The 144,179-nt window shown below is 40.1% G+C and overlaps 1 long non-coding RNA gene across 2 annotated transcripts; it reads right to left on the bottom strand.

The window, feature by feature from the left end:
* Positions 1–6,762: 6,762 nt before the first annotated feature.
* LOC116861668 lies at positions 6,763–101,780 on the bottom strand. Of its 2 annotated transcripts, none has more exons than XR_004381523.1 (4): positions 101,406–101,780; positions 68,177–68,271; positions 7,310–7,382; positions 6,763–7,002 (listed from the first exon to the last, which is right to left on the bottom strand). It is a non-coding gene; the product is annotated as an uncharacterized LOC116861668 (long non-coding RNA). The 2 variants fall into 2 exon arrangements; XR_004381522.1 differs by lacking the exon at positions 101,406–101,780 and adding an exon at positions 76,778–77,205.
* Between the last annotated feature and the right edge of the window lie 42,399 nt (positions 101,781–144,179).

Below are 144,179 nucleotides of genomic sequence, written 5' to 3' on the forward strand. Positions count from 1 at the left end.
TAGAACTCGATCCCAAGACCCTGGGACCATGACCTGAGCCAAAGGCAGCCCCTTAACTGACTGAGCCACCCAGGCGTCCCTGCAGTGGTTCACGGTTTGATGAACAATAATGACAAACAAGCACAACTTTTATTAATTGTGTGGGGTTGTTTCTAGATGTCATCATTTTATTATGAGCTACAGTTAATGCTTTAAGTATGTAAATGGTCTGTACTAAGTCCTCTATATTCTATTGCTAACTTCTCACACCAATAGTTATCTTTACAGTAAATTATGAAACCCTAAATGGTGATATTTCCAATATTAAAAATAGCTATATTGATCTGTTGAATATTTTAATTCTGAAAGCATAAGAAAAAAGTAACATGATAGAAGAGTACACGTTTCTTACCAAAACCATGGGGTGGGTGGAAAAAAACCTAGAAATTTCAGCAAAAGCCCAAGGGAAGAAACGAGATTGGGGAAGAAGGGACCAAAAAGCGATAATAAGTCCATCTGGAATGTCTCCAGGTAACTAAGACTCATTACTTCTTTTCCCCCAAAGAGCAAAAGAGGAGACTAGTTTCTCAGGGAAATGGACTGAAAATGTCTACAGGGTTGAATAGAGAGGTAGGCAAGTGAAGACAGCCAGGTGTAAGAAAAATCAGGGAAATTTCATCTTTTCTGTTTTTGACATTTGGTAGAGATGGGTGTATAGGGATTTCCCCGACCATGAGAAAAACAGCAGTATGGGCGGATGGTAAATGGCTCCTTGACCGAAATCTTGGGGAGCAATGGAGAGTGGTGGGGACCATGATGACCTGAGGACAAGCTCCACCTAGTGGGGCAGTTTGATTACTCTTCAAGCATATACCTGATTGCTGTCTCATGGGAATGCGAGCTCTGCTCTCCTGTTTCTGGATTTTCAAGAAAAATCATAATCTGAAATTTTTTTTTTAACAAGAAATCATCTGATTTTTTAAAATGTCTTAATTAAAAACAATACACTGGTCAAGCAAAACACATCTGTGGGCTAGCTCAGGACTATAGATCCCAATTGTGACCTCTGATTTAAAGACAGTATTTTCACGTATTTGTGAGTTCTTAAATCCACATATGATCTGAAAGAAGCAATGGGCCAGCATTACTGAGATGTTAGCATAACTCAGTTTCCTAAGAATTTAATAAATGCCACATTGAGTCAGATCAGCTCCACAGTTCACTCCTCAGAGTGGCACCAAGGGACACTTTTGGAAAGATTTAGAGCTTAATTTCTTTGACTCTAGTCTTAGGAAGTTCAGCGAGTTCCACGAACATTTTTGATTTTGTTCTTTTTGATTTATAAAATACCTAAGTGCAGGAAAATACTAGAATAATGTGTTTCCAAGCTTTAATATTTTTATTTTTTATTTCTTTCTCTTTAAAAAGGTTCATTTATTTATTTATTTTTACTGGATCTTTCTCTCCTTTTTTTTTCTTTTTAAAAATTTAAATTCAATTAATTAACATATAATGTATTATTAGTTTCAGATGTAGAGGGCAGTGATTCATCAATCTTACATATAATACCCAGTGCTCATTTCATCCCATGCCCTCCTTAATGTCTATCACCCAGTTCTCCATCCCCCCACCCCATCCCCTCCAGCAACCCTCAGTTTGTTTTCTATGATGAAGAGTCTCTTATGGTTTCTCTCCCTCTCTGATTTTGTCTTGTTTTATCTTTCCCTATCTTCCTCTATGATCTTCTGTTTTGTTCCTTAAATTCTACATATGAGTGATATCATATGATAATTTCTCTGATTAACTTATTTCTTTTAGCATAATACTCTCTAGTTCCATCCACGTCATTGGAAATGGTAAGATTTCATTTTTTTGAGGGTTGAGTAATATTCTATTGTGTGTGTGTGTGTGTGTGTGTGTGTGTACACACACATATATGTACACACACATATATCACATACTAGGTAAAAAATCAGGTCTCAACCAGTATCAAAAATTGGGATCATTCCCTGCAAATTTTCAGACCACAATGCTTTGAAATTTGAACTCAATTGCAAGAGAAAATTTGGAAAGAACTCAAATACATGGAGGCTAAAGAGCATCCTACTAAAGAATGAATGGCTCAACAAGGAAATTAAAGAATTTTAAAAATTCATGGAAACACATGAAAATGAAAACACAACTCTTCAAAACCTTTGGGATGCAGCAAGGCGTTCCTAGCTTTAATATTTTTAAATGTCAAGCTCTTAAACTTAAGCTTTTAAAAAAGTTTAATATTTGATGATAATTGCTTCAGTTATTGTTTTCAAGTTTTAAGGCAAAATGTGGAATTATCATTGATATTCTTGGTTACTCCTCCTTCTCCAGAAGAAACCATCATCCCAACTTCATGTTGATCATGTCCATGTGTGTTTTTCTAGCTTAAAAGAAAGTGTAAATCTTTCACCTATTAATATAGTCTAAAAACCTGAACTACTTACAGGTACAGACACAACCTAAGTTGCTGCATAAATTGTGCAAAAAGTAAATCCAGACATTAGGGGACCAGTGGTTAAGTCATGTCATCTTTTCACAGATTAACTTTTCTCCTGGGATAACGATCTTTGTCCTATCCACCCAACTTGGGTGGGATGAAAACAAGTGTAATAATGAGAATGAGTGTTCTTTGGAAAAAGATAACATACAAGGTTCTAGCACTTTTATTAATGAATTCCTTATGTGTCTTACTCCCTTCACAAAGTACTAGTTTATTTTGTTTGTCCTCAGACAAAGTTGAGGGAGTGGCCCCCATTCCTACTGAGTAAGAGCTTTCTTTCCGAGCTTGATTTCATAAATTCCCATTATAAGCCTTCTCAGCCTTTGTCTTCCCAGACAAAGAAGTAGAATAGTTTCCTTCTTTCCCCCAAAGAAAAGCATTCTATTACAATTTTTGTCATTGTTCTTCTAAGCCTTTCCTAAGTCGGTTATATCTTTCTCGAGGTATAGTAGCCAAAATTGCCTGCAGTATGACAGGTGCAAATAGTTTTGTGATTCTATTCTATGTAAGCATCTGGCAAGCATAGCAACATGTAAGTAAAAATAAAATAAAATAAAACAAAAACAAAGCAAAACCCAGTCATATGAAAACCACAATGAGATACCAGCTCATACCCACTAGGATGGGTATTACAAAAACAAGAAACAAAACGCCAGAAAATAACACATGTTGGCAAGGATGTGGAGAAATTGGGGCCCTTGTGCACTGTTGGGGGGAGTGTAAAATGGTGTGGTTATGGTAAACAGGATGGAGGCTCCTCAAAAAGTTGAAATCGAGTTATTAAATGATCCATTTCTGGGTATTTATTCCAAAGCATCGAAAACAGGTACTTAAGGAAGTATTTAAATACCTATGGTCATAGTAGCATTATTTACATAGATTTCCAATAATCAAAAAATAGAAGAAACCCAAGCTTCTATTAACAGATGAATGGATAAACAAAATGTGGTATATACATACAATGGCTATTATCCAGCCTTTAAAAGAAGGAAATTCTGATACAGGCTATAGTAGCAATGAGCCTTGAGGACTGGTATTAGGCTAAGTGAAACAAGTCAGTCACAAAAAGACAAATACTTTGTCTTTGTCATAAGTGGTTTAATTCCACTTATATGATGTACCTACAGCAGTCAAATTCATCTCTATGAATTTGTCCAGTAGAATGATGGTTACCAGGGCATAGAGTTATTGTTTAATGAATACAGAACTTTAATTTTGTAAGGTGGAGAGCTCTGGAAAACGGTTGCAAAACAATGTGAATGTACTTAATACTACTACCTGCACACTTAAAAATGGTCTAAGGATGGCCAAAATAAAGAAACAAAAAAACCCAAGTCAAGTCTAGAGCAGTTTGGCTCAAGAAGGATTATGAGAACATTATAGAAGTCTAGGTGAAAGTCTCCATCAGGCAGTGTCCACTACCAAGAGCATAGTTGTTAAGGTAGAGAAAGGAGGTGTTTTCTAAAGTCTACCCCACGGTTCACTGTGGTTCATCATTATGTTCTGCCAATGAGCTAATAAGACCTATTAAGATAATAAGACCTAATAAGACCTTCTGTTATCTCTCTTTCAGAACCTAGAATATCACTATGCATTTACGGCTTGCTTTTAGGAAGTCCTCAATAAATATTTGTTGAAGGACTGATGGAAAGCATCATGGTTAAATGTTAGTCCTACATTATTACATTGGTCCTAGTTTCACCATCGACTAGTTCATCACAGCCTACATGACTTCTCTAAGCCTCATTTTACTTATGTTCTAATTAAAGAGAGTAAGAGGAGCTACTTCACAGAGTTATTGGGAAGAGTAAATGAATGAATGCTTAGCATTGTATCTGGCTGGAAAATCAAGAAGGAGGTAGAGACAAATACATAGGAAACAACTGGGTTGATAGAACCTGGGCTACGAGTTGTGTCTATTATATCCATATGCTTCCACTTAGTGAAATATTTGCTCAGGAAATATTTGCTGGATAAATTAACTAATTATAGGGTGAAACTAAAGGCTGAAATTTTGAAATCTGTTAAAAAAATTGTCAAATGAGTCCTTAATTTATTTTAAAGACGAGGACTGTATATTGAAGAGGTAGACTACAACAGATACCTGTATTCACTTCTGAGAATTTTTTTTAGCATTCTCAGGCCCCCATCGGTCCACTTGGAATCTATTCAGCACTTACTATATTTCCTGCATGGTCCCAGTAAAACACTACCTTGCTCGCAGGCCAGTGGAAGAGACAAGTATGGAAACACATGATGGATTAAGGGCCATGCTGGAGGCATGTCCAAGGTGGTACAAAGGAAAGTTCCATCTACCCTGCTGGAGGGGAGAATGGTTTTGGTGAAGAAAGACCCCCGAGGGCAAGGCATTTGAATTAGATCATGAATAGGTAGGGCTTCTCCAGATGGAGAGAGAGGGAGGGGAAAGACAGAGGAGACAAGACGTACAAAGTCATGAAATGTAGGTGAGGGAGATGAAACCACCAGACACCTTCAAGGAAGCATGAGTTATTTCCATGAAGCACTGAGCAAAAGTGGGGGAAAAGGAAGAGCCTCATAAAAATGGGCAGCGGCCAGATGGTCCAGAGCTCATTTGCTATGGAGGAGAGTTGCTTAATCCTCTTGCCAATGGGAAACCATGGCGAGTTTTAAGTATAACAGACCTGATCAGATACTGGCATGATAACTCCAATCATGGAGTGAAGAATAGGCAAGAGGCACCAAGACTACGGGAGACAGGTAGGTCAGGGTACTGACTAATCAGTTAGGGAAGCACTAGAGAAAAGAGAATGGTCTGGAGATCTTGGCTGTAATGAAAGGGATGGATTTGAGGTTGTTAAGGAAGGTGAAATCAAATGCGTTCACCTCATTTTACTTGCTCTATAGGTAAACGAAAACTTAAAGTACAAGCCACACTCATACTAAAGTCGTACCTCCGAGGCTTCACCTGGGCATGTTGCCTGAAAATCAATACTCTTCTTTATTTTTATTTATTTATTTATTTATTTATTTATTTATTTTTAAAAGATTTTATTTATTTATTTGACAGAGATCACAAGTAGGCAGAGAGGCAGGCAGAGCGAGAGGAGGAAGCAGGCTCCCTGCTGAGCAGAGAGCCCGATGCAGGGCTCAATCCCAGGACCCTGGGATCATGACCTGGGCCGAAGGCAGAGGCTTGAACCCACTGAGCCACCCAGGCGCCCCAATACTCTTCTTTAAAAAGTGAAGTGAGAGACAGCAGACTCTGCAAAGCAACTTCAACAATCATTACCTGCTGCTGGGTTTTACTGCACAAGCTTCCAGCATAACCCAAGGGGTTAACTCCGTTGGGATTCCATGACTTGGTATCAAACTGGAAACTGAAGTCCTCCTCCATGGAGACCATGTTCCAGTATGGGGGGGCGGGTTTGCTCCTCAACAACCCTGGCCTGCAGAGCTCTGTAAGGAAGCCCAGTTGCTCTGCTAGCACTAAGTCCAAGTTCAGTTCTAGGGCTGAAAATGAGTGCTGGAGACAATCTGTAAGGACGAGCCTCTTATGCATCCTGTGAAAGGTCATACCTAGATTTACAGACCATAGAGCTGGGCCATTAAAGAAAGTGAGAAGATAAGAAACGGAATCAGATGGTTCAGCAGCTCTGCTGGAACGGCCAGAATTTGGCAGGCTCTCCAAGCATTCTGGAATGAACCCACGATAGCTAATTCTTCAGAAAAGCCTCATCTCCAGGATGGTAGCAGTGAATTACCACCAGGAGACACATAGAATACTGTAACTTTTAATTACCTAGCAATTATCACAAGCTCTGAACATATCATTCACTTGAATAATAATAACAGAAGAGAGTAATAGTATCTGTGTTCACATACACGGCATAGAATTACAGCCATAAGCTCATGCTTTTGGAAACAATTTTGCCCAAATATATAAAACACTTCTTGATCAAGAGAACCAAGGTGCATAATCGAATCCTTGACTTCTATATTACCCGTGCTTGCTCTTTTCTCTCTCTCCGTTTACTCTAGGACCCTCCCCAGACAGTTTCGAACACTTAAGACCAGAGAAGTCATGTTGAAACAAAAACCAAAAGCCTTATAATCAATACAAGTTCATTTTATAAACTCAGGTTGCTGGTTAAGACCCTCCAGTCAAGGACCACCCCCCACCCCCGCAATGTTCACTCAGTGTTACTGATCAGGCGAAAGGTCAGCACATCATTTGCACAAAAAAGACTAACAAGTGCAAAACCCAGTGTCTCACCCAGCTCCACGTCTTGATCATCAGTGAGCACAAGAATAATGTTGGGTCGGATGTTCTTTCGCTCCTGCTGTATCCGTCCTCTGAACCTCTGGGATCTGACGGTCGAACAGAGGCTCCCCAGCAGCTCTGTGCCCAGGACAGCCAGAACCAGAGCCCAGCAAGTATACTTCATTGTGTTTGGTCCAATGTCACGAAACCGACAGAATGTCGCAGCCTCCTGGTTTCTGCAGGTCTGGGCAGTCAGAGCAAAAGCGAGAGGGAGAGATGAAAATGACATCCAAACCCCAAACACAGTTGCAGAGAAAGGGCTACAACAAAGTGAGAGCTGGCACATGAACTGTTAGAGAGAGGGCTGCACATGAGTCAGACGTGGCAAAACCCTCCCAGGCGCTGGGGAGGTTTGTAAGCACTTGAATATTTTGCAAATTCACTTTTGTCCTTTCTTCTCCTTCCAACTTTTCCTATTTCAAAATGCATTGCCAAAACAGAATTTCCAACACAGGGCTCAAATATAAAAGTCTTCTGACAAAAGCTAATACCTTGAATTAGGTATCCTGGTTGAATAATCAATTTCTGTACTCAGAGGTTTTCAGAACTTCTGCAGATGGGGTCCTAGAGGGGGAGAAGAAACAAAGGAGATGTTAGTCAAGGCGAAGATGTCAGTCAAGGGTTTTGATATAGATTTTGGTGTGAAGTAGTCTCTTGAAACAGCATACACATATACATACACATATACACACATATACATAAACATACACATATACATATACATACACATATACATATACACACACACATATACACACATACATACACATACACACACATATACACACATATACATGCACACATATACACACACATATATGCATATATACATATGCACACACATATACACATACACACATACATATAAATATACATACATGTATACATATACACACATATATACACACATATACATATACACATATACGTGTATATATATACACAAAATCCATACTCCAAAAGGGAGGAACAGGAGAAAACAATATTCACAGCTGCTAACAAATGACTCAAAATATATCTTCATTCCATAATCAGCTCCTTAAAGTGGTGACATGGGTCCCCTCCCTGCTCACACTCTGACAGTCCTTGAAACATCCCCAGGAAAACTCAGGCTGGACCAGGCGGTGCCCGCAGCACCTGCAAAACCAGGGGGGGTTTGGGGAGTCTTTGCATCTGGGGAGCGGCTGGCACGAGGTGGGTGTGCTAAGGGTGCGCTGACTCACCTGCACAGACACTGAGTACTTATGAAGCAGAATCAACTGCAAGGCTGTCATCTGTCATCTGCATTATGTCACTCACTACCCAGGAGAGTTCTTTCTGCTGACAAAGACTTCATAGTAGGTGACTGGGAGGGCAACCTTGCCCAGCCCCCGAAAAGCTCCTAACTGTCCTCCATCAATCGCCAGGGGAAGGGGTGCTTCCTCCGGGCGAGGCTTGTCCCTCTGTCCAGCCCGTGTCCTCAGTGTGCCAGCGCCTAAGGGGACCGAGCCCTCCTTCAACTGTCAGCACCAGCCTCGCTATCACAGAGCCCTGGCGCTGCACTGCCCGCAGACGGGTTTTGCCGCAGCACATCTAAACCTGCAAAGCAAAATGATTGATTGCTCTGAAGCCGGAGGGTACAGTCTTCCCTTCCACATTAAAATAAATAAATAAATCAGATCTGGAGGGGAGTGCTGCGAAATCTTTGCAAAACTGCCCAAGATGAGACTTCCGAAAGGGTCGGAAGAATGCCCCTTTCACTTTAGAGCACTAACCTGCTGAAAGCATTTCTCTTGGACCTCTGATAGCAAAAGGTTCATTAAAAAAAAAAAAAAAATCTTTCTTTTGGATGTCACAGGGGAATGTCTGCATGGGAATTTAGGCCGCCCTAAAATTAATTAGATAGTGGCCCGGTTCGTCAGCCACTCTGTCCCCACACACCTGAGGGTCTGTATTTTGAATTGCAACAATAAACTGACATCAGATAAACAAGCGTAGCGAATCAAGTGTGAGACTCGCCAGGCAGAAGAAAAGGGACTCCACCGCTCATTTCCATGCCTTAAATTCTGGAGGGTGATGCGGGGCAGCGGGAGAAGAAAGAAGAAAGCCTGTGGACTATTTACCCCAGCCACACACATTATTTTGTTTTACACAAACACACACACCCCTATTATTTTAAACTTTATGAGCTGTTTTGTAAACAGTTCTAATGCTTTTCACTCTGCAGCCTGTAATTACTTTGAGAGAGAGAGAGGGAGAGGGAGAGGAAGGGAGATGCACTCTATAGGAAATAGATTTTAAACAAAAATCTAATGCTTTCGGAAGGCAGAACATCAAACCCACCACCTCCCATGGATCTTGTGGCTCTGAGAAAGTCAATACACAAGGATGGTTTTTTTTTTTTTTTTTGTAAGAACTCAGGGTTGTTTCAGTGATTGCTGTACGTGGTGAACACTGAAAGCCAGCAATTGTTCTGCACTGACTGGTTTCTGAGCATTTGTTTCAAATCGTGAGAAAACAGATACGAGCAAGAAAGACAGGAGAAGGAAAGAAGGAAGTCAAACAATGGCTGTCTCCCGCAAAGCAGCATCAGGCTAAGCAGTGATGTGCAGAAATTTCTTAGAAGCTTGGTCCTCTAAGTAGCAAGAGTCTGCTCCCCTCTCAAAGCCTGCAAGGGTGAGTGAAGAGAGAGCGAGCAGGAGTCTCTTGGATCCGCTCTAGTCATAACCCAGCCTCTGCTGACAGTAGCGACCCGGAAAGTTCAGGCAGACTCCCGGCGTCGTGCAAACAGCAGCACCAGGAGTTTAAATAATCAGCCCCACACGAAACTAAAAAGTCTTCACAATTAAGATGCTGATAACATTCCCTGGAACCCGACCAACATTACTGCTTATTCTTTTCTTTATCTTATTTACTTTGTCTCTTCCTTTAGGAAAAAGAAAATTAGCCTTAATGGTACCTTGAGTAAACGACACTGAACTACATTGAGAAGGATTTCCTAATGAAGAAAGGGGAGAGCCAAGTGGATACACTTTTCTTTTTTCCTATGAGACTTTCCTTGGAGAGTTAAAGGTGCATAAGAAGCCTACAGATTTTGCTTTTTGTGTTTTTTTTGTTTTGTTTTGTTTTTGCCATAGTTTATTATTGATTCAGGGAGTACATATGTAAACGAGGAGAAATGAAGTAGTGCAGAAACCTGGACTTTCAGACAGGTCTGACCAGCAGGAACATGCTATCTTTACCTCATCTCCCTTCACTAAAACACAAAACACACCACTCTGGAAAACCTGCCCGCAGACAATTCCTTATTCAAAAAATGACCTTTTAAAACTTGTCATCCTCTCACTGCCTGGTTTCCAGCTCCAGAAGGGAAAGAAGTAAAGAAGAAGAAAAAAATTGACAGACAAATACAGAACTTGACTAAGGAGACAAGGATGCAATGTTTAAATCAGATACTTTGTGGCGGACAACAAGTGTCCTTAGAGACTAACAATTTGTCCTGAGAAAGAGCAGAAAATGGGAGAAATGGTAAAGGGGGCTTTTCTCACACGCGGCAAGTGAACTCGAGGAACGGTGTTGTATTCATGAATTAGGACCACAATACAAGTCGCCTTTTCTTCAAGCCCTAAAATGAAAACACCAATGGTAACTATAGCCAGTTGATGTGGAAAGTTTGTAGGGCTTTGTTTAGGGCAGTCATGCCAAACTATAAATGTGACATTAAAAGTTTCAAGTCACATATAAAAGGAAAAAAAAAAAAAAACCAAAAACCAGACCAGGAGACTTCAAGCCAACGGAATGGAAAAGTCTAGCTCACAAATGCTCAGTTAGCAACACCCCACATGAAATCAAGACCCTTGTTGCCTTACCAGCGAGACGCTTTGTCGACTGCAGTGGTTCTCAAGGTGTCCCCTAGGACTTTGGGGGAGTCCCTGAGATTCTTTCTAGGGAGAGTCCACAAGGTCAACACTGTTTTGATAAGAATACTGACACATTCGCTCACTTTGTGGACTGGTGGGTAAAATCGTTTTTGTCTGAATAAAGGGAGCGTCACATACAGTTAAAGAAAAAAAGCCAGTTTCTTTCAAGGTGAAACCGTAAAATGACTAATTGTATTAAATCCTGAACACACATCTTTTCTTTTTAATTTTGTTTTATGAGCCCGGAGGTACATGTAGAGCTCTTTGTTGCCTCTGGAGGTGTGAGGATAGTCGAGGAACAGCACTTGTGTGACTGAGTGACAGGTTCCTTGGGACACTGATTTTGGCTCATGGAACACTATTTGTACTTGAACGGATTACTTGGACTTGGGTATTTGGTAGACATTTCTTAAGGAATAAATGAAATGAGACTGTCATTTCAAGGAAAACAGCTGACAATATTTGTTGTATTTGTTGCCAATGATAGAAATCTAGCTTCCAAGCTAAACTCAGAATTTAGGAAAACTTGGATCTGCTGCCATGAACCTGACAGCTTCTCAATATGTAAAACCTTTCAATGACATTGACGTTGATATTAACTAATGTTATTTTTTGGTATTAAAAAATGAAATGTGTCAAATTTAGCATGTTTGCATAATTCAGTGAACCAATATTTCTCAAATGACCAAGTAAAATGCTACAGAATCACACATCAGCAAAAAAGTTTCAAAGTGCAAGATGACCACTGGATTTTAATGTAACAGAATATGAAAGCTCATTGATGGGGTTTCAGATTACTTATGACAACTAATCTTTAAGAAGTCACCACTTGTCAAGTTTTGGCATAGTATCAAAGGAGATCTACAAGTGTCTGAAAAAGCCATTAAAATACTTTTCCTTTTCCAACTACTTATCCATGTGAGGCTGCATTTTATTACTTTATTTCAACCAAAACAATATATTTCAACACATGAAATCCAGAAGTAGATATAAGAATCCAGCTCTCTTCTCTTCAGATAAATATATGTAAAAATGTAAAATAGTGTTGAGGGGCCTGGGTGGCTCAGTCAGTTAAGCATCTGCCTTCAGCCCAGGTCATGATCCCAGGGTCCTGGGACCGAGCCTCATATCAGGCTCCCTTCTCACCGGGAAGCCTGCTTCTCCCTCTCCCACTCCCCTGCTTGTGCTCCTGTTCTCACCATCTCTCTTTCTCTATCAAATAAATAAATAAAATCTTTAAAAAAAGATTTTATTTATTTGAGAGAGAGAGAGAATACAAATGGGGAGAAAGGCAGAAGGACAAGCAGATGCCCCGTTGAGCAGGGAACCCCAAGCAGGACTCAGTCCCAGCAGCCCAATACCATGACCTGGGCTGAAGTCAGACGCTTGACCATTTGAGCTACCCAGGCTCCCTGCTCTGTTGTAATTTCTAATTATCAGTAGATATAAGCTACATTATAAAAAGCTCTTGAGGATCTTCAATAAATTTTAATAATATAAAAGAATCTTGAGCCCCAAAGCTTTGAGAATTCCTGACCTAGCATATACCCAGCACCATAGTTAAGCCCAGAATTTTACTTCTAAGGCTGCAGATCTGGCCCCATTCACAAACGTATTCACTGTTTTGTCCCTTAAAGCCCTGAAACTGTCCTAAGTTCTAAATGCCTAGTATAGGGGCACCTGGGTGGCTCAGTGGGTTAAGCCTCTGCCTTCGGATCAGGTCCTGGGATCGAGCCCCGCATCGGGCTCTCTGCTCAGTAGGGAGCCTGCTTCCTCCTCTCTCTCTGCCTGCCTCTCTGCCTACTTGTGATCTCTGTCTGTCAAATAAATAAATAAAATCTTAAAATAAACAAACAAATAAATAAATAAATGCCTAGTGTACAAAGAGGTTGTTGATGAGTGATGACACCTTGTGATTTGTTGGTTTGTTTTCTTTTTAATCTGAGGATGACACAGAATTTTACAAATGCATGCCCATGCTACAAAGTATGTTAGAGACAGGATCAGAACAACCCATTTAGCACAGAAATAAACCTCTCAGGGATGGGGCAAAGCAATTATTTCTAGTACAAAGCAATGCCACCCCATAGTTAAGGCAGAGAAAAAAAAGGGACACCATAAGCAATCAAATCAGCAGGAGAGATTAGGCCAGCGTTATACAATTCTTCAAAGCTGAATTTAGCCAGAACACACTTGGTGTATCCAAGGAGTGAAGTAAAATAGAATTATACCAGCAAGAAGCTGGTATCAACATCCGGCCCCCTTTGCCAACGGCCAGTCTACATACTCACATTTCTAAGGGTCTGTTTACATGGCCTCTTTCCCTTACCTTTGGCTTTCAAGTTTCCCATACATTACTTTTTTTCTTTAGGAGAAGTCTTCAGGACATGCTATCTTCTTTATAATATACGGAAACCAAGAAGGAGCTAATTTCTTCTTTTAAAAACCCCATAGCTGGCAAAGTTCATCTACCATTAATCCCCAGAAAGCATATTTCCTGATCTAATTTATTACAACTCCAAGCAAAGGAGATAGACAATAGTCTCCTTCTGGTGGAGTAACATTTTTTACCCCTGTAATAATAAATCTCTTCCAACAACTAGAGACAGCTGAAAGAGTTCATCTCTGACCTGGAGCACCTTTGGGGAAATACCGGGCTAAATGAAGAACTCCTCCTCCAACAGTATTTGCTTTCCTTCCCTTTCTCCCTTTCTACTGTTTCTCCCGCCAACACATGAATCCTGAAATTGAAAGGAACCTTGAAAATTCATCTATTCACCAAATTGTTAGCATTGGTTATCCCGGGGTATGGTGAGGGAGAGGAACAGATTTTGTTTTTAATTCATTCGTGTCTATATTGGATGTTTTTTCCCCCAATGGCCTGTTGCATTATAAAGATAGAGATAAATAAATGCAGGATTTCTACATTTGCCCTCTGTCTTCTCAGGGAGGAAGAGGATAGATAGGAGGAGCAGTGGTAAGCACGAAGTGAGAGGCGATAGCAAGAAATGTACTTTGGAGACTCAGCCCCACAGAGATAGGAACTAAAATCACACAAAAGTGATTTTTACACCAAGGGCATTTTCGAGAATGCCAGAAGTCCAAGACGAAGATTTGTTCAGCTTCTTTCAAGTAGGAATTAGCAAAATGAAGGAAAACAAAGTGGTCTAAAAATTATGAAAAGAACCAAATGGATCTGATATTCTTTTTTTTTTTTAAGATTATTTATTTATTTGACAGAGAGAGAGAGAGATCATAAGCAGGCAGAGAGGCAGGCAGAGAGAGCGGCAAGCAGGCTCCTCGCTGAGCAGAAAGCCCGATGTGGGGCTTGATGTGGGGCTGGATCCCAGGACCCTGAGATCATGACCTGAGCCGAAGGCAGAGGCCCAACCCACTGAAGCCACTCAGGTGCCCCAAGGATCTGATGTTCTTGAAGCAGACACTGTGAAATGACTGAAGGGTCTAATAATGTCACTAATTGCTTGGGGGGCAGTAAGAACAGTGGACCAAGAGAGGCAGGAAAAACAAACAAACAAACTTGGAGAATCTTGCAATAAAGTTTTTCGAGCCTCCAACATGGATGTGACCCGGATCATATCTAACATTTCATTAGCTGTCATTGTCACACAACTCTGTCCAGTTGCAAGAGGGCTGAAAATCTCAGGGAGCAGAGGAAGTGTTTACTGAGCACTACTGTCTATGCCAGAAGCGTCAGTTTTCATCAGCACCTTATTTATTTACTTTGTTTTCTCTCTCCAGATACACACACAGGTGTGAACACGCAAGTACTGAAAATATGTATATAAATACATTTGGACATGTATTTCAAGTAATGAAGAAACATAGTCTGGGTAACTTAAAGTTCAACCATTCCTAGGTGCTAAAAATGTACTTTTAACAGATTTATAGATTCCTGGGGGGAACATGTTTCATTTTAGTTTCTTTCCCTGATGTACAGAATCTGCTACAATACGAATTTAAAGTTCCACAATTCTTGCAATACATTTAGTTGAAGAAAATATTTATTTATTTGTCAGAGGGAGAGAGAGAGAGAGAGCACACAAGCCAGGGGGAGCAGGAGACAGAAGGAGAAGCAGGCTCCCCTCTGAGCAAGGAGGCTGATGCAGGACTCGATCCCAGGACTCTGGGATCATGACCTGAACCAAAGGCAAATGCTTAACCGACTGTGCCACCCAGGTGTCCCCCCAAAAATATATATTTTAAAGATATTATTTACTTGTTTATTTGACAGAGAGAGCACAAGCAGGAGACGGGGAGAGGGAGAGGGAGAAGCAGGCTTCCCGCTGAGCAGGGAGCCCAGTGTGGGGCTTGATCCCAGGACCCCAGGATCATGACCTGAGCTGAAGGCAGACGCTTAAGAGACTAAGCCACCCAAGTGCCCTTGAAGAAAATACTTTTTAAAAAATAAATTAGATGCTATATTTATATTCAAAAGTGTTTCTCCAAATATTTTCTTGTAGTTAAAATCTATGTGAGGAGGGATGCCTGGGTGGCTCAGTCGATGAAGTGTCTGCCTTTGGCTCAGGTCATGATCCCAGGGTTCTGGGATCAAGTCCTTCATTGGGGTCCTCCTTACCTACTTAGCCTGCTTTTCCCTCTGCCTGCTGCTCCCTCTGCTTGTGGGCTCTCTCTCTCTCTGACAAATAAATAAGTAAAATATTTAAAAAAATCTGTGCGAGGGGCGCCTGTGTGGCTCAGTGGGTTAAAGCCTCTGCCTTCGGCTCAGGTCATGGTCTCGGGGTCCTGGGATCGAGCCCCACATTGGGCTCTCTGCTCAGCGGGGAGCCTGCTTCCTCCTCTCTCTCTGTCTGCTTCTCTACTTGTAATCTCTGTCTACCAAATAAATAAATAAAATCTTAAAAAAAAAAAATCTTGTGTGAGGAAAGAGGAACACCTGACTTTACAATTTAATTAAGCCACAGTCAAAAGAGTTCCACTGGCCTACTTTCTATGCCATCAAGATCACCACCAATATAATGCTCGTTAACATTTTCTAAGAGTTTCACTACAGCAGATTAGAGTTACAAGTTCCTTCTGAGGGATTCTGCTGGCCTCACACAGAGTGATGACCAAGAAAGGGAAACAGAGTGTGAAAGATGAATGTGCATTTCAAAACAATGCTAGTTCCTAAAGACTTAGGGGCAAATATTGAGAGTGACTCTCCCTCCCCCTCAGCCCTCTTCCCCCATGCACCAAATATATTACTTACAGGACAACCTCTTAAAAGCCAGACATTCATATTTAAGTCAACTCCTTTGCTCAGAGACATTTTCAAGGAATCTACAAATTCATATTAGTTCACGTATTGATAGTTCAAAAGTGCTCCTTCACAATTTGTGCTGGGAAATACTATTTTGAGATTTCTTTGTATTACTGGCTAAAGATATAATTCCAAGTCTTTCTTTTTTTTAATTAACAAATATATTTTAATCTGCAAAATATCTTCTTTTGTACATTTTATTTGTTTTTCTTTCTTTTTTTCTAAAAAATTTTTTTTTCAGTGTTCCAAAATTCATTGTTTATGCACCACACCCAGTGCTCCATGCAATATGTGCCCTCCATGACACCCACCACCAGGCTCACCCAGCTTCCCACCCCCTCCCTTCCAAAACCCTCCATTTGTTTCTCAGACTCCACAGTCTCTCATGGTTCGTCTCCCCCTCTGATTTCCCCCAACTCACTTCTCCTCTCCATTTCCCCGTGTCCTCCATGTTATTCCTTATTCCAAGTTTTTTAATGACAAAATCATCTTCAACAAGTGCTTTATATGTACCTAAATCCTTGCGTGAGCCTTAAATTGTCCTTTAGTTTTACGCTTACCTCTGAACACTAACAAGCACAGCTATGTATTTATCAAGTAAAAAGAGCAACTGCACTTAAGTTTCAAGTGAAACTCAGGCCTGTGATCGTGGAAAATACTATTACAGGGGAACACACTGAGTAACTAATAGGCCTATCTTGGCAAATTAATTTAGTAACCTTAGCAATAATGCATGCATAAAGCATATAATGAATGCACATTGCCTGCCCTTGTTGACGTCCATCAGATACATGGCATTCTTGTCCACTCAGATCCATCTACCTACCCTCAACTCATTATCTGGACCTAGAGATATTTATCAAGGTCTTCAGATTGATCAGCACATGAAGAGACACAGCGGGAGAACTGTAAGACCATAAATTCACTAACATTTACCGATTCAAATGATGCTGCTTGCACCAAAAGCCCTGTAGGAACGTGAAACTTAAAATAGGCCTTCTGTCTTAGCTTATTGTCTGGACAGAAGCTGAGAAAAATCATAGCTAATAAAAACCCATGTTTGGCTCTCTTGTTACACAAGAGTAAACTTTATGATGTTTTTTAAGCTGAAGAATTTCTAGAATGAAAATTTTGAGTCATATTATCACCTGAAACTATTATTTGTCATATTTGTAAGGTAATTGTCCTGCTAAGGCCGAAATTAAGATCTCTGTCTGTGGATGTTTGAGGCAAATTTATGTTATTTTCACTAGAGGTTCTCTATAAATAGATGTTTACAGTTGGACCAGTCCTAGATTTCACCTAGATCACAAACACTCGATGGAGTGCTGCTTCCAGAATTTACTTTCTCACTAACTAGTCTACTTTGTTTTAAACCTTCATTTCTCAGCACACACAAGAACAGTACCTGTCACACAAAGAAGCTGATATAATTAAACCAGATAATGTGCCCCACAAGTAAAATCAGCCATTCATGAAAGCTGGTCACCAGAGGCCATTTCAAACAATGCATATTTCAGAGTAATCTAAAGTAATCCCTTCTCTCTACTGATTGGGTTTCCAAGAAGTTTTAAGCACATGTGTGCTGTGAAAAGGAGGCTTATTAAAACCTGATGTGATATTAGAGATTATAATGCAACAGGGTTGGGTTAATTTTCATATCTGAGTCTTCAAAATAAAGCAATTTTCAACGATATGTGTAAGCTTACTCAAAACATTCTGCATGCAAAGGTAGACAGCATTTACTTATTAATTAAGAGAAAAAATAAAGAATGGTCCCTGCTAACTGAATGGGGTTTATATTTATATATAAAATTGGCATATGCAAGTGGAGGAGAATATAGAAATTAAGAAACAGGACAGAGGAGCAGAGGGGAAGGGAAGGAAAAATAAAACAAGGTGAAATCAAAGCGGGAGCCAAACCAAAAGAGACTCTTAATCATAGGAAAAGAACTGAGGGTTGTTGGAGGGGAGGGGGGCATGGGGTCACTGGGAGATGGGCATTAAGGGCACGTGATGTGCTGACCAGTGGGTGTTATACACAACTGATGAATCACTTAACTCTACCTCTGAAACTAATAATACACTATATGTTACTTAATTGCATGTAAATAAAATAACATAAAATTTAAAATGAAAGTGGAAGAGAAACTAGAAAATAGTTGGCACTGATGGACAGATAGGCAAAGCACAGCAAATATTTGCAACTATGCATAGTGAGGAGCTTGGATTATTTAGACAATTCTTTGCAAAGTTGTGAATCTCTAGTACATCATTCTTCTGGCTCACCATGGTGAAACATGATCAAAATGGGTCCTAGAACAGCATTAGACAACTTAAGAATATTAGCGATCGTCATTTGTAGAACTGGATTCTTACAATTACTGAGTAAGTGCCCATGGTTTAACAACACCTCCAGAACTCAAGGCTCTCTGGGGATTTTACTTGTTTTTTCCTGATCCATTTTCTATTTTCTAATTGTGCAGTTGACTCCTGGACAACATGGGTATGAACCTCATGGGTCCACTTATACATGGATTTTTAAAAAATAAATACAGCACCATAAATGTATTTTCTTTTCCTTATGATTTTCTTAATACCATTTTCTTTTCTTTAGCCTACTTTATTGCAAGAATACAGTGTATAATACATATAACCTAAAACATATGTGTTAATCGACGACATTATCAGTAAGACTTCTGGTCAACAGTAGGCTATTAGTAGTTAAGCTTTTGAGGAGTCAAAAGTTATACTCAGATTTTTGACTATGCAGGAGGACATCGGCTCCAACTCCTGTGTTGTTTAAGGGTCAACTGTATTTAGTTTCAACCAAGGATGAAAATATAAAGGATTAGATTTTTTTTAAGATTTTATTTATGTATTTGGGAGGGAGAGAATGATAGAGAGAGAGAGAGAACGAATATGAGAGGGGGAAGGTCAGAGGGAGAAGCAGACTCCGTGCCGAGCAGGGAGCCTCATGTGGGACTCGATCCTGGGACTCCAGGATCATGACCTGAGCCAAGGGCAGTTGCCCAACCAATTGAGCCATTTCAGGATCTTCTGCGTACAGCTCTAGATCCTTGCAAAGGACATAAAACGAAACATGTAAATGATCATGAACTGGTTTATGAAATTAGCAAAACCCAACACCCTGACACACAGAAAATGTGCTATTCCTCATTGGAATACTGCTTTCACACACCTGATCGTATATGAGAGAGGAGGTTAGCAGCAGTGCTAAACGGAGTTAATGTGCAGGACAAAATCTAGAGAACACGTAAAAATCTCTTAGTTTGAAGGTTATAGACTGAATGTTTGTGTACTCCCTTCAAATTCATATGTTGAAATCCTAGCCCCTAATGTGGTGATATCAGGAGGTGGGGCCTTTGGGAATTATTTAGGTCATGAGAGAACCCTCACATGGGCTTGGTATCCTCATAAAAGGAATCCCAGAGAGTTCTCCCACCCCCTTCCATGTGAGGACAGAGAAGATAACTGTGAACCAGAATGCAGGCTCTCACCAGACACCAAATCTGCCAAGCACCCTGATCGTGAACTTTTAGCTTCCAGAATTGTGAAAAATAAACGTTTGTCATTTAAACCCCCCAGAGTATGTTATTTTTGTTAAAGCAGCTCAGATGGACTAAGACAAAGGGATCTTAAAGCTTACCTAGATTAACTTCTAACTAACGAATAAAACCTCCCTAGAGCATCAATGAAAATATGCCCATCTGGGTAACACAGAACTCGCTAGGCCATCTGTGTGGTTTAGGGCAGCTTCTAAGCTTAGAAAATTCTCCCTTTTATTGGACAAAATCCTGTCCTTCTCTCTTCTAAATGTTTATTTACGTTCCAATCTACTGAGCCACATAAAATAATTCTATATTCTTCTCTATAACAAATGTTTTAATATTTGAAGTTGGTTTCCATCTTCTCCTCTTAAAAAACATATTTGTGTAGTGGAGAGAGATGGGAGAGCAGTGGAAGGGGTTATTTTTGAATTTGGCCATTTCTTGGCTAAGAACTGGATCAAGAGATCCTATACAGTTGTAGCTGTACAAATAAGAAGCCAGCATACTCAATGCCTTTCTGGATCAAAGGAATTTTGACTGCCAGACTACTAATCAATGCTTTCCAAATTCACTAAGGATAATTTCCTTAGTGCTACTACTTATGTGCTTGGATTAAATTCAACTCGGAAATCTTCCAAAATTTACATAATTAACTTGTTAATCAGTTTTATTGGGGGAATAAAGTCAGACAAGAAAGATGAAGATCCAGGCTAAGAGTTATAATCCAAGTGCTGGATTTTTGTCATCCCTTGAAAATTTAGTCATTGATTTCTCTCTAGATTTTGATGAAGCATTCCTTCTAAGAAACATTTTTCTTAGGGGAACTCTCTTACACTGTTGGTGGGAATGCAAACTGGTGCAACCACTCTGGCAAACAGTATGGAGGGTCCTCAAAAAGTTGAAAATAGAACTACTCAACAATCCAGCAATTGCACTAATAGGTATTTACCCAAAGGATACAAAAATATAGATTTGAAAGGGTACATGCACCCTGATGCTTATAGCAGCATTATTAACAATCACCAAAGTATGGAAAGAGTCCTAGTGTCCATCAACTGGTGACTGGATAAAGAAGACAGGGTATATGTATATACAATAGAATATTACTCAGCCATCGAAAAGAATGAAATCTTGCCATTTGCAACAACATGATTGGAGCTAGAGTGTATTAGGCTAAGCAAAATAAATGAGTCAGAGAAAGACAAATATTGTGTGATTTCACTTGTATGTGGAATTTAGGAAACAAACCAGATGAACATATGGAAAGGGGGAAAAAGAGAGAAGGAAGCAAACCATATAGACTCTTAATAATAGAGAACAAATTGAGGGTTGTTGGAGGGAGGTGGGTCGGGGATGGGCTAAATAGGTCATGGGGATTAAGGAGGGTAGCTGTTACGATGAGCACTGGGTGTTATATGTACGTGATGAACCACTAACTTCTACTTCTGAAACCAACATTACACCATATGTTAACTAACTAGAATTTAAATAAAAAATTGAAAGGAAAAAAAAAACAAGAAACATCTTTTTTACCACACTTGGTTCCCAATTTCAGAACAGCTGGGTACTTTCAAAAAGCCATGCAAGAGAAGAACCTTTATTGTATCATCACACAAAGGCTCCAAGCTCAAGTACTTAAATGACAAGGTAGAGCAGAGGTTCATCATAACACCTGGAGGGCTTGCTAATTGCTCCAGCATTCCCAATTCAGGGATGGGGTCTATAAAATTGCATTTTTGAGAAGTTCCTAGTGATCCTGATATGGATAATACTGGTCCAAGGTAAAGCAATCAACCCCATTACAACTTGCAAAAAGAGAGGTGCATGGAGCCAAGTTTGGGGAAGGTCTTTCAAGTCCTTTCCAGGTTTTGCATGGGTTAAGGCAGCTGAGCATTCACCAGCCAGGGCTACTGATATGGCCAATTATTTCATAGCTGATAGGACTTTTCAAAAAAATAAGTAATTAAGTAATTAGTTAATTAATTAATTATAGATGGGAATAAAGAGGGAGGAGAATTGGAAGGGAGAGGGGGAGAATCTCAAGCAGACTCCGCCCCAGCGCAGAGTCCAACTCAGGGCTCGATCCTATAACCCTGAGATCATGACCTGAGCTGAAACCCAGAGCTGGACACACCATCAACCGAGCCATCCAGGCTCCACCCTCCCCCACCCCACCATAGGACTTTTTTGTAAGATCACCTTTTGTAGAGTTTTGAGAAGGCTAACGTTCTACACATTCAGACTTCAGTAGGCATGGACAACAGAAAGAGTTTTCCACTGGAGAGAATGAAACTTCCCTCAGCAAATTACCAGAAGTGGCTTTTGAATGACCTTCTGATGTCCCTTTCTATACATTCCTATTCAACTGAAGAAGGTAGGTCCCACAAATCCTTGGCATATGGGAACTACTGGAGTCTGACAGTAACACGGCATAATGTTGAAGTTTGTTATGTTTATTAAACAATTGTTACATACCAAGATAGGCTTATGACCACTCCATTTTATTTTAGATCTTTACATAGTTATTACTAGCTATTAAGGAGGCAGAGTGAGTTATTGCTTTTGTTTTAATGAACCTCCCCCAACCCCAACCCAGTTTTCCAATTCTGTCCAGCTCTTTGCCAAAGAGCTCTTTGCCTCTCACCCTACCTATCTCCTCTTTTTTGAGGTACTGGCTGACAGGTAGAGATGCAGCAAAGTAATGAACTCTGAATTACACCATGACCCCAAAGTAGACCCACTCACTGTAATGTGCACGGTACATCAGGTATTCTGGGGACCCTAAGCTGAATTCTCCTCCCGACAAAAGGGAACTGGGAAGATAGGACAGAACTAACCAGGAGAGCAGAGCCAAGGGCAAGGGAGCAAATTTCCAAACAACATTGAGTGTCTTCATTCTCACAGCAGCACTTCTCAAGGAGATTCAGAAGGAAACTCAGAAGGATTCTAGTCCCAGCCAAGAAGGGGCAAGAATTTTGGAGTTTGAGTCTTCCAATTGTCTGACTTCAGGAAGAATATTCCGTCCCTACATGCACAGCTGTGGGGACCAGAGCATGACTGAGAAGTGGTGCTTCTTGAATTAGGGGCCTTTTCTCCTTCTTCCCTCCTCCCCTCACCCGTTCATGCGATTATCTGCTGCTTCTTCATTCCTCAAACACTGCTGACCCATGATCCCCCATGCCCAGCCCTGACCATTTCTTCACTTTCTTTTTTCCTTTTGCTCTCCCAAGTCTCCAAATTTCTTCCATTTCCTGCTAGTGGATCACTCTTTCCCTTTTATCAAGAAGTAACAATTTTCACTAATATCGGTGGAACAGTGACCGTGTATTAGACCTTTCATAGTCCTTGCTTCATTTTATCCCCACCACATCTCTATGAAGTAGGTACAACTCCTACTCACTATTATTATTATATAATATAATATAACATAATATAATATGTTATATTAATTATTATATTATTATTATTATTTTAATAAGGAAACTGAGATTCAGGCTAGTTAAGGAATCTCTCCAAGGTGGCTCAGTGAGGGACAGAAATGGAGCTACCCCACACTAGTCTTTGTTAACTGTTCTGTGTGTGGATTTTTTTTTTCTGAAGTGTCTTTTCACTTTAAAAGATCTTGTACGCCTGAAGAATTTTGAACTGGTGAAATTAACGGGGAGACTTTTTTGGGGCCAAAAAATGGGTGTGTTTCCAGGCACCTGAAGAATTTTGAACTGGTGAAATTAACGGGGAGACTTTTTTGGGGTAAAAAAATGCTCGTGTTTCCAGGCACCTGCCAATGAGACGTACAGTATCTATCCCAGGAGAACACAATGGGGCATCAGCATTGCGGCCACATACTACGTACAGGCCCCCTTTCACCTTACAAACAGAAGGGGACCCCTCAGCGCTCAGTAAAACAAAGAGCCGTTGCTGGGTGAGACAGTGGACTGGCGTGGCTGAACATGAATATTCAGGACCATGAGTCTCAACTCCGTGAATTCGAGGGTCTCCTCTATTTGTATTTAGTATTGTGTAGTTGTGAGACAACTTGCAATGATTAATTAATCCTGGGTGCCGAGGCAGAAGGTGAAATAATTTGTGCACAGTCACGCCGTTGGTCATTCTCAGGCGGTGCGTGAGTCTTGGAGTGCTACGTTTTCCAGAGACAGAAAGAAGATCGGACTTGACTTTCTGCTTTTGTGCCTGTGATCCAAGAGATCCACACCCCCCACCACCCCTCCATCCCTGAAATTTTCTAAAAGGAAGGGCAGGTGGCTGCCAGCTGTCCTTAATCCACACTCTCATGACATCATCCTCGATATCTCCAGTCACTGGAAATTCCACCCACTGAGATCCCACACGCCCAGCAAGCCTTGTGCTCCGGCCCCAAGGAGGCCACAGGAGCCCTCCCTGAGGCCCGGCTTCCTGGCTCGCTGGGTGGAGGAGGCACAATCTGGTTCATATACTGCTCATGGCTGCTGGTGACTGTTTCCTCTAGTGTAATTTTGATTGAGACTGTTCACAGTAATACCTCAATTATCTATCACAGTGGGAGTAGGGTGGGTCTCCAAATACGTGAATGTTCACGATACCTTACTTTAACTATTTCGAGGCAGAAACTTAAAACAAACAAACACAATGGAACCATTCTAAGGCATACTGTCTTTGCCGGAAGAACTCCTAAAACTCAGGGGCTTATCATGGAAAACAAACTATTTCTCCCCATGTTAGTTAAATGGCAAGTGCAGACGGTAGTGTCTCAGCCCTGCTCCACGGTGTGGCTCTCTGAGTTTTCTTTTCAGGACTCAGGCTGAGGCAGCAGCTCCTGGGTGAGATGCACCATTCTCATGACCCACACCAGGAGCCAGAGAGCTGGTAGAAATTTGGAATGCCGCTCAAAGCATCTGCTCGGACTTGGTGTCCGCACACCTGCTTATGCGCCCTTGGCCAATGCAAGCCACATGAGGGTGCCCAGGCTGGGTGGGGACATGTTCTGCTCTCTGGACAAGTCCCATGCAGTGGGCAGGGACGTTGAACTCTCGTCACTTCTCTGGTGGGGGATGGGTGGTGATAACTGGGGATTATGAGTTAATCTACCTCATACACTTTCAAAAATTAATTATATTTTCTAGCCTTCAAAGAATACCGGGAATGAGATCACTCTTTTGTTTTGTTTTTATGGCTCTGGGTCATCGGTGTTAACAATTCAGACTTTCCCTAAAGGATATGAGGATGTGAAAAGCTGTTTGACCAATACGTAAATGACACAGGACTGATACTGCTTGGAATTCCTTATGGATGCTTTTCACAGTATGGCTTTTGCCTCCTTTGCACATATCACTTCTAGTTACTGACTGTATCTGCCTCTCATAACTCCACTTTCTTTCCTCTCATCTGCCAGAAAGATGGCTTGTTGGACCTTGTTTGATCTGCATTTAAAGTAAGAGTAAAGTACATGGGCGTCTCTCTCAAGGGCAGTATATTGGATTTCGCGCATTGAAGCTGTGACAAATGTTTGGATGTAGGTCCTTCATGGGGTTATTAGATTCCTCTTTGTTTTTGTCTGTTTGGTTGAGGGTGTGGGATAAATGAAGTTAGGGAAGAACAGACTTTGGATAAAGTTCCACAGGAGAACCCCTGCTTTGCCAATTTTCCATATTTAACAAGAATTCTTTTCTAGATAGTTGGCTAAGCATTACAACTACCTGACACTTCTTGATCAATTCCATTTCATTTTATTCTTTAAAAAGATTTATTTATTTATTTGAGAGAAAGAGAGAGGAGAGAGAGAAAGCATGAGCATGAGGGGGGAGAGGCAGAGGGAGAGAATATCAAGCAGATTCTGTGCTGAGCGAGGAGCCCGATGTAGGGCTCAATCCCATAACCCATGAGATCACGACCTGAGCCAAAACCAAGCATTGGAAGCTCAACCAACTGAGCCACCAAGGCCCCCCCATCATTTATTTTAATTGCCATCCACATTATATTCAGCAATCTTTTGTAGAGCTGCTGATTAAGAGACTTAGTTATGCCTTACTGGAGATAACGGATGAATGAGAAAGGAGCCCTATCAAATTGATAGTTCCATACAATGCTAGGTATAATTCTGTTCCAGAATGTGGGCACCTGTCCTCTTTCTAAAGGTAGGAGAGACAGGTAGGAAAGAACACTTCAAAAGGTTCCAGAACTCCTTAAAATGTGCATGCTATTCACTTTGGGTTTATGCTACCTTGAACATCACAGTGGAGTCTGAAGATCACCTTTTTGGATGAAAACAAACCCTTAAAAGCCCTTATTTGCCCATCAATATAGGTAAAAGTCAAATGTTTCCAAGCTGGTTCGCAGATAAGTATCTCTCAGCTAAATGCAGTTATTCTCTGAAAGCCTGACCTTATGTTGATAATAATTGAACTGGGAATAAGATTTTTCATATGTTTAGGTGTTTTCTTGTATCTCAAATCCCATTAGAAGATACACTTGTTCTTTCATGAATAAAATAACTCCTATGTTCACACTACCCCAGTTCAGGAAAGACTGTCATAAACTATCAAATTTGTTCTTCTCCAGAACTCAATAGGAAGGAAGAGCCAGGATTGCTACTTCTTCTCTAATGCAATGCTACCCCCCACAGGAGGCTCATAAGGCTCAAGCTGAAACTCATCCCACACTCAGGCCTTTGGATTCCGCAGCTGGTGGCTTTTCCCCCTAATACATCAATTCTTTTTCTCTTTCCCTTGTTATTTTGTGAATGATTTCCAACTTGATTATCCAGGGACAAATATGTTAAAAATAGAAGGACCAAGGTAATGTGCAAACAGGCAAGGAAAAAAATGTATTTGTATGAATTGTAAACTCCTTGTTGCTACTTTTTTCTACAACTCAGAAAAATGGGTGTTTGTATTAAGTGTTGTTTATTGTTCTGCACAAACCCACTGACCTATGAAAATACAAAGTAAGAACATCCCTAGTAATAGGAATAGAGTGAGCTAATGTGTTAGTGTTGCTTTCTAGTAATTTTAGCAATACTATTGTGTTGATCAGAACATTCATAATAGAATCATAGGCTTAAACATATGGGAAAAACAACTTTTTGGTAAAAATATGTCTATGAGATAACTTGGATTGAATACTTTTTTTCAAGATTTTATTTATTTATTTGAGAGAGAGAGAGAGAGAGCACAAGCAAGGGGGAAGGCAAAGAGAGAGGGAGAAGCTGCCTTCCCACTGAGCAGGGAGACTGACGATGTGGGACTTGATCCCAGGACCCCAAGATCACGACCTGAGCCAAAGGCAGACGCTTGACCGACTGAGCCACCCAGGCACCCCTTAAGGATTATTAACTTGAGGTGAGTCTTAAAAGATATGTTCATTTTAACATTTTAGCACTCTTTTCACAAACACATGGTAGGAAGCTGGATTGATTATACTGCTGAAAATGTTTTTGTAGTTGACATGAAACTTGATGAAATAAGAAAAGATTGTGTGGTAGGGAGTGAGCACCTTTTCGGGGGATGGCTGCTGGAAAACTGTAGTTTTCCAGGTAGGAGTCATGGGAGAGAGGACAGCAGGGTGGGACAGATATTCCTGGAAGTTCGCCTTGCCTTGAGTCATTGCTTTGCCTGACCACGGGGATAAAGGAAGAAGCCAAAAAATCATTCCGTAGAATGATGACAAGGTACAACGTTGCTTTATTTTGTCTCTGATGGCAATGACCTCTTTTCCTCCATGCTCAACCTCCTATAAATTCTGTTACTGTGTGTTGAAAGGGAAAAAATACATTTTCACTTTTGACTGATGTAAATAGTCCTAACTTATTTGGCAAGGACTTCTCATTGTCTATCTTATCATTCATGAGCTTTTTCTTTCATAACAAGATCCTGATTTTATTTGAGTGGCAACGTGCCTGGCTTTAGGTGACATCACTTAGCTTCCCTTGCAGTTCTCTGTGCCCACATGACTGAATCTTTTCCAATGAGACATAATGAAAGGGTCGTGTGAGTCTTCTAGAAGGTTCCGTACAAGAGTGGGAGTGGCCATCTGTCACATAACATGGCTGGCGCTTCACTGGTCATCCTTGGACCACAAGGATTCTCGCTAATGGAATGCTTCACGGTGGAGCAGAGAGAGAAAAGAGGCCTGGGTCCCTAGTGACTACTGTCCCAGCCCTGCCAGCCTGACTCTGAATTTCTTTTACTTGAGGGAATAAAACCTTTTGTAGCTAAGGCACTACTTTGATTTCTACTATGTGTAGTCAAATTCCCAATGACATCGAACTAACACTATTGTTTTTCTCATTCTATCACCATCCTAGATTTGAAATGTTAGGAAAACATGGCCTTTTAAATCAAACCAGATGAATCTGGTTTATATTCAGAATAGATTAAAAAAAAAAACAAAAACAACAACCCAACAACCTGTGGTTAATGAGCGATTTAAAGACACAAAGAACTACACAAATAAATGTGTAATTACAAAGTATGGTAAGTGCTATGAAATCCATAGGGGCAAGTGAGAACATGATATTCTCTCAGCAGGCATTAAGCTCCAAACTAATATTTAAGGCAGTGTAAGGTTTCTGGGTCAATTAAAGAATGTTAGAAATCTCTCATTAGCTATGAAAATGAAAAACAGAAATAGATTCCTCCATCTTTTGGTAATTTCCCAGGATTCAAGTGGATTTTATTGTGGTACAAATTGCTCTTTAGCTTCTTTAAAAAAAAAAATTAAGTTTTTTTTATGTGGACAACATACCAGTACTACATCTGAATCTTCTTTTCTTTTTTTTTCCTAGTATGAATACTTTCATAAAACTGAAGGAAACTAAGTCACATAGTTTGAAAATGAATCCATTGAGAATAGTGAATTTTAAGAAGGAGATTTCTGTAATCAATTAACTATTCCATCACATTGAAACACTGATAATTGAAATCTTAAAAGAGTTTTTCTTTACGTAGGGGTGCCTGGGTGGCTCAGTCAGTTAAGCATCTGCCTTCAGTTCAGGTCATGAACTCAGGGTCCTGGGATCAAGTCCCGCATTGGGCTCCCTGCTCAGCGGGGAGCCTGCTTCTCCCTTTCCCTCTGCCCTTCCCTTGCTTGTGCTCTCTCCCTCTCTCTCTCATGAATAAAGTCTTAAATTCTTTTTTCTTACATAAAAGGAGCTAGCATTATTTTTGCAGTTAGGTAGATGTGGCTGGTGACCCATTCAAGGAAGTTCATCCAGTCCAATGTAATGTAGCCTGTATCTTTCACGTCTGGGTACATACTTAGGCTGTATTTCCAGATCAGACTGTGCAAAACTTGATGATAACAAAAGCAACTCCTCTGCAGGAATGTTGGGTATATTTATTTATAAGAAAAACTTAATTATCTCTCTTCACCTACAGATCTTTTCCCTTTTCCATCTTTACTCCTGCAAATAGGACTTTTGTTTTTAGTTGAAAATAGGAATTCTGCCTTTACTTTGGTAGCAAGGCTTTCCTGAAAAATTCAAACTCTTAAAACTAAAGGTCCCTATGTATTAAAAGAAAATTTTTAATTTTTTTAAAAAACTGGTGTCAATTATGTGTCAGTTACACCTCAAATTAGGATTTTGTAAATTCAGATTGGTAGCGAATGACATCTACACTTGGATGGTGAGACTGATTCTATAACAATTACTAAAGGCTAATTCAAAGTTATCACTGATAACTAGCAAAGCTGAGAAGGGAAAAAAGTATGAATACACAAACCAAAAGACCTTATTCAATTTGATTTATGTTTAACTACCATGAAATGGAAATTATTTGGTAAATCAATTAGTCTAGCTTACGTTTCCCCAAACTGTTTCGTGTCACGGCACACCAAGAAAATAGTAATACTGGTTATGAATAGCACACAAGTCAGCTCATGGCTCAGAGGGGCTCTCATGGTTCCAGACCTCCCAGTCATCCTGAGGTCGATGAGGTAAACACCTTGACACCCCATTATAGATTTGTGATCCATTGCCAATGCAGAATGACTGCTAGGATGTTGTGATCTAGAAAGACAAACTGGACTATCAGGATTTTAATATCGATGTGTCTCTCTGCCCCAAAACGTTATGTACAGATATTAAAAACAGAAGATTTACTGGGGGGAGGGGGGTTGGGAGGGGGGGGTGGGGTTATGGACATTGGGGAGGGTATGTGCTATGGTGAGTGCTGTGAAGTGTGTAAACCTGGAGATTCACAGACCTGTACCCCTGGGGAAAAAATAAATATATGTTTATAAAAAACAAAAACAAAAACAAAAACAAAACAAAACAAAAAAACAGAAGATTTTAAAAAAAGGCTTAATTTCTATACTTGTAAGTATATACTGTATTTAGTAGTGTTTCTTAGAGTAATTTTTAAAAAAGTAATTTGATTTGATATGTAAGACGAATTACATAATCAATTAAATCTCCACCTCATAAAACCACAAAATCATAGAAGTCATAGACTCATAAACTCAAGCTCATAGACTCATCAATCAGGAGTAGACTTCAGAAATCATTTTTTTTTTTCCCCCTTGAAGAGAGGTGGGGTAGAGGAAGAGGGAGAGGGAGAATCTTTAGCATACCCTGTGCCCAGTGTGGAGCCAGATGGGACCTGAAATCATGACCTGAACCGAAACCAAGAGTCAGATGCTTAACTGACTGAGCCACCCAGAGACCCAACTTTAGAAATCATCTTGTGTGACTTCTTCTTCTTCTTCTTCTTTTTTTTTTTTTTTTAAAGATTTTATTTATTTATTTGATAGACAGAGATCACAAGTAGGCAGAGAGGCAGGCAGAGAGAGAGGAAGGGACGCAGGCTCCCTGCCAAGAAGAGAGCCCGATGAGGGGCTTGATCCCGGGACTCTGGGATCATGACCTAGGCCGAAGGCAGAGGCTTTAACCCACTGAGCCACCCAGGCACCCCATGACTTCTTTTAAAGTTGAGGAAACTGAGGCCTTGAGTGATTGATAGCACCATTTGTACGAAACTATACTCTACGAAGATTTCACATATGTTTTCTAATTTGAATCTTCCAGTAGCTCCTGGTGGCACTGCTGTTATCCCTATTTTTTCACAGGAGGACCCAGAATCGAGAGGCTCAATGCTTCACCCCAAACTGCTCTTTCTCAAAGTGCAGAAGGAAACCCGCACCTTGTACCTTCCTACTCCATTGTGATCATATTTGAGCTTACAGTGTATCTGATGCAAAACTAACTTTAGCCAGTTTTCTTCTAGTTCCATAAGTATTTTTGCCTAAATCAATTCTGTCTCAGGTTAAGGGACTTGCTGAAATGATGAGCTGCATTTGTGTGATGAAGAAGTGTCTTCTGACCCACTACGCCCACATACTTAAAATTTGCGAAACTCTTTCCAACATTCTTTAGAGTGTGTGGAACTCCCTAGGTTTGAGAGCAGTAACTCAAGAAATGTAAGTAACTCAAGAAGAATGAAAAAGTGAATGTTTTCAGTGATCTACAAGTTGGTGGATCCAACTTTAATCTTCCAAACATTTCCATCTTTCTTCTTCTTCTTCTTCTTCTTCTTCTTCTTCTTCTTCTTCTTCTTCCTCTTCCTCTTCCTCTTCCTCTTCCTCTTCCTCTTCCCCTTCCCCTTCCCCTTCTTCTTCTTCTTCTTCTTCTTCTTATTCTTATTCTTATTCTTATTCTTATTCTTATTCTTATTCTTATTCTTCTTTTAAAAAGTAAGTCTTGTATCCTCTGCTCTGGAAATCAAACATCTCTATTGAGCCATACATGCAACTACTTACAGGATTCACATGTTTTATCAAAATGGCTTGCTCTCCTCCCCAAAAAATATTTGGAAGGAAGAACTTTCTTCATAGGTTCTTTCCCCCTTGAGAACTTTGGGATCTCATGACACCCTGATTAAATAAGACATCTGGGGTTTCAAATACATGTTCAGGGATCTCTATGCTTACTTCAAAAATGTTGAGTGATTATCTTTTCTTTTTACTTTCTCTTCCTTCTATTCATTCATCTGATTGAAAAGTGTCCTATAATTCTCTTTTCAGAGCCAAATCGCCTTATCTCCATCCTTCTAAGGTTAGTATATAATAGTGAATTCTCAAATAACGGTAAGGTAAACAAATGGTATGAAAAAGTGAATGCATTTTCCTTAGTTCCACTGCCTGTTTTTCTGAGTAAAGACACAGATAAAGTTCAGTGATCTTTCATACTGCCCTGACAACACTGGGCAAGTGTACCTGGCATTGTGTCCTCAGAGGAAATGTCAAGTCGTCCTTACCTAGGTTGAGGCTATTTGGGGTCTGCTCTGGTCTCACAAATGGCAGACACTTCAAGTTAATATGCTTTACCATCATATTTCTGTAAAATGTAGATGCCGTTTCTATTGACATTGGATTGAGTTTGGTGGGAAATTACAGATGGACCTGGAGATATCATCCTGTCTTCCCTGTAAATTGTGTCCTGTCCTTCCCACCCCTGACCCACCATTCTCTGTCTCCCTTTCCCAAAACACACACTTCTATTCTGTTTCTTCCCTCATCTCTTCCTGAATTCTCCTTTTTAGGGATCATTTAGCTGTACCATAAAGGAAAGTATATGAGCTTTTTAGGTTATAGATTTGTATTGAATGGTGGATTGTTTTTTTCGTCCAGGTTCATTCAGATTAGTTTAGAGTGATCCTAAAGTAGGTATTAATAAGCCTCTACTGATTTCATTAATGAAATGTTTGCCATCACCTATGTGACAGGTCCTGTGACAAAGAGTTACAAAGAGTTTCCCCCAGGAACTTATGATTGATCTTTCATTCGGGTCATAACTGGCAAAAGGAGAAAGAAGGCATAACAAATATGTTTCTAGAGAGGAACTCTCAAATGGCTTCCTACAGCAGGAATGTACACTCCTAAGAAAATCACCAATAAAATGAGAAGTCAACCTACTGAATGGGAGAAAATGTTTGCAAATCATATATCTGATAAGGGGCTAATATCCAAAAAAATATAAGGAACTTATACAAGTCAATAGGAAAACAACACATAATTCAATTAAAAAATTGGCAGAGGATCTGAGTAGACATTTTAAAAAAGAAGACATACCATGCCGAGAAAGGGGAACCCTCCTACACTGTTGGTGGTAATGCAAGCTGGTTCAGCCACTCTGGAAAATAGCATGGAGGCTCCTCAAAAAGTTGAAAATAGAGCTACCTTATGACCCAGCAATTGCACTACTGGGTATTTACCCTAAAGACACAAATGTAGTGATCTGAAGCGGCACATGCATCCGAATGTTTATAGCCGCAATGTCCACAACAGCCAAATTATGGAAAGAACCTAGATGTCCATCAACAGATGAATGGATAAAGAAGAGGTGGTATATATATACAATGGAATACTATGCAGCCATCAAAAGAAATGAAATCTTGCCATTTGCAATGACATGAATGGAACTAGAGGGTATTATGCTCAGCGAAATAAGTCAATCAGAGAAAGACAACTATCATATGATCTCCCTGATATGAGGAAGTAGAGAGGCAATGTGGGGTGCTTGGGGGGTAGGAAAAGAATAAATGAAACAAGATGGGATCGGGAGGGAGACAAAGCATAAGAGACTCTTACTGTCACAAAATGCAGGGAGGGGGGTAGGAAGAGGTGGTGGGGTTATGGACATTGGGGAGCATATGTGATATGGTGAGTGCTGTGAAGTGTGTAAACCTGGTGATTCACAGACCTGTACCCCTGGGGCTAATAATACATTATATGTTTATAAAAAAAAAAAAAAAGAAGACATACTGATAGTCAACAGACCCACGAAAAGATGCTCAGTAACATTAATCATCAAGGAAATGCAAATCAAAACCACAATGAGGTATCACCTCACACCAGTCAGAATTGCTAGTATCAGAAAGACAAGAAGTAAGTGTTGGTGAGGATGTGAAGAAAAGGGAACCTCTGTGCACCATTGCTGGGAATGTAGACTAGTGCAGCCACTATGGAAAACAGCATGGAAGTTCCTTAAAAAATTATAAATAGAACTACCATGTGATCCAGCAACTCCACTTCTGGATATTTATTTTAAAAACCTGGAAACACTAATTTGAAAAGACATATGCATCCCCATGTTTATTGCAGCATTATTTACAATAGCCAAGATATGAAAACAACCTAAATGTTCATTAATGGATGAATGGATAAAGAAAATTTTATATATATATATATATATATATATATATAGAGAGAGAGAGAGAGAGAGAGAGAGAGAGATGGATAGATAGATACACACACACACAATGGCATACACAATGACATACTATTCAGACACAAAAAAGAATGAAATCTTGCCATTTGTGACAACATGGATGGAACTTGAGGGCATTATGCTAAGTGAAATAAGTCAGACGGAAAGACAAATACTATTATAACCTCACTTATGTGTGGAATCTAAAAAAGCAAAACAAAACAGACAAAACACTCCCTCCCTCCGAAAAAATAAAACAAGCTCATGGATACAGATAATAAATTGGTGGTTGTCAGAGGGGATGTGCATAATGGTGGGAGAAATGGGTGAAGAAGGTCAAAAGGAACAAACTTCCACTTAGAGAATAAATAAATCATGGGGACTTAATGCATAGGATGGTGGCTCTAGTTAATAATACCATATTGTACGTTTGAGAGTTCTCATCCCGAGAAAAAAAAACTTGTTTTGGTTTAAAAATTTATTTATATTTATTTGAGAGAGAGAGAGAGAGCACTAGTGGTGGGAGGGGCAGAGGGACAGAATCTTTAAGCAGACTCTCTACAGAGCACAGAGCCTGACACGGGGTTTGATCCCATGACCCCAAGATCATGAGCTGAACTGAAACTAAGAGTTCAACGCTCAACAGACTGAGCCTCCAGGGACCCCCAAAGAGAGAAACGTGTAACTATGTGTGGTGATGGGTGTTCACTGTGGTGAGCATTCTGTAGTATATACAAATATCAAATTATTATATTGTACACCTATCAAATTACTATCAAATACAAATTATTATATTGTACACCTAAAGCTGATACAATGCTATATGTCTGTTACATAGCAACTGGGAAAAAAAGAAAAAAAGAATGTATACACTCCTCACTGTGGTTGGCACTGCATGGGACCAGGCATGGAAATGTGGGCAAGAAGTCAAGAAACGCCATCACCTCGAGAGAAACAGCTCGTGCCTTTCCTCTGGCAAAGAGACAGCACCTGCTTCTGGGGTAGGAGGGGGCGGTGGGTTTGGAAAGAAGTTCTGAACTGGAGTATCTGCTCTCCCACTAATTTGTGTGATTTTGAAGTCGACACCCTTTCCGAATCAGTGGTTCCTCATCTCTACCAAGTAACATCCTTGACTGTCTTCCAGACTGTTTTTACTATCACATGATTTAAAATTGGGGCACTGCTTGATAAACATGAAAATGTCTTATACAAATGAGGCACTCTAATATCTTGGTCTCTATCTGCTGAAAATCATCCATGCCATTGTGTCAGGGGGAAAAGTGGCTTAGGGACTTCCCACTGTCTCTATTTCTTATCACTGTCTCTATTGGCGGTACAGCAATCATTCCAAGAATGACAGAAGGATCTGGAGGTTGTATCTCTTTTCTCCTTCTATTGTGTCATCTTCCCCACCCATCAGATCTGATCAATCACTTTTCGTGCTACTTTTGACATCTAAATATTTATCATTCTGTTTCCCTTTCTCTATTTCTTTCTTCACTACCATCGATCATACCTTCATCTCTTTTCCAGATCATTGTAACAGCTTCTAATGGTCTTTCTGTCTCCTGTCTGCTTCCTCTTAAATTCATTTTCAATTCATTCAGGCACCACAACAATCTTCTTTTAGACGCTAGCCTGCCTAACCATGTCTCTTCTCCCCTCAAAATTCAATGCCTTCCCAGTCACGGCCCTAGTATTAAAAACACCTTCTAGATTCAAGCACTTGCAGATTGTCCAATGTATTATTTGCCCAAACAACTCCACTCCCACAAAAATGGCAGCCCCTTTTTTATTTGCTGAGAAGTACAGACATCAGAAAAGCTTTTCTTAGTCTCCCCCTGCCACTCGAACTTATTTTCCATCGCCAGAAATTCTGTGTTCCTCCTCTGGACTCTAGTAATATCTTGTGCATTATCTCCACCTTTGAACTATCATTTCCCCCTCTAGATCCCACTGGAATCTGGCACAGCATAGGGGCTTGGGAAATGTTTGTGGAATAAAAGAACGGATGTCGACATGGTAATGCACTTATTCCCTCATGGGTATTTCCGGAACCCAGATGTAAAATATTTTAAAAAAATATATAGGCTATGTTACACTCTGGTCTTTTCAGCCATATCTAAACATCCAGTTAGTAATTGCTTAGGGCAAGATGTTTTCATATTTGCATGTCATAGTATATGAGAAAAGTTAGGACATTTAAATGCCTCTGTCGACTAACATGTGATTTTTCATCTTTAAAAGCCTTTCCTTTTTCAATGAGCCTCAATGTGTCCAAGAGGTCATTTTCATTCAGTAGGTTAAAAAAAAAAAAAAAAAAAACAGGGAATGAAAGTTGTGACCGTCTGACTTTATTCCCAGTATTTGAAAGCTGTTCTGTAGCTCCCAAGTTGGCCTTTCTGAGTACAGAAGCTCAGGTATTTGGATTCAGAAGCAGCCCCTCAGCCTTGCAGCGTGGGGAAAATTCCCCGACAGATGTGCCCCGTGCTCTTCAAAGCCAGACCTGGACACCGACAGGTATCCAGCTGCAGGGCTCAATCCCGACTTACCTCACTGTGTTTTGGAAATAAATTAAAGCTTGCAAAAAGAAAGAAGACTGGAGTGTGGGAAGGTTCAGACTTGACAGGATTTTCTGTTTTCTCTCATTGCCCTGTTGTTGCTCAGGACTTTGTTTCCAAGCCCTGCTCTGCAGAAACCAATACCAAACCTCCCTCCCTCATCTTCTAGACAAGTGCTTTCAAAACTCACTGAACTTTCTGACTCTGTGGGGTGGACTCCTGAATATTGACGTAGTCTAGAAAGGGTTTCTGGCCCTCGTGCACTGGCAAACTTAACCTAGAAATCTCCAACCAAATTTCTAGTCATGGATGGCAGGCAAATGGCCATGGCGTTTAAGGTTTAGCTTCTGTGGCATTGTGCAGCAGACTGGGGGAGGAGACGCGGGACTGAAACAAAAGAACTCAATGGCTCGAAAAAGTCAAGGCAAGCCAACAAGCACACAAACAGGCAAAACAAAACAAAAGCAGGCTGATTGCTTCTCCCCCCAAAATCGTTCTCTAGGGTTGTATAATATTTTAATTCCATGCATCTGGAATGAAATAAGAGTTCTGGGATGACATAGCCTCAGAGGAATGTGAAAATGAGCACAGGAAGCGAGGAGCTGAGAGTCAAAGTTGCTGTCTTATATTGCACAAAGCACTACAGGTAACGCATTCTCATTTCAAAGGTACCGAATTGGCCTTGATGTCCCTGACATTCTGGCAGGGTATTAAGCATTTCTGCAGGCCACCCTGTCCTTTGTGGTAAAAATGGGAAGCATGGAACTATAATATCAGGGAATGGCTTAGTCAGGAGGGAGAGTCTTCTTGAATCGTTCACATTCCTGAAGTACTCCTAAGATGCCCACCCCCGTGCTGAGAGCAGAGCTGAGACATTTCTATCTAATATAATGTGCTCTTGGAGACCAGAGGCAGATCAAGAACATCTTTTAACAGAATTATGCATATTTAATGATAGTTTCTGGCAGCAGAAATCCATTCATAGGACATGAGGAGGTTATTAAGAAGAAATGGATGAAACTTCCAAGCTACCTTAGGGGATGAGAAACAGTTTTCAGCTAGGGTACCAACAGTCACCCAACAAACCTCTAAGGAGCTCCACTGTGTACCACGAGCTGTCAGGAATACCCAGAAATCCAGGTATTCATACCTGGTTTGCTAACTGATCTCTTTCCACCTGCAGACAGAAACCGACAGAATGCCTGGAAAGGCTCAACTCGGAGCTTCATTCTCTCCCAAGGGCACAGGTGCTCTTAAGGAGGTGCACAATATAGGTCAGAGAGGCTGATAATAAAAACTTACATTTATTGAGCCCACAGTATGCACCAGGAACAGTACAGGAACTCCCTACACCACAAAGGAAGTAGGACGCTATTTTCCTCATTCTCAGCTGAGGAACTGAGGAGGAGAGGTCAGATGGCTTTTCCGAGGTCACGTGACCCGTCACTGCAAGGTTAACCTGGGTTACCATGAACTAGGACAGCATGATGCCTCCCTGGGGGGGGGGGCACGTTGAGTAGGTTTTCTACCATCTCACCAGACTTCCTGGCAGTTACCACTCTATGTCCTGCGTCTGTGGTTGATTCTTCTGAGACACTGGTATAAAAATTGGAAAATGCCTCCGCCACCCTGCCCTAAATGAATAGGAACTAGTGAACACTAGTGCATCAACTTCCAAACATCCCTAGAAAAAGGACATATCCTCAAGCACCCGCACTCTGGGGCTTCAACCTTAGTACTTTTATGTTTGTCAAAGGATTACCTTAAAATGCAACCTCTTTAGCCTGGAGAATGTGGCTAATGGATTATATCATTATAACATAATAATAATAATAATATTAATAATATCTAATTATATTATTATCCTATCACTTTCCTTGGCCAAATGTACTTAGTAGCAGGGTGTCCTGTTTATCACGGCTATTAATAAACATGAAGAGCAGACTGCAAAGAGAGTTGGAATGTCCTCTGATGTATTAATGGTAGGACATCAGCTATTTTTAATTTAATTAATTGCGAATGATACTCAGGATCATGGAGTTTATATAAAGTATAAACAAAATGAGCTTCTGTAGCATGTCTGATGAAAGGTACCAACATTTCCTTTCTGATCCTCTGAACACTGTTTGAATAGGTCCTAGATGATGCCTTCTTTATGAGCTACAGGACGAATTTATGTGGGAGCCTTCCTTGCCACCCACATGGCCAGTTGCTTATAGTCTTAAAACCAAACAGAAAATGAGTGCAGTGCCAGCCAGAAAACCAGGAGGTCTAGGGAGATTATATATATATCAATCACCTGGGCATAAATACTATAAAAAATCACGATGGAATCAAATTGATGGAGGTTTCTATGAATGAAGTGGTTTTCCCTATCAAGAGGAGTGAGGTGTGAGTCAGAGGGTGAAGGGCTCTCACGGGTTCTTCTTGGACAAGGGCAATTATGTTCTTCACTGATAGGTTGCATGTGTTTTTCCAATTGGCTCTATTTAGTTGGAACCTTCGTCCTAGCTAAGCCAGGTTCATGGATTTTAAATGAATAGATACATACGGCTAGAGCCTTACTTCATGTATTGTGGTGTTTGTCTTTTTCTGATCCAGGAATTGTTCCCTATTTTTGGCAGTGACTCTGATTTTTGGCCCTGGAGAAGTCATTTCTCTCCCTTTGGTATATGCCTTGAACTTCCAGGGATATTCATACTTCCCTCACCTCCCCCGTAGAATGCTCTGTCTGGGGGGCATTCTTTTTCCCTTCTCCTCAGCAAGAGGGATCGTTTTGAAGATTGACCATTGGCCGAAGCCAGATCATTCAGAATCATGAGACTTCCTTCAGAGGTTTTGTTGTTAGAACTTGGAGGAAGAAAGTGCTCTGTCATCTATTGATTTAATACTGTGAGGATGAGACGCTGGCGCTCTAGCAGCCACATTGCAAACATGAGAGCATAAACATGCCTAAACATAGTGCTCTCTATAGCAGGCAGAGCCAAGAGAAGGGGTGAAGAAACACAGCAGGTGATACTAAGTGAGTTCCAGGATAAGCCCTCATTGCAGCGAGCAGTATAACCTGAAAATATTATTTGTAAGACCAATCATTCCCTTGTTACCTAATGCAGTTTGGGGTGATTTTTTTTTTTTTCCTATTTCAGCCCAAAGCTTTTAATGGATACATAGGATATATAATAATACATATGTATGTTGTCATATATTATATATCACATATATGTATACATCAAACCTTAATTTAAAAAACAGCTTGCTTTTGTTTAAAATGATCCTTACAAAGTCTACTATTATTTCACTTCCAATCAGCCCATTTCTATCTGAATTATTTAAAAATTTTTCACTTAAGTCTTAATTAATTATGAATGGTGACTTTGTGTTTAGGACAACTTAAAAATACAGTTCCTTTTAAATATGTATGACATCAATTGTATCAATATAACACATTCATTTCATAGGCCTGTGAAGTCTGTAATCTTGCCAACATTGTCAAACTGCCTTTGGCTACTGTTATCCTGTCTCATTTCTCTTAAGTCTCAAAAGAGTAGTGAAATAAAATCCTTTTAATTCACTCATTTGTTGAGGAAATGCAGTTCATGACAGATGGAAGACCAAGCCGAGCTCACCAAGGTTGAAGTTTGAATCGGTCATAAAATAGATATGAGCAAAAGGAATGTAATATTCCTGTTTTTCTGGCGATTGTTTCCATGTATTAGAAAACATAAGTGACTGGTGATGCTTCTAGAAATATATTCCTCTTCTTCAGAGTTGGCATCGTCAAGTCCACTAGATTCTTGTTTCTTATGGCATATAAGTAATTCCCATAAAAGCCAAATTAATAGTAAGTCACCCAGAAGTTGACAGTGCATGATTTAGTGAAAATAGCTATTGAGTATCTCTTAATCAAGGAGTTTCTCAAAGAGCCATTTGGCTCTAAAGATGTAATATTGTATTACAGACATTTAAACAAATCATTTGTAAATGTTTCCTGAATTTTTCAATTTTCATCTGGTCCTTGGAGATTGCCTATTTAATTAGGAGCTACTTCCTGTAAGAACTGGAAGTAAGCAAACCTGTGTTCGATAATGGGAAACGTACATTATCAAGTATACTCAGCCTCAGGATGAACTTTGATCACGCAACTCTCACTAAAGTCATTAATAGAAGATTTTCCTAACCCATCAATAGCTTCCTTCTCATTCCCATTCCATGTCATCATTTTTCCCGTCATCATAACTGCTGAGTATAAAAACTCCCATAAGCGGAGAAAAATAGCCAACTTCACAACCAACCTTCGAATATTTTCTTCTGGTCTTTTTTTGCCTTTTAACTTTGATTATGGAGTTTTAAGCTATTCACCACCAGCCTTTGATTTTTAACATCATACTAGCACCAGACTGGGGGTGAAAAGAAACACATTCTTTTCAAATCGGTTTGGTTTTTGAACAAATCGCCCAAGTTAGGTTTCATCACTCTCCACAGCCTGCAACAACCCTGAACTCAGTGGGATTACGGGTATCAGTGACCAGGTTTTTCAGCAGCTTCTGCACCAAACCAAGCACAGAGAAGACTGTGGTAGAAACAGTAGGAGCCAGATGAGTATTCTTAATCACTTGACCAGTCGGGATTCTAATCTGTGATTTTCTTAGTATTAGTACATCCAGATTAGTCCGTTTCCATATCTAAATCTTGGTTGTACTCATAAATATTCAAATCAGTAGTAAATCTGTGCTATCTAGTCACCCCTTTTCTTCTTGTGTATTTTTTTTTTCATTTTCCTACTGTTGAATGCATTTAAAGATCACACAATGTACTCTCTTTTTCCGAGGGTAGCCAAAGCACAAGCTTCTTTCTGTTTATGAGCAGGCTTTTCTAACAGTTATTAATAGCAACAAAGTATTTGTTGTTGTTTTGGGGGGAAAAAAAGGAGCTAGTGACCTGTTTTTCACAATGCTAATGAATCTATTCTATTCATATGGTTGTCCGTTTTTCTTTTTCTCAAAGAAATGAACGTTGTGGCCCCCCCCCCCCCCCCCGCTAAATATTGAAAATTCTTTTAAGGTTCAATGAAGCTTAAAGCTTTCTCATGTGTCTATTTTGAAACAATTATTTTAAGACAGAATGACTTGTTTCCTTAAAAGACCCTGAGGCAAAAAAAAAATGCTTTTTAATAAAAAGATATAAAGTTTGAGGTTATATGGAGATATAAAGTTTGAGGTTATATGAAAACAATTCTGTAATCTGAATGGATACGATACTTTGTCTAAAGGCTTGTTTCTCAGTGTTCCCGAGCAAGAGTGACTTTGCAAATACTCTTGCTTCCTAACCCCTAACTTGTTTGCCTTGGAAGGCCAGCAAGCTAGAAATTATCCTGTCATAGGTTATTTGCTGGCAAGTGGTTCTCAAATCTTTAGCTAAAGAGTGCCACTGCCATTAAGGATGTGAATTCCCGTGCTTGGTAGCAAAGCATTCCCTCCGTAGAGAAGTGGTGGTGTGTTTAATCAGTTTAGAACTGCCTCTTTTTCCTGCGGTGACACTGAGCTGCGAACCACCATGCAGCAGAAACAAAAGAAAAGGTCTTCTTGGTAATTACAGAGAGAGAGAGAAAAGGCATGGATCATAAAATGTGCCTCCATTTAAAAATTGATTCCAGAATAAAAAATACTTCTAAGATGACATTGAGATGTAGGGTCTCCATAGGGATCTCTCTTAGTCCCAGTGCAATGGACTTTTCAGCTTCCATATTAATTACTGTAATCACAACTCTGAGGCAAAAACACATATTGACTAAGAAGGGCTTTTTTGGAGAATATAATATGAACAAGTTTTGGGGGTAAAAAACAGGATACTAAAAAAATGAGAAATCATTTTTTTTTCCCCCACCAGTAGGAGCGAACTTTCAATGGGTTGGGATGGAAAGGGAGGAGAGGCGGGTGGTGGCTTGGGTGAACATTTGTCATGAGGACAAAACCTGTCTTCTGAGCTCACTATGGGCAGAGTGCACTATTGGTGGGGCAAGGGAAGTTAAAACGGAATACTGTTATTAAGGAGGTACTCATATATTTGGAATCTCTTCATTTACACACATAGAAAGATAAAATAGCTTTTTAAAGATCAACACTTACAAGTCCCCATGGGACAACCTGAGGAGACAGCACAGACACGAGCTAGGTCTGGTCATTGAGAAAGTCAGTTTCGAGTGGTATTTGGGTAGCTTGGTGGGTAAGAACACAAGCTCAGGAATACTTGGATTTAATTTTTCAAATCTCTTTCTTGAGTCCTAAGTGTTCTTGGGCATGTGCATTCCCTTGTCAGTTTTCTCTTCTGCAAAATGGGATAACAATCGTGCTGATCGCCTCATACCATTCTTGTGGGGATTCCAGAACTGGTAAAAGTGTCAAAGTACCCACATTCTGCCTGGCACCCAGGAGACCCTCAACAAATGCCTTGTCCTTTTCTCACTTTGTTCCATTTCTTCTGAGCACCTACTTAAGTAGGATACCAACGACTTCAACCTCTTTGGAAAATACAATTGTCTAATCTGATATGTTGGTCCAAGGGTATAGAAGGTATTAATTTAGAATTGGGTTAATGCCACTATTGAGGTTTAGCTAGATTTTTCTTTTTCTAAGACAAAGGAACCAGAACAGTTGTCCATAAGCAACCTATGACTCTCAGCTGAACTCTAGAAAGAGGTAAAATTCATTCAAAGGGTCCAGATGGTTACCTGAGTAGGGGACAAACAATGAAATCTGTAGAGAACATCTAAAAAGAGTTTTAGGCATTAGGCCATGTGATTTCATCAATGAGAAGTTAAGGCAGAATAGGCATAGCCATGTAATAGTAACCAAATTTTAGTTTTCTGGAGATTTTAATTTTCTTATTTGCAGTAAAGGGTGGTAGTTATAATTAACTGTCTCTAAGATTCATTTTAGCAATGAGTCTCTAAGAGTAGCAGACTGAGCCTTCCCAATGGTCCATTATGTCTCAGATTCCATATAGACTGTGGTTCTGACCTTTCCAGGTAGCCAGTAAATATGTGTCAAATAAAATGAATGTGTATGGAGAGTAAGTCCTAGACTTGCCTGCTTCTTCTGTCTGGTCAAAGTGCTTGATGTTTGAGTGTCTAGATGAGCTTTATCCTGAGACACAACTCCTACACTTGGTGTCAGCCGTAGGGCAGAATGAAGGGGTTGAGAGTCCAGCAAAACTCCTCAAACTCCAGCTCCCCTAGGATGGACAGAAAAGCAAATTGCCTGCTGCAATCATAAACTGTTTAAATGTATTTATTGCTCTTATTTCATCTCTCTTTTGGTCTTTCTTTGAAGTAGAAAAATGAACCCAAGTCACCAGACAGTACTGTTAATGAACTGATAATACATAGTAACTAACCCCCAAAACAGTCCCACGATTCTCAGCTCCTGGTATTTACATCTTCATATCATTCCCTCCCACACTTAATAGGGCAGACCTGTGTAACCTATGGTATATGGTGGAAATAATGGTGTCACTTCTGAGGCTAGGCCCTAACAATCATTGCTGCTCTGTCTCGATGTCTTGGATCACCTGCTCTGGAGAGAGTGGCTGCCATTTTGTGAGGACACTGGAGTAGCTCCAGGGTGAGGACCCCATGGCAAGGAATGGAAGCTTCCCATTAACAGCCAGGACCAGTGTGCCAGCCGTGCGGGTGAGCCATCTTGGAAGAGGACCCTCCAACCCCAGTCAGTCCCTCAGATGACTGCAGGCCTGGTCAAGGTCTTGGACTGCAATGTCATGAATGACTTGAACCAGAACTTCCCAGCTAAACCGCTCCCAAATGACCGACCCACAGAAACTGTACGAGATAATAGACGTTCATTATTGTTTTGAGCCACTTAGATTTAGAGTCATTTTTAATGCAATGATAGATAACTATACAAGAGGCTTCTAAAAGATTGATCCCAAGAGTGATGGTGCTAACTGCTAATCATTTATGAGAATATAGAGTAGAAGGGTCTTAAAGTTTAGTAGCTATACCAATGACAAAAAGGCATTCTCTAATGATTTTTTCAGAAGATACTCATTTCTTTCTCCATTTCATATATATAAGCACACTTTTAGACCTAGCACAGTGGCTTATAATAAGCATGGCTTTGGGGACTCTGACAAGTTGGGCTTCAACATGGAGCTAGTGTGCTAGCTCTTAGAACTTGTACAAGTTAGGCTTTCTGGACCTCAGTTTCCCCAGTAATAAACTGATGCCGTAGAACACACCTCATGGATATTGTGAGGGTTAAATAACCCAATATATGTGAAGTTTTTTGGAGAACAGCTGACACATAGAAAGTTCCCCATATTACCATTTTTATCACCAATTTATTTTTACAACCTAAATATTTTAACCATGTCATAGTTTCTTCATTTTCCATGATCCATGAATTCATTCATTTAGTCAATTAAGATGTTTGCCAAATTGAATCTGGAACCTGAAACAAATAAGGAAGGATGATTGGAGAGAGCCACTGTGGCTCGTCGACTGTTCTGCCCGGACTGTCCTGCCCGGGCTTCCTCCCTGGCCTCTTCGCTGCCACCACTCAGTATTGGTCACTCAAAGACCATGCCATGTTGTCTTATTCCCTCCCCACTCCCGGACCTAAAAGACACTCCGTCTCAGGGTACGTGGATATAACACTGTCTTCTAAGAGTGGTAGATCTGAAAGTTGGATTTTTAAAAGAAAACTTTAGAAGGGAAGCTTTCCAGGGTTCCAGTCAGAGTTTACCAGGATAAAATTAAGGAAAGCCAAGTATCGTTAGAAAAAAAAAAAAAAAAATCAAGAGTTGCCTCAGTTTCAAAGCCCAATACTAAATTGACCAATCTATTGAGAATCTGGTCTTTTTCCACTGTGTTTTTCTGTATGATGGGAGAAATCAGAATCCACTTCTGTTTGTGAGATCTTTGATTCCCATGCTTATTTGTGTCATGGTGAATTGTAAACTCCAGCCAATCACAACTGTCCTATCTTACAGGGATTGTTGAGCTGGGGATTTAGTGTGGTTCAGAATATTAGCATATTTATGCACTCAGCCATTCTATTTGAATTCAGTGCAGCGAGGGGGTGCAGAGCAGACTTGAACAGCAGGTGGTTTCATCAAAATCTCCCTGAAACTCTAAACTCCTCATTTTTAAGGTTAGGAGGCAATGTGCCAAGGGTCATGTGGGGGCAAAGGGCAAGAAGACTGAAAAGGATTAGAGGAAGATAAAGACCAAGCAGTTGGACATAAAAGAGTTCCTGGAAAGCAGAAAACTGGCTCGGTATACCACATTTTTATTACTTAGCTTTACTCATTTACATTATTTCGCTGAAATAAGCGAAACTAGACTCCCTTTAGTTTACCGCATTATACTAGAAGGGGGAGGGTGTTTAATCAAACTATTTAGAAATTCCCTTTTTCTCATTTCCCTCATCCTCATCTCTCTCTGCCCACCCCAGAGAAACACACAGATTCTGCTACTCAAGCAATATTTTTCATCCTGCGTTTTTCCCGCAATTTTAAGGGAAAAGAAACGCAGATGTGTGGACGTGCTATGTGGGTGGGAACCAACAGGATGAGAATCTCATTCATTTTTAAACCTTCACATCTGTGTAGACAATGGTTGTTTGTTTCTCATTTAATCTATCTATCTATCCTTCTGACTATTCTCTACTTACTTAGGAACTTGTGGAGAAATACATCCTTTCAAGACACCTGCAATCCAGTTTTTTGCGTAACTGGTATTTTCAGTATACCAAAACTCTGTGCTTACTGAGCCCCTAAGCTGCCCAGGAATCCCCTGCTGACACCAGCTATCCCATCTTGGAGCATCTGGAATGAAGTCTTTCGTCCCCTCTGCTGAACCCTTTGTCCTTTCTGACCTCTGGCTCTTTCCTCTTGCTCTACTGGTCATTCGCCTTGTCTTTTCACTTGCCCCCAATGACATGGCTATTGTAAGGTGTTTGTATTATTTTGGCTTCTACTACAAGGCCTTCTATGCAACAATCTGCTCGCTAGAGGGTTTGTCCCCCTATTATTTTCTCTTTTCATCTTTTCTGGGCATTGACAATGTACAGATTGAGTATATGGTCACAAACTGTTAGAAACGAGGCTCTGAATACAAGTTACTTCTGCATTCGAAGGGTCTGTCCTAAAGGGTGCTCATAATCAGGATGCCTGGGTGGCTCGGTTGGTTAAGTGACTGCCTTCGGCTCAGGTCATGATTCCAGGCTTCTGGGATCAAGTTAGGTCCTGGGATCAATACCTGCATAGGGCTCCTTGCTCGGCCGGGAGCCTGCTTTTGTCTCTCCCTCTGCCTGCCACTCTGCCGGCTTGTGCTCTATCAAATAAATAAATAAAATCTTTAAAAAGAAAGAAGAGTGCTCATAATCTCTGTCTGCCTGTGATGTCAGCCAGCCTTGGGGAGGCAGACGGTTGTCAGCAAACTGGAGGGGAGTTCTCCAGAATGTCAACAAATTACCAGCTGAAGCCAGATGAGAATCATGCACACTGACATTTTATTATTTTTATTGCTGAAGTGTCTAAATTACTTTTGGATTAGTTCTAGCTTTCAGATGCAAGAAAACATTACTAGTATCATTATTATTATCGCTCTCTTTCTCATGAAGCAAATTCTCTAATTTGAGTGGAACTAAAGTAGCCTCTCACTATAAACTTCAGGAAATGAGTATTTTGAAACAGAAGTGTTTTTTAATTTTTTAAAGAAGATTTTATTTATTTAGGTAGAGAAAGAGAGAGTGTGGGTGTGTGTGAGCAGGGAGTAGGGGTAGAGGGAGAGAGAGAATCTCCAGCAGTCTCCCCGCAGAGCTTGGAGCCCAACGTGGGGCTCTATCTCACAACCCTGAGATCACAGCCTGAGCTAAAATCAAGAGTTGGATGCTTTACATCCAACTGATGCCACCCAGATGCCCCTGAAATAGCATTTAAAAAAAATTGGCTAATAATAAAAATCAATCATTTTAACAGAGCTAATAAAATAAAACTTAAAAAAGACAGGTTGATCTTGGGGAATAAAAGTCAAGAAACTTAAATTCTCCTTTGCACTGAAGAATAGCCTTTGAAGATGGTTTATGTTGAGAGTATCCAGGAGAGCTCTCTGGATATTTTTAAAAATTTTTAAATTTTTTTCAGTGTTTCTCTGCTTGGATATTAATTGCACTTCTAATATGGCTCCACAAGGAAAGGGATTTTGTTGCATTCAAATCCCTGGTTTGCGAGAAGGTTACAGGGAAGTACTTTCTGCTGCCGTCCTAAGCATCCTTAAGCTGGCAAGAGTGGACAGAAGCCTGTCATTTGGTCATACAGCAATTTGTACTTACAAACTTTACAGATCTGGGGAGGGTATAGTGAATTTACATTGTTAACTTCTGACCACTTTTTTCTGAAATACATTCTAATGAACAGTAGAGTGTGAATTATTACTGAAGAGTTTGAGGAAATACACCCTCTGTCTTGGAGCATCTGGAATGATGTCTTCTGTCCTCTCTGCTGAGCACTGGGTCCTTTCCGACCTCTACCTCAGACTGGAGTCAGTGCTAAAGACTGTTGCTACCCCTATAAAGACCGTTTCTAGCAATCATGCTGACAGAAAGCTTCAGTGAGTGTTACTTCAGCTCACATGTGTGGTCATTTTAGAATGTAAGTGCTCTGGTAATTGAGTTTAAATAAATTTTTTAAAGATTTTATTTATTTATTTATTTATTTATTTGACAGAGAGACAGCCAGAGAGGGAACACAAGCAGGGGGAGCGGAAGAGGGAGAAGCAGGCTTCCTGCTGAGCAGGGAGCCTGATGCAGGGCTCACCCTAGGACCCTGGGATCATGACCTAAGCCAAAGGCAGATGCTTAACGACTGAGCCACCCAGGTGCCCCTAAATAATTTTTTTAAGTTAAAAAGATAGATAAGAAGAAAAGAAAAGAATATAAGCTCTCTGAGAGCAGAGTCTGTGGGTCACATCCCACATTAGAGCCTCAGTCCCGAGAGTAATATCCTGTACATGCAAGGCATGCGTTGACATTTGTTGAAAGGATGCCTGAGCTTTGCCCTTTCGGATAAAGTCCACAAAATCCACTTCACAAAGTATTGGCTTCCTGGAAAGCTTATAGTAATTTATAACATTATTATTATTTATGGTAAAGTATAAACAAGATCCTAATTTATCAAAAACCCTTTGACTTAATGGTCTTTTCCCATTGGACTCTTTCATTCTCCCTACCCGATTTCCTAAAAAAGGAACAAAGAAAGTTTTTTTCTGGATTCCTGAGTTTTCAAACAAGTCACCTGGTGTCATCCTTGTCACTGCTCACCAAGGCAAAAGACATGACTCACAAACATGAAAGGGGGAATTACACCAGGGAAATTTTACCTGGCCATCCTCAATTTCATTCCAAGGAAGATAGGATTCCTTTCCACCACAAAACTGAATTTACAACAGGATTAACAGTCAAGTAACTTAGTCCCATCGAGCACTTTCTGAGTATCTGTGGGCTCACACCGTACAGAATCTGACCAAGGTGCTGTTCCTGACTTCCAGGAATTTTTCTTTTCCCCAAATGTTCTTATGGGATCAAGGATGGAATATGGCTTAACTATGAAAGTATTAAAATCTGATCATATCCTCTGAGCCGTCACCAGGACAATACTATGAATTACTTTTGCAGGCATAAAGCCTGTATAGGTATCATTAAGATACATTCACATCTGAATGATCTTTTGTCGCAGTAAGGAGAAGATGCAAAGCCATAAAAAGGGGGTAATAGAGCCACCATTCTACATATAAAGCACTATCCACCATCCTTCCGATATTCTGGCTCTTTTTTCCCAGAGAAGATACTTGGTTTATCATTGTCATAAAGCAAGCCTAGTCCATCTATGCTTAAATTGGATTCTTTCTTCTGGGTTGTTGTTGATACCTCTAAGGACTTTCTTGAATTTACTTCACTGTAAAATAAGAAGCAGCAAGCTGTTGTGCATCTGATAGCTTCTGGTGGGGATATGGGGGAAAAATCTCATTTTGGCAAAATGTTACTTTATATGAAATGAAATGATTTATCCAGGTTTGTATATAAATATGTTATCCTTGAGTACTATAGTTCTAGAAAGTGGAATATAAATTTGGGTAGATCCACTGATCCAGTGTTATGCTCAACTCTTTCTTAAAGCCCTCTATCCTGTCTTCTTGCCTGCCTGCCTTCTTTCTTTCTCTTCTTTCCTTCCTCCCATCCTCCCTCCCTCCATCTTTTTCTCCTTCTACTTTCCTCCTTAAATCGATATGCTTTCTTATTTCTCACCTTATTAAAAAAAATTAGTCATGTTATTAGATTACATAGCCTACTACTTCCATAGTTATCAACTGACCCCAGAACATTCCTCCGCATTTCAAAGTGATTTTAGCTTTTTCTTCATTCTCAATCTCTCCATTACGCCTGCCTTAATTCTTGGAGATTTCCAGGTTCACAGATGTGAGCTTCCCAGAACCATTGCCTATTACTTTCTGGTCACCTCTCTTTCACTCTAGTTACTCCCAAGGCCAGCTAGTCAATCCGTACCCCTGAACAGTACTGGAAATTGCCTCTTGTCCTGTCATCTCTGTTTCCTGCATCTTGCCCTCTGCCATTACTCAGTCCTCCAGCTAGCCAATCCCAGCAAGTCCTTGACATGGCAGAGCTCTTCCATGCTTTGATCCTACCGCTCTTGCCTGCCCTCACTCCTTTGGCGTCCTCATTCCCCTCCTTATCAGTTAAAGTCATTGTAATTAGTCCTTTGGTATATGCTGGAGCCCCCACATCCCCCGTCTGTCCACCACCTTTGTCTAGGACACCACAGCCCTAGTTAAATCCAACTCCCTGCCTATTCCACTGCCCCATGCCTGGAGAAAGACATGTCACCCCGCAGGGACTCATGCTTTACCCCTGCCATGAACCTCAAGGAGGCCCCAAATGTTGCCAGGCAACCACACTTGATTTCCTCAGTCCAGCTACTATTCCGTTCCCTGAGATGTCTATTTCTCATCCTTTCCTCCCTACTCACACAGCATTCTTCTTCACCCTCGTTCTGAGCCAATGACCTCGGTTCATCCTTCACTGAAGACAGAAGAGCAATTGGAAGAGATCTTCCACAGGGTTCCCCCATCAATCTCTGTCTGCTCACCCACCAGCATCTACTCCCCTATGTTCTGCCTTCTCATCTCCTTGAGCTGATGAATTCGCCACGTTCTTTCAGTATGGAGCCAATTCTTCCACCTCTGTACTAGGTTCTATTTCTTCTCACCTATTCAAAAAATCAGAGCTCCAGCAATGCTCCCCTCTCTTGCTTGGATCATTTTTCCTCCCACAGTTACATCATTCCCACCAGGGTGTAAACATGCTGTCATTTCTTCCATCTTGTAAAAAACATTCATGACCTTACTTCTCTCACCAGCTACCACCCCTTTTCTCTGCTCCCCTGCCAACAGGCTCCTTGGAAGAGTTGCTATATTGCTATCTGAGTCTCTCTCCTTCATTCTCTCTTCGATCTGCTTTCTCTCCCCCTATTTCACCAAAGTTGCTCTCATGCACAAAACCAGTAACTTCTAAGGAGATAAATTCAATGGTCTGTTCTCAATCCTTATCATACTGGACCTGCCAGATGTAGTTGATCATTCTTTCCTTCCTGAAACATTCAGCTTCCAGGAGACCAGGATCTCCCTCACCCCCTTGGATTCCCCCTACTTTGCTGGGTTCCTTCTCAGTATCTTGTGTTGACTTTGCCTCTTCTCTTTGACCTCTTAATATCAGAGTAACCAAGAGGCTAGTCTTCACCTCTTTTCTCTGTGTATACTCACATCCTTGTTGACATCATGCTTATGACTTCCAAATGCAAATCTCTACACAGTCTTCAAATAAATCCAACTGCCAATGCAATGATAACTCCTCTCCTTGGAGTTCTAAAAGACATCTCAAACTTGCTTCCCAAAACTGAACTCTTGATCTTCCTTCCTAGAATGCTTCCTACTGCAACCTTTCCAAGCTCAATTGATGGTGACTCTATCCTTCCAGTTGCATGGGCCAAAACATTCAAAGCATCTTTGGTTCTTTTCTCCCTCAGCCCCCATACACTTTCAATCAGTGAGGCAATACCGTTGGCTCTATCTTCCAAATTAGCTAGCATCTGATCACTTTTTGCTACTTCTACTGCTTTTGCCACGCGTTATGTCTTTCAGTAGCCTTGTAATAATGCTTCTTTTCTTATCTTTGGCTATCTACAGTCTGCCCTCCACGATACCATAGAGAGAGCCTTTGCCAATATAAATCAGAATTTCCTCCTTTGTACGAAACCCTGTGATGGCTTCCTTTTCATCTGGAGAAATAGACAAAGTCCTTCTTAAGGCCTACAGGTCATGTGTTCACCTACTGTTACTTGTTTGACCTAATTTTCCAACACTGTTGTGTTTGCTCACTTCATATTTGTCAAAATGGTGTCACTGTGGTTCCTCTAATAGGTAGGTATCTTGGGGCTTCTGCTCTAAAAGTTCTCTCTTTCTGGAAAGCTCTTCCTCAAGATACCTGGTCACTCTTTCCTCATCGCTTTCAAGTCTTTGTTAAAATCTTACCATCTCTGTGATTTCCTTGTGAAACCTCTTCAACACGGCAACCCACCCCATTTTCTAATTCTGCTTTACTTCTCTTATTCATAGTACATATCACTTTCGAATGTACTATATATATTTGAATCATATGGTATATTTAGTTTTATTTTCTGTCTTCTGCTACTAGAATGTAAGAACCACAAAAGTCAGGATCTGTAAATATTTTATGCACAAATACATCTTGAATACCTAGAACAGGGCTTAGTCATCATGTGACAGGTGCTCAATGAGGATTTGTTGAATTAATGAAAGCAGAAGATAAAGGATGGAACAAAGAAAAGGTGAATTAACCTGGTGTCTCTGAGCTATGTACTTGGAAACCTTTTTGTTAGACTTCAAAAGAAATTTTCCCAAAATGTTATTCCTGACATTAGAGCCTCTATTACTGGGTCTGTTTGGTTTCTCAATTAGGAGGAGTTCCAAGTCTCTGAGAAATTCTCCCCCACATTATACTAAAACAAGGTGCTGCTGCACCTCAGCCACTAGTTAACTATTACGCACCCTCTGGGGACATTACATATAAGCTTTTTAAAAGATGGAACTCGGTAAGTGGCCTCATTTTAGGGTCTGATATGAAATCACAATTCAGGGCAGGTTCATCTAAAGCTTGGCCAAATTTTATGTAAACCAGGCTCACACTGAAAGAGAACCCAAGCTGATATATCTTTTCAAATGGAAACTATGCAAAATTCAGTGGCTTCATGTGGTTTCAAACCTAAACCAGGTGGAACCTGAGGCTTTGGCTGAGGTTTACTTTAAATTCTTAACTGGGAAATAGAAACAGAGGGAGTAAGCGTTGGAGAAAAACAAAGTGAAATAAAACCTGTAGTTTTGAATAGTTCTGGAACCACAAACTCCTATCATTGCTCTCAAAGGTCATCTCACTCAGGCTTTAAACAAGTACAATCATGATTTTGAAGTTATAAAAAAATTTTTTTTGTTTTGTTAACCTATATTAGAATTCCAGGGGTCCTTCCCACTCATGTGGAGATCAAATTATTCTTCCCGTCTGGCAGGGGGTGTCATCAAAGAGCAGAGATGAAGAGGTGACTTGCCAAAGGTACCTGGGAGAATGAGCCAAAGGAGCTGACATCTCATTCACAGCTCAGTCCCTTAACTTAAAGAACTGCTGCCTCCCATTGAAGGAAACCAGAAATAGAGTCAAAAGAAACAAAAGGAAACTTTAAGAACCCTGTGGATCAAATGAGAGTGAGTATTAAAAGACCGTGCTTTTAATAATGACAGTATTGTGTGAACCCCGATTTGATCTATGGAGAAGGAATAATTTATCAGGCGTGTGGTTTGAGTGTGTGTGTGTGTCTGCGCGCGTGTGTGTAGGACAAGAAAACATCTGAATTCTAGGAACCCTTTAAACAATTAGGTAAAGACATTCTAATTATAGGAAATGTACCCATATCCAGAGATTTTTAAGCATCAGAGATTTTGAAGGTATTTCCACAAATCTTACAGTCCTCCAAATATAGATGTTTCTTCTATGAAATTTGTACAGATACTGTATTAAGACTGCAGAGAGAAACCTTTAACATGAAAATGCAGGACTCCTTTCCCACTCAATTTGTGTAGTTCACAAAAGTTTGACTGTCATTCTCAGTTTAAAAATCGACTTTTTGATCATAGAAAGAAAGCTAGGTAGACTTCTGAAAGAGCAACTCAATGCATTTTGTTATTTAAATAAAAAGCCATCACAGTCCCTCAAAAGATGAAGGTTAATGAAACTACAGTCTGGACATCTATAATCCTGGCATATGCTTATAGGTAGAAATCCCCGAAGGTAAATATTGTATTTGCCAACTTCATGGACTGAATGTTAAAAACAGCCACTATTACTTTTGATTCTACTATAATTTGTCCTTACTGTTCTGTAGGTATTTGAAAACATGTGATCTCTGTTTCTGGACACTGGCATGTTACAGCTATTAGGAATGTTAAGTAAGCTTAACATAGAATTTGTCTACCCTAGCATTGATCTCTAACTAATGTGAAGTCAGCTGTTGAATAGATTTTTCTCTATTGCTTAAAAAAGCACATATTTACATCAATGTCTCAACTGAATATAGATACCTTAAATATTGTGGATCAGTGTAACAATTGTCATTCATTCTTTCATTCAACAATATTTATTATGCCTGCTATGTGCTAAACTCTATGTTAGGCATTAGGAATACAGAAATGAATGAGATCTTGTCACTGCCTTGAAAGGTCTTAGTGATTAGTGGGGAGAAAAGAAAAAGAAACAAGGTTTGACTACAAATGTGGTGGGTCTCCTATTTCTAATCAAGATGGAGTAACTGGTATTAGACTAGTCCTCTTGCTATAAATAGTCAGAAAACTGGACAGTGTATATGGAGCAACTATCTCAGACGCTGGACAATAAGCTGTGATCCCTGAGAGAAGGGACATAAGGGAGGTATGTCACACTAGACACTTTCTGGAAGTGGCACCAAGAGGGATACCCAAGCAGAGCTGACAAGAGAGTGTAATTTGGGGAGGGAAGTGGAATTTGTGGGATAGAATATGAGAGGAGGGAGGAGCAAAGAGAAACAGCTCTAGAAATCTGTATGGGTTCTCCTGAGTGGTTGAGTACTAAGCTACAGATGTGTGGGGTGAGAATCCACAAAGCTGGGTAAAGGATAACCACGAGGTAAAATAACTACTGGGGAGCTGTAAGATTAACAACTTAGACTACATATGGATGGAATACTTAAATTCAGACCAGCCATGGTGGGAAGAACTCAGTGAACACACATGGGGCACCCAGTAGAGACCTGAGAAAGCTTAAGACCTAAGAGTAGGGTTCACTAGCCCTAGAGTGTAGATCACCCTAGATCTAACCTAAAGCAACTTACAAACAAACTTTAAAGGATTCCTAGTTGATGCTCAACTAAGTTAATTGTCTTGCCTGAACAAAATCCAGTGTTCTTTAAAAGAAGACACCCAAATCGGGCATTCAACAATGTAATATTCACAATATCCAGCAGCCAGTCAATTATTACTGGATATGTGAAAAACCAGAAAACGTGACTCCTAACAGGGAGAAACACTGGTTATAGAAAGAAAGAAAAAAGAAATCACAAGAAAAAAAAAAATAGATTGGTGACGGATGTTGACTGGACTTACTATGGTGATCATTTAAAAATATATACAAATTTACGATCATTACATTATACATCCAAAACTAATATAATGTTATGTTAATTATACTTTAATGAAAAAGAGAGACAGAGACTCAGAAATGACAGAGATGAATGAATGAGCAGATGAGGAATTTAAACAGCTATTCCAAGTATGCTCAAGGATTTGAAGGAAAACGTGAACATAATGACGAGCTACATGGAAACGATTAAAAAGAACCCACTGGAATTTCTAGAGCTGAAAAGTACAATATCTGAAAGGAAAGGCTTTTCAAAAGTGAATGTACTTCCCGGGGCCTGTGGAACAATTTTAATATCAAGTAGTCTAACATGCATGTAATTGGAGTCCTAGGAGGGAGAGTGGTAATGGGAAAATATGTGAAGAAATAATGACTGAAAAAAAATTCCAAAAGTGCTTAAAAAATGTAAGCCCTCACATTCCAAAAAGCTCAACCAACTGCGAGCACGACAAATACAACACGATGACTGCTATACCAGAACACACACAAATGTAAGCCTATGACAAACTGAAATAAAATACGTCACTTTCCTTGATCAGTGTGTGCATTAATTTCTCCTTCTTTCTGCACATCCACTTGGAGCCATCGTCAACACCCTCCCATTCCCAGCTTCCTGTCTTACCAAGGGAGTGTCAAGAATTTTGCTTGGGAAAGGAGGTGGGGTTTTACCATGGAGGCACATAATATTCACAATATCCAGCGGCCAGTCAATTATTATTGGATACATGAAAAAAAAAAAAACAAAACAGAAAATGTGACTCCTAACAGGGAGAAACACTGGTCATAGAAAGAAAAGAAAAAAATCACAGGATGACCATGGTGAGGAGGAGTAGAAGGAGGCAGAAGCAGTTGATGAAAATTCAGAATGAGGAAACAGAAACTCTTTCTTATTCCTTCCTTGTTGTCCACTGGTTTCTTATATACGAGACACATTTTCTCTTACTTTTCATTCATGTTTTACAATTAAGTTACCCCATACTTGCTATTTAAGGCCCTTGGGTCCAATGAAACTTATGTTCATTTTGTCGCATCTTTCCCCTGCCTTTTTAGTGCCTTGGGGTAAACCCCCACTTCCTTTCCCAAACAAAATTCTTTTCATCTCTCCTAAAACCCCTACTTTCTGGTTCTGCAATTTATTTCTTATTAGAATTTCAGACCTGAATAGATCATCAGCATTGGCTTAGGACGAAGGAGGAACCCCAAGTTTTCTTACAAGGGCTGGGGAAGTAGGTGAGGGGATGAGAAGCATAGACATGAAGATTGGTTTTTGGCTTTACAGACTCTCTCATGAAGTGCCTTGTTTCCCACCACAATGTTATATATATTTTAAAGATTTTATTTATTTGACAGAGAGAGGGAGAGAGAGCACAAGTAGGGGGAGCAGCAGGTAGAGGAAGAAGCAGGCTCCCCTCTGAGCAGAAAGCCCAACGTGGTGCTCCATCCCAGGACCCTGGGATCATGACCTGAGCCGAAGGCAGATGCTTAACCTACTGAGCTACCCAGGTGCCCCTCCCACCAAAACTTTAAACGTCAATCTTAGATTCCTAAGCAGGCCCACTAAGTGTATCTGACCCTTAATGGACCTGTAAAAATATAATAACATCAATAATAATATTACTAGATAATATAGATTGAACCACTGGTAGACTAGTTTATAAATGATCATTTTTAACATTATCCATTTGTAACTAGGAATCTGCCCATATTTATAAATATCTATTTCAACAAAAACGTTTCATTTCAGTTGTTGAGAAAATCTTGAGTCAGTTTGAGTAAGGGAAAATAAAATGAAAATCACTTATGTTTTCATTCTTTATTCTCATTGCATTTTTTTCGGACCAAACTCAGGTGAGAAGTATAATCCTCATCTGAGGAGTGATGCGATTCTTGGGAGGACATAGTAGGCATAACTGGTAGAATCTGGTTGTGCGATCTTCGAGCTGGAAGTGAATGAACACTTATATTACAGATAAGACAATGGAGGGCCAGAAGGGTTAAGTAGCTTGCCCAAGGTCACACAGCCACTTAAATATACAGCTGGGACAAAGCTCAGCTTTCCTGAAACTTTCCCTTATACCACCACCCTCTTATTATCTTTATAGACAAAAACAAAAATATAGTCTTGACCTCCTTCCTAGAAAACTTACTAGGGGCATGTATTCCCACTTGTCTTTCAGATGTTAGCGTCTGTTGGAATCCTTTCGGTCTCTTTTTGTGCCTCTGGCTGACATAGTGAAAGTCGGCCAGGAAGCCCTGCCCACACCAAGCACATGGGTAGGCTGTCCTCTGGTCCAGCCACTGGGATGACAGAATGCCCTGAGGTGCGGTGGCTCTGCTTTGTGTCTCATGGGTCTCACAAGGGCTTTGTTCATACCGAATTACCTCATTTCAGGCCCCCAGCCACCAAGGGGGCTTTCCTGCTGCCTCCATCCTGCTATTTCTTGGTCCTGAATGGTCACACCATGAGGCTTGCTGTTGTCTCTGCAGCTCCCGTGTTCAGAGCATTATGGCCTTGCAGAACCATCTCTCGTAACAAGCTACTTTTAAGAGACATTGATATCTAGCGAAGAGCTTTGGGGATCATTCATTCCTTGTTCCATAGGATCCTTGTCTTTTCTAACAGCTCTGTAGGCACTGGGTATCTCTCAGCCAACTCTACAAGCCAGATGCCAGGCCATGGGCTCCTCCTTGGTATTTAATTCTGGGTCTTTTTGCACAATAGCGCTTTTAAACATTCAAATACTTAGGCAGAGAGAAGAAAGATTACGTGAGTTTTAAAATTTGTCACTGGGGAGTGCCTGGGTGGCTCTGTCGGTCAGGTCATGATCCTGGAGTCCCAGGATGGAGCCCTGAGTTGGGTCCTGAGATGGAGCCCTGCTTCCGGTTGAGCCCTGCTTCGGAGCTTCATGCTCAGCGGGGAGCCTGCTTCTCCCCCTGCCCATCCCCCTGCTCCTGCTCTGTTTCTCTCTCTCTCTCTGTCTCAAATAAACAAAGGAGATCTTTAAAAATAAAATAAAATAAAATAAGATAAAATAAAACAAAATAAAATTTGCCACTAGGGACTTCCGAAACATGGATGTCTCTTTCTGGCAGTTCACAAAGTTCAATATTTTTATTTTTATTTTATTTTATCTTATTTATTTTTCAAAGTTCAATATTTTTAAACCAGAAGTTGCAACTTTGTTTTTTAAATTAAAAACAAGCATTTCTTGTGCACTTAACTACTGGCAAAGTACTGTGCCAAATGTAGTAAGAAATGAAAGGACGATACTCGTCTCAAAAAGCACATGGCCTAACGTGAGGCACAGGAATGTAAATGACAGTGTGGTACAAACGAGACTTAAATAAATGTGAGCCATAATTAAAGTATAAAGACCCAGGGGTTGCAAAAGAAGAAATAATCAAATTCCAGCTGTGAGGAAATCAAGGACTATTGTAATGGATTATGGCATTTAGGTTTTGCTAAAAAGTGGTAAAGGAATATTCTGGCTCTAGGACTTTCCAGAGCTCTACCCAGGAAGGGTGCGTAAGGGAGCACGAGCAGTCTGGCTCAGAGTGTCGGGGACATGGGGATCTTCGCAGGCACAGGCTGGGAAGTTAGGTAGGGCCACAGCATGAGAGGGAAGGAAGAGGAGGAGGAAAGTTCTGTGCTAAGACAAGTTGAGGAGAGAGATGAATGTTCCTGGATGCATGCTATCGGCTCGCCTCTGCTTTGCACACACCTTCTCTCTGAACCCCTCACAGCAATATTATGAGGTAAATGCTCTTACCTATATTTTACCAAAAGGCCATGCACCTTGCCCGATTCCACAACTAGTAAATGGTGGAAAATCTTTACTCTCTTTTCACTGTATCATCTATCACACTGGCGGTCCTTGGATGGCCTGAAAGGTTTGCACTTGATTCTTCACGGGGTGGGATGGCCATGGCTCTGTTGTTCAGTAAATACCCTACCATGTTGGGGATTGCTGAGGGGGACTACGGGGCGAACAACACTCACTTTTTCTTTTTTTTTTTTTTTTTTAAGATTTATTTATTTATTTATTTGACAGATAGAGATCACAAGTAGGCAGAGAGGCAGGCAGAGAGAGAGAGAGGAAGAAGCAGGCTCCCCGCTGAGCAGAGAGCCCGATGTGGGGCTCGATCCCAGGACCCTGGGATCACGACCTGAGCTGAAGGCAGAGGCTTTAACCCACTGAGCCACCCAGGTGCCCCCAACACTCACTTTTTCTATAGTTTTTCTGGTGCAGTAGGGACGTGCCAGCTCCGGGCACAACTACATACCTAACCATAAAGAAAGAGAAGTGGAAAATCAAACCCCAAGTTTCTATTTTAAGATCCTGTGGCAACACTGGATACGTAGAGTTTTGAATTTTATATATGAAATGTCATTTTCAGAAGTATTAAATATAGGCAGAATTAGTGCACTCCACTGGGTGAAAAATTGCCAAAATACTTAGGAGCGCTCTCTTCAAGAAACCTCTTTTATCATTCCCTGAGGACATAGACATTTTTTCCTCTCCTTTCAACAAGGGCATCCTAATAATGGTACAATTAGAAAAACAGGTGCCTCACAGCTGTCAGCCTGGAGCTCTGAAATGATTTCATTTAAACTGAAGAGTTGTAAAACTCTTTAAAACATTTAAACATCTTTAAACATTTAAAACATTTAAACATTAAACATCTAAACATCTCAGTTTAAAACATTTAAACTGACAGTTGTAAAAAAACCAAAAAAACAAAAAGCAAACAACAACAAAAACCCAAAAAAACTCCATCAAGTGTATGTTATTTATCAACAAAGGATTTAAAAAGTTTCCCTGAGACAAACCCATTTTACACTTCTGTGGGTCTCAGAATATAGACTACCGAATAAATATCCAGCTCTTTGGGGTCAGACAGAATCTGGGCCTGCTGAATCATCCGGGTCTCTACAAGGAGGATCTTTGTCTTTTAGTGACTATCAGATTTTACCGGTTAGGGTCTGCTAAATCACAGTTGGATGAGGGAAAAAACTGAACCCAGGTCTCAGCAGATCTAAAGAGAAATTGGGAAGTTAAAAGCTGATTTTATCACCATACTGATAATATACTACCAAAGTACTTCTCCATGTATCACGTTATTTGGGTTTCCACAACTGTTGGAAGTGCACAGATGTACATACAAGTGTGTACACAGAAGGTGTTATTATTGCTATTATTTGTGAGGCCCTCGCCCTACTCCTGTCTGACACCAGTTCCCACAAGGCCAGTGCTGGGGCTGGTGACTGCTCTCTCTGTAGTGTAAGAGTGTGTGTGTGTGTGTGTGTGTGTGTGTAAGTGTGTGGAATTACGGGCAAACGAATGTCATGGGAACTTATTGTCTACCCGGTCCTTTTCTAAATTTTTAACATTGCCACAAATAATAATAATTCTTTTTTTTTTTTTTAAGATTTTATTTATTTATTTGACAGAGAGATCACAAGTAGGCAGAGAGGCAGACAGAGAGAGAGGAGGGAGCAGGCTCCCTGCCGAGCAGAGAGCCCGATGCGGGACTCGATCCCAGGACCCTGAGATCATGACCTGAGCTGAAGGCAGAGGCTTTAACCCACTGAGCCACCCAGGCGCCCAATAATAATAATTCTTAACATGCATAAAGCACTATATTAAGTGCTAAGCATTGTCCTGAGCCCTTTATACATATGGAAACATCTAATCCTTTGAACAGTGAGACAAAGTATTATTACTGACCCCCATATTTCAGATGAGGACATTAAGACACAAATAAATGAAGTTACACGGTTAACCAAGATATGACAAACCATTCAAACCCAGGCAGTCTGTCTCCCAAATCTGTGCTCCTAATCAGTATGCTATGATTCTTCCATGTATCATTGTAAATTAGAAACCGAGAGGGAAAAGATCACCTTGGCTGGTGATAACTCTTGAATTCCCCAAGGCTCTCCAAGGCAGGAAAGCCTCTTTTTACATTCCCTCAACACAAGACTGTGTATGTTTTCAGAAATCCATGAAGGCCAATATCTCAGCCTAGTTATTAACGGGTACATGCACGTTCTTACTACCTACATGAGTCTGAGAGGGAAAAAAAAACCCAACGTTTTGATAGAATCATCATCTGTTGTGTTTAGTAGTTGGTTGTCACTGGAACAATGCCTCATACACATAAACCCAAGTCCTACCATACAAACTCCATCTTAATATTTCTACAACCAGAGAGAAAGTTCTTCACACTAAAATGGACTTCCAAATGTGAAACGTAAATTACATTCCTGTCCCTGCACTCAGAAGGGACATTTCAGTACGTGCAGAATACTAAGCTGATATTGTATCAGCCATTTAAAAGAAATTCCTGGGGTGCCTGGGTGGCTCAGTCAGCTAAACGTCTGTCTTCGGCTTATGTCATGATCCCATGGTCCTGGGGTCGAGTCCCATGTCAGGCTCCCTGCTCGCTGCTTCTCCCTCTCCCTCAGCCTGTCAGTTCCCCTGCTTGCGTTCTCTCTCTGTGTGTGTCAAATAAATAAATAAAATCTTAAAAAAATAATAAAAATAAAAGAAACTCCTGGTGGAAAAAGCAACCAGAAAATGAAGTATTTCCCTACGAGAAAGGCAGTCTTGTGACAGAGAGCAGAGGGATGTCACTTTTGTCTCTGGCCTCTCTCTGAGGGGATGCAGATGATGGCAATTTCTCGATCCACTTTAGTGCTCGACGGGAGCCAATCAGCAAGATATGAAAAGCACTAGCACCCATCCCCGGGAAGTTAATCTTACACATCTTTTTCCCCCCTAATCATAAAGATTATCGGGAGTCAATCCTTAGTTGAATTCCAACAACTACAAGTGTATGTAATACAAGCTGCTTTTTTCCACTCCTATTTTTAATGCCTCTGCCAGTAAAGATATTTCATTCAGAAGCTTTTCTGAAAAATGCACCGAATGCAGAGTTAGTATCCAAGTGATTCTATAGCCTTCCTTCTTCGCAGAGCATTTTTGAATTATTGCCAACCATCAAAAATACACATTGGGATTAGTTTACTGGCAGAGACATAGAACTAAAAGAATAATGAGAGAGAAGAAAGGTGCTGGGAATAGAACAGTATAATGGGAACTGATGATTGCCACGCCATACCTTAGCCTTTTAATATTATAGCAGGAGCACGGGATTGGGCTTGAAGGGTTCCATAAGTCTGCTGCTCCCCCTAGATGTACTTTCCCAGTCTTTATCTTATGTTTACAACAGCCTAGTGACAGAAGTGGGACAAGTATATTCTCATTTTGTAGAAAGTTACACAGTCAACAAAATGCCTAAAGTTGGCACCAACTCTTAGCGCAATGTTCTTTGAACAGCAGAATTTTGTGACTAGCAATATTCTAGCAAACTTATCATCATCAGAGGTACTCAGTATCAATATCCTTTACAGCACAGGAAACTGATAGCTCTGAATGGTTGCTAGTCCCTCCCCTGTGGCCACTGTGCATTACTGAGCAACATCATGTCTGGCTAATCTGACTAGCCCTCCCATGAATATTTGTTCTAAAGATTTTAGTTATTTATTTGTCAGAGATAGAGAGAAAGAGAGAGAGAGAGCACAAGCAGAGGGAGCAGGAGGCAGAAGGAGAAGCAGGCTCCCCGCTGAGCAAGGAACCTGATGCAGGACTCGATTCCAGGACCCTGGGATCATTATCTGAGCTGAAGGTAGATGCTTAACCAACTGAGCCACCCAGGCGTCCTGGCTCCTATGAATATTAGAGAATAGATTTAATCTGCTGGGGCATTCTTACTTTATGTACTACATAAATACATTTCAACACAGAGAACGTATCATTTTTTTTTTGGTAAAACTATAAAAGTAAGTAATTTTTAAATTAATTTTATGGTGAATCCCATTGTAAGAAACCATGCTTGATTTACCTGCTTTGTTAAGAACAGATTTGCTTAAAGTAACACCTGCCTTTTACATGCTATTATCAAATGGCTCTGGTTAATGGACTTAGCTCTCTTTAAAGCCTGCTAGAAAATAAACGGAAAAGAAAATTAAACACTGTCTTGAGAACCTGAGGGTTTCTCATGATGCTGATCACTTGTTTGGAAATATTTTGGTTACTTTTTATTTTTAAATAATTATCCTCTCTCAAAGCTCCTGTAGCCTCATCACCTTTCATTTAAAAATAAAGGCAGCAGAAACCACTGAAATTTGTGTTGGAATCTGCCCCCCAAAAGGATTCCTTCAAAATGTGCCTCTTTGCCCTGTAATAGCCAAATAGCCACAGTCCGCAGCAACTTTCAAAGACATTTGTCATATATATATATCTATATCTCCACGTCCCCTGTACCCGTGATGACCACGCAAGATTCCCTAGTAATTTGAAAGTAAAATCAAAAAGCAAATATGAATTCTTACTGCAATCTAATTTTTGTACACTTTTGTAAAGTCTACAAAAGAGAGAAGGACTTTGTCCCTGAAAATACACATGCACCTCAGGACCAGTGGTTTACCAACATTGAACACTAAATTTTGTAAATTCTGTGCCCTGCAGATATGAATGTAAAAAGCCTACAGTGTTCTAGTTCTATTATTGTAAATACCTGCACAGCAAAAATATCCTAAAAAAAAAAAAAAGCCTTAGTCAATGACTTATTTGTTTTAAGCCCTATAATACAATTACAACAGAATCTTAATATCAGGATTTGACCCTATCACCTAATTATTTCAGGGATGACTTCTTAAAAAATCTAACCTTTACTGGTAATTGTGATGCCCTCTTGTGAACTTGAAGCAGATGAATGAGGTTAAATTAGGACATCACTGAGAGAAGGAACCTAAATTTGAATATATCTGCCACCAGTGGCTCTAGGGATTCAACATCGACACAAATGAAATACTTCCTATGTAAGCAGAGTTAATCAGGCCTAAAAATGCCCTAACATAGAACAAGGCAGTGTTTCTTTTCAGAAAATGCAATTTTATACTGAGAAATATATTCCGCCTTAACTTTAAAATGCCACTCAAAATTATCCTATGAGAAAGGGCATCAGTTTAAAACATCTGGTTTGAAACCAAGCTGTAGAGTTGCATTCTGCTTCTTAAAATTCACTGTTATAAGAATCCAGACTTTTTCTCTCCTAAACTGTGGCTAAGTGATCTTAAAACAAATGCTGTGTAATCCATGCGGGTCATTTCGGCACTGGATGGGATGATTCTACCTTTCTCATCCATCCTGAAGATGTCTTAATGTGAGCAGCGCCCTTAGACACTTCCTAACAAGCATCGCCACAAAGTAATCTCTTATAACACTTACGGTTGCAGGCACAGAACAAGACCATTGTGTGTGACCTGATTTCATTTCAGTGACTGTCCCAGTAAAGAATGACATCATCCCATTCTTTTTTTTTTTTTTTTGATCTCCACTTGTGACTGTCCCCATCGCCCCGCCCCCACCCTGATCATAATTAAACTGCTCCTCTCCCTCCCCCTCTGCACTCCTCATCTCCAGGGGAGAAGCTATTTTCCTCTTAACTTCCTGCCTGAATGTATCATTATGGCAAGAGCAAAGGGTTTTCCTCCGGTTGGTTAATATCCCCGGAGTTTGTTTCCTGGCCATATCAGACAAAGCTCTATTCTCTTGGCAGCCAGAGCGTACTGAGAGGACCATCTGCTGGGACAGGTCTCACTGAGTCAGATGGAAATAGAGAAAAGCTAGCGAAAGGTGGCACAGGCTGATGGGTGCAGTGTTTCTCACCCTCTTGAAGTTGATGTTTTCTTTCAGCACAAATTTGTTGGCGTCGAGGAGCTACTGTCTAAACAGCTCCATTTAACGGCGCGTATGCCTGTGTGCACGTTGGTACCCACGCGCACACTAGCTCTTGCTTTATCACTTAGATTTGCATGATGACTCACAGGGGAAAGTATTTAGTTTCGGAGGGATGAAAGGACGATGCAGGAGAAGACGTTAGCCCCACATCCGTGTAATAGAGAATGATGCCCCAATTCAAACGAATGAACTATGAAGACACTGCAGAAAATGAAGATCGTTTCGATACAATAGTGAAAAGAATCAGAATAAAATTGTATATTCTCCGAGTTTCCAATTACAGAAGATATTCAGTGGTACCTTATGAAACTGCTACTTTTGTAGGTCAAGAATACTCAAATAGTGGCAATTTTCTATGATTCCTCAGGGCATACAAAAAACTTAAGGGGCTGGAGTTAAGTGTGTGTGTGCTTTGGCACACACACAAAAAAATCATATTGGATCGCTATTACATTGTTTTACAGCACATGCATTATTTTAACTGACACTAGGATGTGCAATGAGAAATGTTAAGGGCAAGAATGATCACAAGGGAAAAGAGTTAGCTTCTTAGCACCCCCAAATTCAGCTCTTTATATTCCACAGCAAGTTTAAGTGCTTGGTGGATACCCAGACAAAGATCATTTGAGCAGTTTTTAGTGTTTAAGTCTGGAGGTGGTCCCTTGAAAAGATGTAGTTTACTATTACAGTCCATGGACAATTAAAAAAAAACCTCTTAAATGTAAATTAAGGTATTGAGTATCACTTAAATTATTGGTAATATAAAAAAAACAATCAAGTGCCAGGGAGGCACAGCCAAGACATGCTTATGATAAAATTTTCCATCCTATGTAGGCATCAAGAGGGCTAGGAAAGGTCTTAATTTCCTTACAAACAACATAGCCGCTGTTCTAACTTATCCCATCTGTGTGCCCCAAACCTTGTCTGACAGTGCAGTTTTTGAGTCCAGAACGTACAATAGTGGCCATTCAGATTTTGGCAGGTGTATTTCAAGCTGAAAACCAGGCTCCACAAAAAATAACAGTCTGTTCCCCAGGTGTGAACATTTTTGACGAGAACCCTCACGATCTCCCCCAAGCTGTGAAATTTAATTGTCCTTTTGTTGTCTTATTGTATGTGCACACCATCTATCTTTCCTTGGACCGAGAGAAAATCTTCTGGCGATCGGACAGTCAGGAGATGCTTAGGCAGCTTCTGAGTTGTGCTTATAACATCTCCTGGTTCTGTTTCTCTTGTTATGTATTTTGGAGGTGATGCCAAGTTCAGTGAACGGCAGGTAGGTAGTTTTTAAAGCTGGAAAAATATTAAATGAATGAGCTTTATATTCAGATGACAGGAGGAGAGAGGCAATCAAAATTGCACAAGGCAGCATTTTGAAGCTCTAAGGCTCATTAAAATAGTCCTTATTTTATAAACCTGACTGTCTGAGCACACAGAGAAAGGATTCATTTCCCTCTACAAAATTTACCAGATGGGAGGACTGTGGATCTGTGAACACAGATGTGGTGGTGAAAAGTGACTCAGCTGCCTATCTAATCCAGCTCAAATGATGGATGAGGAAGGGTGGAGAGTTAGAAGCTGGCACTTGGTGGGACTTTGAATCTCAATTTTCCAGTCCAAAGACAGAAAAAGCAGACTGGAGACATCTCTCCGAGGGGGCCTACAGATTTTTAAGAAGTAAGTGTTTTGTGTGTTACATGTGAGCAGGTGATTCTAACTTGAACCAATATCAAACACATTTCTCTCTTCACATAATAAGAATATGCTGAAAAATGAAAAGGATATAATGCTTAAAGTAAAATTACCCATTAAATTGAGAGCTGACTCAAGAAGATGAAGAAGTCTTAAGAAGTCACAATTCTACTGTTTATCAAGCTCATTTCTAAACAGATACCTTTCTTTAGTTTCTGTTTTAGAATATTTTCTCTCCTGTTTGGAGTTCTGAAGGAAGGAGACCTAAACTTGCACTTGTTTTCTCTTATTTTTGATTTACCTTGTGGATAACCAGCTTCTAATACATTCCTGGTGAGACCCCAGATCATCTGCACACAAAGCACTGAGAATTACAGAAAAAAAAAAATTGGCAACACTCACGATTTTCTGTCAAGGAACTAATCCCAGACTTCTGTACACTTCCAAATATTTCCCTGCTAAACTTGCCATTTGTGGTGTGGACACAAAATGCTCAATTCCATTAAGTATTAGAAAGAGAAGCCGAATAAATCAATCCTCAAAAGACAAACCTGAAATTCAGGCCAGACCTGTTGAAGACTTGTTTTTTTTTTTTTTTTTTGTTTGTGGGAGGTTCATAAACTTTTTGGTGATTAGAGGACTCTTTCCAAGACAACCTGGGCCAACACAAGGCTTAGAATGAAAAGCCAGCAAAGGGTAATGATTTTGAAGAGCTGCAATTTGAAACCAACAGGAATTCAATGGTTTCCACTGCATTCATTTGGTTGGGGTAGAAGGGAACAAATTTCAGTGTTGACCTTTGGGAAGAGACACATGAGGCAATAAACTCACCTAAGTTTACAACTAAACTTAGGGGCGAATCAACACCCCTAAGAATGTTTTTGTAGCTAAGGTCGTATTGCTTAGGTGGGTCTCTGTAACTCTTTCTGGTACCACAACACCCTGGCACTAATATTTACTTAGCCAAGGCAAGAAACTGTGAAGGCAAAGCTATGAACAGGACTGGTAACATCTGTAGTTTTCGCCAGAGACTGTGGATGGGCTGGGTGGAGTTGGCCTGCCATTCACTGTGGCTCTGATTCCCCTAAGCCTCCCGAACAGCTCATAACATGTTAATAAAGTCCTGATTCTTTGTTTTCCTTCCTTCCTCCCTTCCTTCCTTCTTGTAATCTTTACACCCAATGTGGGGCTCAAACCCACACCCCCACGATCAAGAGTCACAGGCTCCACCCACAGAGACAGCTGGGCACCCCTGATTCTTTAGATACTCATTACTCAGGTGTTCCTTTTGCCATTCCTGAAGACTAATTTCATGCAACAGCTTTACCACAGTTAAGGCCCCTTTTAGCTCTCTCAGCCAGGAAGGATGAAAAGGCTATAGGAAGGTGCCGTTCTCAGTTTCTTACAATTCCCCACCCGTGGAACAGTCTCTCTTCAAATGACTTGGGGTGCTCGTGGGGTTTAATTAGCACCTTGGTTTAATTAAGCAAGAGCTAAATGTTTGATATGAGTACCTTTGAAGATTTTCTGCAATTATTCTGTCTTGGAGAACCTGCATGTCATCCGCCAATATCGCCTTCTTCAGAGGGTGGTGGGTGGCCGTCAGCACCTACAATGGAGGAGAGCAAATGTGCCCTCAGTTGCATTTTACCAGTGGCTTCTCTCATCTCTCAGATGGCGCCCTTTCACAAACTTCAAAGGGGAACATCATTAGGAATAATAGGCTCCAAATTATATCCACACTGCTTTTCTTACAATCACTTGCGAGAGACTTTGAAATACGGTGGGTAATTCAGGGCTCTCGTAGGAGGCTCCATTCGTCTCTTTCTTCATCAAGGGAAAGACTTTCCCCTAGATTCATTTCATATTATGCTTTGACTGGATTTCCTAAAACTAATAAAGAATTTTTTAAAAGTTTACTAAGCGTTCCAAGTTTAAAAGCGGAGTGACACCGAATTTCAGGTTATGAGGCCAGTTTGGAAGGAGAACGTGCTGATTCATAAAATCTCCTAAAGCTGCTCTAAGCTATTATTTGATGAGCAGCAAAGTGAGCTTCGACAAGTGGTTGAGTTTGTTTCTATTCTGCATTTATGGCAGTTGAAAAATATAAATAACTAAAATCAACTTAGATACTTCGAATAAGAGGAAACACCCAGATTAACGCAGCATCTGATGATGCAATCTTGCTGCCACAAATAGCACATTTTAACACGTATATATCATATGGTATATAGTATAGAAGAGGAAATAGAAGCTATATTATATATATATGTATATACATACATATATACATATCTTTCAAGGAAATATAAGCTATCAGAAGTATAAAAGAATAACACACTTTTTAAAACAATAACACACTTTAACACCCCAAATTTCCTTGACCTTTAAAAAGTGCTTCTCTTGCCCATGTAAATATTAGAACATTGCATTTGGAGCTTCCTTACCTCTTCACTAGTGAAAACGATTGTCTATTGGTACGCACGGAGGGGCATCTCAGAGGTAGTGGGTATAGATTATTTCCCTCGATACAACAGACCTGGAATGTCTTCCAGATCTGAACTGGCCCTGCAGATTCAGGCTAAACGTGGGCAGTACCAAGTCCTTTTTCTCTGTTCTGGAAGCTTCGTTCTTATAGCAAGACTGACAGAGCCGGGCTTCCCTGGGGCTGGCCTCTCGCTGCAGGACCCTTCCTCCCACACCACCCTTATCATGTCTCTTTCCATTCCTGACAGAGGCTCAGCTCCTCCACCCATCTACGCCACTCTCTGTCATCGGGCACGCCCAACCCGGTTCCTTTTGGCTGCTCCCCTGTGCTTCCCATCCTGGGAGGTGCTTAGCTCTCGGACAACTTTTCCATTCTCTGTTCCCATGTCTCTGATAATATTACAAATCACTATAAGCATCACACAGATGTCCACTTTTTAAACATGTTCCTGGAGGACAGGGAAATGTGTTTGTTTACGACGACGCAGGACACCTTGTGATCTCCTGAAGTGAATGTTTACACGGGAGCATGAAGCTCTAAGTTTCTGGCTGTGGTCATGTTGGCATAGCCTAAGGCCAAAGAACACCATTTTTGTGATCATTCTGAATAACCTGCTGGGGGTAGCAGACCCTGGAATTTGATGCCTGAATTCCAGGCTACAGCATTCACTGGCCTAGTGAACTTGAGCGAATTACTGAATTTCTCTACGGCTCAGAGTTCTCTGAAAAATGGGGACTGAAGATCATAGGGTTGATGTGAAGATGACACACTAACATCCATGTAAAAATTTTAGAAGGATTTGTGGCCCATGGAAAGCACACAATAAACACTGGCCATCATTATTACTTGGGTTTTTATTTATTTATTTATTTTTCTTAGCTTATAACAAAGATAGCACTGCCCTTGCAGTGGTAATTTGCAATCAAAAGGTATTTTCATGGAATGAGAGCAGTTTTCATAAATTTTATAAATGAGGGCTCTGAATTGTCATCATTAAAATGTTAATGTGTGGGAGAATAATGTAACAATTTAATTGCTGTAGGCTATTAGAGGGAGAACGTAAGCAGCCCGAATCCCTGGCTAAGTATGTACCCACAAGAGGGAATTGCTTCCGGCAGTGCTGGATAAACTCGTATTGGCCAGATTACAGCAAGGTGATAGGACGGGTAAGCCAGCACGCTCTCTGCTCCATAACCTGGACCGCAACAGAGGTTCTGCCTGGATCCTGTCCTCCTTCACGTGCCCTTCTTTGAACAATTCATTATAAATAGACATAGTATAAATGTGCAATAGAAACTTTTTATTAAAATGTCTCTATTTTTTTTTTACAATTTCATGAATGAACACGGTTAAAATATTCATTCTTTAGTTTCAGCAAAACGGCATCATCTGGCAAAGAAAATTAACATTAAAGAGTATTATTGGTTTATGGTTTTGTTCATATTTAATCAGCAATTTCTCTTGGATTTTCAAAGCTATAAATACAGTGTTATTATTGCAGATGTATAGTTATATAAATATAATTCAAATAATTAACACACGTTTTTCAGGGTACATATTTCAGTAACATTTTAGCAGATAGTAATATAAGGAGAGACTGGGGGCTCCAGGGTCCATTGGTAAGGTTGGGAAATGCATAGGAGAGTACCCACCAGCCTGGCTTCCCCAGGGTTCCCCCCCTTCCCCCCCACCCCCTGTAAGACTTTCTTTACACTTTCATTTTTGCTGTTCTTTATCTAGAAAAATCCGCCCTTATTCCCTCCACTTATTCAAATTCTAAGCACCCCACTGGGATCGGCTGAAATCCTGACAATTCCTAACAATGTCCATTCTCATTTCTCTCACCAGCACTCCATCACTTAAAAATCCATGCCACGCAATGTAGCATTCAGTTGGATCCTGTCCTCCTTCTCTGTTGTCACTGCTGCCTACATGGGTGAAGGGCTCATCTCTCGACCAGGTTTTAGGATTGCTAAAGCATGAGGGTTATACCTGGGGCTTCGTCTCCGTCTCACACTCTAATCACACCGTGGTCGCTACTGTGGTCGCCGGTAAGTACGATGCACTGATGGAGGATCCCTTCATCGTCAGGATCTGAGTCACCTCTTGATCCGGATTTGTTTTGGAGTTTATTCAAGTTTTGGCCAAAAACACCTAATCTAAGACCTTGAATGGTTCCTGAATCAAGGATAAACTGTGGGTCCACAAGGCGCTGAAGCTGGGCCACACACTGGTCTGGCTCTGGGTCATCTTGCCCTTTCTTTTTCTTAAGCCAGATTTACGATATTTTCTGTAAGCAACGACTCAGCCCAAGACTCAGATGTGTCTTGCGCAAACACGTGTTGGGGGTGGGGCGGTAGAGAAAGAGAGAGCAAGAAAGCAAGCGCTCATATGAATCTTAGTTTCTCTGTAAAATACACAGATAAGATTGGGAGACATCCAATATCCCTTTCTGCTCTAAAATTCTATAAAACATTGGCAATTATGCCTATTAATTTGACACTAACATCCCACAAATAAATGCGGCTATGCGCCAGAATTTCACCTGCTGATAATATACTGGGAAGCTGAGTTTGATAGTTTAACAGCCGTACTTTAAAAGTTTGGTTTGGCTTCTCTTGTATGAGCGCTTCTGTACTTAGCACTTACGAATCCATGCTATAAAGCCAGTAGGTGATTGAACTTGACTCTCATGGCTTTCAGTTGTTCAGAAACTGAGCTGCATTTCCTGGCTCTCAAACTTCATCAACTCATCCGATTTTGCTGCAGAGAAATGTCATTAAAATAACAGTCCTCAGTGGAAAACACTAGCACCATTCATAGTGAAATGCTGAAACAGTAACTGATGTTTTCAAACTGTGAGTTGGAGGCATTTTTCTACACTGTATACGCATACACATGGAGAGAGATGTGTAGGGTAAGTGCGTAGTTTTCTTGGGCAGTTGTCCTTTAATTTCTCCTAAAAGTGACTCTTGGTCTTGTTGCAGAAGTGCATTCTGTCTGTGCTTGCTTTCTGCCTTGGAAAGTAAGAACAGTTCCAAATTGCCTTCCCTAAGGAGTTGTTGGAAGGTCCAAAATGTCCTCATTAGAAAACTTGCACTGAACCACACAAATCTTGCCATTGTGCATGGTGCTCGCGTGGGGGACTATTACTTCATGCACAATGACATGAGACCAGAAAACATGTGAACAGGAAGCCAAACCCAAGAGAGAGTTGGGGAGTGTCCAGCTTTCTGAACAGCACAGAAACGGAGCACAATTCAGCAATCTTCTGGACTCAGGTGTCTAGGGGCCCGCACAGCTGCACCCTGTCCCACTCTTCAAACACTGGGCAGGAGAGGACAGTGGCTCAGGCAGCTCACCCAGCCAGGAGTAAATCATTATGTCAGCAAACCCAGAAAGACTCTGAAGAGTGTAGCACTCGCTTATGGAGCCAAGACTTTAAATGGCTTGAGTAACCTACATGCGGAATGGCCCACACCATATATGGAAGCTCAGTACACTCTTCATACTTTCTATTGTACTAATGGGAATTCCCCCAAATAGATCTCGCTTCTTCTTTAAATAATAAACTTTTCCATGATGCCAGGCCATCTTCTAAAATATATATATGGTGATTATTTTGTAGAACTGATATAGTAACCGTTCCTTTTTGGAACTTTTCTTTTTTCTTCTTCTTTTTTTTTTTTTCTTTTATGGCGGAAACATTTTGGTAAAAATAGAAACCTTTTTCATGATTTCAAAAGCCCAGAATAATTTCTGAAGTGTGGAGAATTTTGAAGTGAACCATCAGAAGCCGGATAGAATTCAGCTTATAACCAAATATTATCTTTCTGATGAGCGAGAGACTTCTTTCTATTTACAAGTGGAAATAGCTTCTTAAATCTGTTTTAAAATATGTTGATACAGTTTGCCTACCAGAAAGAAATATTATACGACCTTGTGAGACGAGTCATGAAGTCCAGGGCTGAGCCCCTTTCATAATAAATGGTATTTGCTCTGAAGTGTTCAGGTGGGGAAGGTTCTCTGAAATGCAGGAAATCCAGTGGAGGCTTTGACATGGGGATTAAGCACCGAGTGCAGAAAGGGTGAAAGGTGTAAGAAAACTAAGGTTATCAAGTAATCAGACCTCAAAGATTTAAAAAGTCACAGCTTCCTGTCTGCTAATCAGATTGTTTTCTACTCATTCTGTTAAAATTCTTCCAGTTGTCATCTTTTAAAAATTTACAAATGCTACCCACCCCCCAACCTTCCAATGATGCCCGGTTCAAGCACAGGGGAAGAACTTGCCCATCACACGGAAGGAGGAGATGGTTGTAGGCTAAGCAATGGGATTTGCTTAGAAATGTCTTAGAAATGACCTCCTTTTCTCCAGTCTCCAAGTGCATCCCCTAATTCGTGGGCAATGAATGGAAAAGTCTGGTAAGGAAGAGCTGCTTCTTTATGACTAAATATTCTTTGTGAATAAGTGTTCTTCCTCAATAAGTATTCTACTAGCCCTCAGATCTTTTTTCCTAGTCTCTCCTAATTTCTGAAGGCTCAGAGGAAGTACAAATTAGTCTTTTTAAAGGTATGCATAGCTATTGGCAAGGCTGCCCTAGACATGGCCTTCCTGTTGAAAAGTTAATGGAAAAACAATCCGCTCAACAGCAGGGATGCAAGATGAAAGCTCAGAGCCCAGTAAGCCCAGATATTGACATTTCTTGGGGGCATCAAGCATAATACGATGAGCTTAAAATCCACCCCCCCAATGGGGTAATTTTATACTTTCTAAAACACTTTTTTGATTTTTTTTACTCAGTGTTGCAGTCTATCTTCTTACTGACACTTCAACCCCCCATAACCCAATTTTTTGTTACAAAGTTGTATCTCCTTCTGTTTTTGTGGTATTCCCCTTGAGCCCAAAACTAATACAGACCTTTCCTTTTCCTTTCATTCCCTCATTCAGCCCCCAAGTGGAGAATGTCCTACCTTCTAAATATTTCTGGAATCTGTGTCCTACTTGTCCACCTACATTGCTTAGGAATTTCTCCCTGTACACTACAGTAGTCTTTGAACCACTCTCCTAGTTTATAGCATTGCCAACTCCCTTGGCCTTGCCCACCACCCCCCCGTACTGAATGCTAGATGTTCTATGTAAAACCTTCCTAAAACAAAAATCATAGCTGCTCTCTGCCTTCTTCGATCCATGCAAATTGATTCCCATTGATTAAAGAGTGATCCTGACAGTGTCAGTGTGGTAAGTTAAGGAGCTGGGGCCTCCATGCTTCCATCATTGGGATGGCTTTGCTACAAACAAATACATCATCTATTAAATCAAATACTGTCTTAATGATGCAGTTGGTTTACATTTCAGCCCATTTTTTTTAATCGATATGAACCTATAAAACAGACTTTTTGAAGATCACGAGCTGATCCACGCATGAGTTTGAGTTTTATTAGAGTAATAGGTCTAAACACCTCAACATGAGGCACCAGAATATTCATGATTGGGTCCCTGACAAAATCTCCAGCCCCTTGTAGGTTCAACAGTCTAGCACCAACTGAAATTAGCTTTCAACCCCAGGCTTTCTCACACTTTCTTCTCTCCAGCTCTCCTCTTCTGCAAGGTCCTTCCACACCTCTTGCTGATCCTTTAATAAGACTCACGCAATCACTGTCATCTTTGCGCAAGTTCCTTCGACTGACAGAAGGCAGAACTAATCACCCTGGTTTCAATTCTGTCACTTAATCTTAATCTTAATCTCTTCTGTTTTTGCAGGTAGTGCACTGTTAAGAAAATTATCTGTTGTTTCCAACTGTCCCCTTAGATTATAAACTCTTCCAGGCAGGATATTAATCTCATTCACCTTTGCAGCATTGTTCCTTAGTGTAGCATGTAATACATAGTAGATGCTCAATAAATGAATGAATTGAATCAAAGATGAAAATGGAAATGGAAAAGCCCTAAAACAGACCGCCATTTTCAGACACCATGCTAGGTAGTTCACATATATTATCTCCTTTCAGTCTTTTCAACAATCCTGTCTTTGGAGTAAGTGGTATTGGTCATATCTCATAAATGGGAAACCTGAGGCTATAAATCTTAAAGGTCTTGTTGCTGGTCATATAACCAGGTAATAGCAAAAGCAAGCCTCAAATCTGGACCCCATCATGGTTTGTATTCCTTCTACTATGACTGAGTATGCCTTTGAAGCTAATGTTGAGATTATGTGGGTGATCTTTGTAATTAAATTAGCTAGCATATAGAATTTAGTGTTGACAGATCACTTTTAAATTCAGGGGTAAAAGCAACTACAATCCAGTCTCATTTTCAACTTTAATTATGCCTTAGAATTTCTTGGAATCCTCAGAGAATTCTAAGTGGAAATGTCATTTAAAGGGATTCTTTAAAATAGAAGTAATTTTGTAACGTTTCCTATGTTTGCCGAATAAATAGCTCTACAGCATTCTGAACTTGATATGAAATCTTTCCACTTGGCCCATTTTGGATATAATATCATGTAAAATTCTGAGCACCAGATAGATATAAGAAATGTAAGAGTATGTGTATGTGTAAATATATATTTAATTATCCTAAACTCTTACATACATTTGTATGTATAAACACACACATACTTTGTACGTATAAACACATTTACACATACCCATTATATGTGGTTTTCAGATCTGCTTATCTAAAGATAAAGACGGTCAAGCTCATTAGAGTGCTTCTAGCACTAAAAGTGAGAGGTCTTGCTAATCTGTATTTCTTAGTTTTCTTACCTGAGCAAAGACAGTAGTTTTCTATATGCCACTGTGCACCAGCTTATCATGATTGTTTTATAAATGCAAATTGTACAACGACCCAAAATAGAACTGAAATAAGTTCAGAGATTGTATCTTAGTGTTAGTCTAGGGTTTTAAATTCATTTTGTTGAAAGACAATTTCTCAATGCAATGAGCATCTCCCCTGAGAAAATGACCCTGCATTCAGCATTCTTTACAAAGACGCAGTTGAATGACAGAGCTTTGGTTTTTGCCAGGGCTTGAGAAGTTAGTGTCTATGTTCCTTTAATATTTAGACCCTTCAGCGAGGCAGTGAAAAACAGTAACAAATCACACTTCCACTGCTGTTACAGGGTTTTGTAGAGTTTACACAAGCCTGTGCAAGTTTCAAGCCTCCACGGAAAGATGGGATTTCTTTCATAGTGTGAAAAGAAACTTCCAGCAATTCAATTTGTCTGAAACGGCAAGCACGGCAAGCAGAAAAACTTAAGATTAAAGTCCTGCCATCCTTTCTGGTTGCCTGACACGCCAGGTGAATAACCAGGATTCCTCTCTAGGGTGAGGAGATGTGTGTAGACCAGTCAGACACAACCGGGATCGGGTCACAGTGGCCAACTGCAGCCCCTGGCCTGGGGGTTCTTCTGTTAAATGAATTACCCACCCCAGCCTCTTTCCGGTCCTATCACTTTTAGGAGGGACCCAACTGGGCGGAGGGCTTGGGCCAGAAACACACTTTCCATCACCTAAGAATCCGAGAGAGGGAAATGCTTTTAACCAACAGATACTGTGACCTGGACAAAGGCAGTAAGGAAAGTTTGTTTCCTTCCTTTTTAAAGCAAAAGCAGAGCATCATACTTACAAAAGCCGCCTTCCAAGTCTTCTCTAGAGAACAAGCTCTGGGAGCCCGGAGCGTACACAGGAGCAGAGATAAGGTGGCAGCGGGACTTCCTTCCTCCTCCCCAGGCCGAGAGTCATTGTTCCTTATCTGCCCTGACCTCCGAGGCGCGGGGAGCCAGGGAGGCCTGGCCTCTGACCCGCACCGCCCTCCCCTCTGGCCTCCGCGCGCCCGGGCTGGGGGTTTGCTCTCGGCCCGCTCCAGCCACCCGGCCTGACAGCGGCCCGAAGATTCATTAGGGACTGTCTGCGAAGTGCTTGCGAGATGAAGAGGGTTATATAAGCCCGCGTATTATTATCATCACACACCCCCATAGAACCAAGGCTGCCAGACAAACAAAAGGCAGTTCCAAGAAGAGGAGGAGCAGAGGCAGAAGTTACACTGGGGGTGAATTTCGGGACACTGCTGAACTGACTGGAAAAAAAAAGAAAAAAAAAAAAAAAAGAAGGAAAAAAAAAAGGGCAACCCAATATGTGTATGCAAACCGCGGCAAACAAACAGCGAGCTGCAGCTGGCCGGCCGGCCGCGGGGGCCGGCTCCTCGGAGGGCGGGCGGCCCGGGCTGCCCGGCGTGCGGTTCCGGCTCCCCACGCCCCGCGCGCCGGCACAGTAGCCGCCTGTGGCGGGATGGAGTGCCTGGAAGATGTGGGGTTTGGAAAGGAGGGCGGTCCGGAGCCCAAGTGCTTAGTAAACACTGGTGTTTCGGAGACTCCGACCAGGTGCTTCGGCCGCTTCTCTTCATTCCCGGGCTCGTGTTTTCCCGGCGATGGTGTTTGCAGGGAGCTCCCAGAGCCCGGGCTTAAGCTCCTGTTTTCATCCTCGAGTTGTGGTCTCCATGGGGCTCACGCTTTTCTCTGTGGGAGCGAGAGACCGAGCCAGAGGGTTCTTCCCCCGCCCCCCACCCCGACCCCCGGGCTTCACCTCCCCTCTCCAGAGCTCAGGGTGAGAAAGTTCTGATTCCCTCTCAGCATCAGTCCTTCCTGCTTCCCTCTCTCCCCAGCTTTGCTACCTTCTCAGCTCAGATGGTTGTTACTCTGCCCAGTTCCGGGCACAGCTCCCCAACTTCCCCAACTCCTAAGGATCTTTCTCATCCTGGGATTAAAAACTTCCACGTGTCTCCACACCCATTAGCAACTTCCCAGACCTTCCTCGGCCTCACCTACCCCAGCACATTAGAACATGAATCAGGTGTGCCTGGGTGGCTCAGTGGGTTAAGGCCTTTGCCTTTGGCTGAGGTCATGATCTCAAGGTCCTGGGATCGATCCATGCATCAGGCTCCTTGCTTGGCAGGGAGCCTGCTTCCCTTCCTCTCTCTCTGCCTGCTTCTCTGCCTACTTGTGATCTCTCTCTCTCTCAAATAACTAAATAAAATCTTTTTTAAAAAATGAGTTAAAAAATAATATGAATCATACTGTAAAGATGGCCTTTCAGCTCCTTAGCTTCCTAGCCTTACATCCTCCTCCTCAGTCCGGAACGTCTGCACTCCCGTTTCCTTCAAAGCTCAGTTAAATCCCAACTTTCCACAAAGTCCTTCCCAAAGTTCCCCCTTTTCTCTCTGCTGTGTTCAGCTTCTCTGCTCTCATTCCTACTGTGCTATGTGCCTTCCTACGTTGGGGGCGCTATGTGGTTCTCCAGGATGGCCTACCGCACAGGGAGCTTAATGGGTGTGGACTGGATTTAACTTCGGGGGCGGGGGGGGGGGGGCGGCCGTTAGACCTGATCTTACCTGGGCCGCCATTCTTGGAGTGCAAGGGTCCCCTTGAAGTGGAAGGGGCCCGGCCTAACTCCCCAGGCTCAGGTGAACTGCCACCTAGTGGTGGAGTACTGATCGTGGAGCTGGACCTTAGGCTTATGGGGGTGTGTGATATCCTGCACTTTTGCATATGTTTGGAAATGTTCATAAATTTTAAAAAGAAAAGGAAAGCTTCATAAAACAGGGAGGGGAGCGTCCAAACTTTGCTTGAATCAGCTTCCTCTCGGATGTAAGTTCGTGAGGGTAACAGGATGGTTGGCTTGTACTTGAGTCTCCGCTACTGTACATTTAGAGGACCTATAAAGTGGAGCTAACGTAATAGAATGCCAGGGAAATTCCCCAAAGGTGAGATTTTTCAGAAATCAGACTTCTGGGATGCATTTTATGGGGGAACTCCTCCACTACCGAAAGAAAGCAGGCTATCACAACAGCAGGTCCACGAACGAACAATGCTCTCTGGTGAATTGTTTTATGATACGGGGTGAAATACAGACCATGAGCTGTCAGGTACCACATTTCTTGTGGCTTCGTACTAAAGTGTTCTTAATGACATTTCTCCTGTTATTCTTTGGTGAAAGCAACGTGCTTTAAATTCCATCTGTGGTGGTTGCTTCGACCTTGGTGTCATTTAAGAGAACTGGGGTGTGTCTACACAGTACATGCTCGCCAATACATACAAAATGTTCAGTCAATTAGAAGACTGTCCCCGCCTCCACTAATTCAGAACAATAAGAGCCAATTCAGGTTCGAAAGAGAAATGTTAGCCTCAAGTTCGTGGGGTTTGGGCTGCAGGAATGACAGAGGTTTCATTGCAATTTAGTAGTTCATGGATAAGATCTTTCCTCGTTTGGTCCTGCTCAGGTCAGAGCCATAATATTTATAATAGCTACCATTCATGAGGCTCTGTGAGGCTCCAGGCACTGGCTGGATGCTTTACATGCATTCTTAATGTAGCATTTGTCCTAAAACAGACTTTTATCTTCACTTTCCAGATGGAGAAACTGGTAACACAGCGAAGGAAATGACAGGTCGAGGATTTGAACCCACGTCTATCTGACCACCCAGCCTACCATTTTTCCATTCTGCTGAAAGCTGACAGGAACTTGAGATAGTAGCTCATTTGCTGGTTTTCAAACTGGGTTCTAAGGAACCCTAGGCTCTCGAGGAAGTGTTTTAGGAATCTTTGGGGAAGAACTGGAGAGAAGGAAATGTGAGGGAGAGGCCAGGTCAATTGGGCTTGGGCTCCACTCATTGGACTCAAACAAAAAACTTCATTCCTCTTTTATAATTTTGTTTGAAATGAGGGTTTTGCCACTAAAGAAGTATATTAAAACTCTTGGCCTAGTTTGACTTCCTCATGAGAAAGTACAGAACTTGGGGGCCAGAGGGATTAAATGCCTTGCCCAAAATATTATAAACAGGCCCAGGATTAACATCAGATGTCCAAGCTCCACCTGAAACGATTGGTCTCCCCATATCCTTTATTTTTTCACTTGTTAACTGGCAGGGAAAGGGAGAGAGAGTTTGACTTGACCGCATTTCCTGACAGAATTCTTCATGACAAATGGAAGACGGAAACCCCTTCACTTCCATGAGCTAGACCATTTTCAGCCCTTTGGCTCTAAGTCTCAAGTTAGTCAATATTCACCTTGTGACAAATCGAAATCAAGTGAGGAATTAAATATGTAATTTGTCTGGATGATTTCGAGCTCTCTTCCTCTTTTCATTCAAATCAAAGTGAGTAGCAAAGGATACTTCTGCATGAATCATCTAGCTAATTATATAGGCTTGGCATGAGAATAGTCTAGCTAGAAAACTGTTTATGTCTTCATATTTATTTATCCAGTCAGAAGCAACTCTCCTCACATGAGACACACTAAGTGTGGCATAGATATTACTCTGAGAGGGGCCAAATATAGCCAAGGGAAAGCGAACTCCCTTCCCTCCTGAGTGGAAAAGGCTTCCCACCTGGCTAGCTTCCTTGCAGCTGGACCAGCTGCACTCCACCTGGTCTTCAGCCTAATAAGTTTCACTTCCCTGCCAGACCACACAGTCACTGAATCAAGCCAACCGTATCCCACCCTGGGAATCAAGGTACACCTCATCCTCTTGTTACTACAAAGCCCACCCCCCACAGCATTTTCTTGTTCACTCTGTTCCTCAGTGCAACCTCTGTGTGGCTCTATGGGCGTGTTGTGTCTTCCTCCCCTGGGCTGTGAGTATATGAGACTAACAATCTGCTGTTGATCCCATGTGTGCAGGGTCGGATGTCCTGTGTTTGGTCATTCTAGAATCTTCAGTCAGGACTTTCCTCACCGTCAGGGTGAAGAGGAGGTGAACAAAACAATGACCAGACATGAATACTAATACTAAATGGAATTTTCAGAGAACTGGTGCCAAACATCACTTCCTTTGGAGTGTTGCTAAGTGTCAGGCTATTTGCAAATAGGAACGATTTTTAACTGAAATGAATGTCAGCCAGAACTGACCTTTATTAATTTCAAGGCCTTAGAGCTTTCCCATCTGCCTGTTTTAATTTTTATCCTTCTCACCTGGAGATTTTTGGGAGCAACAGCACTGTTCTCTTTCCTGAGATGACTTAAGTTGAGCCCTGCCTGAAGGCAAAAGAATGAAAAGATGACCCTTCCATTCCTGTCATTTAAATCTTCACCAACTGCATTCTTTCTGTAAAATGTAGCAGAAAGAATTTTTCTCATCTCCACGGACAAGAGATTATAATAAACAGATCTTTTCTCCCCCCCCCATCGGAAGCATTCCAGTATTAATATATTTCCAAATTCTGAGCCCTAGAAACAAAGCTTTAGATGTAATTTCTTTCCTATTCATGAGATTTACAATAGGAAGGTCATGTTTGTACTAGATTTTGGCTGGAAATTAATCTTCTTTTCTCCTCTGCATTTCTATAGACTCCAGGCCCTTCATTATTTAGTCATTTCCAAATATTAAATGCTTGTCATTCTTGAACAACGATCTAATCTTCCCTTTATGGGTGGAGAGACAAAAAGTTGTGGAACTTGCAAATCATTGTCAGGGCACAGATCACTCTAAAGGTTATGCCTGCCCATTGAATTTCCTTCCTCCACACATTCTGAGACGACAAAGTAAAACTGTAAATTGTTTCGTAAGCAGAGCATGTATGGCATCCTCTGACTATTAGAAACTATTCACTAAAAGCTCATTTGCATTCGGCCTTACAAGAGAAACTTTATGGGGCAAATAAATATATTCAAACTCACCACCAAGCCCAAGGCCAAGGCTGTGATATAATCCCCCCACCCCCAACACCCCCTTTTCTGGCCTGTGCCTCATACAGATCAAAATATATTCTTAGTTCAGTTGAACAAGGGTTCATTTAAACCACATCTGCTGCTCATCAGACCTCTATTTTAGGAGTGGGGAATTCTTTTTCAGAGATAGTTTCTGTCTGGAAGGTCGATGGCAGCAAATAGTCCTCATTAAATTTCACAACATTTTACCAACGTATATACAGTACCCGCTTTTATGTGATTAGAGAACCCAGGCAAAACTCTGCACCCCCACTTCAAAGGATTCCTCACTTGACTAATTCTAAAGAGTAAATTGATTTTCTCATCATTTGTTGTATTCGACAATAGAAAAGCTGACGCAGCAACATGGCTAACATAACAGCTCATTTCTATTCAAGGGGAAGGAATTTGCGTTAATATTCTTAATGACTGGCATCTTTATGAGAAATGTGAAATCATTTATCCTTAGCAATAACCTGACTAGGATTAAAAAGTACTTGGTACTTAGAACGGAAGTCATCTGTCAGGAAAAATTATTTAGACTGATGCAAATTAACTGAATAAATTGGCTTCCTAATTATGGTGTATATATTCAAGTTTGTTAAAATTGGTTTGAACTAAAGCGTTTGGAAAGGATCTTTCAAGAAGTGATCTGACATTCCGTTGGAGGAAAAGATAACACATTTATTTCACATTTCCTAAGGATTTCTGGAAATGATTTAAGAAGCAAGGGCATGTAAATCAAAGGAAAACACATTAAGTAAGTATAGGTATGTCTTGCTTATTTGGAACAGTGTTAATGCCTTACAGAAAACATGGAGCAGCACGGGCATTGTGATGTCCTAGATTCGAAATCACCAATAGTGTCTTCCTGGGGCAGGGGGGTGGGGTGGGTAGGGGTTGTTTCCCGCCCTTTCGAGGCTGGCTTGGGCTTAAGCCCACCAGACAGGTCTGAGAGATGAGCACTCAGGCCAGCCCTTAACAAACGATGTACAGACCAGTCTATATTCTGTAGGAAGTTTCCACCCTTAATGGGCACAGTGCTGCACACCAGTTAACAAGTTTTTATTGGAAGCTCAGTCTTCTCTTCCTCACCAGCTTCACAGCCAAACTTCATTTAGCTTTTTACCAAAAAACCTAGTAAATTGTGGGAAGAAGCACTTTACCAGTGTTGGAGATTTAATTCGTCTGGGAAAAAAAAAAAAGGTGTAAATTGCAGGAAAATGTAAACTGCTTTCACATAATTAGTGATGGGGTTTTACTGTTTAGCATTTATATAGAACTTTCTTTGGGAGAGACAGCATTGATTTGGGGAGACAAACTGACTTGGGTCCAATTCCTAGCTCTACAGGTGTGTAGTGTTTTCATTTAGTTCCTTTACTTATAACTAGAATGACAAATAAAGCTTTAATGTGAATAGCAGTGTCCCATCATGAGCTAAGTACTCAGTATCCCTAGGTTTTTCCTCCCTTTTCTGAGGGTCTTTTAGGGTACGAGTTTGGTATTATTTGTGCTAGCTGAGTAAAAAACATATTCCTTTTTTCAGTAAGCATTAGCCAAGGGTGATCCTATCAACAGCTGCCCAGGTTTTTGTGTTTATTTTTTTTAATTTTTAATTTTTTATTAATATATAATGTATTATTAGCCCCAGGGGTACAGATCTGTGAATCGCCGGTTTCTGTGTTTAAATATGAATATTTAATTATATAAAGGAAAACAATAGGGATCTCTTTAAAAAGGCAGTAATTGGGGTGTCTGGGTGGCTCAGTGGGTTAAAGCCTCTGCCTTCAGCTCAGGTCATGATCCCAGGGTCCTGGGATCGAGCCCCCTATCAGGCTCTCTACTCAGTAGGGAACCTGCTTCCCTTCCTCTCTTTCTGCCTACTTGTATTCTGTCTGTCAAATAAATAAAATGTTTAAAAAAAATAAAAAGGCAGTAATTGATAATCACTAGCAGTAACATGAGTGTTACTGTTGTGACTTCAGCCTGGGGCACAGTTTTTCAGGGGATCAGGTAAACTCAGGGTGTTGGGGTTTGTGTTAAAAAACCCAACAAAGCTTTTGCTAGAAAACAATGGGTTAAAGAGACGTAGAAAACATGAACATCCAGGAAATTCAGTATGTGCCAAATTCAGATTGTCCCCTCCAGGGGACAGGGGACAGGGGAGGAATAAACTGCACATACAAAGTCATATATGCCAGAGAGAGAGTAGCTGGGGCAAAGCACAGGAGAGCAGATTGGGCTGAGAGGGTGAAGAGAAAGCAGGAGCTATGTGGGACAGAGACCTGGACACAGCCAACAGCAGGACATGCCCTCTGGAAGGGATGGTGGAGGATATGTGGAGACCAAGACAGGAAAAAGCCTCCTTCTGCAGAATCTGCAAGTACCCTGGTCTGGGGCTGGCAGGTGCATTAGTAAGAAGAATGAGAGGCTAAGAGCCAGAGCCTGAGGCAAGGATGATGGACAGCAAAGTCAGTGATAATGGGTCTTTTCTAAAAGGAACTGCTTTATGCTTTAAACTAGTGCCAAGCTGAGTAACCTGAGACCTGATATGTGACTGACTTCTATGAATGCAGTTTTTACCCTGAAATTTCCTTACATTACAGAAAGGTTAAGTTGTGCACTTAAGGTTGTGTGCTGTGCCCGTATGAAGGGGCCAGGATGGGAGTCATATTACTTATGGAGGAAGGAAGAAAGTGAATGTGGTCTCACTTCTCAGCTCACCTAACCATTCTTATTTGAGGAAAAATGTATATAGATGAGTATTATTGAAAACTTTGGAGTGGGAAGAAACCACAAAAAGGAGGGCTGAAAGTGTGGTTTGGAAGAAGAGAGGGAAAAATGTATATTGTATATCCTACCACTTATCCTGACCTCACCTCTTTCCTGACTGGTCCCTTACTACATCATTGCTCAGTGTGCCAGTGAAGGTACCTTATTTATTTTATTTTTATTTATTTATATGAGAGAGAGAGAGAGAGAGAGAGAGAGAACACAAGCAAGGGGAGCATCAGGCAGGTGGAGAGGGGAAAGCAGACTGCCGCTGAGCTGGGAGCCAATGCGGGGCTCTGCCACAGGATCCTGGGATCATGACCTGAGCCGAAGGCAGACGCTTAACCCACTGAGCCACCCCACAGCCCCATGTGAGAGAACCTTAGAATGTCAGCTGTCTTCACTTTTTATCCCAATTATTCAGAGCAAAGAGAAAAATCACAAAGTCCAATTAGCAGTAAGACTGAGCATCTCTTTTTGTCATATAGACAAGACGGGATCATTTAAGAGGTTATCCAGAGCACTCTAAAGCCAGATCTGTCCAATTAATTACAGAGTAGTTCAATCTTCCAAGGAAAAGTCTTTTTAAAAAAATGTGAAAAATATTTTTAAATTATTTCTTTTTTCTGGCTTTGAAAATGTGTGTTTTGCTATAGACCTGAGGTTTGGTGACTTGAAACTATTTAATTTTTAGCTTTTGTGTTTAAGTATTTAGATCATGACATCTTAAAAGCTTTTTAGAGAACTCTGAACATCATTAGTTCACCTAGCAAACATTTATTGAATGCTACAAGTGTGAGGGGGCCGCTGTTGATGTAAAATGTGGTCCTGCTTTTTCATCCATATGCTTTTCCATACAAATTGTGTTCTTGGAAAATATGCTCTCACTCACAGAATTTAAAAATTACTGGACATATGATACAGGAATTGGTTAAACTATCAACCAAGCTTAAAGAAAAAAATAGAAATGTGGAATAAGGATGATTTGATTAATGAGAGGGCATGTGGAGAGGTCCAGGTGCTGAGTTGGTCCCTGTAGGTCAAACACATCGGTCACGTGAGTCAAGTTCTCAGATCCTGTTTCCTTATTTGCATGATGGGGACTCCAGGTCATAGAATTGTTGAAAAATTTAAATTAGATGATGTATATAAAGCACTTACTTGTACATGGCAGGTAGGTACTTAATAAATCTTAACTGTCATTAAATGTAATATCAGTAAATAAAGCATAAGCATCTTTCTCAGTGATTTTGTTCTTTATAAGAATGTTCTTTTTTTCTATTGCTAAATACAACATGAGCCCAAGAAGATTTAGATATAATCACTCAGTGTATAAAAAGGCATTGGAACATCAGGAGGAGGTATTGGAAAGAGTACTGGTTCTGGAATTTTAGGACTTGATTATCTATGTATAGAATATGACTGCCACTTAGTGGCTATGAATAATAATGATATACTCCCTTCGTAACCTGTTTCTTAATCTGTAAAATGGGTCCCATTCTGCCTGTGTTACCTTGTTCAAGGAGTCATGAGGATCAGATAAAGTAGGATTGTAAAAGTGATTTGTGGTGGGTGATATAATAGATAAGTTTCAGTTAAATAATGAGTTTTCCTGGGCGAGGGTACTGATTATTGGTGACTGATTGGAGAAAGATGTGATTGTGGTTTATAAGTACTTGAAGTGTTAATTGCTTTTCAGTGTATACAGAAATAAATGTTAAGTTTGTAGGAAGTGTGGAGAAACAGAGGACCTGGATTCTAGTTCTTCATGACACCTCCGATCAGCTCAGCTTGTGTATGTGAATTATTTAACCCCTCTGTGTCTCCCTAAAAAAGACTGTATTTGAGAATAATTACCAAAAAACCTCATTGGGGTTTGGGGAGTTGAGCTAACTCATAGAAAAGTTGCAAGAATAATTTACTCAGGTTCCTCTGTTGTTAACAATTTGCCCCAATTCCTTTCTCAGTTGCTCACTTGCTCTCTCTTCCCCTGCTCACTGAAATATATATATATATTTCCCCCTTGAACTTGAGAGTAAGTTACATACATCATGGTCTTATACCCCTACATGTTTCTCAGTGTATATTGCCTAAGCACGTTGCTCTGTTTCTAATTCTTTAAAAGGAGCACCCATGCTTAGTCATGTGATGTGTTCCACATGGTTGTCAAGATCAGCTCAGTGTTGGACAGCACTGTGGGAAGCATAAATTGCTATATAAAATCAAAGGATGTGTATCTCCTAAACTGGGAAAAATCCAATGACATAGAACTTCAGAGGACTTACAAGTTGTGGTGGAGGACAGACTGAGAAAGTGCATTGCGTATGTCTGCAACTAGCTGGAGGTGAGAGTGAACTTTCGAGTCTCTGTGGTGAGTTAGAGAAGCATCAAAGCTGCTCTCACACATGGTGACATATCTATTGAGTTATATTCCTCCTGCAAGGTCTTGAATCTTTATGCCCCCCCCCTTTTTTTTTACTTTAACCCTTTGCCATTCTGGGTTGGTGTTTCTTGGTGGAGATTATGAGAGCATGTCCAAGAAGGCAGAAGAACTAGAGCGCTGTAAGGAGTTTAGTTAGAGCTCACCTTTACTTTGTTGGGTCCTCCCTTTAAGTAGTGAATGTTACCTGCTTTATTTTTATCATAGACAACAGCTTGAAATACAAATAGGAAAAAGGAAAGCGTGTGTTACAGAAGTGTTCAATGTGCAGGCTTAATCGAAGATAGTATGAACTAAGTATTCTCATGAACCAAAGAAACCATTTTCACAGAAACCCTTTTCGACGTTCGCTGTCATAAGCTTTAGCTCGGTGACAAACAGGTAATTATTCTGCCACATTATCTTTACAGTCTCAGCAGAATTCTCCCTTTCATCGGAAGTTGTAATACTGGTAAGTTTGATTTCTTTATAATTCCAACCAGATTTGAGATCACATTCTCCAGTGGAGTGAAATATGACCAATAACTTAAAAATATTTGTAAAAATACTGCTTTTCCGTACACATATTTCTTTCACTGCCCTAAAAATCATAATGGGTTCCTTTAGATACTTACAACAACAACAAAAAAAGGAAATCTAAAGCACGTTTCAGAAACAGAACTGTTTTTCAAAAAGTCAAAACCACACTTAAGTATTCTAAATTAATCTTTTATTTTTAATTATTAAATTGTTATTCTTTATAATACAACATGAAAGAATTTTAAATTAATGACTAAGAAATACATTTATAATCCAATAATGATTGATTTTACTTCCCTTGTAAATAAATCAGTTTTAAACATAAATTATACAGATATATAATGGTATACACACTCATGTAATTTATTAAGCTATGAAGAATATTGCTCTTAAACTTCTCTTGGGAAAATTCCAGTATCTGAGTAAGAATTTCAAATATTTATTTCTCAATGAGGTGATATTTCTGAGGAACAGCTCAACGGTTCTAATGCAACAAGTTTTCCCTAATATTGAGAAAATGTGATGTATTTTGAATCTCTTGAAGCACACAGAGATGAATGAAATAGAATGAAATAGAAGTTAGAACACATGAATTCTGATGCTGATTATTCCACACACTACCTCTTTGGAGTCGGGCTTGTCCTCTCTCAGATTCAGTTTTCTGCGGTGCTTACCCAAATATTGCAAATTCCAATGATTTAGTTCAAGTAACCTTTTCCTCCAATGTTTTGAAGGAATAATCAATACTATTGTCATCATCATCTCAGTAGGATCCTTTCCACTTAGGTTAGAACATGCCTCCACAAAGAAGGTTCTCTATATTAAAGCTACATAACTTTCATCTGTAGCAACAGTGCCTGGGTATTTAGGTGAGAATGGATTTTCTGCAAGGAGTATACCTGAACAATAAATGCCTTTTCTGGTATTTGTTCCTGTCTCAAGGATTCTCTACAGTACCTGATTATTCATCCTGGCACTCAGCTAGATGGTCCATGGTCACAAACAGAGCTGGACTCCTACCTTCACATTCTGTTAGGTCTTAATGTACAACGGACACAGGAACTCCCTTTGGTCCTGGTGGAATTTCACTGACTTGCATTTCTCGGTGAAGTCTAGCCTGTAGAAGTTTCTCTGGTAAGAATGAGTTTTGTGATTTTAGGTGGGTCTCTGAATAGTCTCCAGGCCTCAGTTTGCCAGATTTTACTTTGATGATCTCTAAGGTATACCTCTCCCATTCCATGTTTCTATAGTAATTTATATATCCTTCCTGGAAAATCTATCTCTATTCTAAAGTATTTTTAACAGCTACCAGAAAAAAGATCCAGGGACGCCTGGGTGGCTCAGTGGGTTAAAGCCTCTGCCTTCGGCTCAGGTCATGATCTCAAGGTCCTAGGATTGAGACCCTGCATCGGGCTCTCTGCTTGGCAGGGAGCCTGTTTCCCCTCCCCCTCTGCCTGCCTCTCTGCCTACTTGTGATCTCTCTCTCTCTGTCAAAATAAAATAAAACAAAACCCTTAAAAAAATATCCAGTAGCTTTGACAGAATGTGTGTTAACTTCCTTTTTCTTTTGAGTAATTTAAAGCCTGTCATTTGACTGGCTAATTGTCATACAACTGAGAATTCAAGTCCTAGCCAAAGAATTTTTACAGTCAAATCCTACTACAAAATAAAAGGGGGGGGGCAGGATGATTCACTATGGAGTTTATAGGGCATTTTATTTTATGTCATGTAGCAGGTAGTGAATACATTCTTTCAGATGGCACAAGTCTATATATCTGTCACTATCTCTGAAATTCTTGTCTAGCCATAATTTTACAGGTCCTTGGAAACAGAATTGTCACAAACTCTTCAGTTCAGCTCTCAACAGAAATTAATTGATAACATAGAATTCTGAGTGGCTGGCATGTGAATGACACCCAGCTTGTATATTTCACATCTAATCAGGGAAGATGGGAATTCTAGTTGGCCTATTGTCTATTTGAATCTGTTTCTGGATGGAATCCAGCTGGCTCAAAATGTAGCCCTGGAAAGTGATGTGGGCAGAAGATGGAAAAAAAAAAAATTAAGCCAGAGAACCAGCACATAAGGTAGTGCCTTCCACATTATCCAAAGAATTGCCTGGTATAGCTGTGGGTTTGTAGCTGATTAGTTTGCTAAAATTTCTCAATAACCAAAATGCCATTTTCTACCCCAATTGTCCTTAAAAATATATGAAGAATAATAATTAATGCAAAATCGTACCTAACTAAGAGCAACAATTATATGACAAGATTTTAATGGTGAGCACTTATGAGAAGGAATAGTTCTATTATTGGAATATTTCAGAAAAGAAAGTTCCATGGAGGGAATGGGGGTGAAATTAGGACACTCAGAAGCATGTTGGGAGGACGGCCCCCACCCAGAAAACAGTATGAGCAAATGCTTAGTAGTAGAAGTAAGTGGGGGTGAATTCTAGGGCTGCTGCACCAGCTTTAGTGAAGAGCAGAAAGCGTAGACATAAAGTGGGGTGGTTCATAGTGGAGAAGATTATGCAGGTCCCTTAATGCTGAAATTTTTTTAGACTGGATGCTGTAGAAAATGGAGAGATGACTGTTTTAGTGTAACAGCAGGACAATGGGGAGAGAGAGCTAAAGGAAGGTCAGCTTAACAGTGGTGTGTAAGATGAGTGGGAATAGGAAAAAGATAAAGAACAGAGTTCAATTTAGCATGAGGTGATGCAAAACTGGATTCAAGTCCTTCCTCTTTCCCCCACCACCATGCCTTTTAGTTGCAAGGAGAACGTTTTCTTTATTCAGGCTTGTCTTAAGGGAAGAGCAGAATTTGCCAGTAAAGAATAATGTAATCCAGGTTGGGGGGAGTAGGGGATTGTGAGGTGGGGTGAGGGAGCAAAATGAAGGCAAAGAGGTGGTGGGTGGCATGCTCCTGAAGGTTTAGGTGAAGTGGGGTGGTTCATAGTTTAAGAATTTAATAGTTCATATTTAAGAATATTGTGCATCACAATACAATGGTAGCCAAGTTCTAGAATCCAGGTTTTCTATGTTTGTTCCACTGTACCCCCACTAACTGTGATACTACTGCATCATTTGGCGAATTTTATTTTATTGCTAGTAACATTTAAACTTATTACTTGTCCACCATGAAATATGATTTACCTGAAGCCAGTGAGGCAGTCCATGGGATATTCTAAGCTCCCATAGGGCGTATGACAGTGGCAGAAGCGACTGTAGGAACATTTCCAATTCCACTTCCGAGACTACTATAATGGTTGATCAGAGGAGTAGATCAACAATGGATAATTATTTTTGGAGCAAAATGGCTAATGAAAATAACAATTGCTAAATATCAGATGATAGCGTATTTTCTTTCTGGGTTTTTGTTTTGTTTTGTTTTTTGTTTTTTGTTTTTTGTTTTTTTTGTCTTTATCTTGGTGTTAAAAAAGTGACTCTAACAGAACACAGTTTGACTACATGAATATTCTTTCCTCTTTCTCGCCTCTTAATCTTTGTTTTTGTTTTGTTTCTTTTTCCCTAATGACCACACTTCTACTCAAGACATCTTTGTCCCATTGAGGCAGGTCCAGAAGTTGAACATGGAGGAGTAGAATCCTGAATTAATCAGAATTTAGATGGTCTGAAATTAAGACATTTAAGAATATCAGCTCATGTTCCATACCCCAATCTCCATGCAAGCACGCTAGCCCCTTGACCTAAGGGGGGTACGAGGTGAAGAGATCTGACCTGGTCTTAAGCTTGGAAGCAAAGCCCAACTTTTGTGTTTGCTGCAGACGATGTTTATTGATCTAACTGCGGCACTTGTATATTACATCTTTTCCCCTTAGTTCATTAAACTGGATGTCTCATGGAGTACCAATTAAACCATTAGCTATTAATAGCTTTCAAATGTAAACCGGTTCATGCCAATTAGACCATCATGCATGGCAGCCCTGAACGAGAAATGGATTACAGGTGCTGTTCCTTTGGCTGGCATTTCTCCCATAGGAACCAGGGAACATGGTTCAGAAAACTCAGTTGAGTAAAATGAAACAGGGCAAAGTCTTCATTAAAAACTTGAATAGCACCCAAGTCTCTTTTGAGGAACCAGAATGCTGTCAGGTCTCCACAGGTCAATGCTATTCCCACCAATTTCTAGTAATAAGACTACATTTTAATTCCAAATCTTGCTGACTGAAGTAGTGCATCCTTTCAGTCATGCTGCCCTCAACATCGAGGGCCAGGGTTTGAAATGGCAAATACAATCTGCTTGTAATAAAATTATACCTAATCCTGAAAACTATTAATATAAGGAAGTGACTAAAGCATAACTCTCCTATTTTGAAGAGGATCTTAACATGAAATGTGGCTGAAACAAAGAAAATAAAAGGGCAAAGTGAGAGGGCATAGAAAGAAAAGTGGGGGTGGGGTGGGGAAACCTTTCCCAAACCTTAAAATTAAGAATGATTTCTCTTTAGAGTGAATACAGAAGGGAGTGTCTATATCATTTGTAAAACAAATCATTCATACGTTCTGCAAAAATGATGTCCAACTCAGCTCTTCTAAGGTAGAATCTGAAGTTTTATGAACAGAAGCAACTTAAATATTTCATTTTGTTTTGCTGCGAGACTCTTTAAATGATATGTCCCTCTCTACCAGCATTTTCTTGGTGAAAAGAAGAGAACTATAGGTATTCTGCAGAGGTAATTTATTATGCTGAGTTGGAAATTCATTATTTCCCCCAGAGTTCAAAAAACACTAAGATAGTTATTCGGCCAGCCATTTTCTTAATCTGAGAGATCTTTTTTATCTAGAGAAAATGCCATTAAACAAGAAAACAGTTAAGGGGTTCCTGGGTGGCTCATTCAGTTAAGTGTCTGAGTTCAGCTCAGGTCATAATCTCAGGGTTCTGGGAGTAAGTCCCGCATTGGGATCCCTGCTCAGTGGGGAGCCTGCTTCTCCCTCTGCCGCTCCCCCTTCTCATGCTCAGTCTCTCTCTCCCTCTTAAATAAGTAAATAAAATCTTTTAAAAATTGATAATTATGCGTTCTATCTTATGTATCATCGATGATCAGAAAATTCGATTTCATGTTTATATTATTGAGGATTTCGATACACACATATATTTGCTATATTTGTATTATAAAGTTATCCCAGGCATACTTATTAATTTACAGATACCAGATAAACATTTGTTCCATAATGACCATTTTCACGTTGGAAATTTTTGATGCTACAAAATGAAATGTTACTTCCAGCACCCCATTTTCCTTAGGCGGTGTCACCATCCCTGTTCACTGGGTCTGATACATCAGCGTCATTTTTGTCACTTGTCTTTCTTTTGTCCTCTATTTGATCAATGATCAAGTTGTTGATACTGTTATTTATTTCTTTATAACAGTTCTTTACACTCATCCTTTCCTCATTCTCAACATTGTCATTCGGACTGGGCAATCTTACTTTTTTTGAACTTTTGGTACCATTCCAATTGTCTTGTTCTCTCTCCTCTCTCTCTCTCTCTCTCTCTGTCTCCTTCCATCCCTGAAAAACCTACTGCTTAAATTGCCTAAAGCATCTGTTTAACTCTAAAGTGTAACCTGTCTGCTTGTTGTGTCAGAACACTCTAGAATCTAGCCTACTGTAGCTCTCACATGACATGCTTAAGACAGAAAAGGGTGCAGAGTAGAGGCATCAGCAGACCACACTCTTTCTCCTCCTTCCTAGCTCTTCTTTTCTTCTATGGCTCCTCTTTTCTCCCTTTCTCCCTTCCTTTCTTCCTTCTCGTCTTTGCCTAATGCCTGCCTTCACTGTATTTCCAAAGTGCATCTATGCAAATGTGCTGATTCAAAAGCGCTGTGTCTTAATGTGAAATTGACAAGCCTGGCTTAAGTTCAAGTCCTCACTCAAGTGGAGCTTTCTGCCACCTTGGAAAAAGATACAGCTGTGGGAGTGCTTACTGTGGTCTATGTCCTGTGTTAAGCACCTTACTTTTACTATGCCATTTAACCTTTATAACAACTCTTTTTGGTAACCATATCTCAATTTTATAGAGAAGGAAGCTGAGTGAAAGAGGGTAAATAAATTGTCTGCCCAAAGTTTGTAAAGATGGAGATGACCAAGTCTTGGCCAGCCCAGGTTCCCGTTCCTCCAACAGGGGGCTCTGTGGATGTCCTTTATATTTAATTAGGACAAATAATTGATACTTAGCCACCACATTCTTTGCATACTACTAAACAATTGTCTGTGTGTCTGTCTTCTCCTCGCAGCTAAGCTAGCTATTCCTTCAGGGCACGGATGGTGTCGTGTATAATTTTGTATTCCTCTCCACCCTGGGATAGAAATACGCAGGAAGCTCTCAAATACATAAGGAATAAACGGATTAACCAATCGATGGAGCTTTCTTAAGCTTTTTCCTTTTGGCTCCAATTCTATATAGAAGGCACATAATGGCTATTCCTTAGGGCATCAGCTCAACTGCTAAAAAGTCATTTAAACTCTTCGGTATTGAGTATATCTCCCATATCTCTTTTACTAAATATAGATATCATATAGGAAAACGATGGTGACAACACATGTGAAGCCTCCAGGTGTCTCAAATAACAAATATTACATCATTTATGCTTTTATTCATCGGTTACATTCAGAACAGTTTTCTTTTTCTTAGCAGCATGAAGCTCTCAAGAGGGAACAAGAAGCACACGCCTTGCAGGGGCCTCTTTGCCGGAATGCACTTCTTATACGTGAAAGCTGAAAGTTGAAGTTTCGAGGATATCTGGATGCAATGCCAAGCACATCTGTTTCCTCGAAGCTTCTATTCAGGGGAAGATTGATTATGGGCAGGTGAAGGTTAAGGGGGAGGCTTTAAACTGGCAGGAAGTCTATTCAGAGGACATGTTGTATTATAGAAAGGTGACTTGGGTGCTAAGCCATATTAGTGATACGAGTTTGAAGATAATATTCACAGGTGCACACTTCTAAATTAATTTAATAAATGCACACTCGGCATGCAGTTAATCTTTTCTCACCACGACTTGCGCATTGCTAATATCTTATAAGAGTCGGACTTTCAGTTTTATTTTAAATTAATATAGCAGGTGTTTCCACAACATGCCTGAGCCGTAACAACACACCACGAAATTGGACAACAGACAAAGCTCTCCGCAACTCAGATTTCTATTTGGTTCATTAGGAGCGTTCTATTATTGCTCAGAAAAGTGGGACAACTCTTAGGCTGGTATGTTTTGGGCTTCTTTCGTCAGGTGAATGGATTCCACAGGATTCTCCTCAGTTCTTGAGACAAACTGACTTTAGGGTTTTTGTGAAGTGAAAAGGTTCATAGGGTATTAGCTCTATAGGCAGATGGGAAAACTAATGCGAAGTCATACTTAGTGCCGGGTTTCCATTGGTTGTGGCAGCAGAACTAGTATCTAGGAAGAGCAATTGGTGGCTGAACTAAAGACCTGGGCAAGGCCAGCAAAACAAACAAAACCCCCCCTAAACCCCAAATAAATGAATGAATAGAAACTGAGGAGAACACAACAGAAACAGAAATACATGAAGGTCAGTAAAAATCTATGCCAGAGCCAATGGCTTACGAACCGAAAAATTCAATTATTGCAGTTTTATAACATGCTGGGATGTGTGATAAAACAAGTCCCTGTCTTACTATTGCCCTCTTTCCTTAGAAAAATGTCGTGGCTTGTTCCTGAGTTTACTACCCAGATGAACTTTAGAATCCTCATTTTACATCCAAGCAAGAGTGCCCTGGGCCCTTGCCAGTTCCCCAACTCTGCTCCCACCACCAGTCCTATCTCACCTTGTGTGAAAATGGCATTAGCATTACTCAAAATGTGGAGATTAATTTGGGGACACTTTACCTTTTACAATGAGCTTTTTTTTTTTTTTTTAAATCCAGAAACATGGTGTGTCTGTTCATTTATTCAGCATAGCATTTTAATATCCATCTCCCCCGCTAGGTAAATGGTAGGATGTCAGAGTCCCTTGGATTCACATTTTCAAAAAATGTAGAAGTAGTGTCTCACAGATTTGTAGCTCTATGGTTAAAAAGAAAATCAGAGTATAAGGAAAAGTTTTACCTTTTGAAGGTGAAGTAGAGACCCACATTTTATTTATTTATTTTTAATTAACGAGGTTTGGCAGATGATCGTGGAGTAGGACAAGAATCACATATTTTGAGGACAAAGAGAGTGCAAGTTGGTTGCTGCCACTAAGCGGGGGTGAGGTACCATAACTGTTAATGAAGGTTCTCTAGAATGTGTTTGCCGGGAGAAGGAGGGATCTCCAGAAATACTGCCTTGCCCTTTATCTTAGAGGAGTTCCAGTTTTTCTTCCTCTTCCTGGCCTGGGGCAGGTGCAGACCAGATGATCAGGATTGGAAAGAATATCCTTTGATCTGTCCCAAGAGCTTGAAAACTGCAATTGAATGAACAGCGTCCACAGACGTGTTTGTGAGGTTGCCCACAGTGCTACGTGAGCTAATTTCTCAGTCAGCTGCCCTTCTGGGGTAAGGGCACAGGGAGAAGGTTCAGTGTGTGATGGTGGGTGCAGACTTTGGGAACAGAACAGAGCTCAGGCTGATTGCTTTCAGCTTTTTCGTGGAATCTGGTTTGGAGGTGAAGGACGGCAAAGGTCCAAGCCCCGTGTTTTGTCTAAATGGTATCTTGCTTTACCAATTACTTCTGGAAGCTTGACCTGACTCCTACAATGTTTTGCCAAGTTATTATTTCTTTCTAAATAGTGGGCCCAAAGGAAGGAAGAGGAACACATGACCCTTCCCTGAATTCAGCTCCCTGCTGGGGTCCACTGCTCCGACCCTTTGTTTCCCCCCAGCGCTGCAGCCCAGTGCCTGTTCTTTATTTTCCTTTAATGCAGGACCCAGGACTCTGCTCCTCCCTGTGAAGTGTATTCAACTGTCACCATTGTCCCCACAGATCCATTAACTCAGTGGCTCCAAACTCCTAAGGCCAAAAGCGGCCACCCCCTCCATCTCCCTCTCCCTCTGTCCTCCCTCTCCCTCCCTTTTCCTGCCTTCTGCAGCTCTCCCCACATCCACCAATCTCACTCTCTTGAGTTCCCTTCCCCTTCCCCCTGCCTTTGGTGACAGAAAAGGAAAGACACACCATAAATACATGAAATTGATGACATATAACTGAGATGAACACAGTCATGCATCCTGGGTCTCTATCTGTACCTACCAACCATCTTTCTCTCCCATTTATTGCACATGCGTCAAGCTAGTTTCTTTATGTGTTTTCTTCACAATGTCCTCAGGGTAAGTGTCTCTGTCTCTGTCAGGGTGCTGAACGGTAAGTCACCTGTCCAAGGCCACTCAGCTACTGAGAGGTGGTCCCTGGGTTAGAGCACAAGGCTGTCTAAACCCAAAGACTGTACTCTCTTGCTTCTAAAATCGTGGTTGAAATTTTATACCATAAGGGGCAGCTAGTAGACTTAATTTCTGTGATAGTTACAGAAAGCTGAAATAGATGGAGATTTGTCATTATAATACTCAAACTTAATTTGGGGCAATAATTCCACATTCTGTTTAAATGGAACTGTTTCTAAGCTACCGCAAAATACAACCAATCAGGTGTTATCTTTTGTTTTTTTCTTTTCTCTCATGTGTGGAGATAGTTATTAGAGTTGGCAAATAGCTCTAAAGTGGGGGTAACCAGAGAGAAAAGTGCCTTGCACGTTTGAAAGTCCCTGTGACCCAGTCAACACACACTTATTAGTATCTCCCATGGGAAACGGAAGTGGACCAAACCAGTTCCTGTCTTAGGAGACTTCACCCTATCTGATGAGTCAGGGGAGAAGATGGCAAAGTAGAAAACAAGATAAGAAGAAGATGAATGTGCTGAGTGCGACCCATGGATCACTAATGGTCAGATTCGAGGGAAGGAAAACATCACCGTGAGATGTGGTAGTCAGGGGAGGCTTCTTGGAGGAGATGGGACTTAAGCGTGAGAAGGATGAGTTTAGAGAGGTGATGAATGTTTCACAGTATTACAAACGTCGAACCTGAAGGAAGGGTGCCCATGAGGACAGATTCTCATTTTGAAGACAAGCTAGAAAACTAGGGTGGTTGGGTTAAGAGAAGAGACCAGGAGGGTTTAGGAGCCCAACAGGCCACCTGGGCTACAGGGAACAGGAGACTTGGGCTGCTGCATTGATTTAGTGGAAGACATGGTCGGAAAGTTAGGACCAAATAACGGATGGCCAGCATGTCATGTGAAGTGCATTCTGTGGGTAATGGGGCCCACGTAGGAGGACTTCTCAGCTCAGAAATGCTTTGACCGAAGCAGACTTCTAGGAAGCTCAGTTTGCAGGGATGGACAGAAGAGGGAAAGGGACCTGCAAGGAGGCTGTTGTAATGGTCCACGTGTGACACGATCATTCTGGAGTGGTGGCTGCAGGCCAGATGTGAGAGATGTTCTAAAGGAAGGACTCACAGAATTTGACGACAGATTAGCTATGGGGGTGAGGGGGATATTAGAGAGAGAGGGGGGAAAAAAAAGCTAACAGGCTAATTCCCCTCCTTCTCAGCATACTGAGATGGAATTGAAAATACTTTAAAAGGAAACATATTTCAGGACAAACTTTTCCCAAAAATATCTTCTTTCAAATGCCTCCCCCACTCCTGCCCAAGGATCTAACCTAAAGGAAAGGTAAATTTACCATATGGCCATAGAATTAATTTCATACATGAGCTTCTTTTCCCTCAAAGTCAATAATGATGATAAAAATAATAATCTATTTAGAGTCAGCGCCTTAAACATTTTAATCTCCTGAAATGTACTCTGCGCTCTCTACACAAAAATATTGTACAGGGGAAAAAAAGAACCAGATGTCCTGACCTGACCCACTGGTTGGCCTCATCCACAGGACAACGGCTGGCGAAAGCTCAGTACTGAGTATCCCAAACCTTGCTTTATGGATTTGTCAAGAGTAAACCATTTTGAATCTAAAATACAAAAGACCCCCAAACCTCCTGCATGGATATACAGTCAGGAAAGGAAATGCAAAGCGTCACCCTTGACACTTGTCTCTACTATTGACTATCACAATGGAAAGGACCACAACAATCTGCCTGAAGTCACATAAATTTTCTTAGAAGGAAAGAGAGAAGAGCCCTTTTAATTATTTGATGAAGATTCCCACTCATAAGCTAGCAGGTCAGTGAGTATTTGAATTCCTGTATTTTTGTTTTCCACTCCGCCCTAAAAGTGGATTTTGCAACTTAACTGGATAGAGCTTTTCAGACTGTTAGCCTCTGAGCTAGCTCACTGCATGCCTAGATAGCAGGACCCATCCACAGTGCAAATGGAGATCTGCCCTCCCGGTTATTTTTCCCTTCCCTGGGAGGGCCAACCTTGGTGCTTAAACACTTTTCCAGCTGTTGTGATACTGATGGGAACTTCATGTGTGTTACCAGCGCAAGTGCTGTCAGGAAGAAACCAAATGTCAAATGGAGGTATGTAGAAGTCACCATAAATATGTCTCTGAATGTTTACCATCTGGAACCGTAGATTTCGATTTTGACAAGCAACTGGGATTACCCTGTGGGCACTGCCTTTTTAAGCAGAGCCTTTTAGTTGTGCTAAGTTAACTTCATGTTACTTTAGCCTGGCCGGGGCCGGGGGGTGGGCGGGGGGAGGCGGGATAACACACCCCTCTGCCTTCTCAAGGTGTGAATTTATTATTTCTCAACTCTTCTTGTTTTGTCTCCATCCTGCCTGATCCTGCATACGATGGACTTTTGCGGGGGTGGGGGGTGTGGAATGCTCCCAGATTGTCAAAATCCTGGGCAGGGAGCCTGGTGGTCAGTCTGGAACAAGAATGACATCTGCTGTGGGGCTCCCACGGCTAAACGGAACTTGCCTTTGTTAGCTGCCCACACCACACCTCCGTCCTGCGAGGAGAAACTTTACTTCCTTAGAAAATACTTCCGCGCTAGTGAAACGTGCAATGGGTGGTCAGCCCTATACCTGTTACCTGCTGTGCTTGGAGTCTTAATCCTAAGGGCACCCGAGATACGAGATACGAGTTTGCCTTTCTGTCTTTCTTTTTTTTAAGCCCCGGTTCCATTGTAGAGCCATAATGGAATGACTGGAATTCCAGAAGACTTCAGTTTATGAACTTAGTCCTATTTCGGTTATGTAATATTGGGAATCAGATAATACTCGGTCATTATAACTGCCTGCTTATTTATGAGGAGACTTTCTCATTGAAGGCTTTGAGACCAGAACCAGAGAACACCGTGAATTTAATCGCAACTGAACACCATGCTGAAATATTGTTTCAATCGTAACTTTTTAAAGACAAGATGAAAAAAATATCAACTGGCAGGATGCAAGAAAAAAAAATGCATATTACAAGTGGAAACATAATTTTACAGGCATCTTTATGCCGTTGAATAGAAAAAATCACAAAGCTCTAGCCATAAATCCTGTTGTTCAGCCTATTAAACAGCTCCTATTTCAGAATAGCTGCTATACAGTTTTATTCATCGAATTTCTCACCTGCAAAGGGTAAGGACAGTGTTGGGTTTCTCTACCAAATGTGAGAGTCCAGTAAGAGCAAGAAATCTTGAGCACCACGGGTATATGAACGTGGGTGTAGGAGGGCAAGTCTGTCAGGGGGCAAAAGAAGGGATTCATTGACTCACCTAGCTCCACCAAAAATTTGGAAAAGTGAAGATTTTACTTTTTGATCCCTGTTAAAACAAGGCATCGGCTTGAGAGGCCTTCTTCACATCACACGTTAAATGTAGTATATATGTCCCATTGGTACATTTCAGGTCGATTTAATTTGGGTGGGTGCTTTTAGCAGATGGGTTATCTTACCAGCTACTCACATATGTGATGAAAACTCATTTTATGTTGCTCAGGGACCAGATGACCATTAATTTCCAATGACTAATTTATAATTAAAACCTTTTCTTTTAAATGTTTGTTTATAACCCAGCCAGAAAATCTATTTCCATTTAATTAACACTTCAGATAGCCTGTTTAAAACCCATAAACGTAGTGACTTTAACGATCCATTACAGAGATGCTACTTTAGTTTTCAATGACTTGTAAAACTTTCACAAACAGATCTGCAAATGAATTACTCCATCTGCTCCCCTGCAGCTGCAGGAGGCTAAACTCCGTTAAAGGGCATTTTCCTACTTCCTCCTTTTCTGCTTTTCCTCTAGCTCTAAGCATTTTTACTTTAAAGCCACTCTCTCAGCTGCTCAAAGGGCAGCCTCTTCTCTTCAGGAGTTTTCCAACCTCCAAATTTTGCTAGAAACCCTTGAGTCCGTCATAAATCAGACACAATGTACCTTTTAAAAATCGGTTAAGAAAGCATTTCCGTCTCTGCCAGCAAACTCAGAAATAGACTCCCGAAAGGATCTTTACAAACGGAGCGGTAAAATGCAACAGTTTGAAAGTGCATTTTAATTTGGAAGGCTGAAATAAATGCTCTCTTGGCCCGATCCGTCCTTCCCGGAACAATTTACAGCTCCTGTCTGGGGGAGGCAACGAGGCTATTCAAGCGTACAAACACCGCTCCAAAAGACATTTTCTTAGCTACACCTTCAAGAGCAAGGCAGGAGGAGTGTTAGTTCTATAAAGACAGCCAAGCACCAAGCTATGTTCACTGTTATCTGTCCGCCGTACAATAGCAGCATTGATAGGGTAGCCACAACGGGCTTTGACAAGTGTGCTGTGCTAGCATTCCATTCAAAACTATGTTAAGAGAGAGAGAGAGAGAGAGAAAGAGAGAGAGAGGGAGAGAGAGAGAGAAGCATTCAATGTCTTTTACTTTACCTGAAAAAACTGCCTTTCTTGTGGCTGCAGAAAATGAATTCCTCCTCTTCTCCCAAAAGCAAAGTAGTTTCCTTGCCCGCAACTCTCCCTTGGAGAAGACCACACAGCTCCAGCAAGGCAGCCTTCCTGCTCCTAATCCCCACTCGAATGCGATGACACACACTAACCCCAACCATCTGGTGCAACACGTCCTCAAGCACTCAGCACAGTGGTGTGTCAAGACAGGCTGCCCAATCCAATTGCTGGGGCTGGGTGTCTCTCACCGACCGGAGGCTGAGGGCAGGACTGAAACTGGAGGTCTGAGAACTCCCAGTCAAGTAACCTGAGATTTCAGAGAGAAAGGACGGCTCCAAAGAGAGGAGGAGTGGGAGGTGCTAAACAGAAGGTGGAGGGAATGAATTATTCTGGTGGCCAGTTGTGCGTTACTTTTCACAACTCCTTGTGCTCCCCGGGGACCACTGGGACCCTCTGAGGGATGCACGGAAACACCAAAAATCTTTCCCTGCCAACCTGGTGAAGGCAATCTTCCCAGCGAGGCACCTCCGCTCCCCCCACCCCCACATACACATACACCATCACCACCCCCAGGAGATAAAAGATTCATCCTGACATACTGATAACGTGTTAATGTAGGAGTAGTTTGCACTGAAATGTGACATCTACAGTTTGAGACCTAAACTCCTACCTTCCTTTGATTAGATCATGGCTGCCTCCAACATTCCGGGGGCGGGGGGCCTCCGCTAAGAGCAGAAACTTGTCTATTCCCACATACAGCTTTTCGCTCTTGGCCACAGGCTGAACTTCAGAAATGGTCAATGAAAATCATTTTAGTTTCTACTCATGTAAAATAGCACACACTCCCATAGATAAAGGTGGCTTTTTTAATCACTTGCTGCTTTCACAGACATCTCTTTGTAAAAGCCCTGGGTACCAGAGGGCTGCACTCTGTCATTGATTATTTTTATTGGCTTCTAGTTAATTGCACTTATAATGTCCATATAGCTTAAACAGCTCATTAACAATTTTGCTTTGAAATGTTTTCAATTTTTGGTCATTTCGATACCTCCTTCTTATGTGCATTTCTTTCTTTCTTTCCTTTTATTTTTGAGTTCTCTGAACTGTTTTTACAGAACTAATTACGTTGATAGCAGTCTGAACCAGAAAATGGCTATACTTGTTACAATGCTTTAAGGAGATATCTGGAAAAAAAATAATTGCTACAAATCTCATCACTTCAAAAATGCCATCAGACATCTAAGGAATTTCGATAATCTGAAAAGGAAAACAGGAATTTGAAATATTATCAACTCCCTGAACAGTGTCTGTGCTGAGCCAACATTTTAAATATTACATCTTCTGAATTTCTTTGAACTGGGATGGGGAGTGCAGGCGTAAAAACCAAGAAAACTTAAAATTTGCTCAAAGTGTTAAAATCTATATTGCAAATCGATAGCTCAAGTTTGGAGCGCCAGTATCACAAAGAGAATTATTTCAATAAGTAGCAAAATTGACTTGACCAGCTTGTTTTCTAAGGCATTTTTATGTGTTATTATATTAAGATACTTGAAAATTACTCCTGGTGCAATTTTTTGAAGTACAGAATTAAGAACTATAATTTTCAGACAGTGATTTTTTTTTTCCCCCTACAACTGGGCTGCAGGGAAGATAAGGGGGAAAAAAAAGAATTAGAGGTTGGAGTTCTGATTCATTTGCTTAATTTCTTCCCAGAAGTGATTATGAGGTGTGTGTTTCACAATATATACTCTATGTACTAAACCATTACTCCTAATCAGCTAAATCCAGATACATAATCAACACAGAAAGCTTCAACAATGGCAAGTGGCACGACAGGGCTGAAACTTCCCTTGGGCACCATAAAAATTTTAATAGTGCCAATTATTGTGAGGCAATTTTTTCATTAATTTTTTTTTTTTGTAAATCCAACCAGACTCATGTCTGAAAATCTGGATTACCTCAACTGCATAGATTTTGAAGGCCCTCGAGACATTATTAAGGTGGTTTGCGTTCTCTTAAACTGTAAATTGAGTTACAAAAGTAAAACCTCAGAAACTATAAAGGTGTTGAATCGTGTTTTATCAACCCTGTGCTTGTAACATACCTTCCATAAGACTTTTCCCAAGTGATCCTGGCTCTGACACACATTATTGTTGAAAGTACTTTTTAACACAAACATTTTTATTCTATTCTTGATTGTAAATCTTTTCATTAAATCCCAGTTACCATTTCCCTTTTATTGATAACTTCAGCTATTTATACTGCTTAAAACTTGTGTTAAAATTTAAAAATATATATATAAGTTGAGCAATAGATCCTCCTCATTTGCCACGAACTTCATTTTTGCTCTGTGCGGTGTCCGCAAACATTACCTTTCAAAAGTATTGTAAAATGAGTCCACAGTGACACATTTCTTTTTTGTTGTTGTTGCTGATGTTCTGAAATGCTTTTGTTACGGAAAATCAAGTCAAACAAAAACCTCAAGCTGGTGCTGCAGGGTAAGGTCCCAGCTTCCCCTCTCCCTGTAGCCACGGTTTCGCTGCTCAGCAGAGTGTCCGTTTAGAAGTTAAGAATTTTCCATTACCTCTCTTCCTTTCTCCTTGCCATCTGCAAACAGTTTATTTTTTAGGAAAAAAAAAAAAAGTGAAATTGATTCTGTCTTGAGAGATCTAAACCTAAAACACGGCACATTCTGAAAGATGACATTCGGCATTTGAATGCCATGTGGCTCAGGGTGAGGTCGTGCGCGGAGGGAATGGCTCTATCATAAGAATTAAGTAAGGACACTCCTAAAACGAAAGATTAATTGTAGGTAACGGTAATATTGAAAAAGAACCTCTCCTATTCTGTTCCCACAGTTAAAATGTCCCTTTACTTATTAGCTCCAATTAGTTTCCATGGTAACCGGCCAGCCCTTGTAAACCCGCACTCTGAGCCACACTCATCTTTGTCTAGACTGAACTCACCACCCTTCTTCCTCCACAGAGGGCAGTTTAGCTGGGTCTAGATCTATGTCCATATCTCTCGGACACACAGGACTGGCACATGAGCGCCCACATCCTTTATTACCGGGGCAATGGTGGCCAAGGGAGGGTGGGAGGGGCATTTGGTCTCCGAGCTACAAAGTGTGCACCTACCGCCACACTAATTTTCCCCCCTCTTGGTTATTGTTTCTTCCAGTCTTGTTCTATTATCAGCTGTTTGCTGCTTGTAATTTCTTTTCAGGGAAGCCAATACAGTATAATAAAAACCTCATTAAACAGAAACACCTATCAGCCTCAGAGAAAGCCCTAAACTACCCTTTTTTGTTTAAAGAATCATTAAAGTGAAAAAGAAAAACCACTTGTTTGTCATGCTTGAAAAAAAGAAAACAAAACCAACATAAAGGTTTACCAAGCCAGGGGGCTAATATGAAGATTTAACACACTTAAGACACCGTGGTTCTCCCCCCCCCCCCCCCCCCCCCCCCCCCCCTTGTGCCGCCAGCTGGCCAAGAATCCCCACATAAACACAATAAATAAATGATCAGTGAGGCCGAGGGGGCCGTCTCCTTCAGTAACTTGGTGGGAAGAGAGGTCACCGGGACCGCAGCATCCTGGCTGCCCCAGGTTGCTCTGTGCCACTGGGCTGGGATAGGCGATGCCCCTGAGGTCCCCAGGGGAATCTGATAAGAGAGTGGGGGAGGGCAGGGCCTTCAGCAAGTGCTTGAAATTGTGAGAACTCATAAAGCCATAAGCTCTCCTCATATGTGCTCATTTTACTTCTTTGGATGTAACTCAACTCGAATTCAGTGTTATTGTGAGGCAAACCATCCCTTACTTCTAAGCCAGCTAAGAAACTCATCTTCAACCGCCATGGGTAATCTTTGTAAGGGTAAGTCAAAATGGTAGCATTAGATTTCTCCGTTTCAGGTTACCTCTGCGACCGCCTTCTTTCCAGCACCTGTTTTGGTGTATGAATGATGACCGAAGGAATAAGATTTCCGAATGCTGGTGACATGTTTTATGCTTAATATGGTTTCTGAGGTTGGCTTCTCAGGCCCTCCATAACCCTAGTGTTAAAAGCAAAAAGTTCGGATCACCAGAGTAATCTGATGGGATATGGGAATCTGTGAAGCCCCTTTCTTTTGGTGGTAACATTACCTCAGGCTTGTTCCTTTAAAGCAAATGACAAATGTCGTCTGAAATCCCGCAATGCTAGCAATATATGTAAGGATTAGCCCATTACTATTCATATCATATAAAGTCTCTATAGATGCACAATAAATCTTATAATTTGGAACATCTTGCACTTCTAAATTACTCAGAGCTACCCAGCTTCAGACGTCTACTTATTCTTCTTCAACTAAACTTCACTGCCTCGATTCACATTGAGCTCAACTATTCTCATAAAGAGAGAAGAATTTATGGCTTGTTCAATGAAGTCACCTCACATGCGATGCAACAAGCATCAGACTTGCTCATGTTTTCAATGAGTGCCCAGCTAGATGGGAGGTGACACTGGAACCAGTGGTAGCTTTCCTACCAGACACATGGTTTGATCACCGAAGCGAAGTTCTCCCCAGGAAGCATAAGCCTAAGTATGATGAAAGGGGGTTTGTAGCTACACTGTAAATAATTTTGGGAGGGTGAAATGAGGTGCTAAACCATTTAGGACAAAACAATGACTCTCAAATGGGATAATTTATTTATTTATTTAATATTTTATTTTTTATTTATTTGACAGACAGAGATCACAAGTAGGCAGAGAGGCAGGCAGAGAGAGAGGAGGAAGCAGGCTCCCCGCTGAGCAGACAGCCCAATGCGGGGCTCAATCCCAGGACCCTGGGATCATGACCTGAGCCGAAGTCAGAGGCTTTAACCCACTGAGCCACCCAGGCGCCCCTCGAATGGGATAATTTAATAAAAGGTACTGGATTGAAGAGAAAATGCAAATCACATGCAAAAAAATTTTTTTTCCTAAAATCTATTTTAAACCCATATTTGTAGAAACCAGTGTTTGGGTATTGGGTATTAGTCCTCATTTGAACAGATAAATAAGTTTAGGAAGCAGAATATTAGGAAGTATGGATATCAAGTGAGAGGAAAATGAGAATTTCAGCAATAAAAGTCTGGAAGTAAGGGTTGAGGATATTTGAGATGGAGTGTGTCCTAAACCTAATAAGTCAATTAATCATCCTTTATTTGTAATATATACATTCCCCAGTTAAGGTAAATAGTGTGAAAGAAGGTAGAAAACTAGAAGCAGGGATGAGCATCACTTGTGTTCAGAGAAACCACAGAATTTTGTTTTGGGGAGGAATAATAGACAAAACCTAATCCTCTTATTTTAAAAGAGATGGGAATAGTGAAGCTCAGGGAGGATCAGGCTAATGTCTAAGTCATCACTGGAATGGGGAATGAACTCCAGGATTCAATCTATTAGCTTGCAGATTTTTCTGTCAATGGCAACATGCGCTTTTATTAGGAACAACATTAAGAACTGTAAAGATTCTCTTAAACCGGAGTAATTATGTTTTATTAGTGTTACATTATATAATTTGGGAAGTTGCTGTAATTCAGATGCACAAAATACCTTTGGTCATGCAGTATTTCTTCTGTAAGCCACCAGAGTGGCTTGGCATTGTCAGGCAAATGTAATCATAAATGCAACACAGCTTTACTTAATAATTATTGGATAATAAGATTTTCCTTGTGGCCATGCTTTATTGTAAAAAGTCAGTTAGATCCAGGGGACACGTCATCTCCCTTTCTTACATCCATATATATATATTTTTTCAATATACAGGATCAGAAGTTTAAGAATATCTCAGTGAGGGACGCCCTGGCTGGCTCAGTGGGTTAAGCCTCTGACTTCGGCTCAGGTCATGATCTCAGGGTCCTGGAATCAAGCCCCACATCGGGCTCTCTGCTCAGTGGGGAGCCTACTTCCCCCTCTCTCTGTGTCTGCCTCTCTGCCTACCTGTGATCTCTCTCTCTCTCTCTGTCAAATAAATCTTTAAAAAAAAAAAAAAAGAATATCTCAGTGAGATTAGTGTTATATTAGTTTTGAAAGAAATGGACACCAGACCCTGAACTGAAAATTTTCTGTATTAGGGCCATCCAACAGTTGGGACATAGGGGAGGAATGTGTCCCTATTATTTGCCTAATGCCTGGGAAATTAATGAAGATATATTGGGAAAGTAGAGTTCACTGTTTTCCTGGCATCTACCTGAAAATTTAAAATGTAAAGCTAAGGGGCGCCTGGGTGGACCAGCGGGTTAAGCCGCTGCCTTCGGCTCGGGTCATGATCTCAGGGTCCTGGGATCTAGTCCCGCGTCGGGCTCTCTGCTCAGCAGGGAGCCTGCTTCCCTCTCTCTCTCTGCCTCTCTGTCTACTTGTGATCTCTCTCTGTCAAATAAATAAATAAAATCTTTAAAAAAAATAAAATAAAATGTAAAGCTAAGTCTTAAATAAGTTAAAAGAAGAAAAAAAAAGAACGGGCAAAACAGTTGTCACAGAAGACAATAGAAACAGGGATACATAGCTCAAAAGTAATTTTGTTAAAAAATGTGGTTACCAAAACCACCACCACCACCACAAAAACCCACGGGAGTGTTTCCTTCTTTCAGGTCCCCAAGCTTAATCCATTTTAAAATCACCAACTCTTTGGGGACAAAAAGTGTCATACTCATCTTTGCATCCTTTCTTTCTAGAACTTAGCACAGCGTGTTTACATAATAGATCCTCCACTCTATTTCTAACGCTAGTGGGTTGCTTGTCTTGCTAGAATTGACAAGTGCAGCCTCTTGAACAGCAGCGCTCAGCTTGTCTGAGGAGATTAGGTAGTTAGTTAGCTTGAAGGCCCTTACTTCTGACTACATAGCCGACCTGCTGAGTCCATAGCTGTTCAAAAGCAGAATATAGTTCCTTGCCATACTTTCTTTTTTACTTGGAAGTAGTACAGTTCTAGTATTCACTTAACACTACTGGGAAGTAAGTACTCGGGTAAAAGTTTTTGAGGAACAGATGGAAAACAGCTGCACACTCATTACTATTATGGTCTTTACCAAGAAACCAGGGCTTGCAGATGTTAATAAAAAAAATGTTCATTTCCATGAATATATAGTTCTTTTAATGAGCAGTCCTTGTCAGTTGCTTACTCAACGGGCCGATGTAATTTCTGCCTGCTAAATAAAAGCTTCGATTTTTTCATGTTATTTTAGCAAGACAGTCAACAAATCGACGTTATTAACCTAGACTTATGCTAATCTTTCTTAGCCATCACACACTAGGATATGCAAGCAACACCACTGTATAAAATAGAAAACTCTGCTGCTTTTTCTCTTGATGGCTGGAAAATGTGGTTTGCTTATTATTTTGACAACCACGATTTCTTTCACATCAGCTAAGTTTCCTAGGAAAACTGTCGAGAGAGCAGTCACAATATTTTTGCACTTGATTTTTAGAGGCAGTTTTGTTAAGCATCTTCCAACAAATTTCTTAAAAAAAAAAAACAGGACACCTCGACGTCAGTGTTAACTCTCTTTTAGGCTAAATAGCTCTTTCGGCTTTAATGTAATGAAAACTTTGATTTTGAATGTATGTATGCCCTAAAGTTGAAGTTTTTTATTTCTTCTTCATGTCCATGCAGATTTCTAATTAATGGTTTAATTACCTCTAACGTTTTAGACGTTTATTACCGTAGTTCTTATTTATTTTGAAGACAAATGCAATTAATTAAAAAAATCTATTCTCTGAGAGGATTTTTTTTTTTTTTTGTATTTTATTTAAAAAATTCATTCAGGGGTGCCTGGGTGGCTCAATTGGTTAAGCGTCTGACTTCTGATTAGGTCATGACCTCAAGGTCCTGGGATTGAGTCTTGCATTGGGCTCCCTTCTCAGTGGGGAGCTGGCTTTTCCCTCTACTTCTGCCCCTCTCCCCACTCGTGCGCTCTCTCTCTCTCTTTCTCCTTCTCTCGGTCAAATAAATAAATAAATAATCTTAAAAAAAAATTCATTTAGTTTTCTCCTGGAAAGGCAAAACCTTGAAAGCAGAGACACATCTTTTAATTTAAAGATGACGTTCTTTAGTCTTGCCTTCCCTGTCACCCCCAAACTATCCTCTCAACAAGACTCTTATTTCTTCTAAATTCTTAACATCATAAAAATAATAATAGCTAATAGTGTTAGAACACTCACTGTTAGGGAGGCTTTTTAACATAGTCATCCAGACTAATTTCATTAGCCATCACAAGACTCCAGTAAGGAAGCTACTATTATCCATATTTTACAGACAAGAAGACCTTAGTTTAGAAATATATACTGCTCTGTTGAAGGTCAAACATCTAGAAGGAAGCAGATTCCTGGGATTCGAACTCCCACCTTCAGAATTTATATCACTAATGAAGTTGTTCTTGTTTTAACTCTCTATTTGCTATTTATGAGAATTTAAAAAAAAAAGATTTAATTTATTTATTTGACAGAGAGAGACACAATGAGAGAGGGAACACAGGCAGGGGGAGTGGGAGAGGGAGAAGCAGACCTCCTTCTGAACAGGGAGCCCGATGCAGGTCTAGATTCTAGGACTCCTGAACTGTGACCTGAGCTGAAGGCAGACGCTCAATGACTAAGCCACTTAGGCGCCCGTATTTAATAATGAGCATTTTAAGGTGGTAAGTGCTCCATCAAACGTGTCCTAGTACTTTGCTAGAGTCTCCTCAACCTCACATCTCTCTGTGTGTCCATGAAGTCTAAGGATGCCTTCCACAAGGAGAGGTTTTCTGTACATTATAGAAAGAACTCCCCATTTTTGCTCTGGAATGAGAGACACAAGTGAACCATGAAGACGAATCTTCCTGCAATGAATGTTCTCTTGGATTTACTGGGAAGGGGTCTCATTGCCCCACTTCTCCAACTTGAGGATGCAGGAGTGCTTAGGGCCCAGAAGGTGCTCAGGTTGTGTTAAATAGTGCTGAGGCCATTCCATCCACCTGTTTACAACTATGTTCCCAATAGCTGATTGTTGGTCAGCTTTCATGGTTCTAAGCCTCTGTATCTTTTGCAGGGCCTAAGAACCATATACATTTGATCTTAAAAAAAAAAAAAGAACATAATTGTAAACAGTTTTATGTTATATATATATATATATGATACATAATCCCCATGGCAGTCATTAAATACCATTTTTTTCCAATTCTTTTAATTAACCCCAGGGGAATTTTAATTGATGTACTACTTTCTCAGGATAACAACACACATGATTTTCTGATGCTTCCTATGAACCACAAGTGAGTTCTAAACCCCAAAAGATGTTTGAAAATAGTTTAAATCACCGTGAACTCAATTATGGGATTAGAAATTAGATTCAAAAGTAGCCAAAGGGTAAATGTTAAAGGGTTCCAGCATTTTTCGAAAAGACTACCTAAGGTTTTCATTTTTTTTCCCCCCCAGAAATGTTTTTTAAGTGGTTTGTTAAGATGTTAAAAAGGAAAACTTGGTATGATTTGGGATCCTTTACTTTGATTACCTGGCTGTCTAAGTCACCCAGGAAATTGACTAAACTTGCTTATTTGTTTTAAAAATCTCCTAAGTGAAATACTTCATTTATCATAGACTCTTTTATTGACAAAAAAAAAAAAAATTAAGTTTTTCTAAGAGAAAATATACCAGACCTTGGTTGTCAAAGAACTTCAATGGGGATGGCACTGTATATTTCAGCATTTGACTCTGAAGTCATTAATAAAATATTTTCTAGAGTCACTTGAATAAATTTAGCATACTTTTTTGAAATGGTAATCCAGAAGTTAAATAAATTTGTAAGACCTTAATTTAGGGGTAATTTGTTTTTAGAGAAATGCCCCCTACAGAGCATTCACTGGGAGAAAGTTCCACAGGTCATACTCAACTAACAAAGGGTAGGGTTCCAAATCCCTGTCTCCTGATCATCTTTTAGAACAGAAGTGTCAACCAAGCATTTGTATTTTGTTACTCTGGAAAGCAGTAGTCTTTAAAAGGGACTACTTAAAGTGTTTTATTGTTGCTTTAAATGCTACTGTTATCTGATATTTATGGTATTATCATAATCATAAATATCAGACACTAAACATAAAGTCTACCATGGCCGCAAGGCAGGCAATGAATCTGGAAAAAAATTTAAAAACTCATCAGGGCTCTATCTGTACTGTTTGAGTCTATTAAAATGAACTCAGTATAATATCAAACTAAAAATAGAAGCCCAGTCTTTCAGGAGAGGGGAAGACGATTCTTTGGAGAATCTTCAGCCTAACGACATTTGGTGTCTAAAATTGACCTGATACCTCCCCTCGCCCAGTACCATGCACTGCAAATCTCCTACCTTGAATAGCCCTGAGAATCACTGCAAAACCTTGGAATTTTAGGTTTTTTAACCCGAGAATTATGAAGTGCAAATGTAGAGGAACCGATCCTAACAGAAACTGTTCTCCCTGTTGACCTCTCTCATATCTGAAATTCCTCTGATGGAGGCTTATCTAGTTTAATAGGTGTAGTTTTAAAAATAAAAACCTCCTGTCCTTTAATCTTCAGAGAAGAAATTTGCCAACTCACGGTCAGGATATTGGAGTTTGCATGGTAGGGTGGTGCAGGGAGGGTGATGTGGGAAGAAAGACATCAGATAAAATCTCTGCCTATTCCGAAGCTGTGCCTAGAACTGACCTTTCACTAAGCTAGGGAGCGACATTCCACAGTACCGTGTAATTTAGTTACACGACACATGAATTAGGCTTCTGACACTTGTCCCAATGTTAACCACATTTATAATATTGTATCATCGGGAAAAAATATTTTCTCCCATCTTTCCTTCTTTCTTTCTCCCTCATCTCTGCTTTGGCTTTTGGGGACCAAATTCTGCAAACCCCTGTTGGTGTTAATATTGTGAAGAGGAATGTAAAGTGGAAGGGATATTTCCGGCATATGAGGAAAGAATGAGACGACAGTGTCCTCATATGTCCACGTGGTATACACTAAACGTGGTAAATACTGACATTGGAAACTTCATATCTGTCACCCACAAATATAAAAGGTGCCACAATATAATTGTGCCACTCATACAATGACTATAAGACTTATCGAAAGTCGTAATTCCTAGTACACAAAAGCGAGCAAGAGGCTAGAAATAGGACACACATTTAAGTTGCACAACAACCATTTTTCCCCCCAATTCTTTTGGAGGATTTCTGTGTCTGTAAGTGTAGTCCAATTTGGAGATACCATCAAAAATGTGATTTTCAGTCGCTCTGTGGACGCCCAATGCAGAACAGAGCCTTATGCAAGTCAAGGAAAAGGATGCATGGCAAAAGCAAGAATCAAGATGGGAGGAAGGCTTATGAAGTAGGTTCATGAGGCAGGAGCTGGCAGGGAAAAGGGAAACAGAGAGTCAGAGAGAGAGAGATCATAGTTGGAAGTCTCACTAATTGGAGAAGGTTCAGAATTCAAGTGGATTGGCAAGAGGTCAAGTGTCACGGCGATTTAGCGGTCTAAGCTAGGCGGGACGGAATGCAGTTGTAGTATAGAAGCTTGGATCAGATTTGGGGGTTCCTGATGATCAGAGAGAAAAAAAAACACTTCAGGCCAGGAAAGCAGAAAATCATTGCAGAATCTGGAAAGTGTGTGTTCACCTAATTAGTAGATGGTTGCCAAGCCAGAGGCTTTCTTCATTCTGGCCTGATATTAAATACTTTCCTGGAAATAGCAGATAAGGACTAAGGGGACCAGGAATTTTTGCATGGACTGAAACAAAGTTTCTGAACAGGAGCTTGTCATGAGAGCAGGCAAACACTGTTTTCCAAGAAGCATGACTGCAAGAGCTGGGAGTGAGGTCTCAACGTTAAAATGCAGGCACATATCCGGAACATACCCTCTCCCATTGTCCTTCTATAGAACTTTTACCCTGCAAAGTCCGGCTCAGGTACCCCTTCTGAGAATATTTTCTAACCTCATAGACAGAGATAATCATGGCTTTTTCTTCATTACTTACTCACTTCATTCATACCTTTGTCATTGTACTTAATGAGGTAGCAACATAAAGATCTGTGGGCATTGCTGCCTCCTTTATTAACACAGTAAGCTTGGGGGCACCTGGGTGACTCAGTGGGTTGAGCATCTGCCTTTGGCCCAGGCCATGATCTCAGGGTCCTGGGATTGAATCCCGAGTCTAGTTTTGTGCTCAGAGGGGAGTCTGCTTCTTTCTTTCCCTCTACCTCCCCCCCTGCTTCTGCTCTCTCTTTCTCTCAAATAAATAAATAAAATCTAAAAAAAAAAAAAAAAAAAAGCCAGTAAGCTCAGGACATATCTAACATTTCCCCACTCTCTATTGTGCACGGCAATGAATACCCATAATGCCTACTGCCTGCGGCTCTCTGAGGGTCTTGTTTTTTTTTTTTTTTTAAGATTTTATTTATTCATTTGACAGAGATCACAAGTAGGCAGAGAGGCAGGCAGAGAGAGAGAGGCGGAAGCAGGCTCCCCGCTGAGCAGAGAGCCTGATGCGGGGCTCGATCCCAGGACCCTGGGATCATGACCTGAGCCGAAGACAGAGGCTTTAACCCACTGAGCCATCCAGATGCCCCCCTGAGGGTCTTGATATTAAAAATGTGACAGCCCCTTGACTGTTGTCTCATTCTTGGGATTGGGAGGGATGGATTTCTCTGAAGGAAGATCACTGAGAATGATGTTACCTTTTTTTTTTTTTTTAAAGACTCTGTTTATTCATTTGAGACAGAGAGAGAGAGAGAGCAGGAGCAGTGGGAGAGGCAGGGAGAGAGGGAGAAGCAGGTTCCTTTGTGAGCTGGGAGCCTGATGTGGGGCTTGATTCCAGGACCTGGAGATCAGGTCCTGAGCCAAAGGCAGATGCCCAACCATCTGAGCCACCCAGGTGCCTCAATGTTACTGTTTTGATATCTTTCAAACGTTCCCTTGCTAGGAGGACTATGCTATTCAGGACAGATTGATGTCAGGCATAATGAGAAGGAAAGTGAGCACTAGTATGGGAAGTAAGCAATCACACTTCTATTTCGGCTCTGCTACCTGTAGTTTGAGTTATGTTGGGTGGGTTACTGCACATGCCTGGGATTTGGTTTTGCTGTCCATGAAATGAGACTGTTTCAAGGCTTGGGGGTACACTTTAAAGTCTTCTGTAGGGTGCCTGGGTGGGTAATTAGGTTAAGCTTCTGCCTTCAGCTCAGGTCATGATCCCAGGGTCCTAGGATTGAGTCCTGTATGGGGCTCCCTGCTGAGTGGGGAGTCTGCTTCTCCCTTTGCCTGCTGCTCCCCAGGCTTGCATGTTCTCTCTCTCTCTCTCTGTGTGTGTCAAATAAATACATAAAATCTTAAAAAAAAAAATAAAGTCTTCTGCTACCCCTGTGGCCTTCAAGGACCCTCCACTAGACAGCCAATTACTATCAAAGTACAGGTACCAATTTCCCCAGAAATAATCCCAGGAACCTTCCCTTTGGGTCAAATCCCTTATTCCTTTGTTTTGACTTACAGACACATGTGTGGGAGGAGGAGGGATAATACCTGGACCGTGGAGCTTTTCAAATGGCACATAGGGTTGTGTGTGAGCTCCTGGTCATGGGATTCTATGAAACTCTACCATTTGGTCCCTTCAAGCATGAGACGGGCCCTGCTGACCATCTGTTAGGGGAGGCAGGGGCATAGTTATCTTTAAATTCATCTTTCAGTGCCTCTTACCCTGTCTCCTAATAGTCTGGGAATCAGCAAAGGCTTAGACAGGATGTAGAGGTTCATGCTGGCTCTCACATTTTCTCTCAACTGACTCGAAGATCTCCTAAATCCTTTCTCGGCAAGCCTGATGTGGTTTTAGGCATGCTACCTACCTAGCCACACGACTCAGGGGGGATCCATGGAGACCTGCCTGGAAGCCTCTACAGGCCCTGAACAGGAGGTGTTGAAAACCTAAATCTAGGGGTTGGCAATGGGGTTGGAAGCATGCGTGTGGATACAGGGGCCTTTTGAAGGAAAGACCAAGACGTTTACTGACTCACAGGAGAGCCTGAATGAAGGGAAATGCTGAGTATAACATGACTGCCATCTTTCAGAGTTGCGTTGGCCAACCAGGTGACTTTGCCGCTCACTCCTGTCCCCCAGGTTCAGGATTCCCTATGCTCCGATGACTGGCCAACAGAATCTGAGACAAAAGTGGAAGATGAGGGATATTTTCAGAGAGAAGTTATGAATATGTTGAGAGTATGGATGGTGGGAGAGTTGGAAACACCCATCTCTGAGGTCAGGAGAAGAGTGAAGACTACAAACACAAGCTAGATGATTGCCAGCTTCCAAGAAAAGAAGGACTGAAACAAGAGGTCTGTGCCCAGCGGTGAAGTGTGGAAAAAGCACTTCTTTTTGATCTGGGAAAATTCAGAGCAGTTTTAAGAAGATGTGATTACCAGTAGCATCAAATATGAAGAATTGTTTAAAAAAATGAGGATGGTTGGGTTGGGATGGATGGGAAATAAGTAATATTTTTAGAATTGTCTTTTTTTTTAAGTTTTATTTTTATTTATTTATGTATTTTTTAAAAGATTTTATTTATTTATCTGACAGAGATCACAGGTAGACAGAGAGGCAGGCAGAGAGAGAGGGAAGCAGGCTCCCCGCTGAGCAGAGAGCCCTATGCGGGGCTCGATCCCAGGACTCCGAGATCATGACCCGAGCTGAAGGCAGAGGGTTCAACCCACGGAGCCACCCAGGCGCCCTTATTTTATTTTTGAGAGAGAGAGAGCACAAGCAAGGTGCGGAGGGAGGATCAGGGGGAGAAGCAGACTCCCTGCTGAGAGGAAAGCCTAATGTGGGACTAGATCCTGGAACTCCAGGATCATGATCTGAGCAGAAGGGAGACACTTAACAGACTGAGTCACACAGGTGCCCCTAGAATCATCTTTTATCTTGGTTTCTTTGTCTTAATCTGTCTCTATTCGTCTCCCAGACTTTTTTAATTTATTATTTATTTTTTTAAATTTCCCATTTCTACTTTCCCCCACCTCTTCTCTAAAATGTTTTTCATTTTGGTGTAATAGACATAACAAAATTCACCATTTTCACTATTCTAAATTGTGCAACTTAGTGGTAGTAGCTACATTCATAACAGGCAACTATCATCATCATAGTTGCCTGTTATGAATATGTTACATTTTTATCACCCCAAAAAGTAATCCTGACTTTGTGAAGCAGAAATCAGAAGCAATCACTTTCCATTCCAGCCGTCAGCACAACCCCTTGCAATGACTACTCTGCTTTCTGTCTCAGTGAATTTGCCTATTCTGGATATTTTATGTCCTTGGAATCACTATGTGGTCTTTCCTGGCTTATTTTACTTAGCATAATGTTTTCAAGATTCGTCCATGATGCAGTACATATTAATACCTCATTCCTTCTTAGGGCCAATTAATATTTTATGGATATATCATATTTCATTTGTCCATTCAATAAATTGGTAGACTCTTGTGTGGCTTCCCACTTTGGCTGTTATGCATAATGCTGCTCTGAGTATCTGTATACAAGTTTTTGTACCTATGTCTCTTGGTGTATACCTAGGAGTGGAATTGCTGGGTTGGATGCTAATCCTATGTGTAACTTATTAAAGAACTACCAGACTGTATTCTGTAGCAGCTGCACCACTTGATATTCTTACCTGCAGTGTATGAGGGTTCCAGTTTTTCTATATCCTCACCAATACTTGTTAGTTCTTTCTGTTTTGTTTTGTTTTTTGATCCTAGCTACTCTAGTGGGTGTAAAGGGCTATCACTGTGGTTTTCATTTGCATTTCTGGGATAACTAATGACATTGGGCATCTTTTCATATTTGTGTTGGACAACTAGATATCTTCTTTGGAGAAATGTCTATTCATGTCCTTTGCCCGTTTCTAAATAGGGTTGTTTGATTTTTTTGTTGTTGAATTTTAAGAGTTCTTTATATTGTCAGGATACTAGAATCTTCCCCACTTGCACCTCAAACTAGGACCTGAAAGAAAAGTGAAATTTCATTTGGTAAAGAGTCAGAGGAGGGGCACCTGGGTGGCTCAGTGGGTTAAGCCTCTGCCTTTGTCTCAGGTCATGATCTCAGGGTCCTGGGATGGAGCCCCACATTGGGCTCTCTGCTTATCAGGGAGCTTTCTTACCCCCCCCCCCCCCCCTGCCCCTCTTCCCCCTTTGTGATCCCTTTTCCTTTGTCAAATAAATAAATAAAGTTTTTTTTTAAAAAAAAAAGTCAGAGAAGATCTTTCTGGGCAAAGAGTACAGGGCACAGACCTGCTATTTTAGTCTGCTCAGGCCACCGCAACAAAATACTGTACACCGAGGAGATTAAATAACAGAAATTTATTTTCTCATGGTTTTGGGGACTGGTAGTTTGAGCACACATGCCAATATGGTCAAGTTCTGATGAGATCTCTCTTCCTGGTTTCCAGGTGGCCACCTTCTCTCTGTGTCCTCCCTTGGGAGAGGGAAAGAGAGCATGAGCAGGCAAAGCAAGAGAGCTCTGGTATCCTCTTCTTATAAAGGTGTTAATCCTGTCATGAGGGTTATAATCTCAAAAACTTAACCTATACCTAATTATCTCCTGAAGACCCCATCTCCAAATATCATTACATAGGAAGTTAGAGTTTCAACACATGAATTTGGGGGACAGAAACATTTCATTCCTAACACCTGTGAAGGCTCTGTTGGGGAAAGGGGCAGTAAGTGAGGCACTGAGGGTAGATGTCTGCTGTGGAATTCCAGTAGGCCCTGAAGAGGCTGGTGCAGCAGCTAGAGAGCCAGATCATGAAGACCAACACTTTTCAACCCTAATGTGCCTAGGGGATCTTGTGCAAATGCAGATTCTGATTCAGTAGGTCTAGGAGGAGGTAGAGAGATTCGGTATTTCTACGTTCCCAGATGATCTTGATGGAGCAGCAAGGGCATAAAGCCCCAAAGAGCCTGTTAAGTTATTGAATTGTTTAAAAAAAGGAAAGTAGTGAGATACACTGTGAGTGTTTTAAAGATCACTCTAGTTGTTCAGTGGAATATCTATTAGAATGGGGCAAGAGATAATAGTTGAATTAATCATGGTAAGGTAAATAAGGTTTGTATATTCCTACGACAGAATGTTCTATAAATGACAGAATGTTCTATAAATATTAGCAACAACGACAGAATGTTCTATAAATATTAGCAACAATGTTTATGACGATATTTTCCTGATGTGGGAAAGTGTTTGTAACATAATACTAAATAAAAAAGGGAGAAATCAAAATTATATATGCAAGTTGGTTTCAACATGTGTTAGAGGAGACAAATGTACCCAGTTGTTAACATTGCCTCTCTGGAGGTTGGATGATGGGTAATTTTTATTCTTTATTTATGTTTTTCTCTGTATCATTTTCTACCATTCTCACTATGATATTTTATTTGTTAAATTGCTTTCTAAACAACAACTGGATATTATTCAAGTTATCAAAGACTAGAACATTTCTCTCCATGAATCTTGAACCAACCTCTACAGCGCTACAGCTCTCATACAGTAAATAAGAATGCTGGAAGAATTAATTTCCTAGTCTTTCTTGAGGTGTCATGCTGTTGCTGGTTGTCAATTTCACACATGCTACTTCTATCCATTCAGAGCTGACAGCTTAGATTTTCCCCTCCATTGTAATAGCTGTTCTCTCTTCTAGCTTCCCCAGGCTTGCATTTGGTAACCTTTGCCCTTTTATTTGGTACAAGCCAAAATGCCATCTTTGGAAAACTAATGTACCAGAGAAAATGGTAGCACGAAGCCACATAACCTACTGTTCTTTTCCTTTCTGTTTGTAAAGGTTATTATTAGAGCTTATTTTAGAGAATTTCAAGTCCATTCAAAGTATCATGGGCTTAAATTTTTCTAATGGAAGCAAAGCTTTTGATGTTTGGGTTTAGAAAGCTGCCCAGCCTCTTTAGAGTTCAAATTTTCATACATTGGCACAATTGATCAAAGACTTTAAGACAGAGAGAAAAGGCAATTTACCTATAGTTGTTTTGTATTCTCAACATTATTATTATACTTTTTTTTTTTTTTTCTGAATCAGCTCCTTGTTTGAAGATCTTCTTTTTAACTAACATATATTGGCTTCACCTTCTTTTTGATCAGCTTGAGAGACCATCTGGAAACAATTGAGAGTGACGTCACAAATCCAGCATTATGATTTCAATATAGGATCAAAGAATAAGAAGAAAAATAATTGAGGAATGGGCAAGCTTGATTTAACCTTTAAGCACGAATATCTAACAGGGTAGAAAGTGGCAAGAAAACATGATAAAATGAAAGGATTATTGATGGGCATTAAAATAAAGGTAATTGATTTACCTGAGCTTCAACATTATTAATATATTGGCACTCCTTTTTATATTTATTGTGGCCAAAAGAGAAAAAAACAATCATCCGTAGTAAGTCTGACAAGTGATGCTACATTAAAAAGACTTTGTAGGCTTGAGCTTGACCAAGTGTCCTGAAGCTAAATTCAGACAACTACAGAAAAATCTTAAACTGGGGCTAAAGGTCACAAGCAAGGACAATAGACCTGGAATTTGGAGGAATTCGTACTTTACTGAAGAATTCCTAGACTGCTCAAGAAAATAACAGATTGACCAGTCACCAGAGAAAATAAAACTAAAACTAAAATGAAGCCAGCCCTGGTGAGTAAGCAAATAATTAGAAGGGGAGATTTCAGGAGTCTGAAAGGGTGAGAATCTAGAATTGAATGTGAATGACCCTGAAATTACTGCTAACCTAGGAAGTGTCTAGAAACTGAGCTCCCAGAACCAGAGTGACAGTTTGCTTTTAAGAATACTAGCTCATTCTGGAGATAAATGTATGTTTCTAGCTGACCAAAGCAATTGATCTCCTATGTACAGGTTTCAGTCAGAAGCTAAAGGAGGTAATGAATGTCAGGGAGGTGATGGGTCTGGCAGGATGGGATGTAAGGACTTTTCTTTAGAGAAATCAGAGAGCAGCAGCTGTAAAATTCTTTTTCTGCTATTTAAATAATCAGTCCTGTATTTTCCAGGTCCATTCCCCAATACACTGTATTTGTGTATCTTTTTAATATCACATTGAACACAAAGGTGATTCACTTAAAACATCCTTGAATGTTATTTAATTTTAATATCTATTTACTATCTTTGTAAAATATCTTTATATCAATAAATTTAGTCATTCCTACAAAAAAAAATAATTGATGGGATTTTATGTTCCAATTTAGGCTTGGAAAATATGGCCACTATACTAGTTTGTAAACTTCCTTTGGCTACCGAGCTTTGCCCAAAGAGATTTTCCTCTAAATTGGTTGTTGTTACTCTTTTCACCATAGAAGTTATTCAAGTATTATACTGAAGGCATTCTTATCTAATATATTTATTTCCAACTCTTGATTTTCTTTTTCTTCCTTATTTAACTATAGTATGCTCCATGTAAAGCACCAATAGAATCTTGTCTTTTTTTTTAAAGATTTTATTTATTTATTTGTCAGAGAGAGGGAGCACAAGAAGGGGGAGAGGCAAAGTGTCAGGCAGAGGCAGGGAGAGAAGTAGGCTCACCACTGAGCAAGGAGCCCGATGTGGGACTTGATCCTAGATCCCCGAGATTGTGACTGGAGCCAAAGGCAGTGGCTTAACCGACTGAGCCACCCAGGCATCCTGAATCTTGTCTTTTTAAGTAAAAATACAAATGGTCACACCTATGGAAAAACTGTTTAGAAGCAACATCTATAAAAATGCATTCTACTGCCTTTAATTTAATGGGATAATATTTTAAACACTCAGAAAAGACAAATAAATGTCTTAGGTGCTACATTCCTACACCAACAAAAGTTCATAAGATCACTGCGATTTTCTTTTGAACGTGATCAAGGCTTCAGAATCCTTCTTAATGTAATATTCCAGGAGCCACTAACAACTGATTGGAGTTTGTACTTGAGTGAAAAAAGTATTTACCCATCTGGTTTTAGATGAAGAACTTTTCACTTCTGTTGAACTTTAGGGAAGAATTTATGTGATTTTATTGAAGGTGTATTTATTTATTTTTGGTGGGGTTGGCAGAGGCAGAGGGAGAGAGAATCTCAAGCAGAATCCCTGCTAAGCATAGAGCCCAATGGGATGCTCGATCCCAGGACCCTTAGATCATGACCTGAGCTGAAATCCAGATTCCCATGCTTCATCAACTAAGCCACCCAAGTGCTGGTGGGATTTTACTTAGAAATGGAATGAGTTCGTATTTTTATTTAAGTGCAATTAAAAACATACAAAGAATACATTCTTAATTTACAAATGTTCCATTTGTAGGTTGTTAAAAATCATAACCCATGAAAACAATAGTTGGGTGATGGAAGACAAGGGAAGAAAGAAAGTAGGCAGAATATGTTTTATTAACCACTCATGCACTTAGAGTATCTATCTACCCAGGTAATTCAGAATTAAATCCACTCTATATTAAGTTAACATTTATATATGAATCAAAGAGAAATGAAAACATATGTCTGTACAGAAACTTGTAATCAAATGTTCAGAGCAGCATTATGCATACGAGCCCAAAGTGGAAATGATCCAAATGTCCATCAACCAATAAATGAACAAATAAAATGTGGTTTATCCATATAGGGCAGTATTAATTGGCTCCAAAAAGGAATAGAGCACTGACATGTGCTGCAGTATATTGAACCCTGAAAACATTATGCCAAGTGGAATAAGCCAGTCCCAAAAGACCACATATTGCATTATTCCATTTGAAAAAAATATCTGAAACTCTGAAAACCATAGAGATAGAAAGGAGATTACTGGTTGCCAGGAGCTGGGGAAGGAGGAGTGGGGGTGACTGCTAATGGATATAGGGTTTCCTTTGTGGGTGATGAAAGTGGGTGAAGTGTACAGTATGTGGATTATATTTCAATAAAGTCATAATTTAAAAAATTCTGTTTGAAAAAAGATGCAGAGAGCAAAATGGTGACTCATTCAACTAGGGGAGTTTCTTTTTCTTTTTCTTTTTTTTTTTTTAATATTTTATTTATTTGACAGAGAAAGAAAGAGAGCACAAGTAGGCAGAGAGGCAGACAGAGAGAGAGGGGGAAGCAGGCTCCCCGCTGGTGGAGAGCCCAATGAGGGGCCCAATCCCAGGACCCTGAGATCATGACCTGAGCCAAAGGCAGAGGCTTAACCCACTGAGCCACCCAGGTGCCCCTCAACTAGGTAAGCTTCTAAGGAGCTTTCTATGATTAAAAACAAGCTTGTCTAAAATCGTCTGTAAGTCAACGTCAGTTAAGAATATATCTTTGCTGTCCTCTGTAAGGACCAAAAAAAGTCATTTCAGAGGAAATAGAGACAACAAAAAAGAGTATCAACAACTGAATTTTTTAATAGGGTAGGAGGTGGCAAATCAAAACTTTCACTCTAAAATTACAGGGAGGGGCACCTGTGTGGCTCAGTAGGTTTATCATCTCACTCTTGATCTCAGCTCAGGTCTTGATCTCAGGATCCTGAGTTCAAAATGGGGGGGAGGGGAGGGAGGTCAAGATGGTGGAGGAGTAGCAAGCTGAGATGACATCAGGTCGCAGGAGTTCACTTAGATATTATACCATTCCAAACACCTACAAATCCAACCGGAGATTGAAGAGAAGAAGAACAGCAATCCTAGAAACAGAAAATCGACCACTTTCTGAAAGGTAGGACGTGCGGAGAAATGAATGCGAAGCCACGAGGGGAGTGCTGGCTCCCGGCAAGTGGTGGAGCAATGGAGCACAAAATCAGAACTTTTAAAAGTCTGCTCCACTGAGGGACATTGCTCCAGAGGCTAAGCGGGGGTGGAGCCCTCATGGGGACAGAGTGGTCTCAGGTCCCGCGGTGTCACAGAAGGATTGGAGGTGTTTGAGTATTGCAGAGCTTGCAGATATTAGAGTGGGGAAGCCAGCTTAGAGACAGAGCCGAGGAGTGAGGTCTCAGCTCGGGGTTACCTTAAACTGTGATCTGTGGCACAGTTAGACCACTGCTTTTTGAGCAGGCACCCCCAAAGTGGAGATCTGAGGAAACCCACCTTCCTTCTCTTGAGGCAGGAACATGCTGGGTTTGGAGACTTCAAATGGGGCTGTATGCCAGAGACAGAAACGCTCCGTCACAGGCTGGATGAGCTCAGAGCACAGACATAGACCAGGGAGATGGGAATGATTGAGCGCTTTTCTCTGAGGGTGCACTGAGGAGTGGGAAACCGAGTTCTCGGCTCCCCCAGGCTGGAGATTGGGGGGTTGCCATTTTCATTCCCATCCTCCAGAGCTCTATGGAAAGCATTCAGGGAACAAAAGCTCCCGAGAGCAAACCCGAGCAGATTACTTAGACCAGCCCCTGGCAAGGGTGGTGCAATTTCACCTCAGCCAAAGACACCTGAGACTCACTACAACAGGCCCCTCCCTCACAAGATCAGCAAGAACATCCAGCCAAGACCAAGCTCATTGATCAAGGAGAACAGCGGAATTCCAGAGGAGGGGAAAGCAAAGCATGGAATTTATGGCTTTCTCCCCATGATTCTTTAGTCTTGCAAAGTTAATTAAATTTTTAAAATTTTATTTATTTTTCTTTTCTTCTTATTCTAATTTTTTAAGCTTTTATTCTTTCCTCTTTTTATGTTTTTAAACTAGTTTTTCTTAAGAATACCTTTCTTTAAAAAAATCTTTTTGAACCTTCATTATTTTTTTTAATTATTTAATTTTTTAATTAACATATAATGTATTATTTGCCCCAGGGGTACAGGTCTGTGAATCGCTAGGTTTACAACACTTCACAGCACTCACCATAGCATATACCTTCCCCAATGTCCATAACCCCACCACCCTCTCCCTACCCCTTTCCCCCTGGCAACCCTCAGTTTGCTTTGTGAGATTAAGAGTTTCTTATGGTTTGTCTCTGTCCCAATCCCATCTTGTTTCATTTATTCTTTTCCTACCCCCCAAGCCCCCCACATTGCATCTCCACTTCCTAATATCAGGGAGATCATATGATAATTGTCTTTCTCTGATTGACTTATTTCGCTAAGCATAATACCCTCTAGTTCCATTGAACCTTCATTATTATAGTCATATTTTATCCTTCATTGTATCTAACTTTATTTTTTATATACACAAAGGGTTTTTTCTTCTAAAAATTTTGGGATACAACTTCTTCTAATAGATCAAAATATACCCTAAATGTAGCACAGGACTTTGTTCTAGTCTCCAGCCTGAGCAAATTCTCTCCACTTTCTTTTTCCCCAACCAACTTACCTTATCAACTCCTTTTCTAGAATTATTTTTAAAATTTTCATCTTTACAGTCATATTCCTTCATTTCATCATGTTTACCCTTATTTTTGTATATATAAATAAGTTTTTCTTTCTTTAAAAATTTGGGAGGTAGGGTCTTCTAAGAGACCAAAATACACCCAAAATCAAGTGGGTGGCTCTGTTCTATTCACCAGTCTAATATATATATATATATATATATATATATATATATATATATATATGTATATATGTATATATGTATATATATACATATATATATATAAAATCTTAAATATATATATATTTAAGATTTTATTTATTGATTTATTTGTCAGAGAGAGAGAGAGAGAGAGAGCACAGGCAGGCAGAGTGGCAGCAGAGGCAGAGAGAGAAGCAGGCTCCCTGCCGAGCAAGGAGCCTGATGTGGGACTCAATCCCAGGACACTGGGATCATGACCTGAGTCGAAGGCAGCCACTTAACCAAGTGAGCCACCCAGGCGTCCCTATATATATATATTTTTTAAACATTTTTTAAAAACTTCTTTTTACCCCCTCTCTTCTCCCCATGATTTGGGGTCTCTTCTGATTTGGTTAAAGCACATTTTTCTGGGGTCTTTGACACCCTTTTAGTATTTTATTCTCTTGTTCATATATTCTTATCTGGATACAATGACAAGGTGGAAAGACTGACCACAAAAAAAAAAAAAAAAAAAAAAAGAACAAGCGGTAATACCGAAGGCTAGAGACATAATTAACATGGACATTGGTAATATGTCAGATCTAGAGTTCAGAATGATGATTCTCAAGGTGCTAGCTGGGCTTGAAAAAGGCATAGAAGATATTAGGGGAACACTGTCTGGAGAAATAAAAGCCCTTTCTGGAGAAATAAAAGAACTAAAATCTAACCAAGGTGAAATAAAAAAAAGCTATTAATGAGGTGCAATAAAAAATGGAGGCTCTTACCGATAGGACAAATGAGACAGAAGAGAGAATTAGTGATATAACAGACCAAATGATGGAGAATAAAGAAGCTGAGCAAAAAAGAGACAAACAGCTACTGGACCACGAGGGGAGAATTTGAGAGATAAGTGATATCATAAGATGAAACAATATTAGAATAATTGGGATTCCAGAAGAAGAAAGAGAGAGGGGGGCAGAAGGTATATTGGAGAGAATTATTGGAGAGAATTTTACCAATATGCAAAGGGAGCAAGCATCAAAATCCAGGAGGTTCAGAGAACCCCCCTCAAAATCAATAAAAATAGGTCCACATCCCATCATCTAATGGTAAAATTTGCAAGTTTTAGCGACAAAGAGAAAATCCTGAAAGCAGACTGGGACAAGAAGTCTGTAACATACAATGGTAAAAATATTAGATTGTCAGCAGACTTATCCACAGAGACCTGGCAGGCCGGAAAGAACTGGCATGATATATTCAGAGCACTAAATGAGAAAAACATGCAGCCAAGAATACTATATCCAGCTAGGCTGTCATTGAATTAGAAGGAGAAATAAAAAGCTTCCAGGACAAACACAAACTGAAAGAATTTGTAAACTCCAAACCAGCCCTGCAGGAAATATTGAAAGGTGTCCTCTAAGCAAAGAGAAAGCTGAAAAGTAGTAGATCAGAAAGGAATAGAGACAATATACAGTAACAGTCACCTTATAGGCAATACAATGGCACTAAATTCATATCTTTCCATAGTTACCCTGAATGTAAATGGGCTAAATGCCCCAATCAAAAGACACAGGGTATCGGAATGGATAAAAAAAACCAAAACCCATCAATGTGCTGTCTATCAGAAACTCATTTTAGACCCAAAGACACCTCCAGATTTAAAGTGAGGGGGTGGAAAACAATTTGCCATGCTAATGGACATCAAAAGAAAGTTGGGGTGGCAATTCTTATATCAGACTACTTAGATTTTAAGCCAAAGACTATAGTAAGAGATGAGGAAGGACACTATATCATACTCAAAGCATCTGTCCAACAAGAAGATCTAACAACTTTAAATATCTATGCCCTTAAAATGGGAGCAGCCAACTATATAAACCAATTAATAACAAAATCAAAAACATACATCAACAATAATATAATAATAATAGGGGATTTTAACACCCCACTCACTGAAATGGACAGATCATCCAAGCAAAAGATCAACAAGGAAATAAAGGTCTTGAATGACACACTGGACAAGATGGACATCACAAATATATCCAGAACATTCCATCCCAAAGCAAGAGAATACACATTCTTCTCTAGTGCACATGGAACATTCTCCAGAATAGATCACATCCTGGGTCACAAATCATGTCTCAACCAGTACCAAAAGATTGAGATCATTCTCTGCATATTTTTCAGACCACAATGCTCTGAAGCTAGAACTCAATCACAAGAGGAAATTTGGAAAGAACCCAAATACATGGAGCCTAAAGAGCATCTTACTAAAGAATGAATAGGTCAAGCAGGAAGTTAAAGAAGAATTGAAAAAATTCATGGAAACAAATGATAATGAAAACACAACTGTTCCAAATCTATGGGACACAGCAAAGGCAGTCCTGAGAGGAAAATATATAGCGATACAAGCCTTTCTCAAGAAACAAGAAAGGTCTCAAATAGACAACCTAACCCTACACTTAAAGGAGCTGGCGAAAGAACAGCAAAGAAAGCCTAAACCCAGTAGGAGAAGAGAAATAATAAAGATCAGAGCAGAAATCAGTGAAATAGAAACCAAAAAAACAATAGAACAAATCAACAAAACCAGGAGCTGGTTCTTTGGAAGAATTAATAAGATTGATAAACCCCTGGCCAGGCTTATCAAAAAGAAAAGAGAAAGGACCCAAATAAATAAAATCATGAATGAAAGGGAGAGATCACAACCAACACCAAAGAAATACAAAGAATTATAAGAACATATTACGAGCAACTATATGCCAGCAAATTTGACAATCTGGAAGAAATGGATGCATTTCCAGAGATGTATAAACTACCACAACTGAACCAAGAAGAAAGAGAAAACCTGAACAGAGCCATAACCAGTAAGGAGATTGAAACAGTCATCAAAAATATCCCAACAAACAAGAGCCCAGGTCCAGACAGCTTCCCAGGGGGAATTTACCAAACATTTAAAGAATTAATTCATATTCTCCTGAAACTCTTCCAAAAAAATAGAAATGGAAGGAAAACTTCCAAACTCATTTTATGAGGCTACCATTACCTTGATCCCAAAACCAAAGATTCCATCAAAAAAGAGAATTACAGACCCATATCCTTGATGAACACAGATGTGAAAATTCTCACCAAAATACTGGCCAATAGGATCCAACAGTAAATTAAATGGATTATTCATCACAACCAAGTGGGATTTATTCCTGGGCTGCAATGTTGGTTCAACATCCATAAATCAATCAATGTGATACAATACATTAATAAAAGAAAGAATAAGAACCATATGATACTCTCAATAGATGCTGAAAAAGCATGTGACAAAGTACAGCATCCATTCTTGATCACAACTCTTCAAAGGGTAGGGATAGAGGGTACATACCTCAATATCATCAAAGCCATCTATGAAAAACCCACTGCGAATATCATTCTTAATGGAAAAAAACTGAGAGCTTTTCTGCTAAGGTCTGGAACACAGCAGGGATGTCCATTATCATCACTGCCATTCAACATAGTAGTAGAAGTCCTAGCCTCAGCAATCAGACAACAAAAAGAAATTAAATCGGCAAAGAAGTCAAACTATCACTCTTTGCAGATAATATGATACTTTATGTGGAAAACCCAAAAGACTCCACTCCAAATCTGCTAGAACTTGTACAGGAATTCAGTAAAGGGTCAGGATGTAAAATCAATGCACAGAAATCAGTTGCGTTTCTATACACCAACAATAAGACAGAACAAAGAGAAATTAAGGAGTCCATCCCATTTACAATTTCACCCAAAACTATAAGATACCTAGGAATAAACCTAACCAAAGAGGCAAAGAATCTATACTCCGAAAACTATGAAGTGTTCATGAAAGAAATTGAGAAAGACACAAAGAAATGGAAAAATGTTCCATGCTCATGGATTAGAAGAACAAATATTGTGAAAATGTCTATGCTATCTAAAGCAACCTACACATTTAATGCAATCCCTATCAAAATACCATCCTTTTTTTTTTTTTCAAAGAAATGGAACAAATAATCCTAAAATTTATATGGAACCAGAAAAGACCTCAAATAGCAAGAATAATGTTGAAAAAGAAAGCCAAAGTTGGTGACATCACAATTCCGGACTTCAAGCTCTATTACAAAGCTGTCATCATCAAGATAGTATGGTACTGGCACAAAAACAGACACATAGACCAATGGAACAAAATAGAAAGCCCAGAAATAGACCCTCCACTCTATAGTCAACTAATCTTCGACAAAGCAGGAATGAATGTCCAATGGAAAAAAGACAGCCCCTTCAACAAATGGTGTTGGGAAAATTGGACAGCCACATGCAGAAAAATGTAACTGGACCATTTCTTTATACCATACACAATAATAGACTCAAAATGGATGAAGGACCTCAATGTGAGAAAGGAATCCATCAAAATCCTTGAGGAGAACACAGGCAGCAACCTCTTCGACCTCAACTGCAGCAACTTCTTCCTAGGAACATCGCCAAAGGCAAGGGAAGCAAGGGCAAACATGAACTATTGGGACTTCATTAAGATCAAAAGCTTTTGCCCAGCAATGGAAACAGTTAACAAAACCAAAAGACAACTGACAGAATGGGAGAAGATATTTGTAAATGACATATCAGATAAAGGGCTAGTGTCCAAAATGTATAAAGAGCTTATCAAACTCAACACCCAAAGAACAAATAATCCAATCAAGAAATGGGCAGAGGACATGAACAAACATTTCTGCAAAGAAGACATCCAAATGGCCAACAGACACATGAAAAAGTGCTCCCCATCACTCGGCATCAGGGAAATACAGATCAAAACCACAATGAGATACCACCTCACACCAGTCAGATGGCTAAAATTAACAAGTCAGGGAACGACAGATGCTGGCGAGGATGCGGAGAAAGGGGAACCCTCCTACACTGTTGGTGGGAATGCAAGCTGGTGCAGCCACTCTGGAAAACAGCATGGAGGTTCCTCAAAAAGTTGAAAATAGAGCTACCCTACAACCCAGCAATTGCACTACTTGGTATTTACCCTAAAGATAATAAACGTAGTGATCCGAAGGGGCACGTGCACCCGAATGTTTATAGCAGCAATGTCTACAATAGCCAAACTATGGAAAGAACCTAGATGTCCATCAACAGATGAATGGATAAAGAAGAGGTGGTATCTATATACAATGGAATACTATGCAGGATCAAAAGAAATGAAACCTTGCCTTTTGCAACGACATGGATGGAACTAGAGGATATTATGCTTAGCGAAATAAGTCAATTGGAGAAAGACAACTATCATATGATCTCCCTGATATGAAGAATTTGAGAGACAACATGAGGGGTTTAGGGGGTAGGGATGGAAAAATGAAACAAGATGGGATTGGGAGGGAGAGAAACTATAAGAGACTTTTAATCTCACAAAACAAACAGAGGGTTGCTGAGGGGAGGGAGGTAGGGAAAGGATGGTTGGGTTATGAACACTGGGGAGGGTATGTGCTATGGTGAGTGCTGTGAACTATGTGAACCTGACAATTCATAGACTTGTACCCCTGGGGCTAATAATACATTATATGTTAATAAAAAATTAAAAATTTTAAAAAAGGGTGGGAAGGGATAGCCAAACCAAACTGTACCAAGTGTTCTTAGGTTTTCTCTAGTGGTAAGTGGAAATATACGTTGTTTGAGGATTCTGACCATTTACATTTGTACTTCACTCAACCTAAAAATTTTCTACATACTTTATTGTAATTCCTAATGACAGAATTTTCTACCAAAAGGACCAACCTAAGTAATTTGTGAGTTTATAAAGCAATAGTCACCTCTCCTCTCCCTTGCAGACACACAAATGCCTAATAAAACCTAATGTTGGGGCTATCCACTTCTGTTTTAGAATATATTATGTGTCTTGTAAATGTACTCTTGATATTCATTTTTACATGATTTTATCTATATGTGTGTAGCAGATAACTATAAATCATCTACCTATTCATCAATATGAAGTTCCTAAAAATTCTTTTATAATTCTTTTTTTTAAAAGATTTTATTTATTTATTTGACAGACAGAGATCACAAATAGGCAGAGAGGCAGGCAGAGAGAGAGAGGAGGAAGCAGGCTCCCTGCTGAGCAGAGAGCCTGATGGAGGGGTTGATCCCAGGACCCTGGGATCATGACCTGAGCTGAAGGCAGAGGCTTAACCCACGGAACCACCCAGGCACCTGTCCTTTATAATTCTTTTTACTAGCTTTGTTCTAATTATTAGGCACAGTGAGAAGTCTTACTTATGATGGTTAAATAACAAAACACAAAAAACAAAAAATCACACATCCTCAGAAACAAAATAAGTCTCATCCAATCAGCAGATAAGAGCAAACATTGAGAAACACAGAGCTAACAGAAAGGTTTTACTGTCATTTTTCTCAAGGAAACTAGAGGTGAGGGTAAGGTGGGGAGGAGATCCACACCTGGTTGCCACGTCTGATGTACTATTAACTCCTGATAACCTAGGAAAGCGGATCTCTGTCTTCTTCTGCTGCCAACATGTGTGAAATCACTCAGCCTTAAGAATCTTGCTGCTGGACTTTCTGCCTAGCTTCTCCCCTGGATGAAGATCTGTGCGTGTCGTAGCTCACAGAGCTGCGTAGATAATTTCCTATTTCCAAAGCATGGAGGAAGGAAGCATGAAGGGCTCCAAGTATGGGATGTGTGTGTGCCTGATGTCAAAGGTAGGGAATGAGCTGGAACAAGATTACAATTACCTGTATTTGAGGAATAGTTCTTTTCTTTCTTTCTTTCTTTCTTTTTTTTTTTTTTTAAAGATTTACTTATTTATTTGAGAGAGGAAGAGAGAGAGAGAGAGAGCACGAGTGGGGGAAAGGGCAGAGGGAGAGGCAGAGAAGCAGACTCCTGCTGAGGAGGGAGCCTGTGGCGGGGCTTGATCCCATAAACTGGGTGAAATCAAGAGGGAGACGTTTAGCTGGCTGAGTCACCCAGGCACCCTGAAGAACAGTTTTAACAGAAATTGTGGAAGATTTCAGCAAAGTGAAGAAAGATGAACAAGAACAGATGTGGAAATGGGATTGAGTGAGTTTTCCAAGGTGATTTTCTGTGGACTATCCAGGCCAGGTAAGCCCTGCTGTCGAGTTTGTTGGTTTGCACATTTTCTGCCTGTGGTTTTAAACACAGCTCCAGTGCTGACCAGAGCCCAAGCTTTACTTTCATAATGGTGGGGAGGAGGAAGTTGCCGGGCAAGTGACAGGTGGTAGAAGTGAGAAGGGAAATGGCACTTCTGATAGAGATGAAGAAGTGAGCTGCTCCTTCATTTTTCATTGTAAATTACACTTAATGTAACATTGACTATGTGCACAATTCAGTGGCATGAAGTATATTCATAATGTTATGCAATCCCATTGTCAATCTTAGAAAAATTTTGTCACCCCAAAAGGAAAGCCTGGGTGCATTCAGGCGTCACTCCCCACCCCTTCCCCCAGTCCCTGGCATCATCTATCTGATTTCTAGCTCTAGGGAAGCTTGTACATGAATGTTTGGAGCACTGTTCACAACAACAAAATGCTAAAAGCAGCCCAAATGTCCATCTACAGATGAATGGATAGACAATATGTAGTATATCCACACAACAGAATATTATTTGGCCATAGAAAGAAACAGAGTGCTGAGATATGCTACAAAATAGATGAAACTTGAAACATTGAACTGTCCATTTCCATCCTTTGAGGGAATGAAGGCACCAGCAGAGGAGTGGTAGAATAGCACCCAATGATTACAGTCCTGGGGGCTGGGAAGGGTTTCTTCTCCACTCTAGGGCACAGTGAACTAATCTAACACCACACAGAACAGCAAATGCTCCAGTTGTAAAACCTTACTTCTGCGGGGCTTCAGTTTAAGAATTTGAGTTGTTCTTTAAAAACACTTCAAAGAGGGGCACCTGGGTGACTCAGTTGGTTAACTATCTGCCTTCAGCTCAGGTCATGATCCTGGGGTTTGGGGATCCAGCCCTGTGTTGGGCTCCCTGCTCGGCGGGAAGCCTACTTCTCCCTCCCTTCCCCACCCCTCATTTTGTGTTCCCTCTCTGTCTCTCTCTCTGTCAAATAAAGAAATAAAATATTTAAAAAAAGAGGCTTTAGGCAACCTCCTTGGGTCCCTTTCCTCCTTGGGAGTTTTGTACTATAGCTTTGCTATTGCTCTATAAACCTTGCTTTGCTGCCCACTTGGGGGGAAAAAATACAAAAACAAACAAACAAAAAAACACAAAATGCTTTAAAGATGCCTAAAAGCAGACAGTGAATAATTTAGAGATAGAGGGCATTGGGAAAAATAAGTCAAGAAGGGTAGGATTATCAAACAGCCTACCCTTCCTTCCTTCATTTCTATGACTCACTTTCCTGTTCTACCTCTCCTCTCCTCCTGCCCCTTCCTCACCCTGTTCCCTCCTATAAACCCACCTTCCGGGCTCTTCTTATTTGTCTGAACTTGTTTTGTGACCTGTTCCCTCACTTATGGGTTCATCTTGTGTACCCAATACCTAGCCAGTGTCTGTATAGTTTGTGCTCAATAATTCCAGTTGAATGAATGAAACACTGAGTGCATGGGTAAAGCAAGTGTCCTTCTCCTATAATTCAGTAGGACAGACATTCATCGAAGCAGGTCTCACTACCTAAAAGTCACTTTCTCCAAACTCCAGATTCCTCAGCTGCGATGACTCTGAATTTTTATGGCCGTGCTTACCTTACTCCTCCTTACATTTTGTACCTCGTAAGTGTAACGACCTTAGCCTTATTCATGTTCACATTTCCTAAACCCTTGTTAGAGTGATCCAAACAAAGATGCACTCTGTAACACACAGTATACCGAATTACGATACAAATCTACATATCTTGTGGATTTACATTTACATTTAATTTAAATAAAACCCTATATCCTCTCGCCTTCAGACTTAGATAAAATATCCCAGTGAAGCTTTCTGAGATGTTCACAGGCAGGTCAATCTATGTCCTACTGTAATAGCATTTTCTATGTTCTTTTTCTATAGATGCCAAAGATTTTAGGTTTAGTGTTCCCCTGAGGTATTGTGAAGACCTTTAAGACAAATATGCCTCAATAGATATCTATCAATCTATTTATTTATTTATTTATTTTTAAAGATTTTATTTCTTTAATTGACAGAAAGAAAGAGACAGCAAGAGAGGGAACACAAACAGGGGCAGTGGGAGAGGGGAAGCAGGCTCCCCGCTGAGCAGGTAGCCCAATGCAGGGCTCTATCCCAGGACTCTGGGATCATGACCTTGGCTGAAGGCAGACGCTTAACAACTGAGCCACCTAGGAACCCCTAAATAGATATTGATTGAATAAATAAATGGGTGAATTGTACTAATTCTTTAGTAAATTTTCTTTAATGAAGAAAATCTTCCTTTAATGAAAGTAGGAGATCCTCCATCAATGATAAGATTTCATGATGAAATAAATAATGGAAATAAGCTCTGAAGAAGTGTTCTTTATCATTTGGGAAATCCCAATTTTAAAACACAGTTTACTAAGCCCATTTTCATAAAAGCGATATTTCTTTTCTTTTTATTTTATCACTATGGTGTATACACTTAGTTTAAAGACCAAGATAGTTGTATGAGTTATGAGTTAGCAATATTCTCTGTCCTCCCCCAGATTATCTTCCCAGATTTCTCTTCCCTTTCTTTTAGCTGATTTTAAAATTTAAAATCAATTTTAAAATCAATTTTAAATTTTAATCGCTTAAATTTTAAATCATTTTAAATAATTTTAAATCATAAAATTTAAATCAATTTTAAATCATGGAATCTCTAAATTCCATGATTTTCTTGCTAGTTCTGACTTTCAGCTTAGGTGTTATTTGCCTCTCCCTATAGAAGATGAAGATGTAGCTCTCCTTTATCGACCTATGCTGTCCCCACGCTCATATATTCTTTACATTGCTTCATCCTCCCAACCTGGTGGGATCACAATTTTGACTACATCAATATTTGGTGTTTATAGTATCATGGTGATATCAAGGTAAATGCTAATCTCAGATGAACCATGTACTAAGTAATTCTTACTTTTCCTGTCAGCATGTTTTTGTTTTCTCTGCAGATAATAATCTTGTTCTTATTTGCTTCATTTTTTTTTTTTTGGTCCTTGTCAATAATTTTACCTCAAATTTATCTAAATTTGTCATCATTTGTCTAAATTTCATGATACATGAAATTAATAACCTGAATATCTAGACAACTCAGTGACACAGGAATGGCATGAGAGTTTGAAGCTTGTTCTAAGACCTTTGAGCTGATCAACAGTTCTCTAATTTATATCTTCTTGAGAAGATCCCTGCCAGAAACTTCTGAGCTGAATATAGGCCTGCTTTTCTTGTGTGCAGGTCAGAGCTTCCATCCTGAGTATCCCTCTTGGGATTCTTGCCCCTCTCTTCAGTGTGGGGTTTTCTTTTTCCTATATTCCATTTCTTCCTTTTACTTAGTTTATACCCTCATTTTTTTGGAGTGTATCCTCCAGTAGATTTCAGAGAAAGGGTACAAACAAGGCAAAATTTTTGAGACCTCATTTGTCTTTATTAGTTCTCTGTCTTGATCTGAATTTGGCTGGGGGTGGTATTCTAGTTAGGAAATTTTTTTCTTTAGAGGTTTGAAGGAATTTTTCCTTTTTTTTTTTTTTTTTTTTTTTTTTTTTTTACTGCCCAAAGGACTGCATTCTACTTTATTTTTCAGCTTTATTGATATATAATTGACAAATAAAAATTATAATAAAGTACACGATGTGATGACTTGATATATGTATACATTGCAAAAGGGCTCCCATCATCCAGTCAGTTAACACATTTGTCACCTCACATATATATCTTTCTGTGTGCGTGGTAACACTGAAGCTTTAATATTTTAACAAATTTCTATTATAGAATAGAGTATTATCTGAGAAAGACAAATGCTACATGATCTCCCTCATATGTGGAATCTACAAAATCTGAACTTGTAGATACAGAGAATAGATTGGGGATTGCCAGATGGAGGGACAAAAAGAAAAAAATTCCAATTGTAAGTATGTTCTGAGGATGTAGTATACAGCATGGTGATTATAGTTAATAAGACTATATTGTATGTTTGAAATTTTGCTGAGAGTAGATGTCAAATTTCTCATTACAAGGAAAAAATTCTAACTATGTGAGGTATTGGATGTTAACTAAACTTACAGTAGTAATCATTTCTCAATATACACATATATCTAATCATTATGTTGTACACCTTCAATGAATACATGTTATATGTCATTATATCTTAATAAAATTGGGAGGAAAAAAAGAACACTGTATTATCAGTTTTAGTCACTATGTTGTATATTAGATCCTCAGATCTTATTCATTTTACCACTTAAAGTGTATATCCTTTACCAGCCTCTCCCTATTTTCCATCTCTCAGCCTCAGTGGCAACCACCATTCTACTCTCTGTTTTTATGAGATCATTTTTTTGTTTTTTGTTTTTTTAAAAGATTCTACATGTGAGTGATACAATGCAGTAATTGTCTTTGTCTGGCTTATATCGCTTAGCATAATGTCCTTCAGTTTCATCCATGTTGTTGCAAGTAGCAGGACTTCCTTCTTTTTAAAAACTGAATAATATTCCCTTGTGCGTATATATACCATGTTTTCTTTATTCACTTATCTGCTGATGGACACTTAAGTTGTTTCTGTAACTTGGCTATTATAAATAATGTTGTGTTGAACATGAAAGTACAGATACCTCTTTGAGAGAGTGATTTTGTTTCCTTTGGATGTATGCTCAGAAGTGGCATTGCTGGATTATATGGTTGTTCTAGTTTTAACTGTTTTTTTTAAAAGTTTATTTATTTGTTTTAAAAAGAGAGAGAGGGAGCAAGTGTGCGCATGTACTCCCAAGCAGAGGAAGGGACAGTGGGAAATAATCTCAAACAGACTCTCTGTTGAGCACAGACCCCAATGCAGGGCTTGATCTCATGAACCTGAGATCATGACCTGCGTTGAAATCAAGAGTTGGATACTTAACTGACTGAGTCACCCAGGAACCCCTCTTTAATCTATTTTGAGTTGACTTTTATGTGTGGTGTAAAAAAGGGGTCCAGTTTCATTATTTTCACATCGATATCCAGTTTTCTCAATACCATTTATTGAAGAGATGATCCTTTACCCTTTATTGTATATCCTTGGCTCCTTTGTCAAAAATGATTTGACCATACATGCACGGATTTATTTCTGGGCTCTCTGTTCTGTCCCATTGAAATATGTGTATCTTTTTATGCCAAAACCATATTGTTCTGTTTACTATAGCTTTGAAATCAGGAAGTGTGATGTTTCCAGCTTTGTTCTCCTTTCTCAAAATTGCTTTGAGCATTTGGAATCTTTTATGGTTCTGTAAACATTTTAGGATTATTCTTTTCTATTTCTGTGAAAAATGACATTGGAATTCTGATATACATTACATTGAATCTATAGATCGTTTTGTATAGTATTAACATTGTTGTAATATTAACCTGTGAACATGGAACATCTTTCTATTTATTTGTGCCTTCTTCAATTTCTTTAATTAAATTTTATACTTTTCAGTGTACATAGTTTTCATCTCCATGGTTAAATTTATTCCTAGGTATTTTATTGTTTTTGATGTTATTGTAAATGATATTTTCTTAATTTCTCTTTCTGAGAGTTTTTCGTTAATGTACAAAAATATAACTGGGCTTTTGTATATTGATTTTGCATCTTACAACTCTCCTGAATTCATTTATTAGTTTTAACAGTTATGATATTTTTATTTATAGTAAGAAATACATATTTGGCCTTTATCTTCTTGCCTGTCACAGAGTTCCTAAAATCTTTGGAATATCTGAAGTGATGAGAGAAGTAAAGGTGTGTTTTGATATTCATAACAAACCCATTTCAACCACACCCGAGTTTATGTTAATGAGGTGACTTATTGAAGTTTCTCAGCAAGGGGGCAGATTGCCAGGGGAACCAACTATGTAACTGCAGAGTTAGAACTTTCAGTTTTTCCTTCCCTCTGTCTCCAGAGAGGGGAGAGTGGCTGGAGGTTGAATCAATTGCCAAAGGCCAATGATTTAATCAATCAAGCCCATGCATGGAAGACTCCATTAAAACCCAATACGGCAGGGTACAGAGAGTCTCTGAGTTGGTGAATACATGGAGATTTGGGGAGTTTGGTATGCTCAGAAAGCAGGGAAGTTCTGGGCCCCTTCCCACATACCTTGCTCTATGTTTCTCCTCCATCTGAAACTTGTTCATTTTATCTTTTTATAACATAATTTAGTAAGTAAAATGTTTCTCTGAATTCAGCGAGTGACTCTACCAAGTAAGTTGAATCCAAGAAGTGAGCCAGTTTGGTCTAAAGTCAATTAGTTTTTGGTCTCTGAAGTGGGGCATCTTGTAGATCATAAATTATATGATCTGATGCTATCTCCAGATAGTGTCAGAATTGAGTAAATTGCTTGGTGATGTGGAAAAAAACACAATAGAATTGACATCAGAATCATACAGTTTTTGGTAAAGTGTTTAGGGTTTTCTATATATAAGATTACTCATGTGCAAAATTATATTTCTTAGATGTATTATACTAGGCTAGAAGAAAGCTTGGGGCAGTGACAAAATAGTAGCAATGAATAACTATTATTATTTTTAATGGTGTTCTGATTATCCATTAAAAATAAAGACATACAGGTCATTTGACCAAGTAATGCACAGGTAGTAATCTATTCCCTAGAAATATGGCATTTTAACTACCATTTCTCATGAAGGTGAACCAGGGATTCTTGGCAAAATGGATAATTCCTGATCTGTGGTAGGTAATGCATAATCCAAACCTGATGTGTCTTGTCATTTGAGGGTAAGATAGTTATCAAAGACTACTAGAGTTGGGTCCAAAGAGCTATGATGTGGCAAGAGATGTGTCAGTTTAAACATCATGAAGGACAGTAAGCACAGGATGGACTAAGACATACCAGATATGCTTGAATCCATAAATTCATATTGATATTTAGAAATCATTGGTCATCTCTGGAGGCTATAGAGATCTTACTTATTATTTTGAAAGAAAGTAAATAAAGGATAAGTGTTAACACTTTGTCCTCTCTTTCCTGTACAATTTATTCCCCTGAGGGACCAAGTTATTGATGAGAGGCTTTTTCTTTTTCTATAGAAATATTTCAGTTCATAAATCAAGAAGAAATGATATCATCAGACTGTAACAATTTAGTAACCATTAATGGATCAATGGAAGTGGGCAATAGTCATTAATGGCTGCTAATATCATAAAAAGAGGTCCCCAGATGTGTGCCTCTTGGGGGAAATACACAATCTTACCTAAGAGTTATCCTTGACAGAAAATACAGATTGTGAGAAACTCTTTAAGACTAACAACCTGCCTCTCCACCCCCCACCCCATTAACTGTAGAGAAAGAGAGAGAGAGAGAGAGATCTCATATAGATTAAGGAAGACATAAGGAACATATTGACCTATTACAATATTCAAGTCTTATTTGGATCCCAGTTCAAACAAAGAAACTAATGAACAAGAAAAATATGTTTTAAGAAAATTGGAAATTTGGAAACTGCATATTTTTTAGATTGTTTAGAAATATTATGTTCATGTTAAAAAATCATCATCTAGAGTTACATCTTAAATATTTGTGGATGAAGTCATATGATGTTTAAATTTGCTTCAGTATAATTGATGGGGAAGATTGAGGTTAAAAATATTATTCATCTGCTGATTATTGTTTAAGGTGTGTGATGGGTTCATGGGTGTTCATGGCACTAACATGTCTGCTTTTGTAGATCTTTGCAATTTTATATTTAAAAAGTTTAAAAATATGTAACTTAAATCTTACATTAATTTCTATCTTCAAAATGAAAAGAGAAATTAACAAAAAATGTAATGAATATTTTTCATTAAAATCACCATTGAATCTCCATATATATGCCCATCTAGGATCAATGAATTTAGCAGCATGGAAGGGTTTATCCAAAGGCATTGCATGGATAACTCAGTGGGGTAAGATGGTGGGAGGTGGGAGTGTATACATTTCTATATATTTATATTATATTATATTATATTATATTATATTATATTAATTTCACTTGTTCACAATAGTCACATAATACTGCTATCATCTGAAAAAATCAAATAAAGAACTTTTTAAGAATAAAAAGAGCACATGTATAAAAAGTATAGTTTATTCTTTCTTATTTTTTGGATTAAAAATATATGTACATTGAACTATTCATCGCATTTTTTTTAATTAAAAAACCTCTAAATTTCTTTTGAATGTGATTTTCCAGAACAATGAAATACCAGCAATCTAAATTTAGACATCAAAGTAAAAAGAAAGACACAGTTATGGGCATGTACCTATATGTACATACATGTACCTATATAGGTACCTATAGGTACATGTATGTGCATATTATGCAGCTATGCCACAGAAAAAGAAAATAGAGAAGAGTACATAAAACAAGAAGTTGCAAGAACATTCAACAATGAATTTAGCAACAGGCACTCCGTGTTGCTGATTCTGAAATCTCCCCTTTTGAAAAGTCACTTTAATGAGCAAAAGACCAACTTTCATTTTCTCTGGTTGATCCACTTGGCTGTTGGAATTCTGATTAGGAAAGTTTCCCTTTTTCTTCACTTTCTTTTATCACCAAACACCCTGAAAATGATAAGAGAGCAGCGTGTCCCGAAGCATGGGGCTCTCCCATCACTCTGAAATTATTTCTATTTCATCTGTGGTTTTTTTTTTTTTTTAACTCCTTATTACAAAAGAACAATAGAAGGACCTAAATTTCTGTCTTAGCAGTAAATGCGTCTCAGTGCTGCGGAAACATTTCATTTTCTAGCGATTTCAGGGTCTGTATATTCCCTGCTGTTATAGTCTTTATCAAAATAAAAAGAAAGGAGAAAAGAACACAAGAAAGAAAAGAAGAAACCCTACACAACAAGAACATTAAACCCCGAGGGTGGTTCATTTCAATTTTGAAGTCTTTCTTCACTCCTCCAGGGACACTTATGTCAATGTCTTAATAAGGGAGGTAAAGAGGTTTATACGCCTCAGAGCACGTGCACTCAAACCAGAAAATTGGTGTGAAAGGGAGGAGGCCAGCCCTGTCTTGGACCAATGGCGGCCACATAGTAAGGGGCTGCTTCTGGTGAGGACCAGATGACACAATTTGCAGAGGGCAGACTCGTGTTGTCACTGTTAGGGCTGGAAGGAAAACATCTTGGAAGAAACACTTGCTTTGTCCCCTTTCCCCCAAATCTTGAAACCACCTCTACATTTATTGGAAATAATTCTACCCAAATTCAAGTTAATTCTATTTTTATAATGTTAAAATTACCTTACACTGCAAATTGAAAAGACATTTCTATAACCTGGAGTAATTTTGCTGTCATGAGAAATAGCTATATCAGGCCTTCTATTACAATTTCAAATATCCTGAATTATTTCTATATATAAATAAATAAATCATACAATATGATGTATCAACAACTCAGCCCCATTTGCATTTTGATAAACATAAAAGTAAATGGAAAACAGAGCCATTAGTGTTTGAATTTTTAAATAATCTGTAAGTAATATTTAATGATATAGAATTTTTATTTCCCCATTTTTTTGCTTTATGTTACTTAGACTTTGAGGTTCCTAGTCATGATTTGCCAAAATAAAAGCATGAAAATAAAATGGAGAGAGTTAATCAAATTTTAAATGTATATTTTCTATAGAGATATTTTTATTTTCCTCTGTTTTCTCTTTTATTATGAACTAGGCCTGAATAAGGGGCCCAGAAGTTTAGGAATAGCTCATTTAGGTTCAGACTTCTATGTGGATCTCTTCTTGAGATCATAATCCAAGGAGATCATAATCTCCTTGACATCATAATTATAGTACTCACTCATTAATGTCAAGTGCTTAAAAATTAGTAACTCACATATTTTTGGGTTCACAGAAGATCTTCAATGGTCCAGTTCAAATTAAATTTTTAAATCAATTCTATATATATATGAAAGTCAACATTAGTATATTAGCCTGCATTCTTTTAGTTGCAAGTGACAGAAGCAAACACAAACTGACATTAGCATGAAATATTAACTGACGTTAATATTTTTATCTTTTCATAACTGTGAAGTTCAGAGGTTAAATTGGCTTTGTGGATTGCGGGCTGTAGAAACTTTCCTCCACTTTTTTCTTCTTTTTTGATGTGCATATTCGTTCTAATCTTGGACTTTTCCCAGTGGTGGCAGAAAACATCAGCAACACTTGGCTCATGTCTTAAAACCTTAGCAATCTCAGGAGAAAGCCTCTTTGCCAACATTTCCAGCTATTTATTCTGATTGGGATAATTTGGGACATATGGCAATCCCTGAATCAATCATCATGTCCAGAGAAATGGAATATTCTAATTAGTCACGTCTGGGATATATGCTCTACTCTGAAGCTAGGACAGAGGCTCAGCTCTATCTGAACCCTAAAGACTGAGATAGAGGAGAAAAAAAATTCTGATCCATAATACAAAAGATTACATCACTAAGTTTGATGGTCTTTGCCTATTATCATCGCTAGGGTCAGATAACTAGTGTAAAGAAGGGAAGAGAGAAAGTGGTCTAGGATCCAGAAGATCAGAGTGCTTACTAGTTAAAAGGCTTTAGGCAAATAACTCTATAAATTATATGCATAATTTATATGCATATATGCATTATATGCATAATTTATATAATATAAATTATTTATAAATTATAACATATTATGTACTATAATTATAATTAATAATTTTATGAGCTAATTATTTATGAATTAAGTTTTCTAATCTGTGAAATGGGCCTCATTTCTGATTTATTGTTTCAATTGCTACCTACATGGTGATAAATCCTTAAATGTAAGCTCTAGATTGGCTATATCTCCCATCTAGAATATTCTGGAATAGTCTTTGTAGGATATTTTCCAGATCTCTGGCTCTCCAGATCCACCATCCCCTTCCTTATCTTGTTATGGGGCCCAGAAGGCCTACCATTGTGGCTACCTGGACAGTCTCACTTGTCCTCTAATGTCCATTTGTGTTTGAATGATGAAAGCCAGTGGCAGGAGATTGTGGAGGAGCAGAAGAAAGGTGGGCATATTCAACTCTTGGTACACTCCCTCTCAGTCAGCAGGTTGTTAGTGATTGTGTTCCTATACTGATGGCCACTACTCTTGTCTATAGCTATAGGTCTCATTGGGTTGGAAATTATTGTCTTCCCTTATCCCTTCAAGCCCGGCAGTGGTAGAGCCTTACTTTTGATTTCTAGACTTGGAATGCCCCCATCATTTCTTACTGGTTTCCTCTAACAGTGCTCAAAACTTTTTGAATAGTTTCTTTAAGTCTCTTTTTTCCTTCTTTTTTCTTTTCTTTTTTTTTTTTTTTTCGAGTATACCATATATTTTGTGTTGGGACCTTGACTGAAACAGCGCTTGACAAATTTCTAAAGGCATCCCATGTTCAATATTTAGAAAATTGAGATTATTATTTCAATCCAACTAAAGATTATTTCTTTTCTTTGTTAGTTGCAACACGATCTATTAGTCATTCCAACTTAAAAGCTTGAATACAGGTTCAAATGTTCATTCTTCTTTACCTTTACATTCAATAGACTGAAGTATTGTCAATTTTATCTCATACTTATTTTAAAAGTGTACTCCCCCTCACCATCCCTAAGGCTTAAATGGCCCCCTCTGTTACTTCAGTTTTGACAGTCTTATTTTTTTGCATGATCACGAACCCAACCGTATTACTCCTCTGTATAACAAGTTCATCTTTCTAGGACTCCTGGTCAACCACAAGATAACACCCAAGCAATGCCATATTATTCCATGCTGAAAAGAAATGAGCGACCAAGCCACCAAAAGACATGGAGGAAGCTTGAATATATATTTCTAAATGAAAGAAGTCTGAGAAGGCTGCATATTGTATGATTCCAACTAGAAGACATTCTGGAAAAGAAAAACTATGGAGGCAGTAATATCAGTGGTTTCCAAGGGTTAGTAGAGGGGAAGGGAAGCAAAGGCAGAGCACAGAGGACTTTTCTGGTGATGAAACTCTTCTGTAGGATTCTGTAATGATGGTTACTTGATGTTATGGACTGAAAGTCCGTGTCCAAAATTTTAGGTTAAAGTGTTAATGCCCAATCTGACTGTGTTTGGAGATAGGGTTTATAAGGAAATAATTAAGGTTAAATGAGGCCATCAAGGTGGGAC

The sequence above is a fragment of the Lontra canadensis genome, unplaced genomic scaffold (genome assembly GCF_010015895.1).
Source record: "Lontra canadensis isolate GAN:19392208 unplaced genomic scaffold, GSC_riverotter_1.0 scaffold203, whole genome shotgun sequence".
Lineage (NCBI taxonomy): Eukaryota > Metazoa > Chordata > Mammalia > Carnivora > Mustelidae > Lontra > Lontra canadensis.